This window comes from Polypterus senegalus, chromosome 6 (assembly GCF_016835505.1).
Source record: "Polypterus senegalus isolate Bchr_013 chromosome 6, ASM1683550v1, whole genome shotgun sequence".
Lineage (NCBI taxonomy): Eukaryota > Metazoa > Chordata > Cladistia > Polypteriformes > Polypteridae > Polypterus > Polypterus senegalus.
The window spans coordinates 18,642,392-18,775,394 of record NC_053159.1 but is presented as its reverse complement, the minus strand read 5'-3'; the positions used below and the strand labels follow the sequence as shown (position 1 = coordinate 18,775,394).

At 37.7% G+C, this 133,003-nt stretch overlaps 1 protein-coding gene across 2 annotated transcripts; it reads right to left on the bottom strand.

Moving 5' to 3' along the window:
• Positions 1-20,824: 20,824 nt before the first annotated feature.
• On the bottom strand, positions 20,825-90,188 carry spen (spen family transcriptional repressor). 2 transcript variants are annotated; one of them, XM_039755463.1, is made up of 15 exons: positions 89,872-90,188; positions 76,856-77,176; positions 73,905-74,453; positions 45,959-46,119; positions 43,530-43,730; positions 43,052-43,203; positions 42,659-42,784; positions 40,905-41,018; positions 40,505-40,618; positions 40,102-40,202; positions 32,193-39,918; positions 28,136-28,531; positions 27,653-27,847; positions 23,778-23,936; positions 20,825-22,439 (listed from the first exon to the last, which is right to left on the bottom strand). In XM_039755463.1, exons 1-15 carry the CDS (start codon positions 89,952-89,954, stop codon positions 22,308-22,310), a joined length of 10,530 nt encoding a protein of 3,509 aa, XP_039611397.1. In that variant the 5' UTR covers positions 89,955-90,188; the 3' UTR covers positions 20,825-22,307. The 2 variants fall into 2 exon arrangements, with proteins under 2 accessions (XP_039611397.1, XP_039611398.1); XM_039755464.1 differs by having other exon boundaries at positions 45,959-46,116.
• Between the last annotated feature and the right edge of the window lie 42,815 nt (positions 90,189-133,003).

Below are 133,003 nucleotides of genomic sequence, written 5' to 3'. Positions count from 1 at the left end.
GGATAATATCGGGTTGGATAATGGATGGATGGAGGAATATAAAGAACAAGCTGGTTAAGGTAGCAGATGATACCAAGATAGGTGGACTGGCAGAAAATCGAGAATCAGTGGAGTCATCACAGAGGGACTTGGATTGAAAACAGGCTTGGGCAGATTAGTGGCAGATGACATTTAATGTCAGTAAATGTAAAGAATTACACTTGGGAAGAAAAAATGTAAGGTTTGAATACACAATGGGAGGTCTGACAATTGAAAGTGGACCTCATGAGAAGAATTTAGGGGTCATGGTGGGCTCAACACGATCAACTGCCAGATAGTGTTCAGAAGCCATGAAGAAGGCTAACAGAATGTTGTTATATAGCGCCTTGACGTGTGGAGGGCAAGTCACAGGAGGTTCTGCTCAAGCTTTATAACACACTGGTGAGGCCTCGTCTGGAGTACTGGGTTCAGTTTGGGCCTCCAAGCTACAAAAAGGACATAACAGCACTAGAAGAAGTCCAGAGAAGAGCAACCAGGCTGATTCCAGGGCTACAGGGGATGAGTTATGAGGAAAGATTCAAAGGTTTAGGGGTCATGGTGGACTCAACACCATCAACTTCCAGATAGTGTTCAGAAGCCATTAGGAAGGCTAACAGAATGTCAGGTTATATAGCGCCTTGATGTGTGGAGCACAAGTCACAGGAGGTTCTGCTCAAGCTTTATAACACACTGGTGAGGCCTCATCTGGAGTACTGGGTGCAGTTTGGGTCTCCATGATTGAAGTGTTTCAAATTATGGATTAGTAGGATGGATCGAGATTTGCCTCCAGACTACAAAAAGGGCTCAATGCCATTGGAAAAGACAAGTGATGTATAGAAATATTTCAATTGTGTGATATAAAAAATAGCAAAAATACAGATCATCATAAAATCAAACTTGAATCTTCAGTAAAAAGAAGAAATCACTTTAACATCCACACCAAGTGGCTGTGGCTATTCCCCTCGTCTAATGCCCTGTAATTGACGGTCATCCACTTCTGTTTTTTGTTTCTTTTTGGCTGCCAGTCACCCACCCTTGTATTCTACTGAGCTTGTGCTCTTCTGTGACATTTGCGCTCCGCTGAGACATACCTCACAAATACTCTCCCACCTCTGACTCAGGTATTTCATACCCTTTGGTGGCTGTTGGTTTAATTTGATTATTAGGGATAGCAGGGCACAAGATGAATGCCAATTGTCAGCTCTTCCTTATTAATCTGCTCTACGTTTACTGGATAATGAGTGACAGACAGACAAGGGTGCAGCAGATACAATTCTACTAACGTGCACCTCCTGACGTCACTACTCTCTGTATGGGGGTCTCAGGGCCTCGCTTCAAGGGAATAACGTGTACCATAACAGCAGCGATAGCACCTTTTAAACTGAGGAGAATGAGCAGGTCATTAATTGAAGAGGGCAAGATATTACTGGCTGGTGTGCTGCTCTTAACAGCCACTCGGACAAGACTGGCCATGAATGAGTTAACCTTTGGACTGATCTTGTGCCATTGTTCACCGGGATGGCACTTAGAATGGAAGATCATCTCTTAGTGCCTACTGTCACAGTACCACCATACTAGCAGGGGCTGAAAGCCAGACCACTGCAACCGACCCCTACTGTCTACCACACTATGTGTAACTGACGCCATGCACCTGTGGTTCACAATGTGAAGGAAAACTTCCTGATGTTTGTGTGAAATGTACCCTTAGCAAGTTTCCAGCTGTGTCCCCATGTTCTTCATAAATCACTTTATAATTTTAAACACTTCAGTCAGGTCTCCTCTTAATCTTCTTTTTCTTAAACTGTAAAGGCTCAGCTCTTCTAATTTTCCCTCATAACTCATCCCCTGTAGCCCTGGAATCGGCCTCGTTGCTCTTCTTTCAAGTTTTTCTAGCGCTGCTCTTTTTTTTTCATAACTCATTAGATAGACAGAGAGAGAGAGAGATGTGTGTGTGTCTATTATATAGTGCTTTTCAGATCTACCTATCTTTTTATATATACATATCCATTATATAGTGCCTTACATATCTATATATTATATATATTTATTATATAGTACCTTTTATATCTAGTTATCTATTACATATCAATTATATAGTGCCTTTCACAGCTATCAATTTCATAGTGCTTTTCATGTCTACCTATCAGTTATATAGTGCCTTTCATAGCAATCAATTATATAGTAATTTTCCTATCTAGCTATTTATTATATCTTTCTATTATATTAAAAAATACTTCGACGCGTTGAGACTTTTCGGAAGATTTTTTTCAAGTCCCGCGAGATGAGACTTTGGCCATAAGATTTTTTTTCAAGTTCCGCCCTCCTCTCAAATATTTTCAACCACGCCCACGGTCCTGTCAACTCTCATTCGTGCCAATGCCTTTATCAGACGCACTTCTTGTGCTGTCAATTCTTATACATTTTAACGTTTTCCTCACTTTAAGGTCCCGATGAAAGAAGATGTATTATGTCCAAATCTTATTGAAGAATTTCATCACTTATGTCAGCGCTTCCCGATTCATTTTACCTTCGCACCCCTGTGAAAGGACGAGGCCGATTTCGCACCCCCTTGGTTTGAGAAGAAGTATGAAAAAATGAGTTCATACGATAGTTCATAATACCCACGCAGCACTAAGTGCGCGTAAGAGCGGAAGTCATCCGTTTTAACAAGCAGCGTATTGCACTGATACGAAATAGCCTGCCCATTTAATTATTTAGGAATGGATAGACACATTAAGATTTTGTACAAGTAATGTTTTTCATTTTTCTTCCTCGATGGATTCTGGCACCCCCAGCAACAGTTGTTCGGGGTGTGAGTACCCCAATCGGGAAGCGCTGACTTATATAATGCCTTTCATATCTATCTATCTACACTAACAAAAAGACTGGGCAGGGGTTGTCAAAAATAATCTCGTTTCTAGAAACAAAAAACATCAAGCCATAAAAAATAGTATTGGGTACATTGCATGTTATTGTGATAAAGCACCCCTACACTCACACAAGTCATTAAATTCAACGAGGTGATAGATGAAGGTTGCAGGTAACCATCACCTTCATTCCCGTCCACACGTTTTGCTCCATGGCAGAATGGCGAGGTTGACCAGTACAATGGAGGGGACATTACTGACAGGTCATTCATTTGGACTTTGAGTCACGCTTTGCTTTGGAAAACAAAAAAATATGATATAATAATGCGCCATTTTTCATATAAACTGACGGCAAAGAGCGGAGCAGTGACGTCACCGGTCCTACTTTGATGAGCGCCGGCACGCTCTGTGGGCGGGGAGTAGAGTGATAATCCCAAGAATCATTGCGGCAGTACTGTGAGCGAGGCCGTGTGTGAAAGCGCTTTGTTGAACGACGTTGCCTCTTCGCTCCGCTGATTTATTTGTACAAAGACGGCAGTTATGTTTCAGCGCTCACACAGAGTCCTTTTATTCTATTGAAAGATAGAAACAACGTGACTATTTACCCGTACGCCAGGTCTCTGCTTGTACGCCCACGTAGTGTTCACGTTTGTTAGTCTCCGTCTTACTCCATCCGCATTTCCTTTATTCCTGGCAAGCGGCAAAAGACTGTGGCGATGAGTGAGAGAGCGCCCTCCGGCAAAGGGCACTGACTTGTATTAAACATTATGGGCACAACATAAATAATCCAACGAAAGTAAATCTGTATACGGCGCCCTCCATAATGTTTGGGCCAAGGATACCTCGTTCTCTCGATTTACCCTGCTGCTCCACTGAAACCTATAAAAACACAGCGACCCCATCTACAAATAGGACAAGATGAAGAGGAGGAAGAACAAGAAGAAGAAACAATTCCGACGTGATTAAAGTGCACATTGCATGCTTTCATTTAAGGGTCACATCACATAGAAATGACAACACTTTCGAAATATTAAATTAAAAGTTACTAATCCCATGCAGAAACACAAAAAATAAAGTTACTGACTCACAGGACAAATAATACAGCCAATCAGTATAATAAGAATAAATTTAACAAGAACATCTGCTGAAAATATTGTATTACCTGATATCAGTGGGCAGAAAAGACCCCCAGATGCTCTTCTTAACACCCCGTTGTGGAAGGGGCCTGTGGCAAAAAGTGCTCCAAGACAGCGCCGCCTAGAGGGGATGGAGGGGATTTTCACGAGGACATTCAGTTGTGCCATCATTCTCTTTTCCACATCAGCCTCCAGTGTGTCCAGAGTTGGCCCTGTTACGTAGGAGGCTTTCCTGATTATCAGGTGTTGTACTTATTTTGTGCTCAGGTTGCTTCCCCAGGAGACCAAAGCAGAGACCACTACACTGGCTAGTATGGACTGGTAGAACATCTGCAGCAGCTTGCTACACACATCAAAACAAAACACTGCCAGGCAAGAGGAAAAGAGAAAGGCCAAATAGGAAGTTTATGGATTTGGTGAGGGAGGACATGAAGGCAGTCGGTGTGGCAGAAAATGATGTAAAAGACAGGGTTAGATGGAGATGGATGATCTGTTGTGGAGGCCCCTAAATGAGAACAGCTGAAAGTAGATGATATTGCATGTCATGCATGTCACAGCTTTTTGGTTGTACAGTGCAGTGTGCATCAGTTTCACTATCCGTGCCAACGTCTGATGACCAATTCACATTTTCATTAACTATCACTCAATTCAACTAATGGTTCTGCTTCAGTCTGTTCTAAAACTGGCTTGACAGCTTTTTGTTCCTACGCCATTGTGTGTATTTTTTTGTTGAAGGCTCCATCCATCATGTGAATACAGTAGACCCACTTAAAGTCACGGTTCAGCGTTCGTGGATTTTCCTTAGAGCCTAACTAATAATTGTTAGTGGAAACCGCAAATATCCTCCACAATTTTTTTATGGCTTTTTCCGTGGCAATACTATACTGTAGATAGAACACAAAGCAACCGTAGAGGAAAACGCGATTTGTGATGGTGAAAGTAGCCAATCCGAGAGCGTTATTCATTTCTCCTTGCTGCTGATTGGCTGCTGCTCTGTGATGCATCTCTGGCAGATGGATTTGCTCCCAAAACTAAAAAGTTGCACTGCAGTAGCCACCCGAGGAGCTGTAAATCCTCTGCTTTGCTGTGCAGTCATTATCTTCATTACATACCTTCATCATAATGCACAGGTAATTCATCATCATCTTCAATCAATATCATTTATTATTGGCGAGTACATTTTACTGTATTTTAATTAAATTATTACGTATTTACCCTACTTATACCAAAGAAAACGTGCTTGCATGAGTCTCAGTACATATTGGGGTAACATTGGTATTTTACATTCCAGCACTGCGGGAGACATAGCAGTACAGTACAGTATACGGGTTTACCTTTACATTCTTTTTTAGGGTAATGTATTAAGCTGAGTTTGAAATGAAATGAAAGTGTTTTGGGGGCATATTTAGGGTTTAAACTATAAAAATAGGCATTTATAGAGCACATCCAAAATTTGCATTTTTTTTTTTTTTTTTGCAATTCACGGGTGCTCTAGGAACAGGATCCCCTTGAATTTTGAGGGTCATCTGTATTGATGAATTACTATAGAGTGGCAGAACACACAGAAAAATGTAGGATTTTGTTTCCAGTATTATGTTACTTCACCACAAGAGGGCAGCAGAATATAGTCCTGTGTGTTATTCAGGTTTGACACTCCATATCTCATTGAGGTTAAGCCTACTCAGGATTAACCATATTTACATAGAATTCTAAAGCTGAGAGACACTCAGGGTTAATGCCAAGGCGGTTAATCAGGGCGCCAACAGCTGCTTGTAATTCAACTGGTTCTGTGTCCATATTTAATGTGTCACTGCCAGAACTCCCTTTAGGCCCAATTCCACATAAAAGCGTAACAATTGACAGGCATTCTGAGTTTAATAAAAGGGTAGAGTTGCACTAAGAATTGTTTTTTTCCCCTCTTATTTTCTTTCAAGGGCCCGTTAATGGCGAACACACAGATGTAAATGGCCAAGAGCGAGCAGTTCCTTTTTTAGCACAGAGATTCCATAGCCAGTCAATTCAGATCAGTAATGTCTTTAAAAGCAGGTCAAAGTCAAACTCATGAAAACTCATAGTGACTTCATCTCACTAAAGAGCACAAAGGGGGTCTTTGCACTATGGGATATGAGAACAACACACTGCTAATCCGTCTCTCCGTTCCATCTGCCAGCGTATCTTACAAAAGTGAATGAGACGCACTACAAATGGGAGCAGAAACAAGGGGCCGGAACAGGGCCTGTCACTTATTTAGCTAGGATAAAAAGCGACTGCATTTTATTCTTCTTCTTCTTTTATTCTTCTTTATTTGTCTGACACCTTTATCCAACATTAACATTGCTCATAGTCGCACAGTGTCAGCAGCAGGATTTGAACCTGCAACCTCAGGGTTTGAAGTCCAAAGCCTTAACCGCTTTGCTAAACTGCCCACCTGAATATTAGACACAGACGGCCGGGGGGGGCCACAGCTGTAGACGCCCCGTTTCACTCGAACACAATGTAACACAGACAGAAGACGCAGTCATTTGATAGTGCATGACCTGGTTGGACCAGAGCAAGGGTGCCATTTGTGCCGATTCTTATGTATGCTTATGCATTTTCATTCTTAACATTCAGAATGTCTGAGGATCTCCTAACACAAGTTGAAAATAAGACAGCATAAAATTTAAATGCATCTCATTTCAGCAAACAATTTGTGAGTGGTGTGACGGTCCGGGTCTGTTCCGTGGGTCCCTGGTTGCTTCCAGAAGCCTCTTGAACCCGGAACCACCGATTACATACACACACAGTCAGCAAGGGCTCGTTGTAAAGTGATGAAGCGCTTTGATTAGAAACCAAACTGTAAAGCGTCCGACGTGCAGTGCGAAAATTGTTCTGTAAATAAATAAATAAATAATCCATAAAAAATGTGAGCTAAAATTCAAATCATCCCAAGATAAAAACCGTAATAAAAACAGCAGAGTCAGCGGGGACTGGGCGGTCTCATGGTCTGGAATCCCTGCAGATTTTATTTTTTTCTCCAGCCGTCTGGAGTTTTTTTTTTGTTTTTTCTGTCCACCCTGGCCATTGGACCTTACTCTTATTCTATGTTAATTAATGTTGACTTATTTTCTTTTCTTATTGTGTCTTTTATTTTTCTATTCTTTATTATGTAAAGCACTTTGAGTTACTGTCTGTATGAAAATGTGCCACATAAATAAATGTTGTTGTTGTCCTTGCATTTCTTTATCTCGTGTATCCAAGCCCAGCGTAAATTCCTCTTTCCCGCCTTCCACAACCGACAGAAACGGCAGCATCTGTGGTCTTCCCTTCCGACCCCCATCAGAATACTCAGAACTGAGCGACCTCCAGTCTAGCTTCACGCTTTCTGGCCATCTTAGGGATCCCCAAGGAGGACTTCACCTCCATCGTGGTATATAAATGAAAAGCTGTAAAGTCAGTTTTAGAATAAACTGAAGCTGAGCCATCATGGCGGACCTGGTAATGATGCTCCTTTGTGCCGCCAATCGTTCGTTCTTCTGCGTGGCTGCTGTCTGCTGTGCCTCCTCGTTCTGAAACTGGCTTGGCTCAGGCACCCAATAGTGCGCTCACTTTGTCTCTCGTTTCTTCTCGCTCACGCCTCGATTCTCTCTGAAAACCCCTGTGGGATGCCGGTGTGGCAATCACAGACACACATGCGCACGTGGATGAGGGACTGCCCACCATCCTCCATTCCTTGCTACCTACACCCTACCCAAGAATGTAAGAGAATTCTCTATTTATTTATGCCACAGACCCGCTATCTCACAAGTGGGTGTGTAGACCAGGGGTGGCCAACGTCGGTACTGAAGGGCCACAGTGGCTGCAGGCTTTCTTTCCAACCCAATTACTTAATTAGAAACCAATGATTGCCAATCTCAGAACCCATTTAATTTTATGGCTTGTTAAGTCTGCAATGTTACTTTCTTATATCGTAGATTTTTTTCCTTTCCAAGGATACCCAACATACGATTTGACACTTTAAATGGACTAGGGGGCTTTGCCCCCTGCTCGCCCACCCCCTTGACCCCCTGGCCTGCGCTACGCGCCACCTACTTTGCGTCTCTGCCACTCGCGTTTTGAAGAGGGGGGGCTGAACGCACCCCCAAGGAGAGGCGGCCGCTACTCTGAAACCCCCTCTGATACAATGAGAAACAAATAGTTTTTTTTTGTTTTTTTTTTACCTCCTCTTTGCTCAATCAACTGCAGGCTCATTGCTGCCGCCGTGCCACGTGATGTGCATCTCACGCAGTGCAGTTCTGTCATATCACCTACTGTATGTCCATATATTTGATCTCTTTTCGCTTTTACCTTTTCATCAAGATCACATTGAATTTTGGTTCTGTGTTTGGAATTACATCGTGACAACGCAACGTATAACTGCCCGGGAGTGAATATCGTTTCTGTCTCTCTACATGAAATGTGTCTGACAACAGCACTCACACAAATGAGATATAATTGAACCTTGTGCGTGTTTGTGGGATTTCACTTTCACCAAACAACAAATCTTTTAATTCTCGCGGATACGCCCTCTTCATTGGGAAGAAACACTACTATTTTTCCCTGATGGCAACACGAATTACATGATCTACAAGTCTCCGACTTAAAGTTTAAATCCGAACCATATATTCGATCTCTTTTCGCTGTTCCGTTATTTCAACGAGTAATAATTTCCGTTTGTTTGCTAATGCGATCTGTACTATCCTTTTTTTGAGACTTTTGAACTTTAGTACTTTCTTTATCTCTAACCTGCTCTGCATGTCTATCGCGCCAACGTTTTTGAATTCTTCACGATGTTCTACTTTGTCATCTACTCTTTGTCTTTTATTTCCGACGCCGGGCATAAAGTCTCGTCTCGCAGGACATGAAAGTATTGTTTTTATATAATAGGGAGATCATTTTCAGTCTGTCACATTTTTCTCTTAAGTGTTTTATTAAAGCAGGTAGTGCCTGATGAATCCACACAGGTGTGAATGGAAAAAAGTCAAATGGAGAACTGCTGGCTCCTTTGTCATGTGCAGCTGATTACTAATAAGCAGTCATTAAAAAAAAACACTAAATACAGCCAATTAAGACTGAAATAAGTAATTACGGGTGGGGAAACCTAACAAGCAAGACCACTAAAATGAAGCAGACAAATGTTACTTGAGTAAGAAGTGCTTCTTCATCAGCAGTAATTGATTTCTCTTTAAGAAACTGGGATGGAACAAAAACCTGCAGCCACCGCAGCCCTCCAGGACCGATGCTCCCTACCCCGACAGAGACACTTCAAATTAAATAAACTGAAATAGACTCCAGTCAGTGAGCCCCCCGGCTAACAAAGAGTTGTCAGCACGCGGGCACCCTAGTCTGTCACAAAGTCAGACCCGACACTTCTACTTTTAGAGCTGTCTGTAATTTTCACCCTCCATACTTTCCCTTTCCAAGGTGAAGCCACCGTCTTTCACGCACCGCAAGCATCGCTCGGTCCCCTCAGGAGGGAGATTTCTGACAGCCAACAGCATTTCCAAAGTTATTTACTAACCTGCTGCTGCTTGTTGTAGTCTACAGGGCGCACAGAAATCATCTGGATTTGTGGCTCTGCAAAAACAAAATACTTAGAGTCAACTATCTTTATCACACAAGTTTCAGCCCTTAACATTCTGTATAATAAAATCTTAGCAACACTTTTTTTTTTTGATCATCAGTAAATACAAAATTATGTTAATATTTGAATGGCGGAAACAGTTTATTTGCAAAGCATACTTCATGTGAGCAAGAGGATTTACAGGAATTTCTCAACCTGTTCGCCATCATGTTCAAAACACGGACCACATGTGGCACAAAAATTGTATATAAGTAATAATATAGCAGTACCATAAGTGTTAACTTAATTTTGACTCACCCCGTATAATGGTGTTGAAATGTAATCACATCAATTTCTATAATGAAAAAGATGTACAAATACATAGAGATATATACATCTAATATATATATACATATATACATCTACAGTGGGTACGGAAAGTATTCAGACCCCCTTCAATTTTTCACTCTTTGTTATATTGCAGCCATTTGCTAAAATCATTTAAATTAATTTTTTCCTCATTAATGTACACACAGCACCCCATATTGACAGACAAAAAAATAATTTTTGAAATTGTTGCAGATTTATTAAAAAAAAAAAAAACTGAAATATCACATGGTCCTAAGTATTCAGACCCTTTGCTCAGTATTTAGTAGAAGCCCCTTTTGAGCTAATACAGCCATGAGTCTTCTTGGGAAAGATGCAACAAGTTTTTCACACCTGGATTTGGGGATCCTCTGCCATTCCTCCTTGCAGATCCTCTCCAGTTCTGTCAGGTTGGATGGTAAACGTTGGTGGACAGCCATTTTTAGGTCTCTCCAGAGATGCTCAATTGGGTTTAAGTCAGGGCTCTGGCTGGGCCATTCAAGAACAGTCACAGAGTTGTTGTGAAGCCACTCCATTATTTTAGCTGTGTGCTTAGGGTCATTGTCTTGTTGGAAGGTAAACCTTCGGCCCAGTCTGAGGTCCTTAGCACTCTGGAGAAGGTTTTTGTCCAGGATATCCCTGTACTTGGCGCATTCATCTTTCCCTCGATTGCAACCAGTCGTCCTGTCCCTGCAGCTTCAAAACACCCCCAGAGCACGATGCTGCCACCGCCATGCTTCACTGTGGGGACTGTATTGGACAAGTGATGAGCAGTGCCTGGTTGTCTCCACACACTGAGGAGAGGCAAGACACATGACAACCCACATGAAGTTTTCTAAAAGACACCTGAAGGACTCTGAGATGGTGAGAAATAAGATTCTCTGGTCTGATGAGACCAAGACAGAACTTTTTGGCCTTAATTCTAAGCGGTGTGTGTGGAGACAACCAGGCACTGCTCATCACTTGTCCAATACAGTCTCCACAGTGAAGCATGGCGGTGGCAGCATCGGTCCGTTGGTCGGTGTTTTGAAGCTGCAGGGACAGGACGACTGGTTGCAATCGAGGGAAAGATGAATGCGGCCAAGTACAGGGATATCCTGGACAAAAGCCTTCTCCAGAGTGCTAAGGACCTCAGACTGGGCCGAAGGTTTACCTTCCAACAAGGCAATGACCCTAAGCACACAGCTAAAATAACGAAGGAGTGGCTTCACAACAACTCTGTGACTGTTCTTGAATGGCCCAGCCAGAGCCCTGACTTAAACCCAATTGAGCATCTCTGGAGAGACCTAAAAATGGCTGTCCACCAATGTTTATCATCCAACCTGACAGAACTGGAGAGGATCTGCAAGGAGGAATGGCAGAGGATCCCCAAATCCAGGTGTGAAAAACTTGTTGCATCTTTCCCAAGAAGACTCATGGCTGTATTAGCTCAAAAGGGAGCTTCTACTAAATACTGAGCAAAGGGTCTGAATACTTAGGACCATGTGATATTTCAGTTGTTTTTTTTTTAATAAATCTGCAACAATTTCAAAAATTCTTTTTTTGTCTGTCAATATGGGCTGCTGTGTGTACATTAATGAGGAAAAAAATTAATTTAAATGATTTTAGCAAATGGCTGCAATATAACAAAGAGTGAAAAATTGAAGGGGGTCTGAATACTTTCCGTACCCACTGTAGTTCAGGGTTGGACAAACAAGTAGCCTGGACACTCAGGACCACCATGTGTTTAATTGCAGAAATCCAAACTACGAATGCACTAAAACCAAACAGACTACAAGATGTTTCAAATCTTGGGTCCATTCAACGTTTTTCTAACTGACAAAAACTAAAGATCCAATCCTTCATGTATGACAATCTCAGCCCCATTGTTCTTGACCCGGTGGGACTGAAAGACAATGCAAAAAATAAATAAATAATTTGTTCATTGCTAAAATTAAAGTGCTGTATTTTACCGTTAAAATGACACACTGAATACCCCGATAGCATTTTCTTTCTTGCCTCAAAGTAAGTCGATTGTCTCGATTGTCCTGATGCAGTTTTTCGTACAGTTTGATGGACAGACTACTATCTGCTAAATCAGAGGGGGGTTTCAACGTTCAAATGAGGCCGACTTCCACTTTCTATGTCTCAGACATTTCTTTTTGTACAGATGTTTTTGAATCTGGTAATTATTAGTGCGGTAATTTGGACACACAGAAGAATTTCTTAAATCGATTATATACATTCTGACAGAGTGAGGTCTGCCCTTCAAATTGATACACAGGCCAGGGGTCGTCAACAATGGATGATGCAGGCTATTTGAAAACCATATACAGTATGTGGAGAAAAAGAATTCTGTATTTTTTTGTTCTGCCTCCAAATTGTAAAACTTGGTGTATTACTTGTAGATATTGCATAACATTTTGTTTTCTGGTTAGCCCTGACACATTTACAATGTTCTGAAGCTTTTCCCTAACACTTCATGAAATAAGCATAACTTTCAAATTGCATTTTTGGTAAAAGCGTTACTGGACTTTTGCAACTTATCCTGCAGTAACAGGGTTACAACATAACTTGCTGTAAAAAATCTGAAAGAAAAACGTTTGACTTCTGTTCTGAGGAGTAGAACATGCGTTTTGAGTGCAGGATGATGAATTAATAGCAAAGTGGCATCAAAGTAGCCAAAAACAGCCACTGAAGAGGCTGACCTTAAAGGGTTAACACAGGTGTCACTTTTAAAGCCCAACAGACGGATTACTTCATACGTACCGCCTGAAGCCTCCATGCTGTCAGCAATCCAAATGCATTTCTACATTGTAAAAAATGTCAGTAAATTTAACGGTTAAAATACTGTAAATGGTGAAAGCACTGTAAAAGACCTTTTCTGAAAAAAAGGAAAGTTACCTTATGTTCTACTGAAAATTACCTGTATATCTTCAACAATACATTTAATTATTTTTTACAGCCAAGTTCTGTAAAACCGATATTTTTCTACCTTCAAAATATGCTAAATACCGTTTATTGATGCATTACAGTTACACTGAAAAAATCTGTTCATTTTACAGTGTAAAACTGTTAAATAGCGAAGGTAAACAACCATAAAATGTAAAACGGTAAATCGCTGTTTCAGTAAAACCGGTTACGATATTTGCATAAGGACACGCCCCCTTTTACAATATTGTTCCTGGTGAACCGCATACCTTTGAACAGTAGGGAAAAAAACTTAACCCAAGTTAGCAGACTTATTTTTCCCTGCGTGCTGAAGGTTTTTTGAGGTTATGGAAGCTGATTTACGGTGGGTTGTATTCGATAAGCAGGACACCATACACCACAAAAGAAAACTTTACTTCCCCACCAGACAACATGCCATAACTTCCTTAAACATTGAATTCTTTTCAATGTGTAAAATTAAATGGTACATGCTTGCTATTGGTTGTTGTTACTTTACTGATGCAAACTGTGTACTGGGGTTTGACCCTGACAATACATATTGTTTATTGATTGTCATATTTATTACAGAACATGAATTTCTGGTTATGGTTAAACATTCCCTTCTGGTGAAATTTGTTGCGAAGAACAATTAGTTTTTACTACAAAGTTATACTGTAGACCTAAAAATATTGTCATCTTATTTATTACAGCAAAATTCTGGCGACCCCAGCTGCCAGTTTTTTACCGTAAATTTAACATTTTTTTTTTTTTTTTACAGTGTACTTGTGGCAGCCCATTTGGCAAGCATGTCGATATTCTCCTAGTAAAGGTCCATGGCAGGGTTTGGTGAGGGTCGTATGCCTAACGGTTTCACAACAGATGCTGTGAGACTCTTCCACTCAAAGAAGAGCTGCTCTGGAGCAGGGGTCACCAACTCCAGTCCTGGAGGACCACCGCGGCTGCAGGTTTCCATTCTAACTCTTTTCTTAATAAGTGACCCGTTTTTCCTGCCAATTAACTTTTTTAAAACTAATTTTAATTGACTTGCTATTGAAGACTCAGACCCCTTAACTCAGGGGTCCTTAAATCCAGCCCTGGAGGGCCACAGTGGCTGCAGGTTTTTGTTCTAACCCGGTTGCTTAATTACAAAACAATTCTTGCCAATAATTTCATTTCATGGCTTGTCAGTGCTTTAACTCTGCTATGTCAGTTCATTCTCATATCCTAGATTTTCTTCCTCTTTCTAAGGATACCATCCAAATGATATGAAGGCTAAAATGGAGGACTAGTTCTCAGTCCTTCACTTTCCTTCCAAGTGTTTAATAGTGCATGGGAAATACACACAGGTGTAAATGGAAATAAACTAAATGGAGAAATTCTGGTCTCTTTTGTCATGTGCATGTTATTGCTGATTAGGAGCCATTAAAAACCAATAATAAAGCTGTTTAAGACTAACATAAGCAAGAAGGGTTAAAAAATCTTAACAAGCAAGACAAGTAAAGTGAAGCAGAAGTGGTACTTGAGCAATAAGTGCCACTGTGGCCCTCCAGGACCGTGATTGAGGACCCCTGCCTTAACTGTTCCTTTTTCCTTAATTAACAGTCAAACAATAATGAGATTCAAAATGAGACAAAAAAAAAACTGGTGTCCATCATACAACATCTGAAAATAAAGAAAGGTGAACGTCTCAGGAATGCTGATCTGCTCAGGTTCATAAAACATTTTAGCCGTGCTCTCAAAAAATAGAAAATTAACAATTATCTGCTAATGCACAATGAGAGCAGCAACAGGCCACGGAATTAAAGAACGAGTTTAATTAACAACGAGAACTGGCACCTCATTAAGCAACTGGTCGGAGTGAAATTGGTTGGAGTTTGAGGCCCTGACTTAGTTGGTCTTCTGTTGGCTCACTCACTCCACATTTAATTTCTGTCTGGGTGCAATTTAAGGAAAGAAATTAAGCAATTCAGAGGAACAATGAAGAAATACAGGGGAACAAATCTTAAAAAAACAATTCAATTAAAATTAATTAACAAAAAAGTTAATTAGCAGTACAAACAGGGCATTCATTAAAAAAAAGGGTTAGAATGAAAACCTGCACCTATGGTGGTCCTCCAGGACCGGACTTGGGGACCTCTGATCTGGATTGAGTGTGTGTGTGTGTGTGTGTATATGTGTTGTGGAAGTGTGTAATATTTTCTTAATTGGGTGGCCTACACTACCTGCTCAAAACTTTTAAAACACCTCAGTTTTTTTAGTTTTTATGGAGAATGCACAGTTTAATGTCTTAATGTTTCATGATATCAAAGCACAGAACAAATAAGGAACGCCAAATTAAAAAAAATAAGGAATCTAAGTGTACAGAATTTTATTTAATTGATTGAATTTTAACTAGCCGGCTCCTTTTGCTGATATAACAGCCAAACTGTGGTAACCCTTTTGATTCAGAATGCCAGTCACCAACTCTGAACACTAAATCATCTCACTTCCTCCTCCATGGTTGACAGTTGGTGTCACACACTGAGGGACCATCCTTTCATCAAGTTGTGATGAACCGAAGATTTCAAATTTAGATTCATCGGTCCGTAAGACTTTTCAGTCTGCAGTAGTCCACGGCTGGTATTTCAAGGCCCCGTTTTGTCCTTTAAGGAATGGCTTTCATTCTGCCACTTGCCCTGTCAAACCTGCAGCACCAAGTCTCCTCTTCACAGTGGACACTGACATTTGCTTTTGTCGACCTGCACTGGTAAGCTGTGCTTGAAGCTGTTGTCATGTTAGGCGCTTGTGATTACACAAGCTGGTTGTCATCTGATTGGCTTGTGACTTTGACTCAGCCAGATCTCGTCCTATCAGAGTTTCTTTCAGTTTTCAAGTGCCTTCGGATTGTGTAGGACACCACTGGACTCACAGCTTTAATTTGTTTTTGCAATTTCTCTAAATGAAAGGCCTATATTTCTAAGAGTAGCAATGATCCATCACATTTCATTTACTAATTATTGTAATTATTATTACTGGAATATTGTTTAAGTAGGACTTCAGAGGGTGCAGTAACACAGACTGACCCAACTCTGCTTTAAGACAGACTGAGGGTTTTTAAGTAATCAACAGAAGTTGGGACACCTGTATAAATTGTTTGCTTCAAATCACTTCCATATTTTTTTAAATTGCTGCAGATGATCTGTAGGTTGTAATCTTTTATCCTCTGAAGAAGGTTCATTCTGAAATGTCCTTTTTCTAGTTTTTTGCTAACCTAAACTTTAAATTTAAACTTCTGGTAACTTATTGTTTACCTTTTCAACAATTTAAGGTCATTCATTGCATTTCATCTAATTAAATATGAAGAAAAACTGGAAAATGTGAGATGTTCTAAAACTTTTGACAGGTAGTGCACATCACGGCGAGATGCACTGCAAATATTTTTGTATGTCCTCCTTACGCTCATGGGCGGAGTAGTGGCTCTGAGGCTAGGGATTTGCACTGGCAATCGGAAGGTAAACGCCAAAAGTGACTCTACTTCATTACATGTCAATTGCTCAGTCCTGGGTATGACGGTAACTTGCACCCAGGCCCTCCAACCGGCAGAGAAAAACCTGGGTGTTGGTGGCAGAATTGGCACTCCAGCCACCACAGAAAAACCTCCCACTGGTTCCATTCCATCTGAACTAGTGTGGTGCTGAGGTGTCGCCTGTTGCATGGCTGCATTTGGGGCCTAGTCTTGGATCCTGAGTTGGTACACAATGTGCTGTATTAGTGTGTACTCCTAACCTCGGTCTCTCTCCTTACGCTCGGATGAACTGTGGTGTATTCAGCCCTTCCACTCATTATTCCAGAACCCACATAACCAGCTTCTCCTTAAAATGTCACCATTTTGGACACATGGTGCCAAGACACCACACACATCAGCGCTACTGAAGTCATTTCTGCCAGTCAGCCCATGTGACCTGCGCAGATGTCGTCAAGTAACAGCCAGGCTTACCACTAGGGACAATATAGCGTAACCGTGCTGCAAGTCAGTAAAGCAAACAGAAACAAGAACGTGATCGCATCCTCGCGTTGATTACCACCATATACATCAGGTAATAACTAATGCATAATTTGTTACAGATTACAAAAAAAAAAAAAGAGAGAGGACAAGGCAAACAGTTACAGTTGACATGGATCATAATTACAAGCTGCTTTATGACGAAAAAATAAACTTTTCAATTACTGGAATAAATTTTTCAGCAGATTAAATAGAAAGGATATTCTGCAAAGCAGCAAGGACTGCTGTACTACAGTGTGCCCAGAAAGCACAAATAAAAGCGGTTCTTTTGTAGACCTCACAAAATAGAACTACTGTGCACACTTTGATGTGATCTGAACTTCATGGAGGACCCACTCTCTCACCCTTAGTGACTTCATGGCTATCAAGCAGTATGGCGGTACAACGACATCGTGCACCAGGTAGGCAAGCAATTGTGCAGCATACCAGGGAGCACTGGAGTAAGATGGATGGCGTATGGAGTTACTCATCACTTGCTGTAGAACCATTTCAGTACCAATTTAACACAAGTGCAGAGTCGCTTCATGAGAAGAAAAATGTATAATGATTTTCAACTGACATAGCTTGAAAGACCTAAAATATTCAACAACTTATTCATCACAGGTGATGGCTTGAATGTCCCAACAATGGTCCTGCCACAAATTTTCAAGGGTTTACACACCACATATCTTACTACTAAGAGATACGCACACATTCTGGGCTCCTAACAGTGAGTAGCATCTTCAAAATCTCCAGCTTACCAGAAAGACAGGTTTTATCGCTTTGCACCCTCCACCATTATAACCAATCGTCTAGGAGAGAGGAGTGAAACTTTAGATTCATCAAAAAATTTCAATCTCTGGTGTTCGACAGATCTCAACATTTTAGGGTCCCCTTGATACTGAAAACATCAATATCTCAATGATGGGGGTGTGTGTCCGTCTGTCTGTGTGTGTGTGTCAGTTTCCTTAAGGACATTCTAGATCTAAAACAGCTAGAAGGAAAAATACCAAACTCCAAAGCCTTGAAAAAAAGGCCGTTATGAACCAAATTGTGCAAGAGAAAGAGGCACACTAGAGGAACCCTCCAATACTGTAATTCTGAAACTAATTATAACATTCTTCTCATTTTAATTACCTATTGTAGGATCAGAAAGATCAGTATCAGAGCAGTAAATAATTACTGAGATGTTATAGAATAGCTTGGGTAACTTAGTTAATAGGGCGCAAAGCCTACTGCTGCTCATGTCCAAATTTTTTTCTATCAGCCCAAAAATTACAGAGTGTGAACCTGCTCTTTAACGTCTAAATTTCATCTTTACTAACATGAGGACCTGTTTAATGGTCCAAGTGTGACAAATTTTAATGCAGCTCTATATGTACAGTAGACCCCTGTCTGTGGTCAACTAAAGGTGTATGACACTCAGTGTGCTTACATGTGCATCAATAACCCAATTATTCACAGAAACCCAATGTCTAAACACGCCTTTTGTGAATCCTTATTACAATTAGAACAATCGGTTACAGGCCTTAGAGAAACCCGATTAACACAGGTACATTTCTCCGTGAATAACCCGATTTTGTGGCCATGTAAACCCTTAACTGGGTTACTGTAAAGGATTTTGTAATTTGCATGTCTGTTGCACTCTGTAGAAGTCTGCAATGCTCTTGTGTACAACAAAACTTCACAAATAAATGTAAGAGTAGAACGTGGAAGGCAACCCTCCATACTGTACATTAAAGTGTACCTGGGAACCTGGCAGCCTAGCAGAGTACTATATGCATTCAGAATTTGTCTATCCTTGTATTCCGCTTCTGTGTTTTGGATCACATATCTGCAAATTATGGTCTACTATATACACCAACTTTATACAAGAAAACTACTGATCAATTAATGCAGGTTACAAAAATCTTTAAGTTAGTTCTGCTTATAAATTAAGTCCAATAGTATGATCTGTATAATGACTCATTATTTGTGACTTGTTTGATGAAACTTAACCATCTTTAGAGTTATTAACTAAACAGAACCTTGAAACTGTAGCCCAAAATCCAATATTTTACTGCATTGCACTTCTAATTTGTATACATACAGACATGGGCCTGCACAGATACTACACATATAAAAACCATGGGTCAATCAGTGTGACACATTAGGCCTAAGGCTGATGTCACACAACACAACTTTGATTTGGACAGCAGGTCACATTCAATGACTGCAGTTGCTGGAATTTCTGAATGTGCAGCTTCTTTGCGGAACAGCTTCTCTCTTTATCTACTCTGATATCCAATACACATTTTGCTTGCTCCAAAGTTCACGAGACCCTTCTCCGTTTCTGAGGCGTAGAACTCATATTTTTGTTTGTCTCTTGAGGCCACCATTACTCATCTTTTAAATAAAATTTAAAAAAAAAAGACTAGTGAAACATGCGGATCTCCGTTCAATGCATCTCCATCTTTGACTTTCTTACAATCCGTATCCCGTAACTGATGTTTAGCAGATGTCACTGCTCTTCTTTCTCTTCCTCCTACTATGGTGTTTCTTGGCCTGTTATCGACTGCTGTGATTTGCTTCATGCTTGGCAGATGTCGCTGGTCCTTTCTTTAACGATTCACAGTAAGATATTTTAAGCAAAGGTGCCCAAATGTTTGCATGCCGCTGTATATTATTGATTTAGAAATGAGCTTACCTCAGTTTGTGGGCACTGTACACATTACACTTCCAGCTAAGCATTTGCTGAGTGTAATCTCTGGCACACACAGGAGTCATCACTATGACTAGTATGATTTTGTCATGGCTGCTCACAACACGCCATTTATGACTCCATCACTGTGGATGTCGCAACTGCAGAACTACCAGTCAATGGTGTATACCACCCTTGGTAAGAATATGAAAAATGAAGGCTACATCATAAAATCCCTGGAAAAGTCATACAATGCACTGGGGCTTAAGAGAATGGGTACTATTACAGAGCAACAGCATTTTAAAAGGAAAAAGCATCAAAATGTACTCTGTATAAATAAGCAGATTAATACTCAGTATTTGAACAAATCAAACAACCCAAAACCACCTCTGAGTTAATTCACTTTAAAAAGTATTAAAAACAGCATGGTATTAAATAATGGGAAACAAACAAAACCCAAAATTCACACCTTTTTTAAAATTAAAAGTATAGTCATGTGCCAATATATGACCAACAAGGCAATTCGTACTTATGGTCAAGTGCCATAGGAAAACAGTAGGATGATAATGTTCTAAAAGTTACTAAAACCAGTTGCAGTAATAAATCTTTTGTTAACATCGTTATTTCTTCACAGGGTTTCATATGTCTTCTGACTCTTGGAGGGCCTTTTAAGGTTTGTTTTGCTTGGCACAGCTACATGTGGCTAGTGCCTTCAGCCCACATCAGCTTTCTTAACAGGGTATAAAAGACTTGCAAAGACCTGGCGTGTAGACTAACTTCAGTTTGTGCTACAACATTTCATCGGCAGTTAAAGTATGCCTACTGGTGACCCATCCCAGACCTCAATTTACAATTGCCTGTACACTTTGTGACCAACATACAGCCAAATGGAGCCATAAGCTGGCACATTACTGCATAAAGTCTCTATGTTTAAGACTGAGAAGCAGTTGTAAAAAGACCCCTGTAAAAGAGTTACGGGGCCTGTTTTTTTTTTTAATAATCAAACACATTATCACAGCTTAAAACACCTAAGCAAATATGTGGATGAACACCCCAGTAAAGCGTCAGTATAGTTCAAGCTCCACTTTGAACACAACCTATTCTTGCACTCTTCTTTCTCAATTTTGCCAGTTTTCTGCATTGCTACACATAGTGCTGACTTTATGACAGTTTTGTGTCCACGAGATTGAAACCCACCTAAAATGTGGAGACCTCACTAGTTAATAAAATAAGTTCACTCTCCCATCACTGTTTTAAGATTTCTTTCTGTATTTTTTGTTTTTATTCTGTGTATCAAAATTATAAGTGCCTTCAACATTACCATGAAAGAATCATCAGTCTGAAGTTTTACAAATATTTACACCACAAAACCAATACACAGTTCAAGTTTGTTGGGTTTTTTCCTTTTTTACAAGTTATATGACCAAAAATGTAATACAAGAAAAAAAAACCCACGGAATTCAAAGTTACTATGTACATTTGACTTAGAAAGACACGAGGGGACCAGTTGACCATCTCTGAACAGTATATCCTTGCTGGCTCAGTTTGCTGAGAATTTTCGGTGGTTCTAGGCCTGCAGGTCCCATGATTGTTCTTTCCAATAAACTGCAGACTGTGCAAATTCCAGCTGCCCTCTCAATTGTTAGGCAAGAGTCTACAAGGAAACAAATGGCCAGTGGGTAACTAAGGGCTTTGGGGTGGGGGGTTGAAGAAACACATTTTTTCTTTTTTTTTCCCCTCTGGAAAAAAAAAAAAGTTCCATAAATTAACGAGACATACAGAACAACATCTTTACATTGCAAGGAGGAGGAAAAGGGGGGAAAAAAGAAAAAAAACTCACTCTGAAAAAGGAAATATGGGGGAAGAAAAAAAAAAATAAAGGCAATGTTAAAATGAAGCGCACTTACGGATGAATGACAAATACAAAGTCTAAGTATGAAAATAAGATTCTCTCTGAAAAGACGTTTTGGCACAGATTAAAAAAAGTCATGTGTGGGTTTTCTTTTTTTCCCCTCTTAGTCCCTTCTTTTTAATGTTTTAAATATTTATAATATTTACAAGGTCCTGTTTCTTCCTCACACCTCATTCCAAATGGAGAGTAGAGGAAGGTAAAACAATAGGGAAAAGAAAAAAATATATATATATATAAATATATATATATATATATATATATGTGATGAAGGTCCCTTCAGGGTCTGTAAACTGTACATCCTAAGTTTCTGATGCCAATCCATTGGCCAGAAGGACAAAAGGCAGGAAAGGAACTGAAGAATTCAAAAGAGCAGTAGTGGTGAACAGATTTCTGGTGGCAAGGTTTTCCCATGTCCTGCCTCCATTTTATTTGTAAAATCCTGTGTGTGAGGTGTCCTGATATCGCTAAATACATAATCTCTCATGTGTGTACACGCACACTTCGACATCCATCTGTACCAGGTCCATGCTTCGCAAATAGTGCAATGGTAGAGCTTATCCTTAATAGGGAGGGAAAAAAAAACCAAAAAAAACCTTACAATCCAAGAAATGCTTCTTCATCAGAGAGATGCTTGCTGTGTGTGAGAAGAGAAACACACAAGCTTGAAAATCCCCACCTATCAGAGGAACAGACTTGCAGTATCCGCAAATGTGTAATGTCCATTCTGCACATCCTCCTACGAGATTAAATGCTGGTGGAGGCAGAATGCGCCCTCAGGTGAACCCAACTTTGAAGCAAGAAGGTGGTCAGGCACTCTCAGACTGAAGCGATAACAATCATTAGATGTGGTGAGATACTTGAAATGCTGGCAAGCAAATCTGGGGCCAGTCGGGACAAGTGGCTTTCAGAAAACTCACAGGGTGGGAAAATCTGCAGAACGTAGGCAGGCTGCATATTTAAAGAAAAGAAAAAAACAAAAAATTAAAGCGAGCAATTAAAGAACCAAAATAAAAACATTTACCAGATTAAATGCCATTCATGCGTCATTCCCTTCCCGTTAGAATGCATAGTGAATTCCTAAAGTACAGTATGTCAACAGATTGTTTTGATAATTTAGGTGCATATTACTATGTTTTAGATATGAAATGACACTTGATAACTTCAAGTAAATAAACTATGTGAAAAGCAACAGTTGATAGGGGAACTGTACTGTTATTTTTGGTACCCTAAAATAGGACAAACAAAATGTAGCACGACTTTGGGAAGTGTGGCATAGTAGGTAAGGCTCAAACTCTGAGGATGTAGATTCAAATCCCACTACTGACATTGCATGACCTTGAACAAATCACTTCACCTGCCTGGGTTCCAACTGGAAAAAGAAATGTAACTAATTGTTTCCCAAATGTTGCAAGTCGCCTTGGATACAGGCATGAGCCAAATACAATAATGAGAAAAGATGTTCATTCCCTGCTTTAACCTCAATCATATTGGTGTAATTTCATATCCAAAAGTGTAGAAATAAGGATCCTAAACAACACACAATTCACCTGTCGCATACTTTGAGTTGTTTTATTAAACATAGATTATTCTCACAGTTATCACTCCAGAAATTACTTCAGTCACAGAAACAAACATTAAGATAAGCAACAAAGCTGAAGGCTAAAACCCACCAAACTTATTTGCTAATTAACGGAAATTCTTGTTTTCAATAATAGATTCAGAGGTACAAAAATAGCAAGAAACACAATGATTGAACAGTGTTAAAATCTGTTTGTTCCTCCTATCCAGACTTTCTGATGGCCAAGCATACTGTGTTACCATGATATTAGTTATTATGTAAAAGTGTTTACAAAGGACAGTACTGTATAAGCTGTCAAAGAAGAATTCTGGGATGCATTTGTTGAAAAGTAGACAATTAATACTAGCAACTTGAATATCTTTAATGAATTGAAAATGTCCATTAGTGGGTGGGGTACTATGATGACCTCTATAAGAGCCACATTGTTGTAGTTTTTACTTACTGCTTTTTCAGTTATTTTTGTATCTGTGCTCCATCCCAAGTCAAGCAATTTGCAAGTTGCACTAATTAAAAATAAACTGAACTGAATACAAGCCGGATAAAAGAGGGGACAGGTCTGATTGAAGGATTCTAAAAATCTAGATTTACATTAAGAATAGGGCTTAAAGGTAATTTAATAGTGTCTAACAGAAGACAACTAAGCCTGCCAAAGCATACACACTACTAGTAACAAATAACACAGTGCAAAAAGGAAGAAAGATGCCTACCTGGTTGGAGCCAGGATTAGGGACATTTATAATCCCAGCAGCTTGCTTTGCCTGTAGGTAGCTGATGAAGGCAGCTTTCAAAGACTCTGTCTGATTGAGTACATCTTCCTGGTCTCTCCCACAAGGCAGTGCCAGCAGGAGGCAGTAATCACTTTCAACCTGTGGACAAGTAGCACACAAGAAAGAGGTGGGCATCAGACTGGACTATGCAGGTACCATAAAAAGAAGCTTTCATTATCATGCCCCAATACAAAGATTTTTTAAGTAGAACTTCTCAGTAAACATCCTGCAGCACATTATAATAGAATTTCTACCTTAAAGTATATTCAGTAGAGCCAAATCCATTTCAACAAATAATAAATTAGTATATTTTTTTTATTTATTCATTATAACCAAAGTTCACACTCTGTGGCTTACACTTTCAAGTACTAGGCAGATGCACCATTTTCTAGTTTTATCTACCTCTATGTACATAGAAACCCAAACTCACTTAATTGAATTTAGTATGGCAAGGGGTCAAGTCTATCGAGGCAGCAGGTGGTGCAAGCTGGAAAACCGCTCTTTACAAGGCATCAACATACTATAGGGAACATACGCATCCCCCAGGCTCACTTAAAAATGGAGGGCAATTCAGAGTCACCAGTTAAACTAACCCACACGTGTTTGGGAATGTGAAAGGAAATCCAGGATCCTCAAAGGAAAAGCAAGCAGATACAAGAAAAATGTGCCAAGTGGGCGGGTATACAATGCAACCCAGTATGCTGAATTCGGGAGGCAGCAGTACTTGGCGCTACTCCATTGTGCCACCTCTAAAAATAAAATGAGGCAGAGAACTAGAAAATGTCAAGTGACAACTGTGAACAGGAATCTAGCAAGAGACACCAATTAGTAAATTGGCTCTAAAGAGGAGGTGGACTCTAGGTGTTTAAAATGATGCAGACTTAATTGCAGGAATTCATCTTGCACTGAGTGACTGGTTGAATCTAAATAAGAATAGAAGGTATCCCAGAAGCGCGGCTTGAAAAAAACATTTGTTTGCATATACTTTTCTGTTTTCAGTTTTATTTTTGAGAATTTAAAAACATTAATAAAGAACTGAATTCCAATAAGAAACAGGGATGCCATGTTAAGATCTCCGTTTGCTCCTACCTGTAGTGATATTTTTGAAGCACAAATCACCCAAAGAGGTTTCCTAAACATTTTAAAGACAATTTAATGATCTAGATCAGTGGATCCCAAACTCAGTCCTGGGGACCCACTGTGGCTGCAGGTTTTTGTTCCAACCTACTTCCACTTTTCATTGAATTCTTAGGCTAATTAAGTGAGTCATTATTGTTTTATGTTTTGGAATCAATGTAGAAGTTACAAACTAAGTTTGGTAGATTTTTAATAAAATTTAATAAGCAGTTATATGGGAAATATGTATTTTTTTAAGTCATTAACAGTATTTTCAACCTCATTTTAATTCTGCTTTTCCAGGTGTTCTGGTTAGTTAATTGATTATTAATTAGCAGGTCTGACACTGAAGTTGTTGCAGCTTTCATCATCCTGGATGTCTGCTATGCTGATTGTTAATTGACACTATTAGGGTTAAATGAAGGGAGCAAACTACACAGGAAAAGGGGAAAATAATAGGAAAACAACAAGAGAGAGTTAAGCATTTAAAGCTTTTGAAAAAAAATGGAAATATTTCTAAATGTCTTATAAATGTAAAAAACATACTGTTGTGTTTTTCTGGATGCAGAATAAGAGAAGAGTAAAAAAGACCAGCTAATTAAACAAGATCAGTTGTTATCGATTATTATCACCAAATGTGAATCTGGTTGGAACAAAAACCTGCAGCCACCGTGGGTCCCCAGGACCGAGTCTGGGAACCACTGATCTAGATCAGGGACGCCAACTCCGGTCCTAGAGGATTACCATGGATGCAGGTTTTCATTCTAACCCTTTTTTTTAAATGGCTGCCCTGTTAATGCTGCTAATTAACTTATTGTGAATTTTAATTGAATTGCTTGTTTCAGATTTGTTCCCCTGAATTTCTTCATCGTTCCTCTAAATAGCTTCATTTCTTTCCTTAAATGGCACCCAAACAGAAAATAAATATGAAGTGAGGGAGCCAACAGAAGACCAACTAAGTCAGGGCCCCAAACTCCAACCAATTTCACTCCAACCAGCTGCTTAATGAGGTGTACATTCTTGTTTTACTGAAACTCGTTCTTTAATTCTGTGGCTTGTTGCTGCTCTCTTGGTGCATTAGCAGACATTTCCGAAATTGTTGATTTTCTCTTTCTAGGAGCACTGTTCAAATGTTTTGGGGACCTGAGCAGATTGACATTCCTGAGACCTTCACCTTTCTTTAATTTTCAGATGTTGTATGATGGACACCAGTTGTTTTGCCTCATTTTGTATATCATTATTGTTTGGCTGCTAATTAGGGAAAAAGAAACAATTCAGGGGTCTGAGTCTTCAAGAGCGAGTCAATTAAAATTAGTTCAAAAGAAGTTAAGCAGCAGCAAAAACAGGCCACTCGTTAAGAAAAGGGCTAGAATGAAAACCTCCAGGACCAGGGTTGGCGACCCCTGATCTAGATAAATGATTCATTCCTACTTAGGTGCCGCCACAAACGTTTGCCAAACAGTAGATTTTTGCTCAAGCTGAATTCTGAAAAATTAGAAACCCCACTTTCATTATACTCTAATTTACATATGTATGAGCAATTTAAGTAGCTTCCCCTGCTCACCACCACTCATTTTTTCTACTACCAGTGGTTAATGCATGCCTGTAAATGAGTTTTTTTTTTTGCATAATTGGCTTTTCTGGTTGGGTATTTCTACATTCAGGTCACCAGTGGTGTGAACTTTCCTTTCTGAATACAGACAACCACAGTTTATATCATTATTTAAAAAAAAAAAAAAACTGTCAGTATTTAGTCTTTCAAATCAGAGGACTGGCAATTATTTCTTTAAAAAAAAAAAATACCCACAGATACTGGAATGATAGCTTCTATTGATATCACTGCTTATATTATTTTAATGTGTCAGTCATTAAAACCAATGACGTATTGTTCTTTAAGTAGTTCCAAACAACTACAAGCTTCAAACTTAAATGGATGTAGCCATGTAAATAAAACAACTGTAAAACATTACAAAAATAAACCACTACTAAGCAAAAACGTCAATCTGACACAGTTAGGTCATAAGTGCAAAACAGGTAAAAACACAAAAAAATAAGCAATTTACTTAATAGAATTAAACAAATTAAAATCATTAGATAAATCAACCTACTAAAACTCCATGAGTACAACAGCAGCAACATTTACTTATACAGCACATTTTCATACAAACAATGTAGCTCAAAGTGCTTTAAGTGGCGACAAAAGAGAAAGTTACAAAAGGAAAAAAAACGAAGATTACGTGGTGATATTAAATGAATAAATAACAAAAAAGGTAAGGTCAGATGGCTGAGAGGACAGAAAAAAAGCATCCAGTTAGATTGGAGAAAAAACAAAATCTCCAGGGGTTCCGTGGCCAAAAGACAAATTCACCCACCCTCTCCTTCCCTGATACAAGAAAAAGGTGAAAGAACAAAAGAACATCTTTGAACATGTACAGACCAGAAATGCAATAATAGTTTGCAAACTAAAAAACTTTGTGAAGAAATTCTTCAAGGTGAGACCATTTCTTTCATTATTTTAGGAACATTTGCAAAAAATCCAACCAAAATGGTAGGTGTCAACAGCGACAAGGCAAATTGAAATTAAGTCTGTGGTGTAGAATACCCATTTCACAAATGTATACTTACATCTAACTAGCTACATTTAATCACTTTACAAGATTCATTAAATACAGCAAGGTAAAGCAAAAATCACTTCTTACCATCATTCTGCGGGCCACACCCTCCAGCTGAGAGGCTTCCAGTCTCATCCTTTGAGCAATGCGCAATGGAGGGCCCCCCTCAGGTGCTGGAAGAGAACGGTGGGCTAGCACATTGTTCCCTGAAACAAAGTGCAGTTGGACAGCAGCTGTGTCATTCTTCAGGGCTAGCAAGCCTTGCCAGACGATGGGATACTTCTAGAGAGTCATGAAGAAAGTATTGTTAGTCTGAATAACCTTGAGATAGAAAAACATGCAGAACTGTTTCAACTACATCACGTCTCTCATGCAATAAATACATCAACAGTCTCTAGTAAAATATTTATACCAAGATGTTTATGATCCTTCAGTTGAAAACAAAGCATTAAGCTATACTAAAATAAGCAGACTCATCCATTAATTTTAATGTCTAACCCCAAATCAACTGACAACACTGAATGAGCAGATTCTGTTGTCATTTGCTTGTTTTAATGTAAGGAAACTCACTGTTAGTAGCTGCACCATATCAACTGGTCGGTGAGAGTGCTCCTGTTTGCCTAGAGGCTGTGCATCTGCACGAGGGGGTGCGGATGGACTATGCAGAAGCGATGGTGCCATAGTTGTTGATGCTGATCCGAGAAAAACCTGCTGTTGCTGCGATGGCTGCTTCTGGACAGGAGTTGGTGGTAGATCATGCTTTAGGGAGATTGCAACAGGTGAGGGATAGGAAGGAGAGCTTGCTTCACTCTGCACCCTTTGAAGGTGAGTCATGGCAGTCTCTACTGGCACATGTCTCAGGTGGCCTACATCAGAAACACCGGATCCTTTGGATTCCCCAGATACTTGTGGAGTCTTGCTTTTAACTGGCTGGTTTGGGTGTCCATGCTCTCCTTCAGAAAGGCCCTAGTGAAAGACAAATAATATTATACACACTCATTACATACTACAATCAAAACAAAATCAAAGTGAACTGGTAGAGTCAATGGTTAAACACAGTCCGATTCATCTCTGTCATTTCCCGACTGCTAAAGTCCTACAACTAATCTAAAATATGTTTAGTTTTTATTTTCTAAGGATTTACTTGATACACTTACTGAATGGGAGTGCACTTCTACTTTGCTATACAGTATTGTTTTATACACAGATCAGCTACAACATTATAACCACTGACAGGTGAAGTGAATAGCACTGATGTTCTCATTGTAATAGGATACATTAGGCAGCAAGAGAACACCGAGTTCTTGAAGGTGATGTTTTGGAAGCAGGAAAACTGAGCAAGTGTCAGGATTTGAGTGACCTGAACAAGGGCCAAATTGTGATGGGCAGATGACTGGTCAGAGCACCTCCAAAACAGCATGTCTTGTGGGGTGTTCCTGGTAGGTTATTAAAAGTAGTCTAAGGAAAGAGAACCAGTGAACCGGCTACAAAGTCATGGGTGCCCATGTTGGGAGAAAAGGCTACTCCATCTGGTCTGATCCAACAGAAGAGCCACTGTAGCACAAACTGCTGAAAAATGTAATGCGGGCCATGAATAAGGTGTGAGAACACACAACCATGCACCACCACATCTTGCTGCATATTGGGCTGGATAACTACAGACCAGTCAGAGTGCCCATACTTACTCCGTCCACTACCGAAGGCACCTACAACAGGCATGTGAGCATCAGAACTGAACCATGGAGCAATGGAAGAAGGTGGCCTGGTCTGATGAATCACATTTTCTTTTAGATCATGTCAATAGCTGGTGCATGTGTACCATTTTACTAGGGAAGAGATGGCAAAATGATGCACAATGGGACAAAGACAAGCCAGCGAAGGCAGTTTGATGGTCTAGGCAATGTTGTGCTGGGAAACCATGGGTCCTAGCATTCATATGGATGTTTCCTTGACAAGTACCACATGTCTAAAGGTTGTTGCAGACCATTTGCACGCCTTTCTGGCAACAATATTCCCTGAAGCCTGTGGCCTCTTTCAGCAGGATAATGCCAGACTTGTGCAGTAATGAGTTGAGGCGCTGCTGACTCCATATTCCACATCTCAGTGTGATTGAGCAGCTATGAAATGTGCTATGAAAACAAGTCTGATCCATAGAGGCCTCACTTTGCAACTCACTGGACTTAAGTGGATGTGCTGCTAATTTCTTAGGTAGGTGGTTTTAATGTTGTGGCGGATTGGTTTATATTTGTGTTTTGGGCAATATCTTTTTAATACTACTGCATAAGTATCTATCTATCTATCCATTATGTTGTGAAACTACCATCTTTTTGTATATTGTGTTGTTTAATTGTATTTAATTTATGTGCATAGATATTATAGCAAAATTCCTACCAATTATGCCACCTAAGAATGAAAATTTATGTCCAATGTCATTTAATGCTATTTTTTTTTATGCATAACAGAAGTCTGATCCAACAGGCTAGCTATTCTGGGGCCAAGAAAACAGATCATAAAGAGGTAGGCTGAACGGCAGATAGATATTAGTAAAAGAAAATACATTTGTATACTATTGTTTAACATAATCATAGTATTGATTCAGCATCACGTGAACCAGAAACAACAATGTTAACAGTTAACATAACTTATAAACATAATTAAGATGAGATGGCATGCCACCACGTCACACATTTGCAGAACACAGTACATCAATTTAAATAGATGCCTGCACAATATAGAGAAATCCAAAGAATAAAGTAAAACACAAACTCCACATATAAGGTGACAATAAAGCATGAATAAAAATGTGGAAACACAAGCAATTCAGCACTGTAAGACACTTCAGTGTCTACAGTAATAGCTACCAGACAAACCAAGCGAGAAAGTTCAAAATACAAAGCAGTTTGAAAATGTACACAGTATTTTTGGAGGTTCGTCTTTATTATCACATACAGTATGCTCCTTCTCTGTAAAATTTGCCATCTAAATTGTTGAACCAATGTGGGTAGGGAAATGCCAAATGTGTAGGAGTGACTAAAAGGTATGGAGTTGTTCACTATATGCCAGTTTTAGTTTAGCCTAGAGTTAAGTTCCACCAACATGTTTGAACAACAGTTGAGTAAGGTTTTGTCACTTCTCAATATGACCTACTTCATAACTCCATACGAACAGATCAAAAATAGCCTAACTAGGCATAAAACTATCCCGTAAAATAATCATTCACAAAGTAGGATGCTGTAATCTGTTTTATAAGAAGGTACATTATTGTATTACTATACAGAATTAAATCATTTTTTTTAGCAGACCACATCCAAAAATAAAGAAGTCACATAAAAAGTTCTGATAAAGATTAGGTTACCAAAACAGATTCACTAAAACAGTTCATTCCAGAACTAAATTTGATCTCTCTATTCAAATGCAACTGTCTTTTGCTTTACAGTACAAAAGGAACATGTGCACATTGTGCAGAATTTACTGTTAACAAGAACCCTTTTATAGATGATGAAACATTATCTAGATGCTTGTCGAAACAAATGTTACTAGGAGATGTAAAACTGGGCTGAGGTTTGTCAACATTCTGTGAACTGCAGGCTAATGTTAATCTAATACTAAATCTTAATGACAGCATTTTTAAGTAGCTAGCTCCACCGGCTATTACAAATAAGTATCTCTCTCTGCTTCATTCAATTGTAAACCACTTTTATTAAAATTAAATTCAATTAAAAATTCAATTCAATTAAAAGTCTTTTAATGAAGTTATAACCACTAAGGCTTCACAGATTTCTATGTCAATTGGGGGTTGGGGATACAAATGGCATATTCTGGTTTGCCTAACTGATAATGGATAAATAGAAATTAACAAGCATACACTTTAGACCATAACATGAAGCCCAATGTATGTTTCAAGAGATGGGGAGTATTTCCAATCACAGACTATGGTTTTATGCATATTGCAGGAGATATATGGTGCTGCTTCCAGGATTTGCTTAGGATGACCATTTGTTTTCACAATGGAGCTTTTGTCATGAGCTGCACTCAACAACTAGGATGTCCTTTATAATGGCATTTACCATATGAACTCATGAGGAAACACATTCAGTGCATGTTTTGGGAGCCCAAAAAAATGGTAATCTTAACCCCAATTGTGTGCACTACAGTCTAATTTAACTGTTTCATAACAATTATATGAATGTTTTAGAAATCCATGATTTTGTTTATTTAGTTTCAAAATTAAGCATTACTTGACATTATGAAAAATATATTGTATTTTGGATTCACTTATAGTATGTATAGTGTACATTACTATTATATAATATTATATACTAGACCAATTAAAATCAGTAGTTATTGCGTCAATAAACAAATTACCACGATGCCTTATTTTTTAAAGATGTTTAATAATGATCAAAAACAATGGATCAGTATGAATGTAAGGCACAGTTCTACTTTAAACTTTTCATCCCACCAAGAAATACAAATCTAAATCTAAAACAAAGAAGCAGTTGCGCCAGTATAAATAACCCTAAGTTCATATATATATCTTAGCATTTGAAACTCAAAATTTTTTTTTTTTTTTTTTGCTTTTTACTAACACTGTAAACAATTTTACCTGTATGCAACTTCTGCTTACCTGTGATGGGGTGATGCTTCTTGGTGGCAAGTTCATCCCAATAGTTGAGGATCCAGGGAACTGTGGGTGAGACAGCTGAAAGTTTCTCATGTCCCGGTAAACTGAAGGGTAGTCATGAAAAGAGCCTGAAGAAGAGTGCATTAACTGAACTCCATGCGACACTACAACAGGTTGGGATAGTGGAGGCAGACTAGAAGAGACGCTCATTATCCTTTCATTATGTGGAGACTGTGCCATTTTGACGTCAGCAGGCTTAGGTGTTTCTTTGCCAGGCTGGGGTGTTTTACTAGTAGGTGGAGTCTTGGAAGTAGATTCAGGAGTCCGTGTTTGCCTGCTGTCACCTTGGTGATGCTCCCCTACCGGATGGTGCATCCTCATGCGAACATCACGGGACAACAGGAGATCCTGTGGAGCCATGCTATACTGAATATGGCTAGGGTGCATGCGGTAATCGGACTGCATTACCATCACATCAGGCTGCAAGGATGGTCTGCGAATACCTTGAGGGTAGATCACATCATCATCGGGGTTTAAAGGCTGTAGGACCATGTCCCTTAATCCAGTAGGCTGTGGGGTGCTGGACCTCTGAGGCTGCATACCTGACCGAGGAGAAGACATAGACTCTTTTCGAATGCCATAGGACATACCAGGAAGCGGAGGCGTATTCAATCTGACATCTCCCTGTGACAAATGGCCCATTGTGACAGTCTGTGACACACTATGAGGGGGCATGATTACGGACTGCTCCGGATGGTGTACATTAGACACATACATCCCACCACCCAAAACCATTGAGGATGCAGGAGTACTGCTGCTAGGCTGGCATACTTTTGGGTACGAAGAAGATGAATGCCCACATGTACGAGGTGAATTTGGTTCTTGTTTAACTCCACTGAGCAGGGGAATAACACGTTCTGTGGGGGTACTAGCACCAGATCCTACATGGTTACCAGTGAGAGATGGATGGTGAGGGCTAAGGCCAGGACTGAGGTTTGAAGGCTGAGCTGGTTTCCCTGCATCTACTTTCAGAGAAACAGGTTCAGTTGCTCCTTTCTTGCTTGAAAGCTGGTGCATCATTAACGGATTATAAACAAGAACTTGTGGGTTGCCCCCAGTGGGTCTCATTATCTTGACAGCTGCAGGAATAATACCAGAATGATAGGCTTGGTCCTGCTTATCTAATGATGCCCCGGAGGCCTCTTGCTTAATGGTAGAGATGACTGGTTGAGTGTTGTAAGGTTGTCCAGTATGTATCCCAACAGAAGGCGATCCATATCCCGCAGACGTCTGTGAGCTCTTAGGAGCAGGAAAATGGGAAGGCGTTACTGGCTCCTGCTTTACTTGCGATTTTGAGACAGAAGGTTGAAACTCCATGTCTGCGGCACTGGCTGGTGGAATCTGACTAATTTTGGCAGTAACTCTCTGAGGGCCCTCAGTCTTTTGTCCAGAATAACTAAGCACCACCACACCTTGAGAAGTATTCACTCTGAGCCCAGAACCAGAACCAGTGCTCACTGGGGCAGTCTCCATTGGTTGGGTTTCCTCACATGCTACTGCTCCCGTGGATATCGTTTGGTAGCGGTTGTTTACACTTAAGTTAACCCAGTACTTCTGCTTGGGCATGGTCATTGGTGGCCTGTTTCCAAGAGTGATTCTTGGAGGATCATCTGCATCAAAAGGGAGGGACATTCGACTAATAACTGAGGTGGCCTTGGTTGTAACTGCAGAGCTAATCTGTGGGTCATTACAAGGCTGAGATTCTGTTGTCACTGGAGTCGGCATCTTATCTTCTGTCATTGGAGACTTATTGGTCTCCACATCCCCTTCAATGACTCGAGGAGCACTGACTGGTTCACTTACTGCATTAGTCAGCACTGTGCTCGATACTCCACTTGAAGCAGCAGATACATATTTGGGTTCCATAAGGATTTTACGTAATGTGCTGGAACTGGAATCTATATCAGAGGCTTTGGTATCAGGGGGCAAAGGAGGTGGAGGTGCAGGGGCAGCCATAGGACCATCACCTCCTTGAGGAGGAGGAGGAGGAGGGCTAGAAAGAGCCCGTTGATCCTCAGAGTGATTCAGCCATTCTGGTGCTGCAGTCTGCGGAGACGAGGGCAGTTTTGTTGACTGAGGAAGTGGAACTGTCAGTCCAGGTGGGGAAGGGGAAGGAGAGGGAATGACAGGTTCGCCTGAATCACGATGCTTGAACACCCCATGACCTTTGCTCTTCTGGTAAGAGGGTTGTTTTACCTCCGCATCAAACAATATTTTTTTTGCTTGTTCAGGAGCACTTTCAGTTTGCCTGAGAAATTCTCTATTATTAGTAGCAGTAACAGGGGGCTTTTGAGTAGCCACAGTGGTCTCCTCAGGCATAGGCTCAGTGTATTTTGCAGAGGAGATGGGCTCAGATTCAGACAGGTTTCCATCTGCAACTTCCCCTTTTTTGGTGGTGCTACCTTTTCGCACTTTGTTTTTTCGAGGTCTTTGCCTGCCTTTTAATTTTCGCTGAGCTTCAGAGGGCCCTAGTGCAGGAGGAGACCCTTCTTGCGCACCATCTTCTGCTGAAGGCTCCACATTTTTCACTTCAGGATGAAGGTTTCCCAGTTCAGGATCTGCCACTATCTCATTGTTAAACGTTAAGTTTGACTCTGGCTCTATATTATCAGCACTACTTGGTACATCTAACTGATCTGATGGTATAATAGTGGTGTATCCAGTTGAAGCAGAGAAGCCATCTGCATCAGCAGAAATATCTTCAGCTGTTATCGAATCAATGGCAGCTGCCAGTTCTGTTTCACTTGAGGGGTTTGCTCGTTTTACTACTTCATCTCCTTCTGTCTCCTCTACCATTGGTTGTATCTCTGAATCCTCAGATGGAGGGACTTTGTAAGTGGGTAAAGTAGGCTCTTCAGTTAACTTAGCAATGTTCTTCACAGCTTGCTCAAGTTCCATCTGACGTGCAAGCAGAGCTGGAGCTGGGTCAGTAGTGGGCTCTGAATCTGACTCCGCCTCCTTTTCTGGGCTTAACTCCGATACCTCTTTGAAAGCTGGAATGATACTCTCATCCTTCAAGGAGGCAGGCTTAGTCTTTTTATGTGAGGCTTCTGGGGCTTCCTGTTCCTCCTCACTGGATCGCAGAACTCCTTTTACATCATCCACACTCAAACGTATTTCAAGATTTTTCAAACTCAAAGACTTATCTTCTGTTAAAGTCTTGGTGTTCCTTGTAAGTCTTCCTTTTATTTTAGTATTCTTATCAACTGATGTGCGCTTTTCCAAAGATGTATCCATTTTTTCCATGTTTTCTGTTGCACTAGTTTCATTGTCTACCTCTTTATCCTTGTCTTCTTTTGGTTTTGCTTCTCCTTCCTTGATGTTATCCCCATCATGAATTTCTTCTTCAGATTTGTTATTTGTGGATTCTTGATCCGGACTCTTGACACTTTCTTCCTCAATGTGCTTGATGTGAATTTCTGGCAGCTTGTTTTCTGCTTTACCACCTTTCCTTCCATGACTCATGGGTGGAGAAGATTGGCTGGCAGCAGATTTTTGTGACCGAGGTGATCTCCAACCTTCAGCCTTTGGTGCCTCACTCACCTCTTTGCTTTCAGACTCTTCTGGTTCCGACTTAAACTGATCCACCTTCAAGGGAGAGACATCCTCTCCCCTTCTACGAGTTTTGGGTGGTCGACCACGGCGGGGAGTGGTAGGAGTGGTCAAGGTGTCATGTTGTGGTTCTTTCTCAACCCCTCTTTTCCGTGTTGTACGAGGAGACTCTGTAAGATCTTTTACTGTTGGTTGTGGTGGCTCATCGTCAACAACAGTGGCATAAATAGAACGCACATTACGCCTCCGTCTAGCTCTTACTGGTGGTGTACTGTTCTCATAATTCTCAATGTCTGTTGCATGGCTTGGAGATTTGGAAGTTGCTTTTGAATCTGTAATTGCTTTAGGAGTGTCGCCTCGAGGTGAATATGCACGTTTTAGTTTCTCTCGATCAATACGTTCACTTTTTCGTGTGGCTGGTTTTTCTGTAGCACCTACTGAAACAGACAGTACTTGGGCAACAGCAGGTACAGTTTTAGCTCGCTTGTTCTTAGGCTGTTTCCTAGTCGGGAGCACGGGTTCAGTCTCAGCCTCAGCCTCAACTTCATTGTCAGAAATCTGAGTCTGTACTCCAGAAATTTCATCTACACTTTTTGGTATCTCACTTTCTAGATCTGGCTCTGGTTCCTGAACCTCATCCTTTACTCCCTCAGATTTTTCCTCTGGTTTTGGAGATACATCATCACAAAACACAGGACCCTCAGGTTCCGTACCTGCAGTGTCCTCTGACTGTGAGAAGGAAGCACCAGGAGTAGGTGGCTTTGTGTCCAAGTATGAAGGATGTCCTACAGTCTCTTCTGCTGGGGTTCTTGAATCAGCTGATTCTTCCTTGGATTCCACTTTTGATTCCTTTTCTAACATTAAAGGTTCTGAAGAATCCACTGTGCACGGAACAGGCATGTGTAGCTCATTATGATGTGGACTACACTTCTGAGATGTTGCTTCAGTTGCTTCGTCTTTTACTGCAATAGGCTGAAGCTCTGTAACTGGAGTGTCCATTGTTACTTTTTCCTGATGTGGAGGCTCAATCAGGGCTGGCAAGGTAGGAGTTGGGCTTACAGGTGTGACAGGCTTGATATCAGGCTCTGGAGCTACATCGTGTGTCTTGGATTGTTCACTTTCATGCCTCTCATTGTGTGCTAATTCAACATCCACCTTCTGTGTTTCACGTGATGGTTGTTTTTCCCTCTCTTTCTGTTGCATCCGTGTGAGCTCCATGAATCGACTATGAAATAGCACAACTGGCTCCTGTAACAAATCACCAGTACCATGAGGGCCCTCAACTGAGACCTGCCTACCATAAAGTCTCCCAACACTCAAATCAGATTCATCATCTTTACGCTCCAGATGCTGTAGTCGGCGGGAATCTTGCTCAAAAATTGAACTATGCAAAAAGCGGGAAGCGAACAATTCTTGTTTCTCCTGCTCTTCTACTTTTGGCTCTTCCTTCTTATCATCCACCTTTCCTTCCGAATCGGTGCGAATCTTTTTCTTTTTCATATACCAGGGAGGAATGGGTCGAGGTGCAGATTCTACTTTCTCTTTGTCTTTGCTATTGCGGAAGCTAGCAAATCTAGAATCACGGTCTAAAAAGGACCAGTTCTCCTCACGAGATGATGACAAAGACTTTGCTCTTTCTAACAATGCCTTAGTATCTGGTGTGATTGTCTGATCTAGGGCAAATGAATAAAATCTGTTTCTTTCCAAAGAACTTGAAAGCTTAAGATCAGAAAGTCTTTCTTCACGATCTCCCAGAAAGTAAGAAAGTCTACTGCTTTCTAGGGAGGTGGAAGGCTTTGGGGAATGCAATTTACTATCTACATCCTCATCAGAGTCAGACGGTACCTCACCAGGTTCTAATTCACGAACAGGGCGTTTGCGGATTACTTTTCGTTTTTCAAGGTTACTAGAAAATGGGACATCAAGGGGAAGAGAATCTTGTTTAATGGGACTCTCCCATCTCTGAAGATCCTCTTCACAGCTTAATACTTTTAATTTATGAAGGTCAGCCGGTTCTCTTCTACCAGACTCAAAAGGATTGTATTTGATTAAGTCCAGATGAGAGAAAAGCTTTTCCTCTGCTTTAGGAGACTCCTTATGCTCCTTTAAAGAGATTATCCTAGGTGAGTCAGCAGAATCCTCCTCTTCGTGGAAACCAAAAGGTCTCAAAAGTGATGGGGAGGTCATATTTCTTTCAGAATCTTCACTTAGCTGTCGTGAACTCCTGTAATTTCGGGCTTCTCTTTTTGAGCTTATTTCAAAATCAAATTGCTCCATCTTTTTCCGTTTGCTAGGTGGAGAGTCATCAGTTACATCCTGAGGTGGTTTGCCGACCTCGTGAACTAAACTACGCCTTTCAGAATCCTCCACATCTGCCTTAGGGCTATCAAGCTTTTCTTGTTTTGTTGCCTCAACCTCCTGTAGCTGCTGCTGCCGAAGTCTGCGACTCTGTTCCATTTGTTTTCGGTAACTTTGGGAATGGTCAATATCTATTCCCAGTCTATCCTCCCCTTCAATATTTTTGTCTAGGCCCATGGCACGATCACCCAAATCTTCTTGAAAAGCTTGCATTTCCTTATCTGGAAGATCATCTTCGGCTTCAGGCCCATCAGAAAATATCCTTGACAGACTTCCTCTGTGATGCATTTTTACTCCTACAACTACAGCTTTTCTAGAAGCAAAGTCTAACTGATCTAAGTGTTCCACTGCCTGTAACTCCATATTAACACCAAGATCAATACCGACAGAAATGCTTCCTGTCTCTTGTCCTTCTTTAGGACTAGAAACAGTCACTAGTCTTTCAGGCTTTGTTTTCCTGTGTTCCCTTTTGTGGAGGTCCTTTCTCTTTCTTTCCCCTTCCCCATCCTTTCCTACTGCATTGCCATCAGAGAGCTTCTTCAACCCCAACCGAATATCTTCATCATCTTGAGAGCACTTTTTCTGCTGTCTCTCCGATTTCAGACTAGAATCTGCAAATCGTCTTTTTCGTGCCTCAAGTCTATCTATATCCATTGAGTTTGTCCCTTCTGCGGCAGGTTCAGCTTTAAGATGCTTTTTGGGCTTTATTTTAGCTTCTTTTTCTACAACTTCAACATGACTGGCCAGAACCTTATCCTTTGTTACTTTTGTCCGAAAAGGTTCCAATTTTGGTAACTCTGCTTTGTTCTGTTCCACACGAATTAAGGGAGCCTTTGGATCTGGAGGGGGTGGAGGAGGAGGAGGAGGAGGAGGCGGCGGCGATTTTACATTATCATTGTCCACTTTCAACCTTTGTTTCTCCAATGTAGGCGGTTCTAGGACTTTCCCCTCTTTTTCTCGTACACGATTCAATACTACACATGGAAGCAGATCCAGGCGACTCTTACTGGAACCATCTTTGTCTCTAGGCAAAGGCTTGACTTTCCCTCGTAAAGCAGCATCTGGACTAGGTTCTCTATCTGGTTCTGGTTCAGTTTCAGAAGAAGCAATACTTGGAGATGGAGCTTTTACTTTCCGGAACTTTATTTTCTCCACTTTTTCTTTTTCACCTTTATCTTTCCTGGTAGCACGCTTCTCTTTTTCCCCTCTTTCAGTTTCAAAGGGCCGATCCTTTTCAGATTTATCATTCTTAACATAGCGGTCTGTTCTTGACTTGTCTGGTTTCTCATAACGTGGTGGAGACAGTGAACTGCAGCTACCGCTGCGCTCAGAAGACCGACTATAAATGCGGCGTTCTGAATCACTTGGCAATCTTTCTGATGGTGAAGGGGAAGCAGCAGGACTGGAAGTCCGTCTAGGATGGCTGGGGCTCTGGCTGCGTTCAATAGTCCTACGACTGTGGTCTCTTTCTCTGTCGGTTTCAAACCGCTCACGTTCTCTTTCTCGTTCACGCTGCAGATAACTGTATTTGCGTATGTCTTGCTCATAAGGGTCTCGGTAATCTCTGTATTCCCTTGGGTCATCATAGTATCGAGGGTCATAGTAATCTCCTTGGTAGGGATCCCAGTCTGCATAGAACTCTCTGCTGCGAGCAGGATATTCTCTTCGAGGGTCCTCAGCGTAAGTGCCAGGTGTTCTAACATTTTCATAGTAAGCACGCTCTGCAGAATACTCATGGTAAGGTTGTCGCCGCTCATCTCTGTAAAGACAAAGAATGTTTCAAATTTAAATATATAAAAAAATGTAGAAAAACATGTATATAATAGTTTAGACTAATGCTACAAAAATCACTCACTTGCAACTTTTTTTTTTTTTAAATAAATCTATACTTATGTTTATGCTCATTTCAAGTATGAGTTTCATTCATAAAAACAGATAATACCTTCTTTCTGATAGTATTTCATAAAAGTCTCTGATGTCCTGTCCTGAAGCTTGCATTGAGCGATAGAATGCCATCTGACTTTCTTGGTTTGCAAAATCAACCTAAATAGGAAACAGAGGCTCAGCATCAACCAATTCAAATTCTATTAAAGACAATCGACTAATTTTGAAATGACCAATGTACCACCTTAGAAGTACTTCTGCTTGACAATTTTCCCACTGCTTGATAGTTTGTGTAATATCTTTTAAAGAACCACATTCGGACTATTTACACAGGAAATTATAAAATGGTAGAAGCATTAAATAGTAATTACATAAAACAAATGCATGAAATAATTAGCAAAAAACCTTAGATAATTTCTACTTAATATATTCAAATAGCCATGATATTTAGAGAAAGATACCTTGATTTTGTTGCCTCCAATCTTCCAGCCTTTGGTTTCTTTGACTGCTGCTTGTGCATATTCAATATTGTTGTATAGAATAAGAGCCATCCCCTTCAGTCTGTCGAACACAACCTTAAAAAGAACAAAACAAACTGCATTCAACAAGTATTCCAAACACCAGAAGACGACAAACATTCAAAAAAGACTTTCCAGGGCCATTATCACACATATTCTCAAAACTATTCTATTAGTTGCAACCTATTTCTCCAAGTACATAGCAAGATTATCATCATCACAGAGGGGCATTATTTCTCTGTGTCTCATTTTTTTGCCTTTTTTAATGGAACATGTTAAGTGTTCAGTGGGAGTTGCAAAGTTCAGGATGCAAAGCATAATAAAATAAACAGAATGAACCTACTTTAACCACATGTCCATAACGACAGAAGTGTCTTGTGAGGTATTGCTCTGTAATATTGGAGCCCAGTCCATCCAGCCACACACATGTAGTAGGCATGCTCTTTCCAAAGCCAAGCTGTAGAAAGAATTTTTTTTTTTAGATATATATTACACATACATACATATTTTGTTCTTGTATGTGGTACAATGTATATGATACATGCATAAAATAAATAACCTCATCACAGCAGAGAGACATTTTTTTTATTATTATTATTTAGCTACTAGTGTTTTTGTGCTTATTAAACCCTTGCAAAATTTAGTGAAAAAATTAAAAAAAACTATTATTTTGTAGAAAAGAACCATTTTGTGGAACATTAATAATAATTATCTAAATGTTTAATGAGACTCAAGTGGTATAAAACACCCTCCTTTTCCCTAAGCAGCACTCATAAAGGGAACACCATGAAGTCTTTGAACACCCCCGCCCTTCTCTTCAAAAGACGTTTTCTACATCAGCTAAAGCACAGATCTTGGCACAAATGGGTCATTTGCTCACGTATTTTACCACAGAAAAAAACTGAATGCACCCTTTTTGTTCATTACAAAGGCGGGAAAGGATTTTTGCTAGAGTTATTGAGCAGGGAAAGTTAAATCTCATTCATTTTAAACGTGCATAAATATTTAAAAAATCTAATTGCATATTCTTGTCAACACAAACACCCAAAATTGGTGGCATTTTGTTACACAATAATTTCTAATTGCTTTGAAGTAAAAGTCACGTGACAGAATATTCTTGATGCAGAGGTTAAAAGCAGCAAAGTTCCAGCAAAAATGTCAATGTTTAGTGAGGGTGTTGCTGTTTAGGTTCTTTTAGATATTTATAGAAAGATGATGCTAAATTTTATTAGCTTCAATTCAAAATTAGAGTATACAAGAAATAATTGCAAAGTTTTATAGAAATAGGTGCAGAGGTTTTTGCATGATGCTCAGACAGAAATTCACACAAACACACACACACATATATTAGTGTGTGTGTATTTTTTTATATATCGTCACAAGCAGGTGCTTGGGGAGAGTGTAGATAAACTCTGTCAAGTTAAGGCAACCAACCACAGTGCGATCGCTAACCAGCACCTCTCTTACACTGCAGACATCAGAGCAAGTCCTAGGATGGGGCTGTGACATCAACAACCCTGAAGGCCCCGCCTCTTATGGTCCAGAGAGCTATTTAAAGATTGAAGACACCAAAACTTGGTGCCCATTTGGACTATGCTTGCTTAGTGTATGAAACGCCATGTTGGAAAAGCTTGTTTCCAGAAGGAAAACACATAGGTACAGGAGATGTCCATTTTATCTCGAAATATTTTCCCCCATTTTCATTTCATTCCTTTGATTACATGAGGTACACAGCTGGTCCCTAATCCTTTAATAATTACTTTGCTTTTATTTATTAACAGAATTACAATGTATATTTACACATGCATACACACACACACATAATAAACACATACCTCAAAAAAGTTCATGATGTAGCAAACAGTTTAAACATAAAAAATTACAAAACAGGCATAAGAATGGTTACCACAAATGTCCTAAAGAAAACATGGGGGTGGACTATTATACTATTTAATTCTATAAAAGACTTTTATTTTCTTTAAAATAGGTGTCTATGGATTTACACAATTATAAAATTATAATATCTGAGACAGTTAGTATGAGATAACTATGTCATCAAACCAACCTAATAACCTATTCAAAAAACATAGAAGATACCTTGAGTCTGTTGTTCCCTAGGTATTCACCGTCCATCTTCTTGATTGCTTTACAGACACTGGCAATGTCACAGTACTGAAGGAAGGCATACTGAGGAGCACCGTTTACCTTCTTAATGTCAATATCCTGACAGATTAAAAAAAAAATCAATACAGAAAAACTTTACTGCACAAAGCTTTAAAAATGTTCTTCGTTAAAGATACTTTAATTTTGTAAAGTTGTTATAATTGAGTAAGAAATAGAAATAAACACAATCCTCTGTACATTTCAGGTTTAGTCTTACTACTGAATATTAAATTTAAACAACAAAAATTCCAAGATATTAAACTGTTTTCAAATCAATTTAGGAAAGCAGATTTCCCAGATTGTATTTGTCTTTCCACTGATACTTACCACAATCTCTCCAAAACGTTGAAAAATGTTGAGCAAATCATGATAACTTGTAGTTTTTTCTAAGTTGCCAATGAATAACGTTCTGGTGGCTTTTGGATGAAATTCATCTATTCTCTCATCCAGTGGCCGAAATTCATTCTCACTCTCAGTTTCTGAAATTATTTGATAAGAAATAAAAATTAAGCACGTCCACTATCTTGCATTTGAAGTTTTATTTTTCGATAACATAGATGAACAATTTCAAAACTGAAACATTATACAGTATTAAACTATTTTTAAAACTAATTCACAAATATTTGCACAGTGAAAACAAAATAATGAGAAAGACTAAATGAAATACTTCTACTGTGGGAGAAACATGTCCAAAAAGTTCATACTGTAATAGTAGATTGGCCAGAAGCCACCAGTATACTCCAAATCTTACACCATTAGACTCCCCCTGCCCCAACTCCCACCCAAGGAAACAAACAGCACTCACCAGGTCCAATCCATGCTGTAACCTCAATCTGCATGCCAAAGAAGAGCTTTCCTTTGGAAGCATTGAGGGCTTTCTCTTGATCCTCTTGCTGTCGAAAAAAGACTAAGCCATATCGCTCTTCTGAGGCACCATGGATCTGTACTGATGTCACTTTCCCATATTTTTTAAACTCATGGAAAAGTCCATCTTTTAAGCTTGTATCTGTCAGAATAAAAATTAAACAATTACATAGTGTGTTTTTAAAAACATTTTCTAACATAGCCACACGGAAAACACTGAAATAGTACATATTTAGGTCATTAACATTTAAAAATAATTACAGAATCAACATTAATAAACTAGGCTATGGTTTATAAAAAAAAAAAAAAAAGAATTTACTATATTAAACTGCACTGTTAACATGTTAATACTATAAACCATATGGATATTAATAATATTAGGAGGAACAGCTTTGTTTTCAGACATGTTATATTTGCACTAATGGTAATATGTAAATCTTTCTGTTTTCCAAAAATACAAGACTGTGAAAATTCAGAAGACTATGCGTGCAAGACTCTGATGCACTAATTTTAGCACGCAAGAAATAACAGCAGACTACTGCAGGTTCTAAATTTAGAGAAAGCAGCTACTTTTATAAATGCTTTCATGCTCTGTTTTAAAAGTGCAATAAAACACTGCACTATGCCTGCTTCTTGCTGACAGAAGCACTTCCTAAGCACGGCTGACTGACAAGCAATGCACCCAGAAAAGCATTTTTTTTTTTTATATTTTTTTTTTTTTTTAGCAGCAAAGTACTTTTGACACTAAGCCTATCGAATTAAGAAATACAGTTTCCTGATGGAAATAAGTCCTTCATATGTAAAAGTATATTCGATGTTTACAGCCCTAATGCTCTGCTGAACAAAAAGATAAAACATGTTGTACTATGAAGTTTAAGGATATTATTTGAGCAACATTCTTTGCTTCAGATGCTATTTTTTTTACAAGAAAGTTATTTTTCACCAGTGGTCACAATATCAGTTTGCACACACGTTTCTGAAAGAGATGTAAAGTACAGCAATCACTCGCTATATCGCGCTTCGACTTTCGCGGTTTCACTCTATCGCGGATTTTATATGTAAGCATAACTAAATATATAACTCGGATTTTTCGCTGCTTCGCGGGTCCTGCGGATAATGTGTCTTTTTACTTCCTGTACATGCTTCCTTAGTTGGTTTGCCCAGTTGATTTCATACAAGGGACGCTAAGCTAACCAATCAGAGCACGCAGTTAAGTTCCTGTGTGCTGAATGCAGTGTTAACCAGGAAGTCTCGTCTCACTCATTCAGCATCAACGTGTTTCGCTGTGTAAAGAGTTAACTTTTGTGCGCTTTTGTGTTTATCTTTGTGCATCGTCAACCCCTTCATTATGGCTCCAAAATGATCTGCTCCTGCTACTGCTTCAGGGGCCGTGCCCAAGCGCCAACAGAAGATGTTAACAATTGCCAAAAAAGTAAATGTTTTGCATTTGTTAAAGGTAGGGGAAAAGCTACACCGCTGTAGGACGCCATTACAGCATCAGTGAGGCTAAGATTCTTTTTATTTAAAAAGTAGGAAAGGAATATAAGATCTACGGCCGCAGTGTCCTTTTTACCAGGGTGCAAAATGAGTTGTAAGTGGATGTAATAAGGCAGTAGTCTGGATGGAATCTGCTTTAGGGATTTGGATTGAAGACTGCCGGAAGAAGAACAACGGCGGTGCTACACAGTCGCCTGAAGTGGCTCCTTTAAGGGCTGTAACGCTCTCCTTTGTTGTGCAGTAAAATTAAACTCATTGTTATCGGACAAGTCATCGTGTCATTGTTGGTGAGTAACCATAATTAATTTTCTACTTACAGTACTTAGTACATGTACGTACGTTTAGTGTCACTGTACACACACATTTACTGTATATTATTTTTCTTGCATTGTACGTATTTATTGCTGGTGGCCTGTCTATCGTAATGGCTGTAACATATGCGATATCGGAGACACTCGATAGCTTTAAAATAATATTTAGGTTTTACTGCATATAAACAGTGTGTTTATATACATAATTTCAATGAATCTTACCTAATATCTAAGAGAATACAAAGGGATTATGCTGTATAACTGTGCGGGGAATATTTATAAACAGTGTGGGAGAGTTTATAAGGGCTTAAAATATATAAAAATAACCATACAAACATATGGTTTCTACTTCGCAGATTTTCACCTATCACGGGTCTGGAACGCAAACCTCCGATCGAGGAGGGATTGCTGTAAGTATAAATAAAACAGTATAGTAGCCATAGGGCTCTTTTAACTAAGACTATGTAAGGAGTAATCTGCAAAAGTGATACAAACAACATGGGAAAGCTAAATACATAAGAATAAGGCCCACCCTTGACACTACACATTGCTACATACTAACCTGTGGATCTGACAGGAAGATTTTGCACCTTGATGCCAAAACTTTTTCGAGGCTCATCTTTGTCGATGGCTGGAGGTGGTTGAACAGGTGGGGCTGGAACTGCTGCAGACAACACTGAACGAGCCGGTGACTCATCGCTTGAGCTGCTGCTGGAATCACTACTAAAAGAATAGAAGAGAAAAGTATGGAGACCCTTTTTCTCAGAACATCTTAAAACAAAAATGAATAGCACACATTTTAAAAAGTTCAGCTGCACTTCTGAAAAACAGTTAAGCAATTCTTACATTTTAAGAAGTGAAGCAGTCAACATTTCTAAAAGGACTTTTAATGAATTTGAACTTCTTATTTTAACCCATCGGTACAGTTCCTACTACTCTCTAAAAGGATTCTTTTAGTTTTGCAAGGTTTACCTACTGATCAATCATAGTGAGCAATCCTACATCAGACCAGAAAAAAATGAGACAGAAAACTATTTCCAGAAATACCTGAAAACCTAGCTTGTAAAAGCACACCACCAGTCAAGCTACAGTATAAAGGAAGCACGTCACAGTGAATCACTTGTGTTGGATACAACATACAAGATTGAAGCAAAATCCTCATACAACAAAGATGTCAGACTGATAAAGCAAGGTCATGAAAGTCGCAGTACTAAGATTAAGAGAAGGCTTACTTTCCCTCTCTATTCAATGCAGTCAAATCCACTTACCAAATGCATGATTTAAATTGTCAAAATAACTAACATGCGCCGGAAAAGTCCAACAGTTGTTTTTTTTTTTTTTTCACCTTTTAAAAGCACATCTTTCTAGATGCCGGTCATCTTGGACATAAAACTGCAAAGAACTTTCCATGCAGAAGATGCATTTGAGGTTGTCTTGCTAGAGTATGAAAAATAAGGTGGGGTAGCATAGGACCACTCATTTTAAAATATATCACAAAATAATCACTATGTTTACATCAGCATTTGTAACTAATAAATCTCTCAGTCACTCAGAAAGACTGTGGCAGTGTTGCAGATAATACCCTAAAATAACTTTGAAGGCACAAAAACTTATTTTAGAATATACTGAGGAAAAGCATTCCTGTTAAGGATAACTGTATTACTGCACATGCGAGTAGACATGCCTACCAAGTAACACAAGGGTCCTGGTCCAGATAATTTATTGAAAACTCCAGTTACGATAATGCAAATGAGCAAGGAATGGTTTGGTGCAGTAATCTGAGATGAGGAATGGATGAGCCACCGGACATACAGACCAAATACCCAAGATTGCACAACCAGAAGGGATGGCTGCATTTGTGTATTCTGTGTTTCTACATTTTTGAGTTCTTGCCTCTGATTCTTCACCTTTGTTTAATCTGAGCTAAATGCATTATGACACTGTGGGTAATAAGTTTCAGTTGGAGAAAATAACACATCGATGAGGTGTTCAAACTGACAACCTTCTCCTTAAAATCAAATTAAGTCGTCTTTTTCTTAAAAGTGCATAGTGTACTTGTCAGCCACTGGAAACACTTCAAATAATAAACACAAAAATCAACCATTGCACAATTTTGCACTTGTGTCTGTAGACCTAACATCAGGGTCCATTCACATCTGTGTGTAGTTCTGATGTTTCTTCTGCAAAACCTTAAAACACAGGTTAATCTGCAGAGCACTAGTATAATAAATTAAAATACATGGCCCCAGTTCACAGGTGAAGGAGCATAGAGGGTTACTAAAAAGCCTAATATACTGCACACTTTCCACAAAGACCCACAAAAGCAAACCATCATGCACATTAGTGCGTGTTTTTGACAAAAAATGCTCGATGCTGGGAGCCTAGATACTTCCTGGTTCCTGCTTCATACAGATGGAGACCACACATGCACACGACAATCAGTGTGGTGTAAAAATGAAGTACTGTCTGAAGACGGCTCTCTCTCTCTGCTATTGTCTGCTTCTGACTCATCTTTAGGATTGTAACTCCCATAGCCGGAATTGTACTAAAGGAACGCCAAAACATACGTTACAAATATCAGCGAGATGGCCACAAATGACAAGAAATGATTCCAGTGTCCCAGACTCCCATCTACAGTTCCTGTTCTGTGATAGGAGAGTGAAAAAAGTTAATAGAAAAGTACTTTAAATACCATAAAAATAAGTTCAGGTATGAACTTTGTGTTACTGTTTTAGAATTGAAGACATTACAGCTTTAAAAAAATGGAATATTAAAAACACAGTAGGCACTCTAAATTCAACTAAACATAAAATAAAACCTAAATGAATGTATAATTTGTGTCATTTGCTAGAAGGCAACTTCTCAGCACTGCCAGTTATAAAATTATACTAACAATTTAGATGTTTATGAATTGTAAACTAATTTTGATCAGCAACTTAAAATGTAATAATGAAATATTATGAATAGTGTCTAGCAGCAAAGAATAACATTTTCCTATAAAACAGGTTTACTTGTAATTTGTGTGTCATAAAGCAACACTCATATGGATTAAATGCTCTGAATTTCATTTCCAGTATTCTTTTCTCTATCTGAATATCAGTTGGCTAGTCCTAGGTTTCTGAATTGTGTTTTCCTGAAATAATGATTTCCATTATGTTTAATTTAAAAATGTCAACTGTTTTATTATCTGCTCTTGCGGAGATTGATGCAACAGCAGTTGATCATACTTTTTTGGTCTGGGGGTGGAGAGTTTCACATTTAACACACTTTACCTGACAATGATCTTTGAAAATAATTTTAGTTTGTTAATTGTGTAGGTTGTGTCAATAAAAGGTCAACAAAATAAACAAGAACTGATTCATGCGAGACTATTACTTAAGGAAATTACATGTCTAGAAGTATTACTTTCCATTTCATTTTATACTATTTCTTTTTTGGAAAGAGACACTAAAAAGTGAGGAAATAGCCAGTATATTGTGATTGTTTTCAGCTCTTCGATCATAATCACAATTCCATCCCAAAACTAGCATTTATTTTTGTATTTTATATAAGGAAAAACCTTTGATACTTTTAAATTCTCACAAAAGGATGCCTCTCCAGATATTTACTTTTGTTCTAAAGACTCCAGATCCCGAAACAACATGCACAACAATTAAGAATGTCTTAAATCAAAGAAAAAGTAATAAATGTTACCTCTCAAATATCTGTAAGAAATATTCACATATGGGCTTATAGGGGTCCTTATGCTCACAATAACAGAGTAAAGTGAATTTCTTACTTGAATGACCTAATCAACGTGCAACACTTCTTCGCTACAAGCGCTATGATTAGCAAGCTACCTTAAATCAATACGTCCGTCTTTTTTACACAAAAGAACTATGAACACAAGTTTTTTATTTCCCCCAAATATACTTAATCACAGGTGACACCATAAAATGCCATACATTTTTGGGGACCACACCATTAGCCGTTCTACAACAATTTACTGTGTTAGAACCAAATTTTTTTTTTTTTGGTATGGTTAGTTACTAGTTAAAACTAGTATGCTGCGATGACATTGTCACTAAGTAATTTTAAAAATAATGCAAAACCGAGAAATCCAGCTTTGAAAAATACTGATAGTAACCACGAGTGGGTAACAAGAAAATCGGTAACATTATAATGGGAATATACCTGTTCACACAAAACAAAAGTTTACTGATGTGTTGTGCCTGAAATAAATTATGCAGAAATAGCAGACACATAAAACTACCCAGAATCTTCATAAAAAAGTCATTACCCAGAACTCAGCTGCTTCACAAGAAGAAAAATAGTCAAAGTTGCAGTTAAGATGCCACAACCAAATCTTAAGTGAGTGTAATAGTGGCAAGGAGGGAGCCAAATTGGGGGTTGTTTAAATTGAATGATTTTTCAGTTTTAAATTGGAAAAAATACACACATTCAGGAGTCTCTTAAAGAATACATAAAAGAGCTTTAAGAGACAAAGCTGACTTGTTACTACTATATGTGACAAACATAATGAGCGCAGCCCAATCCCAACTCTCTAGTCTATAAGGTGGTGACAACATTGCTTTTCATGGCCAGGGATTGGTAGACTTGTTAATAATAATAATAATAATAAAAGGATTAAAAAATGGGTGAAGAAAATCTTCTAGCCAGAGTAACCAACACATCCAAAACTTGTAGACCAATTCAAAAACAAAGCTACTCGAGTGGTTTAAAAAGAAGATGAAACTATCTTAATTCTTGGCTTAAATCTCAAATAATATCCACAACAGAAACTTTGGATAGTGTATACTATTGCTCCACAATTAATCCACAACAGCTGGAGGAGTTTTGCAAGGAAAAGTGAACAAATATTAACCCTGAAAATTTAGAAAAACTGGTTCCAGCATATCACAAATCATTTAAGACTGGAACTGCTTTTCAAATGAGAACTACCAAACATTAAATGGCAAAGGATTAAAGTGAATGAATACGCATTATCTTATTTTCAGTTTTGTATTTTTTCTGTTCTTTTTTTAATGAAAGTTACTGTTAGCCAAAAGTAAAACAAAATGACTATTAGGCTTCTAAATGTAAAGCAATGATAATAGTAATTATATATATATATATATATATATATATATATATATATATATATATATATATATATATATATATATATAAATAAACACCACACACTACAGTGTGTCACCAGTTGGGATGGTATTTGTGAAAAATTAACTAATACATATTGATAGATCTACCCCACTCAGAATCTCTACATTATATGTGTATCCATATACCTATATACAGGTGCATCTCAATAAATTAGAATATCATTGAAAAGTTAATTATTTCAGTAATTCATTTAAAAAAATTAAACTCATATTTATTACACAGAGTGATATATTTCAAGCGTTCATTTTTCATTTTTCTGATTAAGACTTATAGCTAACAAAAACCCAAAATTAAGTATCTCAGAAAATTAGAATATTGTGAAAAGGTTCAATATTGAAGACTCATGGTGTCACACTCCACTCAGCTAATTAACCCAAAACACCTGCAAAAAGTGTCCTGAGCCTTTAAGTGGTCTCTCAGTCTGGTTCAGTAGGCCACACAATCAGACTGCTGACTTGACAGTTGTCCAAAAGACAGTCATTGACACCGTCCCGCCACAAGGAGGGTAAGCCACAAAAGGACACTGCTAAAAAGCTGGCTGTTCACAGAGTGCTGTATCCAAGCATATTAATGGAGAGTTGAGTGGAAGGAAAAAAAAATGTGACAGCAGAAAAAGGTGCACAAGCAACAGGGATAACCGCAACCTTGAGAGGATTGTGAAGCACAACCCATTCAAGAATGTGGGGGATTCATAAGGAGTGGACTGTGGCTGGAGTCAGCGCTTCAAGAGACACCATACACAGACATATCTGGGACATGGGCTACAACTGTCACATTCCTTGTGTGAAGCCACTCCAGAACCAGAGACAACATCAAAAGCGTCTTAACTGTGGCTAAGGAGAAAATTCACTGACTGCTGCTCAGTGGTCCAAAGTCCTCTTTTCAGATGAAAGTAAATTTTTTATTTAATGTGGAAATCAAGGTCACAGAGTCTGCAGGAAGAGTGAAGAGGAACAGAATCCAAGTTACTTCAGGTCCAGTGTGAAGTTTCCAGTCAGTAATGATTTGGGGAGCCATGTCATCTGCTGGTGTTAGTCCACTGTGTTCTATCAAGTCCAAAGTTAGCACAGCCATTTATCAGGAAATTGTTTGAGCACTTCATGCTTCCCTCTGCTGACAAGCTTTACGGAGATGCTGATTTCATTTTCCAGCAGGATGTGGCACCTGCCCACCCTGCCAAAAGTACCAATACCTGGTTTAATGACCATCACTGTGCTTGACTGGCCAGCAAACTCACCTGACATAAACTCTATAGATAATCTATGGGGTACTGTCAAGAGGAGGATGAGACACCAGACCCAATAATGCAGATGAGCTGAGGGCTGTTATCAAAGCATCCTGGGCTTCTGTAACACCTCAGCAGTGCCACAGGCTGATCGCCTACCTGCTACGCCGCAATGATGTAGTAATTCATGCAAAAGGAGCCCAGTTCAAGTATTGAATGCGTACGTGGACATACTGTATTAAAATATTTTTTTCATTGGTCTTAAGAAATATTATAAATTTCTTAGATACTGAATTTTGAGTTTTCATTAACTGTAAGCCATAATCAGCAAAATGAAAAGAAATGAACACTTGAAATATATCACTCTGTGTGTAATGAATCTATATGGGTTTAAGTTTTTGAACTGAATTACTGAAGTTAACTTTTCAATGATATTCTAATTCTATTCTGTGTGAGTACAACAATGGATGCTAAATAAGTAATGAAAGGTGATCAAATTGAGTTACAACACAATGATTTATAAAGACCCACCACACTAAAAAGTAAAGCTTTATTGAAAATTAGAAGCTCATAATAAGAAATTTGACAAACAAGACACTATTCAGTCTGTCAGTCTTCATTTATCTACATTTTTCGGTTGAGTTCTGAATGTCCTTAAAAGACTATAGTACTGTCTACTATACTACATAGTAACTTATTCCATGCATCTACTATTCTCTGTGATACTTTGATAGCCATGCCTAATTTACCCTTAACCAACCTGCATCTCTGTTCATGCAACCTTGTTAAAGAATTTACTTTATAGTAGTAGATGCTAGTACCAACCCTGAAAATCCTTTCATATTTTTACACATCTCACATTAAACCTCTATTTACGTTATTCCATAAAATGCAATTCCTTTAATTTATTCCTTAAAGTTCAAACCCCAGTTAAAGAATTAGTCTAGTACCTCCTTAAAAGAATTTCACAACAGTGGATACATCTTTTTGTAATATGAAGTCCAAACCTTACACAATTCGGTGGCCTCTCACAGGGACTGTACTAATTAAAAGACAGATTTTAACTTGCTTTGAAAAAATACAAGTATGTGTCCACACTCTTATTTTAACAGTTTTAAACTTGTCTGCTACAATTAAAAAACATACTGTACCTCAGCAAGATATTCCACATTGGTCAAACTGTAAGGTATTATTTAAACAAATAATCACTTGAGTTCTTAACAGAAACAAAAGTGTTGTCTTTTCTTTGCTGTCTAGTAAATGCATATGGAAACATACTACGGGAAAAGAAATGAGTGAAAAAAAGGCCATCAAGGCAGTAGTGTCCCACGTAGAATATATGAACCTGAAACTTCCACTAGCCCCTACCAAAAAAAAAAAACAAACTTTAAATAATCAGTTGACCAATGACGCCATATTCAAAAGAATTCTAAAATCAACACTATCTGGGAAGAGGATTTCAAAATCCAGACAATTAAAATACCAAAGCAATTTTTTATAAAGACATTAGTTTTCCTGTTACTTATATTTAAACTTCACATCTTTTAAGTGATGTGGAATGTCAGCTGTTGATAGATATAGGTAATGACATATTCAGTGGGGCTGTCAGATCAAACATTGTTATTCAAATATATTTAAAAAAATAAATAAATAAAGTCTTATTCGAAAACAAAAGCGGACATTTCAATGTGAAAGTACAGTTTGTTTGTTTTACTCACATTAATTTTGGCAAACTGACAGCTAGACCCCTTCACAATGTAGTTTTTATTTTTTCTTTGATCCTACAAGTGTACTTGGAGCAGGTTTTTTATGGTGCCCTGAAAGTATCATTCTACACCCGATTCTGCCCCATTCACTTAGATCCAAGATCCCTGACTGTTTAAACCTAAGACCTTCTCATTAAAGCAAAAGGAAAAATTGCCATAATTCTAATTTCCCTTTAATTACAACACTTTAAAATCCCCACTTTACAGAACCCAAACACGGCATCCTACAATTTATCTTCATCTTATGTGGCTGCTGGTTTGACACATAATGCCTAAAACAATGAGGTGTAATTAATAATATTCAGGCTCTCTTTATTAAAATATTGCTGCATCTGTAAAAAAGAAAAAAAAACTGATTGTGTGGACCCTGACTTGATATCGTGACAATCCTGTAAGTCACACAGTAGATGCTTTCCAGGTGAGTCCACAGGTGCCAACAGGCCTTTTATTCTAAATAGCATAATGATAAACTGTACACTGCTGCTGCCCATTAGACACCACTAAAATAACAAAATAAGCCCACCTTAAACTTGCATGCATCTTGCTTGCGCTTTTATTGCTCATTAATGGCTTTCATGTCACGGTCTTACTTTGCATTGGAGTTGCAGCACTCAGTCGGTTTCCCTGCACTGCAAAAGTATTGTGACGTGTTTTTAAATAACAGTTGCCTTAGTAGCACTAAGATTTTTTTTTAAGCTGTTGGCGTTTGTTATTCCTGTGTGACTATTACTTTAATAATTAAGTGTTAAAAAAACACATACAAATGTAAAACACTCAGAACTGGTAAACTAAGTTCAAATATATTCAAATATTTAGTTATTCTTAATTGGAATAGAGTATTCAAACCTTTTTTCTTTTTTTTAACTAAATCGACAGCCCTAATAATCTGTATACTATACTTACAGCAAAAATAATTTTCAACTCCACAAAGCAAACATCAAGTTAAATTAAAAAAATGTGTTATTTAGGTGTTAAAGTCCAACTATGCTCTGCTTCATTTAGTACAATATGTAAATTGTACCGCACAGAAGCTTAGCCCCCGAGTAGGGGTTTGGTGCGATTGCAAATCATGCTCTTCAGCACTGTGTGAAGTACACAAATCATCACCTTCACTAAAGCATGTATGTTAAAACAAGCTAAAGGATAGTGCAGAAAACTTAAACATTAAAAATCTATTGCAACAAAAGCTAAAAGGATAAACTCTGAATGACAATAAACATTACAGCATTCCTGAGAAAATTCCAAGTCAGTTTCGTCATATTTGCTGAACTTGTGTTTCTGTAGATTTTTTGGATTCACAAACAATATTAACAGCAAGTTTTATAATTCATAAAAATGAGCATACTACTATATATTTAGCTTCTTTCTTGTAATTAAAGCATGTAGCATATGCTGCGCTGGCAACATAAACATGTTAGTATTACTAAATGAGGATATTTTGATAACAATCCAACACTGAATCAGCCTCTACCACTATAGAAATTACTGCTACCAACATAAAATATTTAATAAAACTAGAGCATAAAATTAATCATAGTTTGTTTCAACTGTAATAAAGCGGACTTTTGGTACTCAAACCATGTATTGTACAAGACAAAAGAGGTTGTCTCCCAGCTTTGCCCAATACCAGCATAACCATTTACATGCCCAGGTTTCATTATCTGCTGAATCATGACTGATCCGAGTGTATTCATATAAGGGTTTAATGCAGATAATTAAGAATGTGTATATTCCATTCATAACATAGGTGTCTACAGTCTGTACAGGCAAGGATTAACTGTGACAGGTTGTTCATAAAACAGAGCTATTCACTTCCAATTTTGGTTTCGTGAAAAGTGAAAACATAAACCAGTCCAGCCAAAAGGAATGAAACAAAGCAATACAGGTTAAAAAAAACTGAAAGAAGTGACAGAAGGCAAAAAGAGAACAATGGAGGGTGAGCATTCAAAAAGGAACAGAAGTAATATATATACTGCATGGGAAAAAACTTGTTGGCATTGAAAATATTTCTTAAAATGGGGATTTTAAAACTACTATAATAAAAATTACATCAGATATGTTGCAATTGGTTATTCATTGTTATAAAGGAGAAACTAAACCAGTTTTTCCTGCTCATTTTTTGTTTTCTGCAAAAACTGCCCTAAAACAAATTGTGTATGGATGTGTTTAAGAAACAAAAGGAAATCCTAGGAGGTGATATGCAAAAACATATCAGAAAAACACTACAGTGCTGCACAGTGTACCTGGAGTAATAAAATACTGACGTTAGTATAAAGTAAAACAAAGAGCTGTTCTTTGAACTGCACATCCATTTTTGTCTTTAAATAAGACTTTTAAAACACATATTCAAATATCGACATTCACTCTGACAGCCATAGTAACCATTTAATACAATATATTATATTTACATGCCAGACCTACAGAATGGGCACAATTACAAATGTGGCACAGACTGAATAATAAAACTTACCACAATTGGGTAATGCATACACATACACACAAACAAATGTAAAGGTGAAACATATTTAGCAGACGCTTTTGTCCAAACAGACTTACGAAAAAGGTCAACTTAATTGAGTAAACATCAGTTTGCGGACTGTTTGGGAAATGAGTGTTATGGGACAAGGGTACAAAATTGATCACCACAAGTGCAGAGCTCAAAAACAAAATGCCAAACTAGTTGCAACTCCTAGATTACAAACTAGCTAATATAAGTTAGACATAAATTCAGCAGGCAAGACAGTCTTGAAATGCTTCTTAAACACAGTGAGAAAGTTAGCAGTTCAGATGGAGGTGGACAGCTTGTTTCACTAGCCAGGAACTATATACATCATATAGATGTGGCATCACCAGATGCCATTCAACAGCAGACCGGAGTGGTCAATAAGAAGCATAGTGCCTAATTTTAGATAGATAGATAGATACTTGTATATAATTTGATACTATCCGTATGTATGGTGTTCGCGTCAATACCTCGACTTAATACAAGTTAGAACCATGCAATGGGACTCTGCCTCTGTAGTTAGAACATAATGTGGCAAACGCGGATGCAGTACTGCATGACTGGCTAAGTTCGAATGCTTCAATGACACCGCTGGACGGCCAAGTATAGTAAGCCGGTGTTGGTTCGAGCAGATAACAGTAAGTTCGGTTGGTTTCGGAACGTTGGTTTGGTGGGGTGTACTTTCCAGGACTAACATCGTCGACTGACTTAAACCCTTCGACAGCTCCGGGACCCTAAGTAATTTAGAACATATCGCCATTTGCTTGGTACGTCAAAATCCATCTTTGGGCAGTTTGGTTTTGGCATCCGTCCTTCTGACATCTATTGGCAAACTGAGTAATGACGGCTGGGTATTAACAACAGTCATTGTTTAAATTTTAGCCGATCTCAGATCTTAAATGACCACGGCAACATAAATTATTACTCCGACTCTGATTCGAGTCGTAAAATACGGTTTGTTTTGAAAATTTGTTTGCTGGAAAAAATCAAATGAGGTGCGCCGAAGAGCTATATATAGAGAGATAGAGATAGAGATATAGATAGAGATATAGATATATATATATATATATATATATATATATATATATATATATATAGATAGATATGAATGATAGGGCCCGTGGCGGATGTTTGCAGACTTTCAGACCAACCACATGCATTACCTGGTAGGTAACCACCCAAACAATCAGATTAAGACTCAGACTACGGATGCTATGACTGCAATTACTCCGATCTCCAGGCTGTCAAATAAACGAACCACACGCCGTAGCACAGCATAAAGGAACTTTGTCTCTGACACAGATGTCCAAGGCTCAATCCCCACAACGGGTGCAGTGGAGTGTGTACGCCTGATGAGCCCAAATAAGGGTGAAACACGTGTTGTGTACTTTTCGCATTTGACAGTAAACTATGTAACACATACACATTATATATATATTTGAAGCTGGATATCCACAAAAGGAGAAAATGAATCATGCATCATAAAGTAGTTTTTATTCCTGAGCTACTTTATGATACGCGATTCATTTTCTCCCTCTGTGGATCTCCAGCTACAAATATGCAAACAGTATCGCAGATTTATAGATAGATAAATAAATAGACATACACACATAGGTGCAGACTAAAGGACTATTCTGTAAGCAAGCATCAAGGATACGTGTGTGTGTGCATATGTGAGTTGGGTGTTTATATACATTATCTACCTTGATTACTTGTAAGAATTAAGTTAAGCTTCTGCACTGTACCTAAAAAAGTGAGACTCTTAACATTAAAGCTTGCTAAACATCTATAACACAACTGTGGCAATGAATTTTTTGTACTCATGGTTGTAGTGGTATCTGATCCAGTCAGCATACAACACAAAGTAGGGATTCTATTTATAAAAATCGTTGTTTATAAAAATGTAAACAAAGAAAACACATTTCATTATATTAATGTTAGCAAAAAATCTGAAAATAATTAAATTAGGAGTCATAGATGATACATTACTTTAAATAACATCATATTAAGCTTATTTTTCATCACAGTGAAATAACAAATGATTAGTTGTTATATGTTTCAAGTCAGTAAGTTAAGCATGTTCCGTTTCACATCAGCTCTGGCTTATGCGTTTGTAAGCAGTCCATTATCTCTGTAGATATTTAGGAATGATTGTAACTAGAAAGCACAAATCTCCTTAAGTGCGCTGACAGAGTTTGTAATTTCTGACCAAAGCTGTCATCACAGCAATTTATGCACAGTGGATTTTCATCAGAAATTCTTTAGCTCGCAAATGCGACACACTGCTTGAGCAGTTACATGTTTGTACAGCCTAGACATCATAACTTACAAAGTAGCAAAGGCAAAATCACGATCATTTTGAAAGATCAATATTTAAAAAAATACAATTTACTTTATACACATATAAAAATTACTGGAAATGCATGGGATAGGACCAAATACAGTCACACAAGCAAAGCCACAAATATTTAAAATCATTAATTATAAATACATGTATAAGAAACAATGGTGAATAGTGACATGGCATCAATCATCAAAAAGTGATCATTCTCATACTCAACATTCAAAAAACACATGGCCAAACAAAAGTTCCACAAAATAGATAATCTTGTAAGTTTGTAAATGTGTACTGCAAAGAAAACTAAATGTATGTAAAACTGCTTTTAATAGATATTATCAAATATTTAAAAATGTCTTTACATCCATTCTTGATTATATAAAGCCAAGAGTACCAGGGAAATGCAGATTCAAATAAAGTAAAATAATCCATTTAAATAAAAATACCTAAAAATAATTTTAACCTAAACAAATAATTTAAGATCACATATTTAAGTTAATATAAATTTTTGTTAAGAAAAAGTGTGCCCAAAAAAGGAATAATTGTAATAGTTCTGTGGACGCAATTTACTCAACTATGCAAATAATTTATAAAATATTCAATATACACTTAATTACAAAACAGTACATGTGGAGAAAAAGTAAAGCAGGTTAATACATTTCTCTATCCTGATATTTCTGACTCTAATATAAGATTTTAAATTATGATTTAGCTGTAACTGAAGCAGCAGCTAAGCCAAGATCACCTAGATACGGCCAACATTAGGACATTTAGAGAAAATGGTCATTAAGTAAGGTAGTAATTTGAAAACACCTGCTTAGTCCTACATAAGGTTTCTTGACAAAACAGACTGAATACCTTGTGATATTGTAGACAAATTTAATCCACTCTAATATTGTTGAAACCAAAAAACAAACATACCAGGTTTCCACAAGCTAAATAAACAAGCTTGTGTAAAATAGTTAATTTTATAAATCCCTGTAAACATCAGAATTATAATTTAAAACTGAGTAGTAAATGTTATCAGCCAGTCTTTCAAATACGTTGGATATTTCTACTATTTTAACACTAAATAAATGTTTAATTTTTCATTAACAGATTTCCACACATACTTAGCAAAAAAGCCACACTTGCAAGAAACAAAAAATCTAGATAAGTAAAATAAAATATGCCAAGAAACTTTTTTTTTTTCCATTCATACTGTACTGTTTTTCCTGTCAAGAGTATAATTTTCTGCAGCTTTAAGGCAGTTGAGCAGTTAACTTAAGATTAAGTGTAAATTGTTAACTTAAGAAATTTCACATACTATATATAGTCAAAATATAGCTACTATACCGATAGCTTTGGTGACATAGAAGTGAAAAATGATCAGCACTGCCACTTTAAAGATCCAATATAATCGGTTCAAATCCACCACCTAATTGAATGCTTGCACTGTGTTTTGTGTTCAACCCCCCAATCCCCTAACCCGAGTACTCAATTTTTCCTCCAACATTTTCAAAGCCTTGGATGTTTGGTTAAATGGTCTCAACGTGTGAGTGCACATGAGTAGACCCTGGTGTCACCATATCCTACAAAGTTCTCATTTTTATTCTAAATTGTCCCTTTCAGAGTTTGAATTGAGGTTGCAGCTGATGCTACAGTAAAATTTCTTTAAAGTTCTCCTGGAGAATTGTTAATCTTTTTTGTACGACGCCGATTTTAATTTTCTAATTCAGGTTTAAAGGCAGTTAGTTCACTGCAGACATCTTAAAGAAATGACAATTACAAATATCTGTCTAAGTTTGGTCACAACGCAGTTATGAATTGGCAGCAGTCGGTTTGTCAAATAGAAAGGAGCGAAAATGAATATGAATTCACTAAACAATCCAACTCTGTTTCCTGAAATCTGTGTATTCCTTTAAGTGCAAGAATGTAATTCATTCTGATTAGCCTTCAATTTAATAAACTTTGTCAAACTCCAAGGTACAGCTTAAACAGCTGAGATTGTGCACTGGTTGTGTCTTCGACTCCTGTGGTGCGGTTGTGCCACTCCACTAAGTGATCAATTGTCGAATTCCACAGTTGCCTGCTCTGGTCAAGAGTGACTGCAATACGTAGCGACATTCTATTAGGGTTGTTGCGATACCAAAATTTCAAACTTTGGTACGATACTAAGAAGCAAAATTAAAACCTTTTTCAACACCCAATGCAATATGCAACTCAATAAAAATGTATTTAAATTGCAATTCAGAGTGCATTAAAATATTAACATTGATGAAAGCAAACACCTCAAGTAGTGTAGTCTAAACATAATAAAAATATTAATTATTCAAGCAAATATTAATGTAGTCCTTTGTAAATAATTGTTCACAAAAGTAACAAAAAACAGACAACTAATAGACTCAAAGGCTTTACATAAATGCAACAGTGCACATTGCAATTTTATGCAAATAAAACATGTCTTTGTAACTTGCTATTTTCTGTAAAATTTGCAAGACTACAATGTCAATGTGTTCTTCTGTGAGGCTTGCTTTTATTAGATTGTAAATAAGCACTAACATACTTAATACATGCTGTGAAGCACAGCTGGAAAAATAAGAGCACGTGGAGGAGAAGAGCCACTGTTTATACCATTGAGGGTTGAAAAGTTATAGCACCTTACATTATATAGTAAATGGGATTAAATAAAATTTAAAAATTGCATGTACTGTAATAACATAAAATAATGCAATGTGCTACAGGAAGGGCTTAAGAATCAAGGGAATGACAGAGCTCTAGTGCTAAAGAGTGCTGCACCTAAATGAACAGTATAGAATAAATATGACTTGCAAGTAAAAAATAATGTGACTCCTGTCTTAATGCATTAACATTTAGGTGACTACACAAAATATTAACCTGTAGGGAAAAAAAGTTAATTTCTAGTTCAAACAACATTTGACTTCTTTTTAATGATTCTGTAATTTAAAAATGAGATCTCTCGATTTTTTTTTCCTATTGGCTCACTTGCAGTTTTTGCATACAGGTATGCATGTGGCTTTCCATCCCTATTTTCTACATAGGTAAAATATTTCCAGACACCACTCCAGCTGCCCTTTATGTCAGTTAAGCATGCTGGTAAAGGATCCAGTGCTGCTGAAATTGCAGTCTTATTAATACCTGTAAGGAAAGAAGCAAACTGGAAATGCATTTGCAATACATGGCTTTAGAATCAATACGGGGGTCCTCCGGGTTACAACGTTTCGACATACGTTTCAAGTTTACAACACTCACTCCCATAAAAACTTAAAAAAATTGAGACATGAGAAGGAATAAAGGTAAGCATTTTTTTTACACTCATTCTTTGTTACTACAGTATAGTGTACAGTACAGTATATTTATGTCCTTTTCTTTTTTCGCAGGCTTAAGATTTTGTGTTTTTATGTTCTAGATTATGATTTTGCAAATGTGTTAAAACAGGTAATTGACTTAGACTAGAGTGTGTTTCGACTTGCACCAAAATTCGGGTTACATCACTGTTGCAGGAATGGAACTGTGTCGTAAACCGAGGACCCCCTGTACTATAAAAACACACACATCCCACACTTGTGAACTTAACAAAATATCAAGAATGGGAAAAAAAAGTTAAGTAACAAATAAGGCACAATTATAAAATAGTGAATAAAACATATATTAAAAAGATTTTAAAGTGACATGATTTTATTCAAAAATGCACTAAAAAGTTAAACTTTCTTGTACTAAGATTTTGTTGCTCATATGTGACTAAAAATTAAACTGTGAGGCACCCACAAAAGAATTATTTTTTTCTTAAAATGCATAGATTTGTTAAAGTGAAATTTCTAACCATCTTAACTATGGAAAGAAATGACACCTATAAAAGTTGATCAAAGTATGTAGGACAATGGTTATAATTGGAGAAATTTTTAAAGTTTTTTTTTTTTTTAATCATTTAAGGAATCTTTAGTTTAAGTGAATTAATTCTTTTATGGGTACCCCACAATTTTATTTTTAGTCACATATGAACAACAAAATCTTAGACCAACAAAAATATATATATATATTTTTTTTTAACTTTTTAGTTCATTTATTTATTTATTTATTTAATATGATTTTAGCCACCCTAATGCCAAACAGTCCTCTCGGCACGTTACAAAAACCTTGACTTGGATGGGAAGGTGATTTCATAGAAATTACATTTGCGACAGAGTGATATCAAACCTATCATCTTAAAGTGAAACATTAACACTCAGTCATGTTCGTTTCTCATTTCAGAAAGTCCTAACCATGGCGAAACCTTACACGTGTGAAGTACAGCACTGGAAATGTGTGTTTATCTATTGGAGAATCAAACCTTCAGTCTTTTTTAAAAAAGCCTGACACTTTATCCACTGTGCCAATATAATCAAATGACTGAAATTTTCGCCAAATTTGATTATAAATGATAAAAAATTGGTAAAAAAAAAAAAAAATTGCTTTGTGTTCATTGTTCTCAAACCTTCAACCATTTCATTGAACTTCAACACGCTAACTACTTGACCGATGCTGCTTAACTGTAATATTGAAGTAATTTGACAAATTTTCAGTATCAATTAATCAAAATAATTTTTTTTTTTTTTTAATTCATTTGTCTACAATGGTCTTGAACCTTCAACCATTTGATCAAAGGTCCAACATCCTAACCACTTGACTAACACCACTAATTTTTGATACGTGTGTGTTGGCTAAAAGCACTACATACAATGTGTATTTGCTAGCATACAGATCCTGGGATAAAACTTATGAAATATTGTATTGACACCATAGATCAGCATGAATGCAAAGTTTGAAGGGAACTGGTTTGGTAAAAGTGGGTAAAAAATTAATTGAAAAATTTGACCCAGATAAACAAAAAGGGAAAGATGAATAAAATCGTGTAATAAGACACTGAATTACCTTGCAACAAGGAAGGCAGACCAAATATACAGTATACGGGAAATGTTTGCATTGAAAACCCCAAATGGAATATCAAGCCATGAGCAAGACTACATGTATACCATGTTTGTTTTTTTATTTTCCAGGATATAAGATATTGTTATCTTTGTATTATCACTAAGTGATTGGAGGCACACGCTTTACGCATAACAAACATTAACATGTAAGGGATCAGCAATATCATCTGCTTTCCAATAATCCATCCCCAAGTCATGTACAAAATTTTAGAGGAAGCACCCAGTTTAGGAGTTCAGACACAAATATCTCAAAGAACCTAAGCAAATGAAAACACAACATGGCCAATAAAAACGTTAATTATCAGACACCCTATTCACATGGAAATGCTCTGAAGCTGCAGCTCTCTCTATTAATCAGAGTAAAATATTTTCTTTAAGTGTAATTCTAAACGACTTGAAGCTTCAGAAATTTTGTAAATTTTATCTGAAGCATCTGAATTTTATTTTGCAGAACCCTCTGTAAATAATGGTTTACATTATGTTAATATCTCAAAACTGAATATAAAAGATGCCCGAACCTATGTGGTGACCTGCTCAAGCGACATTTATAAGCTTTGTTTTAATATATGTAAAAGACTGATTTTACTAAAAATTTATGCAATCAAACTAGCTTTGTCAAAAGAAAACAAAGTTAAAAAGTTCAAAAATGCCGGAGCCAGAAACTGACCGAGACACACAAAACTAAATGAAAAACTAGAAGCATAGATGGGGCATAATTAACCTTGGCCAGCTCACACTCAATGGTCTGCATCCCAAGCAAATAGAATGGCAACATGGTGTACGGTTAAAACACAACCAACAGTTAATTACAGGGGACACACATTTCTCTTGCATAAGAAGATACAATTAGGAAACAGTTGTCACTACGGTCATAACCAAAACAATGTGCTATGTATAAAAAAATTTGAGATTCTTATTTGCCAAATGAAAACCACCAAGAAAAACTTTAGAAGTAGAAAACCGTACACTTTTCAAAGTAGTCAAGTTGGCTCGCTAAAAAACTCGGAGAGAATTTGCATATCAGGACATTGCTAGTTTTCTCAAGCTATAAAAAAAAAACATTGGCCTGGATTTCTCTAAGATGTGAAAGAATGCTACTTTAGTAATAAAATGATAAAGAAGCCTTAATAAATGTAAAAGTGGTTTTAAAAATAAATAAATAAAAAGGTGCCACACACGTTCAATATCTTCCGACGATGACAAAAAGTACACAGTGCAGTTTCTACCACACTGTTCATCTTAAATTTAGATAAACTGATCAAGATTTTTAATGCCAGATTCTACTTGTTAGATATGCCAGTTTCAAATTAAGCTACACAATTAACTTATGGACAGTTTAAGCCAAGCATCTATGTCATTCTAATGCATTGCTAAATAAAGGAATTAAACAACTTAACTTATGGAGCAGTTTGGTAGAAACATGTTTAAAAAAATAAAAAATATGTAATTTGCTTGGTAGTGTGTGCAGTACATTGCATCCATGTGTTGAACTAAATTAATGAATAGCCCATTTCCTGCAGCTAAAAGGAGATAGTCAATTTCTTTAAAATGTAAGTGCCAAATCTAACAAAAACATTTTTACGTGGGAGTAATTCACACATCCACACAGTTGTACTTAATGCGAAATATTCTGTACACAATGATCTTGTCATTGGATTTTTAAAATTTCATTTAAAATGGGTACCCAACGCATGTGGAGGACATGGGATCAAACATCAAAAGGGCATAAAAAGAAACACTTCTAGATGTCCATCGTAAATCAAGAATTTTCAGCAACGCTGTAAATTTAACATTTAAAGATGCGCACACACGCACGCACACACACAGCAAAGGCATTTTATTAAATTAAATGGGTGCATATTTCTTTTTCTTCATTCGTTTGCCAGAAAACTGCTAAAAGACTAACATTCTTTGTTTAGACTTTTGTAATGTTTTAACATAAACCACACCTTGCAAAACATAACATTTTCAGGCACAATGATGTTTTAATACAAATTTAAATAATTCACAGCTGTGCCAAGGTGCAACTCCAGTCTGAAGGTCCCATTTGCCTTTTCAGACAAATTGTGCGAGAGATTTAGCAGCGATTGTGATTTGTTTTCTGAATATGTCCACATGCTATAGGTTAAGTAGTGGCAGGAGACCATGGGCAATAGATAAACCACCCCTACACCATCCAAAATAGTTCCTTCTCAATTTATGTCTAAAGGCCACATCACATTAGGGGACTTTTCCAGCAATCAGCAGTCATAGTCTTTTCCTTTACATAATCTTACACTGTAGCAAGTCAAAGACAGTCAGTGGCACAATCATCTAGCCCGAAATACTGAGCCTCTCACTTCAACTACAGTCCACAACTCATCTTGACAAAATCTAACAGGTTTGATTTTGTCTTTAGTGGTAGGAGGTGCTTCTGTGTGCATGACAACTGACTACCAATGAACACTCATCCATAAGTACAAAGGGTGTATTTCAGTGATGAGATTTAAGGAACCCAGGTGTCCTGGACCTCACAAACAGAAGAGAAGCTTCTTTGTTTGATTTCCTGTGTTTTACAGAACACAAAAGAATGGTGGGGGGGATGAGGAAGAAAGGGTCAAAGTCTGTGGCTGAACTTGCCATACCTGTTAACTATTCATAGAACATCGACTCTGTCAGGCAGCATGCTATAGGCTGTCAGAAAAAGAGGCAAGCACGACTTTGCTGGAAAGTTATCATGCAGTCACTAAATTTGACATGCCCAGCTATTTTCAGTCCATAAACTGACATGATCCAGCAGAGAGATCACCAACTGCAGCCAGCTATACCCCATGACTAGAATTAATGGAATATGAAACTAGCTTAATTCAGATATCTAGGCCACATGAAGCACTGAAACACAAGGTAAGAATATTATTAAAAAACAGATGGATTACATTTGCAATATGGCTTCAATCAATAATGAGCAAGATTTCTCATGTATATGATTGCATAGTATTATAAGCAACAGAAAATTTTTCAGTCAGTAGGAAATTTATCCAGATTCAGACAAAACATCTATAGTTTTGTAAGAGGTATTCATATTGATAGAAGGATGTCTTTTAAATACTAGAAAACAGAAGTACTAAATCTAATGTTTATTTCTGTTCAAAACTTAAAGCTTAAATTATATTTAAAACCACAGCATTATCCATTCAAATTAAGACTTAACATAAACTAAAAAAATAACAGCATTATCAGAAATGTGTGTTTGCCCTTAAATGATTCAAGGAGAGAGATCAGATGCAAATGAAATCAAGAGAAACCATAAGACTAGTCAGACGCGAGGCCAAATTAGACACCAAGTCACTGTTGTATTGCTTTAACACTATAATACAGGACCAAAAAAAGTGCAGGAAAAGAGAACGATGAGGAAGGAAGTTAAAAACCAAAACAGAGAAGCAGTGTTGACTGGTTAGTCTAAATTAGCATTATGCGAGTATGTGGGTTTATGTGCTAGTGTGCCTAACAATGCTTTCTTCTAGGGCTTGCTTCCGATGCTATGAGGATCAGCTTCAGTTTCCCAAGGTCAGCTATGGGTGAACGAAAAATTACATTTGAAAAGGTGGTTGTTGTTTGTACAATTGCTTATGTACAACTACTTTAATTACAACTACTGTTGTGTGTTTAACAGCAGGAAATAAACAATTTTGTTTAATGCTGAGTAGGCAACTTTTACATTGTTTGCTGTCACTGGTACATTTAGTTCTTTTGAAAACTGATATGTTTAATTTGCTCAAAATGAAAAGGACTATAAAAAAAACACTTATTCATATTTATAAGCACTGGTGGCATTTAAGGAAAATCATAGATACAAAATATCTTTTTAAAGGAGGACTGGATGTTACTATTAAAAGAATAGGTAATCTGAATCAGCCTTGGCAGATGTAGAATAGTGTTAGCTCTACTTAATGTTGTATATGCAATACAGTGTCACACACGTGCGCATGGGAACCAGCTGAAGGGCCTTAACACTAGTAATTCTACGCCAGGCCAGAGGGTGGCGGAGTGTACTGACTATCTCTCTCAGTCCCTTGCAGACCTTTCCCGGGAAATCCCGCCTGTTGCCGGCCCCAAGGATGACGTCACTTCCGGGCACAAGGACACCACTCCCAGTTCTGGCATAGATGACGTCACTTCCCTTCCAGCCCTTTAAAACTGCCATCTTGCCTCAGTACAGGCAGTTCTGTTCTGGACTCTGAACTAAGCACATTGTGCTATTTACAACTACTTTTGCAGCCAATTCAATTATACGGGTGGCTGCCCCAAATCTTTATGATGTCTCCGACTCATTCTTATCACAACAGTTTAAATATTAAACACACTTATACAAATTAATTTTATATGTATACACACACATACAGTATACTGTATATATACACACACACATTTAAAAATGTATACATATCTACACTAGAGGTTAATTTCCAACTTGACTCTACCCTAATACAGATAAGTGAATTAACATTTGTATTCTACAGCTCTGGATGCACAAGCAGATCATTAACCTCTCTTAAAAAAGATCTACAACCATGCATTTTTACAACATATAGGCAGAGTGGTACAGTATGCAATTTCAAGATTGTGAGTGTCAGAGGATTCATTTCTGCATCATTTATTAAAGGGGAGAACACTCCCCAATTTTACAAAGACTGACAACCCTGAAACCTTTTCTTATAAAGGTTAAATAGAATACAGTAGAAACTGGTAATAAAGCAGTTAATCTGGTATAGCAGGTTAAATGAATATTTTGGTTTTTAAAAAGCTTGTACCATTATGATAAAAAGTAGTGGAAAACTCGCAAACACGTTTAAAACACAAAATACACCCTTATCACACAACATGAAATCTGTGTGTGCAAAAAAGGAGTGTGAGGCGCACAAGGAGGAATAAAGGCAAATGAGGTATGCAGGCAGATTCCCCTCTAAAGACGGCAAGTATAAAACTGGACAGGAGGTGAGAAAGGTGCCTCAAACATAAGTCTGAGAAGCAGGCTTCAAGGGATTGTACCAGTGACAGCCTTTAAGAGACTTTCACACAAGTAAAACGAGGAAAAACACCGAAGATGCATGTATGGCAAGAGATAGCACAATTAACAAGTACTTGCTATTACCTGTCTTTGCAATCAAGTACTGTTTAACTGGTTTTTCCATGTATTGTTTTCAAAACTCAACCCACTGTTATGATCTGAGCTGCCATATATTTTCTATCACGATGTAGGAAGGTGTGAGGAATGTATAAATGGATGGATCTTTGTCACCAGGAGATCATTTGCCTTTATACAGAGAATCATTAAATAAGACACACATACACACACTATAGTCTGAACACACATTAGAACAACTAAAAATAAAAAAAAAAATAAAAAACCCCTTTGGACATGGCAGTCCCAATGAGGCATTATGTAGGTGTATGGCTGTAAGTATAAAGGAGCCCCAGTAACATTCCTTTAAACACTTCTTCTGAAATGTTCGTTGGCCGGAGAGAGAATGTGTAACTATTATTCATAATGGCACTAGTACCTCCAAGGGGTCCACAGTGCATCCCATAACCGAGCCTACTTGTTTAACTTGTTGATTCAGTGGGCCTCTCTTGAAGTGGTGTTACTGGCCAAGCACACCACAAAATAGAATAATCATACTGGCCATCACATAATTGTACAGTAAGTGAAGGGTATCATTAGCCATATTAAAGAAATGCAGTCTACTAAGAAAAAACCAGCCTATTCTGCCCCTTCTTATATAGTTCCTCTGCATTACAAGACCAGTCCAACCTGTTAGTGTGGACCCCCCACCCCACCCCAAAGTAGTTGTAAAAAGCACACCACCTGTACATCCACCCCCTGAATACTGACCAGTTATAGCAGTTGTTTGATGCAGTGAAAAGCTAATAACCAGATACTTGGTTTTGTTGATGTTAAGTTGTGGGCAACTGCTTCTGCACCAATAAAGTTCAAACTCCTACACTCTGTCTGAACCCCTTTATTGATACGCCCCATAAGTGCAGAATCATATTTGAGAATATCTGCAAGTAACATGATTTGGCATTATGTTAGTCTGAGGTGTGCAGAGTAAAGAAAAGTGTCACAAAAATAAGACGTGGCCAAATAGTAGTATGTAACTATAACCGTGCATACTAACATACATACAGTACATACTGTCAGACATGTGAGCATAGGCAGCACCTTCAGGACACTTAATTATAAATGTTAACTGCCCTTAAGTGTATTCCTGAAGTGCCAACTTTAAAACAAAAAAACAAGTGCTACTGAGGGTAAGTACACAATCACTGCAGAGTGGGAAAGGTCAGCTAAATTCTTGAAATGTCCTTACCAGGCTTAATTCTCATACAGAGTCAACACTATTATGGGGTTGAAAAAAAAATATTAATTATAAACTGGTATGTGCAGAAATAGGTCATGCTTAAGACTGTATTCTGCTGAGGTCGTCTTAACTTCTCTACAGATAGTGTAAAATACAATTTGAAAATATTAACATTCAAAATATGAGTAATTATCGTTTGTGTAGTTTTCCACTGAATTCAAATGCATGTTTTTAAAAATTGAAAGGACCGTTAATGATGTAAGCTTGGAATTCCGGAAATGGAAAAATAGGGAGTTTTTGTTTGGGTGGAAAGGACAGTGGAAATAAGCACAGTGAAAGCAGGAAGCCAAGAAGGAGCTAATACAGTGAGAATGGATTTTTTTTTTTTTTTTAACAAGGAAAATCAAAGCGAGATACGTCTCTGAAGGTGCCCCTAGAGATCCGATCCATTAAACTGGAGAGCTCACAGTTGGTAAAACTGCAGCAGATCACTGATGGATCCTTTGCTTTCATTCAACACTAATCAATTTATGAGTTATTGGACAGTATGAAATGTATGCATTTCTGAACATATGCAGTACATATGGTTTCTAACTCCGTGCTCTCCACAACTTTGCTGAGGATAAAGAGGGTTTTGAAGATGAATGAATGAGTTTAATGTGTGGTGTTTGAGGGTAAGAGCATGAAACACGGGTATAATCGTTTGGGTGATAAGATTTTTCAAAGCACTTGTTTGTGTGGCAGAAATCTGAATTATTGGGACACATTTCAAATTAAAAGTTAGTCACTGACACTTCTTTATTTACTCTTTTTTTCTTGTATCTGTTACCATTACAGCAGCAGATGTAATTGTACCACTTCAGTTCAGCAAACAATACTGTAATGTTACTGCCTGGGTCAGGCACATTCGCACAATTGTGATTACTGTTGTAAGGGAGGATGAGGATGAATAGGCATCTTAGTTGGGTTGGTTGGTGGTACCTTTCCTGGCTTAGAATCTGTACATTTAGTTTATAGTGGACTGATAGATGGAGACTGCCTTCCAGGGTCATGTCCTCCCCCCAGTATGCAGGGTAGCAGCATCTCTTTGGAATGGCTCCCACAGGGCAGCATAGGATTTATAGTTTTGGTGGACAGCCCTGGAGGAAGTTGTTGGAGGCAGGTCCACATGACAATCTTGTTGCTCAGGAAATACTCCCATGTTAAGGTTGAAAAGGAACAACTCCACCTCAGTTAGTCAGTTAAAGCTCACCTGGGAGGAGTGGAAGAGATAATTATAAAAAGGAAAAGAAAGGATTTGTGTGTTCTGGAAGGAGAACACACCTCTATAAGGTAGTTGGTAAAATAAAGCAGTTTATTTGCACTTGGGACTTGTGTGCTGGCTGCTGTGTCTCTGTTACTCCTCCAGTGACGATACTGTTTTTTTCACTGCTTCAAGAGATTAGGCTCATGCCCTAACCTGGCCAGCGTCAATAAGGAGTTTGCAGATTTTCCCTGTGCATACTCTCTCCAGGTCCTCTAGTTTATATATACAGGTACATGTTAGGAAAACTGAAGGCTCTAATTTTTTCTGTATAAGAATGAACATGCCCTACAATAGAATGGACTCCATCAGTGCCAGTTCTTTACAGTGCCAGATGAGCTCCAACACTCCACAGCACTATAGTCAGATTAAGTGGCTTTGAAGGATGGATATGTTATTTCCTTTCAATAGTATAATATAAAGTACCTGCAAGACCTGCCATCCAGACAAGGAATTACAGCAATAAATAAATAAATAAATAAAAGCCATAACGACCTTCACATTAACAGGCAGAGTTCATTTTTCTAGAAACAGGCTGGTTCATAGCTGGATGTTATCTGCACTACAAACTACAAGCATGAAAGACATACAAATATTTTGCTACTAATTTTTAATCCTTCTTTGCAAATAAATTTATATGCAAATTAATTACAAATGGTGGTTTTTCAATCACATACAGAATTGTTTAAAATTAATATCCATAACACTTTGCCATTTCTATATCAACTCATTTATTATATCAGTTGACAACTCACAAAAAACTGAACGCTGGCAAGGATGTACTTCCCTAAAGATCAGGGACATTTATACATTCCTAATAAAATGACTGACCTGCTAGAGAATTTCAAATACGTGAAAAATAATTAATAGCCCATTATTACTATTTTTGTATTTTCCTGGTTAAAAACTAATTACGAAAAATGTCTACAACAGGTATTCTAGGATAAATCTGATGGTAGGCTGCTCTTAATACAACCAACAAGGGACTATATTGCTTCCTCCACCTTACTACCTACGGCAGATTTAATGTTTCAAATGAAATGTAAAATCAAGGTCCTCACTCCCCGTGGTCATAAAAGATCCTGGGTATCCTTCAAAAAAAGAGTAGGGTGTATTCTAATGTTCAGGTTAAATTGCATACCACAGCCTAGTCATTCTGGCCCCCAATCACCCTGTTCATAATTAGATAATTATGTGTGTCACCCTTTCACCACTTGATAATCTGTGGCGAGCATACTGGCACAAAAAAAAATGGCTGCCGCCACCTCATCCAGGTGAATGATACACACTGGTGGAGACTGAATTGCCAACCATTCCCCCCCACCCCAATCTAAAGCACTACGAGTAGTGAGAAAAGTGCTACATAGAATTAGCCACACCACGCTCTCCTTCATAGTTTCAGTTGCTGACTTCATTTACTTAGTTTTAGTGAAGCAAAGCAGTCACGATATGTTCCTGTAACCTCTAGTCAGGTAGTTGGGCATCCCCAGAGACTTGTCCCAATCAGTTTGTGACTTACCCTAACAAAACTAAACATGTCTGAAGTAGTACAGGCAGACTCTCCATGCATGAGAGCTGATTAACAATAAATAAATTACTGTTCCAGAATTATAAGGCATACAATACAGTTGATAGAAATAAGAAACATAGTTGTTTTGTACCACAAAGAGAGAAAACAGGCTCATCTGTCTGATGTCTCGTGTTTGTAATACCATGAGAAAAAGGAAAAATAAAGGGCAATATAGTAGCCAATTTGTCTACCCTTGAAAAGCCTTCATTCAGCACTCCCAGACAACATATTATTGGCTGTCAGAATGCAGCAAGCTCATCATTGTTTGTGAAATTTAAAAATGCGCTAGAAAGTCATCATGGAGTCGTGTAATTTGTCATCCCCTATAATTATTAGTTATGTAATCTGATATCCTCAGGCAACAAGGTCAGTAACTACAGTTGACAAGCATGACACCCCCTTCAATTAGAGGTGGAATGTGGTGACCATTTTAGAGAGACAAATACACATACTAAAATAGGTGGAAGAGGTCATGCAAACAAACTTTGCTATATGTGCTGGAAAAAAAAATGCACTTAAGTAAAAAGTGTTTTTTTTTTCCTATTGCGACAGGTGATTTAAACAACAATCCAAATAAAATTTCAAAAACAGGCTAATAGGTTTTGTGCTCTGAAAGCTCAAATTCCAAATACATTTATCACTACATAAAGCCTATTATATGCAGATATCACCATACAAGACTTTGAACATATTCGTAAGACCAATAACTCAATTCACCTCCCTAGCATATACATAGTGGTAACAATTCCATTCATGAGAAAAACACTGACAGCCTTTTGCCTAGTGACAAACAGCAGCCTTTTACTAAGGAGTGCTGTTATGAATTGGCTGTGCATACCCTTACAGGTGAGTGAGACAATCAAGGTGTGACCCATGCTAACAAAAACATTTAAGAGGCAAATTTATACTTCAAGGTGGGGTGAATTTTGCATTTTCCTTATCCTAAAACTGGTATAGTCAAAGAGAAAGCAGAGACTTGAGTGTGCCTCATTTTCTCTTTTTTTAAATTGAACACAAAAGATTGAAAGATCCAAACAGACAGACGTAATAACAGCTCTGGAAATGCAGCAACTGGAACAAAAAGTGATTTCTGCAAACCACAAAAGCTATTTGTTATCAAATGTAAAAGATATTTCCAAAGAGAAACAAATTACCAGTTTACATATGGCAAAGCGCTACATTTGAGGAATCAAAATTCAAACAGTGCTAAAGACCTGAAACAAATTTAAAAGGAGCAATGATTATACTGGACACTTTTCATTCATTGTAACATTAACCTTAAGACATTTCCTGAATCAAACGTATTATGTTTCTTCCCTGATAACCTCCTACCTGTCACTGCTGGTGCTACTGCTGCTGCTGACTGAATTGGAACTGGAGGAGCGGCTACGAGAACCACTGCCGCTGGGAGAGCGAGGTGGCCGTGCAGCCTGGCTGGCAAGACGCTGTGGAGAAGGGTTTCGAGACTGTGAAGAATGCGGGGACCTGCTCCGACTGTGTTGGTAACTCCGTTCTGTCCTACGTCCACGCACTTCGCGACTTAGCTCATCCCGATACAAGTCTCTGTGTACTACACTGGAAAGAGTGAAAGGTTCCCGAGCACGGGGCTCATATCGAGATTCAGGTGTCTCAAAGCGGCTAGGGCTTCGACTTCGGGAGCCATAGTATACTCCAGCTCCAGAACTGCTGCTTCCACCACCCCCACTTCCACTTCCAGATCCACCACTGCTTCCCCCACCTCCACGGTGCTGAAGAGTTCGTTCCTGAGGATCTCTGTAATAATCCTGATCGTAATGCCGTGTTCGTTCAAAGCTAGCAGTTCCCCTCTCGTGGTGTCCATAGGCACTGTGTTCATAAGCACGCTCCCTGGTTTCGGAAGCCCTGAGGGGAGGAGGAGGGGGAAAAGGGGACATAAATTAATTTATATATAATGGGGTCTTATAAAGTGTTAAATTTGTATATACTTATAAAAAATGTAGATGCATTTCTTGGGTTTAAAAGACAGGCTGTGTTGGCAGTTTGTAAAATTCCACACAACAGGTCCCATAATGCCTTCAGAGATAATGGAGAAGATAAGGGTGCAACACAAGAAGAAATTTCAAAAGCCTAACATGTTTTTTAATTAAAAAAGTAAGAAGCAAACATATGACAGTAGTCCATGGACAACAAAATAAAAAAAAAAAAGAAAGAAAGAAAATTACATTTGGCGTAGTATTTTTTCCTAAGGATTATTTACCCTTAGAATAAAAAACCTCCTTGGACATAGTGAAATAGGACATCTGTGCACACTTCAGATTTTAAAATTAAGAGCAACAGAGTAATGCAACAAAAAAGCAACTTCCTTTGTTTTTCCAAATGAGAGCACAGAGAACAAGAACTTTATGCCATTGTAAATGTGAGCACATCTATTTGTCTCATTTTTTTTTTTTAAGAAAGGGTGATGCCAAATTTGGAATTTCATAGTAAGCCAACTTTTCATGTTGTCTTACATCATTTATTTCGCTAGCCACTTAGCATCACCCATATACAGCTAAACTTCAAAGGGGCAATTAGAACAGACAAAAGATCAGCAGCAGTCTTGATTAAAACCTAGGTTGTAAAGTACACTTAATGGTATAGAATTTGTATGATTAGCCACTGGTAACAAGTATCTCAGTGGCACTTTCATAGAAAGATAGAATGTGTGCATGCTAGAATTCAACTCTACATTCTCAAAAGGCATTACAGTTATTAGCAGAGACAAAAAGCAGGGAATCCTAGTTACAAAACAAAAAATGAACCATAAAGAATAAAAGGAGAGGTTTAACAGAAGCCAGAAGCACTAAGACTACAAAAGTCTAAGCCTGCAGCACATGTATATGCTAGATAAGTTAGTGGAAAGAAAGAGGGTCTGGCTTGGGTTAGGAGGACAGTGACTAAATACACAGGGCAGGACATACCAACCTTTTTTGAGTGTGGAAACACGACCTATATCCAAATTAAATCTAGGGAGACAGAATTGTATGAAAACAAAAAACAGCAGCAATCCCCAATTTTGGCCCCTTTATTACTGAGGGGAGGGCTTACATCCAACTTCACAAAATGGCTCATGTCACGGTTGCTGGATTGACTAGATGTTGATGGATCAACCAAAAATTAGATATTAAAAAAATGTTTTGGCGAAAAAGATTACAGACCAAAAAAGGAAAAAAATAACTTAAAGAAAAATAAAGAAATAAATCCGACTATTCAATAAATTTCCATCGCTCACACATTTTCCCAGGTTTATACAATCCCAGTTTCTGCCCCGGCTCATCTGCGAAACTTGACACTTCTTCCAGTCTTGTTTTTGGAGAAAAAAGGAAAAAGAAAAAAGTCCCAAGCATTAGCAAATAGTTTCCAGTTAATAGCAGATAACCTTTATTCTGCATTAAATGTTCAGCAAATGCTGCACTGGACAATTCCATTTTTTCATTTTCTGTAAGAACTATTAATCCATTCAGGTTCTGAAAACTTCAAGAGCAGCAACAATCCCAAAAGGAGAAATTCTTTATTCCAGTGTTTCCGGGGAAAACCGATACATCCATCACCCCATTTAGGCTCTCCAACTAAAGTCTTGTGTTCACACTTGAAATACTACACCAAGACAATCCAAGGCATTAAATCCAAGGGCTTCAGACATGTACATCCAAAAAAAATAAAACACAAAAAAATGTTCTAGAAACCACCCACATATCCCTCTGTTCAATTGTACAATCCAGATAAAGGAAGATCCTTCTTGCAAAATGAAGCCATTTTTGTGACTCAACATGGCAATTGCTCAAGACTCAAACACTCAAATGAAATTTGCTAAATTTCAAAGAGCTTGCTGATTCTTGAATCTGGTAATCCTCATAATGGTGGTCTTAATGCAAACTCCGATGTTAATCAGTAGACATTCTCCAATATTCCAGGTGATCCAGAAATTAGATGGGGAAAAATAAAAAGGAAAAAGGGTAAAATAACAAAAAGCTGTCAATGATGTCTATTTATTCCACATTCCAGAGTACTTCAAATTCCATGGGCTCCACCAGATCCACAATCAATAGCCGAATATATCCATAGAGACTTGACTCAACTTTGGGACTTTTCCTGAATTTCTTTTTAAGAAAAATTTATTTTCTATCCAACCCACCGCAGGTAATTCCCAACTTAAATTTCTAAAAATGTATATCCATTTTGGGGCCCTAAAATTGAGTTGTTTTTATTTTTTCTCCAACCACACCAATACCAGATACCCTGCCTAGAGAAACCTTGGCACTTACCCATCAAGTCTTCGCTCATAGCGTCCCTCTCGGCCATGGAGAGATGTTGGGGGGCCATAGGCTGGCCCTCCACTACCTCCTCTGAACCCAGAAACCTCTCTACTACGAGATCCTATGGAAACTGTATCATCCAAGCCCCGGGCTGCAGTTGGAATGGTGCCTGGCTCATTGTAATCCGTCCGCAGGTCTCTATCTCCCATTTTGTTGACAGAATTGTGTGCCTTCTGAGCACTTTTGATGTCCACAAAATCCACAAAAGCTGCCACGCCTCCCTCTGAGCCTCGCTTGGGGAGGATTTTGACACTTTCCACGCGTCCATACCTGTTAAATAGGGAGTGGGTGAGATGCAAAAGCAAGAGAGAATAAAAAGATAAATATGAATGGTTTAGAAAGACAAAGTAACATGTTTCACTTTAAATATACATTTATACAGAAGTTAAACAAGGAAGCTTGATTATGTCATAAAGACTATATAGAGTATTTACACAGTATTCCTATAGGAATGCTGAATAAACAGTCTTCTACGTAATTTAGAACTTAACGGATGGCAATTTTTTAATAGTTCATCTTCATTTTCTACTCAAGGTAAGAGGTATTTGTAATTCATTCTTATGTATCCTTTAAAGATCTGTATTGTTCTTGGCAAACATGTAAGCAATGCTGTAAAGAAAAATCTGTTACATAATTACACATTTTTATAGAGCAGAGTTAAGGGATACATTCAGTCAGTACTTTGCACAGTGTGATAAACCAAAGCTATGTAAACTAAAGAATATAACCATTCCCACCCTAAGGTATGCATTAAACAGAAGTTACAACCTTTGGCAAGATTAGGTACAATATACCTCAAGAATGGCTGAAGGAACTGAGACTGTTAATGACTACTTTGCAATGCAAAAATGGACATTAAACTGATTATGCAACAATGTTTCACCAAAACACTTCCTTGATACTTTTAACAAGGCAAATAATAACTGCAGTTACTTATCTGGCAAACGTGCTCTCCAAGTAATGCTATGAGACACAAATGCACATGGGCTACATGCTGAAACATGCAAACAGAAAAGAATGTGTTCTGCCCCTCCCATAGAACCAGGTAATCTATCAGAAGTGTCTCTGCACACAAATCTTTATAGCATGAAAACATGCTTTTGTTTTCTTTGCAGCTTACTCTGGCACTGTGAATCTGTAAAGATGTGCACACATTATGTTATGCTTCCCAAACACTGCAATACCCCAACGCAGAACATTTACACCTTCTTAAATTACTGCGTCAGAATCATATGTGGAATCAATTTCAGGAAAGACAGCAGAACCTCTTCTAGGGACAACGAGTAGATGGTGCACAAATCAGGCAAAGAGAACATAGCAAGTTGAATTAATGTTCTTGTTAGATGAACTGCATCATATCCGGAAATCTCTCACCACATGCTCTAAAAATGTGATCAATGTAGCTCAAATCCACCTTTCCCAGAATGTTTCCGATAAATGCTTTGACAACAGAATAGAGTATCTTTAAATGAATGTTCTTCACCCTTTAAAGAATAAGTGGTCTAATGCTCAATCGTCTTTATGTACTCAAGATCATAAGCTAAGTCACAGACACTAAAGTTAACAACCCCAGTGATTCTCAATTGTGTGAGCAGATGAGTTCCAGAGATGTGATCAGCAACTTCTGTCGGCAAATCTGACATACCCCACAATTAGACGTTGCATAATGTAACATCAACTTTACTCAGCAGATACTGAGCATCCTCTGAAATAGGTTTAAAAAAAAAAAAAAAACTTTAGAGGCAGAATTCTCTTTAAAAAGCAGATCATATTAGGAAATGCCTACACAATTGGTTCATCCAATGGCTGAAATGTAGGCCATAACGTAAATATTTCAATAACACAAATGTGAGGCAACAAACACCAAACTATTTTAATACAAACTGCTCAACCTGAAGAAAGTAATCCAAAATCTGCAGGAGGCAACTGTGCTGCTCTTTTTTTGTGCACTGTTAAACTGGAAATACCAAACCTCTGAAGGACCCTTCTCATGCTGTCATATCTATGTGAACTGATGCACTGGAGTCAAGCATGGAGATTTTACTTTTAAAAACTAAATAAACGTTTCTCGTCCTACATGTCAAAGTTATTAGTTAACTTCTCTCAAATTCCTATACAAGGGCCAAATCTTATTATAAAGGCCTGTGCAAAAGAATTAAGAGCAGTATTAGAAAGCACATTTTTCTCAAAGTTTCTGTATTTAATCATAAAAAATTAAGCCTGAAAACGTATCCAATAATCATGATTCTGGACAAACAAAAGGGTACCAGCAGTAAAAGCACAATGGCAACATGTGATTAAATAACAACAGAAAGTATGAAAACAAAACAATACACTTGGCAAAGAAACACTGCTGGCACAGCCAAGTCTGCAGACAGAGAAGAACAGGAGGATTTTCCTGCCGCGTGCTGAACCTACCCCTAAATAAAGCTCCTGTTACTGCCCCATAACACAGGCAAATGAAAAAACTTCAAAAAGAAACTGCAAACACTACCAACCATGTACATTATTATTCTAATATCAAAAACTCATATTATTAAAATGAAAAATGTATTTGTTAAAAGATAACAGGCATTATGAAAACAGTCTAAATACAGCATTAAAACAAGGAGTTGAAGAATTATACCTTAGGACCTCAAAATATTTTCTCATAGTAAAAACTGTGCTGCAGGATAAGATCTTTACCACCAGCATAAGCTACTGCTGTAACTTGTGCAATACCAGTGCAAGGGAAATTGTACTAAAATATATACAGAATACATATGGTTTAATAAATCCATGCTTTTTTGTACCAACTGTATGGGGTTGATTTGTGATGGTATCAATGCAGGCAGTATTCCTGTCAGTTACGTAGAAGGTAAGGCTAGAGGCTAAAGCAATGTACTATAAATCATGAGTTTAGTCCTCTCCACTAGCTTACTCTGTTAGTCACTTAACCTGCCATATCTGAATCAAGTGGAAAATTAAAAAAGTGAAAACCTTTCACTGTGATTTGAAAGACTGTTTGGATAAAACGTCAACCAAATGAAAAGATGTAAATGACTATAAGATGTATGAAGACAGCAAATAAATAAAAGTTAAACATTTTGTTCTGGCTGTTCCAGTACATGAGTGAAAATATGGGTAACTGTATAGACTTTATTTTTTTCTTTAGGGAGAAAACGTGCAGAGTCTTCACTCCCTTACAGCTCATTACTTTTTTTTTTTTAAATAATCAATAAAGACCACTGTACAAAGTAATACCTACACCATAATGGATAATGTGAAAAATTACACTTTAGCCAAAGAATATACAAGAGCAATGAATATGCGTAAACATTAACCACCACTAAACATGGTGCTACAGTAAACTACAGCTTGAGATTTCCAAGAATGAAGCAAGCTTCTACTCTCAACACACCCACCACACCCGACATAATTGAGCCCAGGTTTCTGCTTCTTTTTTTTTCAACCATGTACGTTATAGTTTTGAACCATTTTACAGGTAAGCTTGCATTTAATTTCAAAAATAACATAAGCTTTTCACTTTAAGGACATAAGGCAAGATGGTTTCAACAAGCAAGTAGCATTCTGAACTGTTGTAATTGCGGAAATCTCAACAAACAGCAAAACAGGAATACAACAAACCACTGCTGTCAGCAAAAATTCAAACAAATCATGCCTCATTAAGTTGTGTGCACACAAACTATCAGCAATTGAACAAAAATGCACAAAACTATATTGTGGAGGTGGCCCCCTGTAATTAAACATATTTTCTAAACATTCCTATAGTCACACTAACATGAAGAAGGAAAACCTTGCTATTTACTTTGCTCATAAGTAAAAGCATTAGTTTAAAATCAGTTTGACCCCTTAGAAAATGTGTCAGCTGCCATTCTCTAAACTCTTTAAAAAAAACAAAACTGCAGTTGTTCAACCAGTAAAACAACTCTTGTGAACTATCACCAGAAAGATTTTTAATTAAGAGAATACTTTGTAGAGATCTCATACTTTTAAATGTGACAATGTAAAGGAAATGTATAATAATGGGGAAAGATGGCAAAGAAAATGCTTGTCAGGTCAATTTCTGCCACTAACTCACTGAATGGTTCTAAGCAAGGCATTTAATCAGTAAATGGTCTATCTGTAGAAGCCTGGAAACAATTATGCAATCCATTTCCTTTGTTCTAAGCAACTTAAAACTTATCAGTAAAGTAAGTTACTGTTAAACAGACCAGTAAAGTAAGAAACTATAAAGCAGACATGACTATTGCGGAGTAACTGGTGTCATTCATTGTGATTAAGGATACCAAATGAGACTTGCAACCACATTTAAAACATACGGCAGATGACTATAAATATAGTATTTGCCAAAAAAACAAATAAGCTGGAGCTTCTAACCGTCATTTGCAATATTTAGAGCATTTTTTTCCAACATTAAAACAGCTTTGAGGAGAACAGCCAATTCAGCACAACAAGCTTATCATTCCTAGTGACCTGATTTCTCCAAAAAGACATTGGGTTTTGAAAGTCCCCAAAGTATCACACTACTTGGTAAAGTATGTTTTGGTCTACGGTTCTGTGGGGGAAAAAAAATCTTTCTAATGTTTGTGTGAAACCCACCCTTACTCTCTGTGCCTCGTCGTTCTTGTTTGTGAATGTATTTTAATAAAGTTTAATAATAATAATAATACATTTTATTTATATAGCGCCTTTCCCATGCTCAAGGCACTTAGTGGAGAAGCAGCACAGCATAGCGGAACCATTTGGATTAGATGAGATGAACGGCGATAGCAAAGCAGCAGAAAGCATAGCAGGAGGAGGTAGCAGGATTTGCAGGTTCCAATACACAGCCACAAACAATAACGCTTGATAATTTCATGCGTGATCGCCCCGGAGCCATAAGCCAGGTTAATATGAGCATCAGATCAGATCCCAGTCGTACAGTACTGTAAAATGAATCGGGAGCAGATCAGCATAGCGAATATAATCACGGAGAAAGATTATCCCGAGGTCATAGATCGCCAGGTACAAAGAAATGTTCGTAGGTCTCGTCCCGCGATCCACAGACTCAGCTGTTCCCAGTCAAAGTAGAGTCCATAAAATCTGTAAATATTAAGCCAAATCCATGCAATTCAGGTCGGCTGTATCCACGAACTATACGTACAGTAAAAGAAATAAAACAAGCGTGAGAAAGTGTAGAATAAAGGCGAATTTTGCGAAAAGTGTTGTTAACAGGGAGGAGCGGCAGCAACTTGCGTGCGCCAGCGTCCCCTCACCTGTCAGCACTAGTTTACAGGTCTGAGAAAAGCCATAAACAATTTCAGTAGCAACAAGTGGAAGGCAAGAAATAATTCCTGACAGGCTGACAATTCATCACTGGATAAATTTGTATGTACATTTTAAATTCTAAAAGAACTTTTTGGAAGCCATGAACCTAAACCATTGTCTTCAAAATATGGATGATAAAACAGACTCCTTATCAACAGAGGAAGAATATGCACCAACATACAAAACAACTTGGTGTTTAACAATTACAATTTGATTCAAATTAATTTACATTTAGTATTTGACTCATTTTCATCTGAAATATCTCAAAACAAAATAGTTCAAATAAAACCACTAAAATATGTTAACACTTGTGTTAATGAAGCTTTACTGAGAAGGATGAGCTGCAGAAAATAAAACACTAACTAAATATAAATATACTAGTGATTAAGCCAAATTCAAGGTATATTTGTAGCACAACACTGTGTGAATTCCAACAAAATATGCCACTAAAACCATTTATTGCCAAAAAATGGGCATCTGCAGATACTGTACATACACACTATTTTGATCAACTGCTTTCTCCACTTGAGAGTCTACAGCCTAGATTTTAAACTTAACCTTAAAATAGAAGACAGGAAATTCAACATATATACTATTTAGTAGATAGTTTTTAAAATCCATGGCAAATGAGACATGCCATGAGTGGCTATTTCCTACATCTTTAAACATTAAATATACTTATGTGTTGCGCACACAGTTTAGTGAGTACATTTCTGGACTGCACAAAAACATTTAAGAAAGTGATGTGACCTTGAGGTTAAACCACTAAACCCAGCCTGTGTTCCAATTCTACAAATATTTTTAATCACACTGTAAACATGTATTATCCATTAGAGAACGACTTGGAAATTGTTTCACAAAACATTTCACCTAAAGAAATGTTAACTTTTTTCTGCATCTTAAGTATGTTTATTTTGATCCAATAAGATATTGCATTTTTACTTCCACTTGAATGGGAAGTTTGGCGATAGGGTCAAAAATTTGCTATGAAGTTGAGCTCAAGTTCTGAAATGTTCAAAACTTCAAGAACAGTTTATTTTAGAGTAGTGTCTGTAGGCTTGTGTGTGTCTGTCTGTCTGTAAAAACATATATAACAACTTCCAAAATAACTGACCTATCTTTTTCAGACAAGTTACATCAGGTTCATCTTATCACAGGCTCCAGGGCCTACTGATTTCGGTCTAGTACTTAAGCCCAAATCCTTCAAAAATGGTTTGACCTGTCCAAAAAAAACTGGCATAGAAATTGTGAAATTTATTGAGGTTGCTCACTTGACTTCATTTCTTGTTCAATTTATTTTTACATTTACTTGTTTATGTAATAAATTAACTAAGTAATACAATTATAGAGTGTGTGTGTCCAGTCCCTCCATGCAATCTGATTGATCAGGCTAATCATTTTTGTTTTGGTCAGGGTGCACTAAGCAAAAAAGGCAGACATGCACAAGGATACCAAGGTATAGGAGGGACTCAAAGAGTCACCTTCAAATATAGGAAGCATTTACAAGAATACAAATATTTTGACACTGGGTAAAGGAAGCCTGTAAACCATAGGTGGTAATCAAAAAACAGACAGGAGACAAGCAATGCACCTTGAAATTAAAGAGCCCAAGAAGCAGGGAAATACTATCAACAGAGGAAATGCAAGCCAATACACATGGAAATACCAAAGAAAGGTATAAGGCAAACACTGTTGGTACACAAAAGGCAAAAGACAGAATAAAGTTAAATATATTTGATATTAGCTGTATTTAACAGGTAATGTAGCTAGTACTATATAAGTTCTTGACAGTATAGTATTGCTCAGTGGAGCTGTGAAATTTTGGTATTGTGACAATTCAATACAATACTAAAAAATATTGAAATTCAATACAATTTCACACTCAATACAGTGTATAATGTACCTCATAGTTTATTTAAATAAATTGCAACTCTGTATGACTTAAACTTCACATTGATGAAAACTAATAGAAAATTTGGTTTTTAAAGCACAAAAATAATTAACTACAGTAGTAGTGAGCAGCCTTGGTGTTAACCTTAATGAGCATTATGGCTCATCCCAACAACTACAGTTACCATTCACCCGCAGACATAATCCTATATTGGCAGGTTCGAATTTTTAGCTGGTTTCTCCAACAGTATGGGGAAACTGCAACAAAACAGGGCAGTCAAGTCAAGTAAAGACTAAGAGCTACGCCAGTTCAGCCTAAGCAAAAGAAGATTAAGAGGAGACATGATTAAAGTGTTTAAAATTATGAAGTGACTTATTCAAGTGGATCGAGACAGTGACTTTAAAATGAGTTCAACAAGAACACAGGGACACATTTGGAAATCTGATAAGGGTAAATTTCACAGTAACATTAAGTTTTTCTTTACACAGAAAACCACAGACACATGGAATGAGCTACCAAGACGTGTGGTAGACAGTACAACTTTAGGGAATTTCAAAACTAGATTTGATGTTATTTTAGAAGAATTAAGTGGATAAAAATGGAGAGCTTTACTGGACTAAATGGCCTGTTCTTGTTTAGATTGTTCTAATGTTCTTAAAAAAATAAATAAGTAAATCGAATCACAAGCATTGTTGTGCTGAGCATTAATTTTTGTGATACAGCTCAAAGGAAAATACACCACTCTGCTGAATTTACACAGCCCCCACCGGTGAAGCGGTCACCACTGCCAGCCAAATCCACTTTCACTTCAGCCATCACTTCACAATTCAATTTCCACTATAATACACCTTGTATGTGAGCACACAGAGGACTCTTCTCAATCCAGCCATGGTCGGGTCAGCCTTTTATCTTCTGGGATGTAGTAAAGGAGCCTATGTACCAGAAAAAGTATCCTCAGGAACAGCTGCTGCACTGCAACCATCACCCTGCTGAACTCAAAATTCACCCATCCACCTCGTTTTAAACCGAAACGTTTACAAAGAGCTCTGTATCCACTACAGATCTATCATGTTTACACCATAGTCTTGAACCATTAATACCTCAAAAATATCAGGGCTCTGCTGTACCCGTACTTAAAACAACAGTTTGTACATTACTGTTGCATTTCAAATTCATACAGCACGGGCTTTGTCAGACAGCATGCTATTAGCTGTCAAAAAAGTGGCAAGCCAGACTGCACTGGAAGATCGGCTCTCAGTCAAAGTAGACATAAGCAGCAAATTTCAGTTAGAACTTGACATAGTCCAGCAACAAGATCAGTGGTCAGCAAATCTTACATGCCCTATGGCAAAAATGTGTACTGCATCTTCGGCTTTACTCTATTCTATGTTAATTAGTGTTGTCTTATTTTAATTCTGTCTTTTTTCTCTTTTCTTCATCATGTAAAGCACTTTGAGCTACATTATTTGTATGAAAATGTGCTATATAAATAAATGTTGTTGTTGTTTACTCATTTGTACAAAGCCTCAGTGCTGTGTTTACCTAGAACATATCGGATTATGTGGAATTAACTTATATTAGAGGGACCCACCAAATCAACAAGCTAATTCAAAGAGCATGGTCACTTATGGGACACACTTTTGACCCATTGGAGGTAGTAGCAAAGGAAGGAATGAAAACAAAACTGAATGCCATTATAAACCATGCAGCACAGCCTCTCTCTAACACACTAACAACAAGGACTTTCATCAAACAAACCATTCAGCACAAGTGTGTCAAGAAACACTACAGGGCTCTTTTATACCAACAGCAACACACCTGCATAACGCCACACTGCGACTGTAACTGCCAAATCCTACATTTTCCCTTATTACTAATTATGTGCTCGTATTTAACAAGCGTACTTCAGAGCTGGAAAATGGCCCTGTCTCAAAAATATCAAGAATGACACAAATTTGGTCCTACTGTTAGGAATAGGACAAAAAGCATTTTATCAAATTTCCTAATTTAGGAATCTACTCCTTAACTTCAGCAGGATTTAGGAGAACTTGTGAGCTGCCCAAACTTAAGGGCACTGCTAGAAGATGTTGTTGAGGCAGATATTTTCCTGGGAAAAGCAGAATGTTTTGGAAACTCTGGACAACAATGAACTTGTAAAAAGATATTTCATATGACAAAGATGGAACGATTTTCGCAAAACAAATCTTATACAGTATGTGGTCACTCCACCTATGCAGAAACACCACGCACTGTCAATGAAAATTAACAGTGTTGGTACTATGTGTAAAATGTACCTTTGCAATAGCGATGATTTGTGTATGTCACAACCATTTTTCGAATTCTGTCCCAAATATTGAATGCCCTTAGAATGTGTGAGGTAATGCACAGATGTTCAAGAAGGCAGACAGAGCCTCCCAGGGCATTAGATAAATTAAGCCTTGAGGATCACAGTTAGGGGCAAAGCTCATCACAGTACACTGAGCACAACTTATAGTCATAGCTAGTCTCAGTAACTGTCATTTTAAAAAAGCATTTTGTATAGCCATATCAGCAGGAAGGCAATTCATCTTAAAGTATGGCAGTGGATTATTCATTATTAAAGAAACATGCCCATTATTGTGCTTTACTCTCATTTGGTATGCGTGTCTTGGTCTTTCCATCTCAGAGTTTGTTACAGTATTAGTCTTGATGTTGTTGTAAGGTGGAAACAATTACGTGCAGCTTAGCACAATGTCCTACTTTTTCTTTTAACACTGTTATCATTGTGCTGAAGTTGTAGCATATCAGAAAACCACACAGTGCCATCTTGACTTCTACTTTGCTTGGGGCTGGGTTTGGACTACTGTAAAATGTCAACTTTATTCATTCTCAAACATGGCCTTCTATTTATTCCCTGCTGTGAGTGGGAGCAGGACACTTCATAAATACCCCTCATGTCTTACTCTGAAGTAGGAGAACTTCTTAACTTAGAATTATAACACAATTCCTCAAATTAATTCACATTTGAAAAATGTGTGTGTATGTGTCCAGACCCTCAGAGCAATCTGATTTGTCAGTTTAGCTTTGGCAACGTGACAAATAAGGGAGTGCGAGTGTGCACATGGAGAAGTAAAGGTGCACACTGAGAGAGTGGCCTTTAAAGTCTAAGAGTAAAACCAGACTGGAGGCAAGAAACGTGTCTTGAAAAAAGTGACAAGAGAAAAGGAAACAGGCTTTGTGGGAACATGCTTGAGAAAGGGAATGCTGGTGAAGAGCGGTTCAGACATGTGTGAATTGAGGAAAGGCCCTGAAATGTACACAAAGGGCAACAGACTGAAAATATTTTTAAAGTTATTCTATTTTCCATCTTCAACAGTGGTCAGTGTGTAATTATTTTATATATATATATATATATATATATATATATATATATATATATATATATATATATATATATATATATATATATACACACACACATATATATATATACACACACACACACATACATATATACACACACACAAACTTATGTAAAAAGCCAAATTCCCTCCCTGAGGATAAATAAAGCTATCTATAATCTAACGTACCATTCTATAAAGATTTTATGTTGCTAATAATTCTCATTTAAAAGAATGTCCAACATTTAGATGATTTTATAAAAAAAAAAAACATACACAACCTGAGGTTAAGATGCAAATCAAAACTTTACCAAGCCTAATGTAGTAATTATTTTAGACATATATGGGTCTGCTCATATCGAGAAGGACTGTGATCCAGTATATACTGAAATAATCCTGTGCAAGGTATGAAACAAATGGTACAGAAGAACTGCCACTCCTAGCAGTGATTAACAGATGGACCACTGAATACTTAAGTGGTCCTTTATGTACTATAGAAGAGTATGGATCGTGTTTAGCTAAAGAGAGAGAGAGAGGGGTTCTTGAAGTCTGGGCGGTTTAGCCGGTTGGTTTGCATATACTGTCAGCATAGGGGGATGGGTGGGAAACTGAGCGCTTCCACCCGAAACCCTGCGCCTAATTTCAAGTGAGCCTTCCAACAACGATCCAGAAGGACTCCTCAAAACTGGTAGCACGTGATGCAAGATTTGCCAACAAGCCGGAGGTGACAGATCGGCCACGGAATCCGGGGCTAGAGAATAAAAATAAAAATTTCAAATCAACGTTAACCTTCTTCTTTTTCAACCCTGCCACATCACCAAGCAACGGTAACCAGGCAACTTGTGTCGCAGAACCTGAGATGAGCAATATGAAAAGAAACAAACGAAATCTGTAAAAAAACAAATTGTAGGCCCAAAACTTCTCGTATGATCCCTAGAGCTGTCTGGTTTAAATCCAAATCAAATAAAAACCCCGCGGTCAAACAGCTTGACCCCCCCACCCCTACCCCCGTTACCCTGACAACACCCACCCCTCCTTTCTTTTTCGTGGGTAAATGCAGCAGCTGTGACCGTACGCCTTACCCGCCTTGTATAATGGTGTCCCTCCTCCACCTCGGACGCTAGTGTCACTGCCTCAGTTACCAACCCCCATTCCCAAGACGGAGTGCGGGGTGCCGGGAGACTATAGCTACTCGCGCCGCTGCCTCGCCAGCTTTGTGAACGATAGCCACCAGCGCGCGTGCAACACGGGCGGCGTTTCCCACACTGCAAGCGGAGCCGCCATTTTCTGAACGCCATTCACACACATGCTTACTCACTGCTACCCCCAAAAAGAAAAATAACACCGGCGGCTAGCGCCGAGTCGGGAGCTCACAGCCAAACGTTAATCCCCGCAAAAATGCAAACACAGTATATATCTATATGGACATTGCAATGATTGTATGCAACCACTCTGCAATTCCACTTCCTAGCGAAAGGTTCCCAACATGCCAGGCAGCTAAACACGTTGCGTAGTCTTGAAGAACAGCGACGTTCCCTCTGCGGTGTTCTATTTCAGAGAAGCTCTCGCGCCAGAAAGAGATCCAGGTTTCACACAAGCGTTCCATGCATACATGTATGATCTCCTGTAAGCATATTTACTCACTCACCAAAAATCATACAAACACGTTAGAAAAAAAATCGAAATTAGGCAGTTCCGTCGTATATTCGGCTCTCTCCACAATCACAGCAGCGTTGCCTCTGGGCCGCATGAGGACTGTGTGCAGCCCGGTGCGGATGCTGCGATGAGCGGCAAAGGTATTGATATTCAAACGGAGCTGCTGTAAAAAGGCGGTTGTGTGGAATATGCCATCAATCGTTGAGGAAATCTTGCAACTGTATAAAATTGACATGCATAAATATTCCGCAGATTGGTGTTGCTCGTGTAGGTAAGCATCCCAATGAGTTCACGCGCAGGACAGACTTCCAGTAGGGCTGGCGCTTCTACGCCGCATCCGCGATGCATGCCCGCCAGCACACCAGCGGCAGACAGAACGTAGCCACGGCGGACAGCGTCGCGGCCCTACTGCCTTCTTCGAGAATCATTCTTTTATCATTTTTGTGAAATCCTTAGCATGAACCACGTACTTTTTAGACATCCATCCATCCCTACGGGCCAACACAGGCGTAACGTTAGGAAAGACAGACACACGCGACCGTGTAAATTCCCAAAGAAGAGGCTTGTAATCCAAGCGACCCAAGGTAAGCTAATATCACGGGCAAAGGCAATGCCCACTTTAATTCCCATCCATGGTGATGAGACCCTGATGGAGTCCATGATGCCTGAAAATACCTCCCCCCTTCTCCTCCTCCTTCTTCTTCTTCTTCTCCTCCTTCCAAACTCACCGTTTGAAATGTTCAATAATTTTCTCCTCTCGAACATTTTCGGGTAAATTCCCCACCCAAAGGTGCCTGGTTTCCCGGACCATACTGCGTTTTCGTGTCCCCCGCTCATACAGATAGGCTGTTTTTGGGTTTTCCTCCCTCCTCGGCGGTGTTATTTGAATCACAAAGTAGCCGCCGCTAAGCGAGCCCGTGTAGAGTCGAATGCGCTTCGCTCCGATCCCACCATTAGTTCTCGCGCTCTGTGTATGTGTATAGTAAGCAAGAGAGGGAGCGGGCGCGAGGCAGGGAGCGCGCTCCTTCAACAGCCAGCAAGCGCGGGCGCGCTCCCGCCAACCGTGCGACTTCGATAGCTCATGGGGAAGTGGGAGGAGGGGTAGGAAGCGGAGGAGGAGGTGGAGGAGGTGATAGTGGAGAGAGGGGGAGGGGTTCGTCTGGCAATACGCAGGCGCGGAAATCCGCAACCTACTGACGGCACGCAGGGGGTGGGGTGCGAAAGTCTGGGAGAGTGAAACCAGCAGCAGTGGTGATGGCAAGAGACTGCCCGTCTTTCTATATTATTGCTCCTGTTAATTTCAATGAAATGTGCTTTGACATTTTCTTTTGAAACGAGGGAGAAAATGAAAGGTTCTAAAAGATATGGGATACTAAGGTGCTTTCGGTATGTACATTTCAAGGTCATGCTGTCACAAAAAGGTCAATACAGTCAGTTGGGCTTGGTGTTGCACCTCTCCAGCCCTCGTTGTATGCAGATATTAAGTTCTCAGCATGTATGACGGTAATATCTCAAGATACATTAATATAGGCACTTGAGTTATGCATCCATATTAGCACTGTGTTGTTTTTGTATTAACTTTTGAACTGGAGTAACTGGAACTTCAAATGTGTTTGGCATACAGTGATTTCAGTATGCTAGCATGGTTGTGCCCACTTTGTATTGTTTTAATAACTTTTTAAAAATCTAGAAGCCTTAATTTAAATTTTACATTGCAGGAAAATCAGGAATAAACCAAGGTAGATAATCCCACAGAGTAGGAACTACAAAAGTAACTAAACATTTAGAGCGTTGTGTAGTGGGGCATATTATACAAAGATCTTGCCTGGAAAAACCATAAAAAACAATATCAATATGAAATGGTACACAGTACTTTCATGTAAAGTTAGTGAGGGGAGATTGTGCTGGTTTGGACATGGGCAGAGGAGAGATGCTGGGTATATTGGGAGAAGGGTGCTAAGGATGGAGCAGCCAGATAAGAGGAAAAGAGGAAGGCCTAAGAGGAAGTTTATGGATGTGGTGAGGGAGGACATGCAGGTGATGGGCGTGACAGAATAAGATGACGAGGACAGGAAGATATGGAAGAAGATGATCCGCTGTGGCTACCCCTAACGGGAGCAGCCAAAAGAAGAAGATGTAAATTTCACTTTAGCGATACTGTAGGAAATCACTCAGTGGAAGTTCTCAAAATACAATACAACCAATTGTACTCTCTAATCATATACAATTGAGGTATTATGTGCACACATAAATGTGGAGTAAAATTAACTGCAAATTGAATCAAATGAAAAATTGCAAAGTATTTCATTTGAAACTGAATACACTGGGTCAAATGAGGTAAACAAACCGTATAGATAGACAGATTGGTAAGGGGTAGATTAATGCCTCTGTCCATGAACAACAACATTTGTTTATGTTTCACTTTTGCATACTCTGGATGTACCTCAATGTGCTTTACAAATAGGAACCACAAAAAGAAATAAACATTTAGTAATGTTTTTATAGTGGGGCTTATCATTTAACGATTTTGCTTTGGCAAAACCACAAAAAACAAAATCAATATGGAATGGTGCTTACAGTACTTTCATGTACTTTCTTTCATATAAATGTCACTTTTCTGATACAGAAATCGCTCAGTGGAAGTTTTTAAAATACAATACAACCAATTGTACTCTGCAATTGTATACAATTGAGTACAGCTTACAACAGTGTTAATTATGTGCACAAATAAATGTAGAGTAAAATGAACTGCAAATTGAATCAAATGAACATTTTAAATAGTATTTAATGTGAAACTAAATACATTGGGTCAAATGAGGTATAAAAAAAATACTGCACAGATGGACAAATTGGTACAGGGTGGATTAATACCTCTGTCCAAGAAAAACAACACTATTTCTATTGCACATTTTCATATTCAGAATGTAGCTCATTGTGCTTTATAAAATGTCAAAGTAGTTGTAAGAAAAGAAAAACAAATTAAAATCAGATAAAAATAAAAATGAACAAATAACATACAACAATAAAGAATACATACATAAAATAGATATATAGTTAATAGAGAAGCAGAGTTCTTCTATATAGAATCAATTATTAAGTCTTCAAAGATAAATCCAACGATAATGTCAAATGGTTGGGGAGGGAAAAAAAAAATGACATTGAAGCTATAAAATAACACAAAATCTGCATACATGTATCTTCTATATATAATAAAATGCTAATGTGTGTGTTTGTGTGTGTGTATGCAATCCCTGCAAGCAATCTGACTGGTCAGTTCAGCTTTGGTTGCTCAGTCAAATGTGATCGAGACAGGAAGCACCAGGCAAGAGAGGTTGCCACATTTGAGGATACTAAGAAAAAAGCGTACAAGGAACATTGAAAGTTGCCATCAAAACGGCAAGTAGTTGTAAAAATTTAAATACTGTTTTTGCAGTGGGTGATGGGTTCCTGTCCACCATTGGTGGTATTGAAAAAGCAGAAAGAAAGCCAGAAATGTACCTCAAAATGACAGAGTCTGAAAAACAGGCTTTACGGAAACGCAATTAATAGAGGAAATCTTGGCCAAGACAGGTTGAGACACATGAGGATACTGAAGAAGGGTGTAGGAAAAATGCTGAAGGTATGTGTAAGGCAAGAGATAAATATTTTAAAATCTGTTCTATTACATGTCTTTGAAAGCTGACATAGCTAGCATAAAAATACGTTTTTTTAAAACCTACTTGTGCAAAAATTTAGCAAATCTCCAGGCATAGTCCCTTGACTAATCCTGGTCAAATTAAACACCTCCTATGATCTTTGGACATAGGTAAAATCATTTTGAAGCATATGTAGATGTATAAACTGGACCAAAAACAAGACATGCCATGCAACTCATTTGAAAAACAGGTACATTTTTTCAGGAGTTATTGTTATACATGGGTCCCTGTGTTCACGGTGGATATCTTGGAAACCACTCATTTTAAATTTTTGCATCTTTGCTAGAATGTAGTCATCCAGGAGCTCTGCACAACACAAAAAACACACAATTTTCCAATGAAAATTGTAAGTTTAAGGCATGAGAATCGATTTAAATTTTCCACAGACACCATGCTAAAATCAGGTCTTCTCAATGTTTTGAACATTATAGAATCGGAATCTGAACTTAACCGAATAGTAAAATTTTGACCCCATCACAAAATTTCCATTTAGATGGAAGTAAAATAATGTATTACATTTTCAAGTGCTACTCTCACTATAAGTAAATGTTCTCTATATATTTAGGTTCAAATACTAGTCTGGGCATTCTCTGTAATGAGTTTGGACATCCTGTCCATGTCTGCATGTGTTTTTAGCAGGCATTTTGGTTCCTGGTTTCTGCCTGTATATCAAGAATGGGGAGGTAAGGTTAACTGGTTATTATAAATTAAACCAGTATGAGTCAATGGGGATGCATCTATAAGTTTGCCCTGCAATTAACTGGCATACCATACTGGGTTAGTGCTAAACTGAATACTTAAATATATATGTTTGATATGATACAGCTTTATAAACAACAAATAACAAAGTCAGTAATATATTTGATATGAATCTGAATAATAATAAAAGATTAGAACTCAAGTCCGAACTGATACGTTTACATATAACAATGTTTAATGTGTGAGTCTTCCAGTTGGAGGTAAGGAATAGTTTAGCAGCTATGGTGTCCAAAAGGATACATTTATAATGAAATACAGAAAGCGGATATTCAAAGGGTCAAGGAGAATAAGCATTCATAGTTAAGGATAAATGAAAAAAAAATTGAAATCCAGAATGCCAGAACATGGAGTAATATCAACACATTTGTACAAACATTCTGGTAATACCAAAAGGACAGAACACTATCGTTCTTGGTGTCATCATGCTAGAGACCACTTCCTGTGCTCTGCTGACTAACTTGATTGATTTTGTGATCCTGAGTAATTAAGTCTATCAAATGCTCCACTTAACTGTATACACATAAGGAAAAATGTTTACTGATTTGTATTTTTCTTTGTTTAAACATGTCAGTTATATAATTAAATGTGATTGTTAACTCAAAAGGGTATGTTGGTGTTACTGTGTTTGCATTTGTGTGGGGACCATACCCCATTAAATATCCAGTTGCTGCCCTGCATTTCTTTTTGGAACAATTAATATGGATGGAGGGATGTTAGTAATATAAGATTTCATTAATAATAAGTTTAGTGTTTTTTCAGTGCATTGTAGAATTGCAAAAGAGTGTCCAGCCTGAGTGAAATATAATGCCCTATTTAACAGTTATTTCTCAAGACATCCTTCTTTTGTATAATAAACAGGGAGCGATATCCAAGCGTACAGTCTGAACTCCCACTTTCTGTATTCACTTTGAAGGCTGAAAGCATTATTAGACTTGTTACAGTCTACAGAAAAATAAGCAGATCAATACTTCAGAAGAGAGTCATCAAACCCTTCTGAGGTTTGAAATGTCTTTCTGGAGATGGCACATTTTTTCTATGGTTTACTGTCTCCCCTGGGATCCTTTGAAAGATACAGATAGTACATATTTGATTTTTTTAATTACATAGTAACTACCAGAGTTGCAGTGCACCCTTGTGTAAATAATGAATTGGAGACAGTCAATAATTTAATATAGTTTAGGATAAAAAGGTAACTCAACAAAGCTTTTTATAGTGAACATAATCTAAAAGCACTTTGTACGTAAAGGAGAACATTTTGCCTTGTTTGTTTTTTATGTTCAGTTTTACAATATATCATTTTACACTTTCAATTCAATCTGATTTTGTATATGCCACGCTTCTCAGTATACTGGCTCAGAGAGTTGTAGAGAATCAACAGTCTATTCCTGCTGAATCAGGTGCAAAGCAGGAACAAACACGCTCCTGCTCTCCCTCATAGCAGGTCAGTTTAGAGTTGCTGATTAACCTAAAATACACATCTATCTTTGCACAATGGGAGAAAACCATATCTTTTTTAAGTAAGTGATAATGCCTGGTTTCAAAGTTGAAAATGGTGTTTTTTATCAGAAAACAAAAAGACTTTTCTGTTCCATGCATCAACTACAAGTTACCTTGAATATATCTTTATTTAGAATAAATATATTTTAATTGTGAGTTTTGCTCAGCAACAAAATTAATTTAAGTAATGCATTATAATCACAACATGATTTTACAATGGCATCAGGAACAAATTTACCTAATGTCACTGTGGCAGTCATTGTGTTAGCTTATTCAAATTTTACCTTGTTGCTTCTATTTTTTTACATTGCTAATTATATATTTCTTTTAGAAATTATCTGACTTACTATCAGTCATCCAAACAATATCAGTCCATTTATACATTCAGTTTTCAGACCCCAGCATTTCCATTATAGAATCATGGGGAGCCAGAGCTTATCCCTGCAGCATCAGACACAAAGTATGAGCCATATTTAGACAGGATCCAAGTCCATCAAAGGTCACATTGGTGAATTTAACCACACTCACTCATACCAAGCAAGTTTAGATTTAACATAAACTAATAGGGCATTTTTTAGGATGTGAAAGAAAAATAAAGAACCTGGAGGAAACCCATACAGACAGAAGAATGTGCAAACTTGGAGAAAGTGACTGGGCAAGCAACTGCACATAGGACTCAGAAGCTGTGAGGCAGCTGCGTAAACCACTCAGTCACAGTGACGCTTTGTACAAATAATGAATGCACAAAGTAACTCATAAATAATTATACAGTATATTTAATTTTGAGTAGCATCTGAAAGTGTTCTATTTATAAAGAATTACAGAAAAGGTCTTTGTGGATTCATCTGCCAGATGTACAGGCATAGTCTCAAAGATCCCAAAGATGCATTTTAAAATCAGTTCAATTTATTGCATTCATTCATCAATCAACTATCCTCCCATTCATTCACCACTTTATTACTTACAGAAAGCCTCTAAGTTGCAAGTCCTTTGCAGTAGAAATGTATACACTGTAATAATAACTAACTAGGATTTATTTGGCAGATTAATTTAATTTAAAAGTGTGCACATCATGAGGGTGCAGTAGGTAGTATTGCAAACCAACGTCTTTGTACTCTTCTTCAGTTGATGACTGATTTACCTTCTGTTTGAAGGTTACATATTTTACCACTTTCCCCTTTATAATTCTCTTAAAAGGACTTTTGATTCCTGTCAGAGTCCAAACAGATGCTGTTAGGCTGAACGGTGATTGTATATTGACTCGGAATGAGTAAACAGTGCCACATGCGCATCTGTGCTGCAATAGACTACTGTTGGGTCCAGGGTTCATTTCCTGCCTAGTGCCATTCTTGATTAGCTTAGGGTCAAACTTCAAACTGTACGAGAAGAAGCAACTTCAAAGTCCAGACAAATGGACATATAGCAATACAACAAATGAAGCAAACATGGAAAGGCAAGAAAATTAAATTCCAGCTTTCAAAGAATTTAAAGTGAAAAGTAAATCAAAATGATACCTTTTATTGGCTAACTAAAAGTCAAGCAAAATAGCCAATAAAAGGTGTCATTTTGCTTGACTTTTCACTGCATTCATAATGGATAACATGGTACAACACCCTAGTACTAAAGATTTACCAACAACATAGCAATTACGCTTTAATTTGTTTATTGACCATTTTAAAATAAAATTTAAAATGCCTTGTGTATGTTGTTTGCTGGGAGTGGCCACAGCACCTGTGAATCCAAAGGAATAAATATCCACTCATCTGTTTTTTGTAGCAATGCTGTCCCAGTTGGGGTTGCCAACAGGTCACGGTCTATAATGACAGGAACAGGTGTAAGTCAGGAACAAATCCCAAAAAAGACACCCAGTCCACTACAGATACACTTGTATACATTCACTACAGGACAGTTAATTAGTAGCAAACATCTTACAAGTTTCTTTGTAAAGTGAAAAAAATCTTCAGGCCTTTAAAAAAGCCATTATAGCATGAAAATACTGTATATACAGAATCACCCAAGTATACATTCTAGCCAGCAACTGAAGTTGAATTTTTCTCATTGTGAAATTATGCTTTATAAAACACAATTGCCGAGAAATGTTTTATTATATTATATATTTTATCTAATTCTACTTTGTTTACCCAACAGGAACATCACTCTGCATTTATATTAATATTATTCTCTTTAAGGTACACTATTAAAGAACAAGTAAATTATTTTTGTGACTAACCAGGATTGTGTGTATTTACTTCTAAGAATTAGACACAAAGAGATTATCAGAATACCAACAGTATAAAGTGTCTTGAATTTCTATGCACTTTTTCATAACACATTTATTTTTGTTTGTATAAGGGAACCAAAATATTTCACAATAAAAATCACTATATGAAACAAACACTTTGTTATTGTGACAAATTATTGCTGTTCAAAAAGAATGAATTTGCTACATTAAATTACGACTTTATAAAATGAGGATTTTTTATATAATTGATTGGGAAATAGAAATGTTGTTATTCAGAAAAATGTCATCTATTGAGTGCATTTTTTAAGGAATCATTTGGTGAAATAAAGTGACACATTTGTGACTATGGGTTCAAATGCCTACTCGGTTACTATGTGTTCTTATGGGTATTTCTGTAGTTATTTTTCTTTTCCATTCACGACTCAAAGGAATTTATGTTATTTCAAGATACAACCCTAAATTAGGCATAATGTACCAAGCTGTAGGTGTGAGCGTGTTGTGGATCATCGGCATTATTTCCAGTGCTGGTTTTCTGCTTTGGACTCATAATACCGTCAGGACTGCAAGTTGCTCCCAAAGACCTGCAGTTTGGATTTATCAGGATAGTTAATAGTCAGATAGATGTAGTGGAATTTTACTTCTTCTGTTTAAAACCAAAGACTAAATATATTCCAAGTTATTTTTTATATAAATGTTGACATCAGGCCCTATATGTAGAGCTAGGCTACCTATAGAATGTGCTTTCTTTCTAAGAGCTTAACCAAATCAAGTATCCTGCCGCTGATATTTTTTTGTCAATACTAGGGGGCAAAGCCCCCTGCTCGCTTTGCTTGCCAACAAACCCCTTGGCCTGTGCTACGCACCAACCACTTTGCATCTCTGCCGCTCACGTATGTGGATTTCACTTTCACCAAACCAATAAATCTTTTAATTCTCGCGGATACGCCTCTTCTTTGAGAACAAACACTACTTTTCCCTGATGGCAACATGAATTAGACGGTCTACAAGTCTCCGACTTAAAGTTTAAATCCAAACAATATATTCAATCTCTTTTCACTGTTCCGTTATTTCACAGAGTAATAATTTCCGTTTGTTTGTTTGATCTCTACTATCATTTTTTTTAGACTTTCGAATTTTAGTACTTTCATTATCTCTACCTGCTCCGCATGTGTATCACACCAACATTTCTGAAATCTTTACGAAGTTCTACTTTGTCATCTACTCTTTCTCTTTTATTTCTGGCCCCCGGGTGTGGTTAAATCTCTTGGCACAATGTCTTGTCTTGCGGGATGTGAAAGTATCTCTCTGAAAACGTCACGTCTCGTCCCAGGATTTATTTTATTACGGTATAATAGAGAAAGTAAAATATAAGAATTAAAATGGGAATCCCCCGCCACATCTAAACAGCAAGTACTTTTTACTTTTAAGTTTTAAAAATAAAAGCATGTGCACCTTTGTTTAGTTAAAAACAAATGGAAATCATCTCATTTTACAGGAGAATTTTACCACACTGGACCTAAAATACGAGGATCCTCTTTTATTTCTTCCATCAAAACAAATGTTTCATGCCTTTAATTCAGAGCTGCCACTTCAGCTGGTTTTTAATTGTCACTTGTAAAATAAGTATGAAGACCAAATTAATTTATTCTGTTCACTTTACAATAAATTTTAATGCAGATTATTTTAATCTGGTATAATGAATAGGAATTGCACAATTATATTCAAATGATGACACATTTAAACCAACCAAATGTTTAACATTACTGTATATGTATGGAGAAAACCAGGAAAAGCAAACATTCTTGTTTTGAAACTGATTTTTTGTGTTGTAGGTAAACTATTGCTTATTTTATTATTATTTTATTATTCCTTAGAATTCCAAAAGCTAAACTTAAAAGAAGTGGTGAGGCAGCCTTCTGCTGTTATGCACCTAAAATCTGGAATAGCCTGCCAACAGATATAGTACATTCTGAAAACCAGAAGTCTTCACCAATCACTGTTCATATTGTCAATAACATGTTATTGCTATCACTACAGTATATAGTGTAACTTCTATCTGTGTGAGCTTTAAATGTATAAAATATTTACAGTTTTTAATTTTCTGATAAGCACAATGCAAATGCATCCCATGGCATTTAACCATAATAATTTCTTATATAGTGCTTTATAAGGAGAATAAATTAGAAAATATTTTGTAAACGTCAATTCACATTGTCTAACTTCAAAAGTGAACAACAAACCACTTCATAAATTCAGTACATTTTGCAGCCATATTGTGGGTTCCATTTTGAATACTAACTAAAATTAACTTCAAATGCATAGTATAAAATGTTACTCTATATCCTTTTTCTGCATATGCTTATTCCATTGCAGGATTGTGTTGTAGCAGAGTCTATTCTGGTAATATTATAAACAAAACAGTGACCAATTGTTTAATTAGTATATTTCTTATCTTATATTGTATTCATAAATATGCACTAGAATATTTACATGTAAAAATTTCAGAAATGTGTATTTTTGCCTGATCTGTAAAAGTTAAATTTGTTTTACTTATTCACCTTTTCGTGTGGGGCTGACTCTCATAATTGTATCCAAATACTGACAATTAGTGATGAGCAATACAGACATGTGTGCAAATAACACTGAATAGTAAAGCAAAGTTTCTGCCTCAGCAAAGAATGAATTTGTGAGCCTATTAGTATGAAAAGATTTAAATGACCAGAACATGAAAACAGCAAAAGCTTAAAAAGTAAAAAAAAGAACAATAATTAAAGTCACATACACAAATACTTGCTAGGTTCCTCTAAATATTTAGGAAACTGATCTTTTTATTTCTTTGCAAATGATCAAAATAAATCATGTTTACCATGCACAATAATGTTTAATTGCAGTTGTAATAAACGTTCTATATGTTTTACTGCTTATGTCGGTAAAATGTATGTTATTATTAATAGATCACTTTAAGTATTTAAACATATCCAGTTAATTGAGAATATGAATTGTCCTTAGGTTTAAGTAAATCAAAGCATTTTGCAGCTACACAAAAACACAAACTTGGACTAGTGTAAGTGTATGTGTAAAACTGAAACAAAACATTTCTTACAAATGAATTATACTAGTTAGGTGGAACCTGTTGACATAACTAGATTAATTCCAACATTTTATTTTTTTCATTGTATAGATGTACAGTACATGTGGTTTGATGTTACTAATTATGTTTTCTCTTTCCATTATTAGTAGCCACATATAGTTTGACATACGGTATTTGGTGAAGTTCTTATAGTAATATGGTAGCATAATTATACAATGTTCATAAATAATGAATGCACTTGTGAAATTCTGTAATGTACAAAAAAAGTGTAGCAACTGGAAATAGAGTTTATTCAATAAAATCATTCTACAACATCGTGTTCATTCCTCTTTTAACTTAAAAATAATGCAGCATAAGGCAAAAGTATTTATGCACAGCATTTACATTATAGCAATGAGCTTTGATGTGAACTCTCGCTTTTAAAGCCAGTTTAATATTTCATTTAATTAGATGGGAATCCCTTTATTTGCTCTTTTGTTTTGTTAAGATGAATTATATAATATTTGAGAGGGAAAAGTGTTTTTTCTGATAACCTGACATAATCAGCAATAATAGACAACATTTTGCCCAGGTTATCAACATTGTAATGTCCCCGATGTTACATCCATATTTTCAGTGAAAATAAAAAAAAAAAAATCTGAAATAAAAGTAAGCACTAATTTGTGTCCGGAAATTAAACTGTAACAAATCTTGTCCTGTATAATACCCTCTGTAAAGTGCGCCTCAAGGCTGTGGAAATGGCAATGGAATGCAGGAGTCCCCCCCATTAAAAAAGGCACAGCAGTGAATGTACTTTGTGCAATGGCCGAGGGAGTTCCACCTACCATAGAAGCTGCTGATTCAGTTCCACTCAGCAATCACTGAGTCTGTTCTAAGCTCATCCACTACAGTGTGGTTTGGATCAGCAACTAAACGTGACAAGTACAGGATACAAAGAATAAAAAAATACTGGCATTCCCACCTTACAGGTCCTGCATTCTTTCTGATGAAGTGGGCAGGTAAAATCAATACAGTACCCTGGCATTTAGGCCACGGCCTCTCTGAACTTCTCCCATCTGCCAGATTTTATAGACAAATGCCATGCCATAAGAAACAGATACAAGAACAGTTTCTTTCCACAGGCCATCAAGCTCATAAATGGTTAATTCAGCTGTCTTTCCTTGATCTGAACACCCACCCCCCAATATCTTGCTATATTATTACATATATCTAATTCTTTATTCAATATTTATTTCAGTGTCTCCGCACTGCCTTGCACTTTGTACGCATGTTTATATTCTTTGTCTTATATGTGTCTCAGGTGTACGATTACCGCTTGTGTGTATGTCTGTCATGTAACTATACCTGGAGAATCATCAAAAAAAAAAAAATCCGCGAGTCAAATTCCTTGTATGCGAGCATACCTATCCAATAAATGTGATGCTAATTCTGATTTTCCCCTTTGTGAGCCCCTGTCCTCCAAAAGGCCTGTGCACTGATCAAGTAACAACTGCCCCAGTTACCAAGCACTGACTTCTAATTGGCCAAGTCGTCTCTTTCATAGGTAGGGTGGAGTTAGTGGGTTTCACGTATTCTCATTACCAGCATTCTTTAACGAATTGACCTTACACCATTTCCCTAACATAATATAAAAGTTTGCCTTGCCTGAAGTCTGTGAATAAAAACAAGCCAGCGATCCTTTCGCTTAGAACAGGCAGGGGGCGGGTTCCACGTCTCGCTTCCCCACCCCTAACGAGCAAGCCCACTGCCGCAGCGGAATGCAAGTTAGAGCGCAAGCGCTAGAATGCGGCAGAGTCCGAGCCCGCAGGGGCGTGTATGCGCGTGCGTGTGCCCGCCCACCTTCCTGCGGCTCGAGAGACGGGGACAGGCTCTCGGCTAGCTCGGCAGAAACTTCTGGAAAAGCAGCTCAGAGGGGACAAACTTTCAGTCACTGAGGAAACAAAACATACAAAATAACAGGAAAATTACTTGGAGTTATCCGTTCTACCCACGAATACAAATCCTGCTGGTTAAAATTAATCTTGAAGGGAGTAATAAAATTAAAATACTTTTTGTGGAATTATGGGGGAACGAACCATGTCTGCCTGGCTTAAACGGAGCTTCAGACTCGCTTAATTCTGTAATCTTATACGAGAATAAAAATCCACTCATTTACACGAGTTTGGGCGTGGTCTGGTTTTGGATATTATTGCATTTCCAACTTCATCTTTTATTCCCTTTCCTTTGTTTTCTGGAACCCATCTGGAAGGAATTAATGAAAACAATGGATCTATTGTTTAACCCTGTTGCACAACTCGATTGAGTTTTCATACTAAAACACGAGAAAGATGTAGATTTTTCTTAAGGGCAACAAAGCAAACAAAAAACCCCGGGAAATAACAGGATGTTATGTTCAAGCACAGTGTTAACGTACCGTTCTAGCGGGGGCATGGCATGTACTTTCTTTTAACATGCAGTAAGTTATTTTTTTTTAAAAAGTGACCAGTCTGTAGAAGGAAAGTATGAAGAAAACGAGGTAATATATCTGGCATTTTATATTATGAAGAAATAGATTATGGTAGAATGTCTAATGGAGTTCGAGCCTTTGTGTCTGTGTGTCCCTTTCCCGTGCGGGCGCCATTTTATGTTTTCTGGAATGTTCGAAAGACAAGAGTCCGCCATTTTGTATTGCGACGGGCACACGGCAGAGCTAGCCGCGCCTAGGACGGACTAGTACATGACTGGAAACAAATTTGGTTTGTTGTGTGGATCCAGGACAACTAAAAATAGAAGGTGGTATTATCCTCCATAGTATAATTAGAGATTGACCTTTCTCTGTGTGTGTGTGTGTAAGAGAGAGAGAGAGAATGAGAAGGCCTTGGTAAGTTAACCCCCTGTTTTCGGGTGAAGAAACATTTGAAACTCAAAATAGCTAATTTGATTTACCAGTTGTGAGCATTTTTTTTTTTTCCTTTTTATAATATACCAGTGCCATTTATTAATTTAATCATTTTGAATGTTAACTGCAGGAAGCACCCAAAAGCACAGCACTTAATAGTGGAGACCTTTCTGTTTCATGTGTGGGGGTGGGGATTTTTTGCTTATATAGCGCCATTCGCCACCGTAAGGTGCTTTAAAGAACAAAGGATGTTGCACTGCAATTTGAAACTGAAGAGTAGGCCAGAAACTGGAAGAATGCACCACGGAGAAGCTTGGAAAAGACATCACCTGTGGGGCAGTTGTGATTTTATATCTCACAATTAATGGGACTTGGGACGGGCCTTTAGGAGAGGGTTCAAAAGAATGGGTGCTATAAGAGGGTATGCCCTTACCAGGACATGTGTAGCGAGGCACTGGAATGTCCATATGACTGATGTCAAAGGACTTTTTGTTGTTTCACAGGTTCATGTGATACAGGCATCATAATGAGGTATCAAGGGCTCCATCTTTTTTTTTTTTATTTATTTAATCACAGGTTTGTGGATAATTCTGTATCTGACAGGAAGCCAAAGAAGATGTGCCACCTGGTTTGTAATGTGATCCCAAAAGTGACAGCTGTTTACTGGTGACATTCATATAATTTAATGTAATTGGGGTGGGTGTGTATGTGATTAAAAGGGAACATTCAAATCAGAATATGAAAACAAGATATTGATGGTGCTCAACAAAAAAAGAGAACTTGACTCATTTGTATATGATGTCTCATGTTACTCCACAAAACTGTTTTCCAGACACGCTTCATTGTTGCAGTCTTAAGAGTGTATTGAGTGTATCCATGTAGCACATTTAATTTTAGGAACAGATGTGTAAGCTGAAGCCATAGTGCAAATTGAAGATGGGGGCAGAAGGTCAGCAGTTTGTGAGAGGAGCCTTCAGTTTCGATTTGAAGTGGAGCCTTTCAAATTATACCTAAAATGCACAAATTGAAATGAAACCAAGAGGTAGTCGTAGTTTAAAAAAAAACACAATGCGGAAGTTGCTGATTTACACAAAAGCCCTGTTTTAACGAGATCTTTTGTCCCCAACATGGAAGTACAAACAGTTTGATAAAACTTTGGAAGATCTCTCCTAAGTGCAGCTTTTATTTTGGTATTGTGTTTAAATGTTTATGGCTATATATTCTTTACAATGCACCTGTGCCTCCTTGCATTGTTTGGAATTTATCCTGTCTGATTAAAGGTTGTTTGAGTCACATTTCTTCTTTGATAAGATTAGATACTTTACTAATCCCAGAAGGAATGTTAGAAGCATATAGTAACAGAAGCATACAAACCAAAGGTACAGACTCAACAGGACAAATAGTACAATCCATCAATGGATAGGCAAATCAATAAATAAATTTATACTATATATATTACTTGGAACTGCTGAGACACATTTATGGAGGGACCTCCACACATTACGTTAAGTCTTAAAAGTGTGAGGACAATTTTTTCTTAGTGTAAAGTAAACATGAATGTTCGTAACTTTTTTTTGTGACTCATGCAACCCTGAGAAAATTGGTGTCAGTAGGCACCTACTCCTAGTGAAAAACATAAAAAATGATGAAACAGCATTGAACAGAGAGTGATTCCACTGCACTAAATACACATTTCATCAACAGCTGGCCAACAAAGATTCCTAAGTTAAAGGGGTATGTGTTATACATACATTATATGTCGTTTTGTTTTGTAAATTTTTTTTTCTTTGTTCTCAATAATATTTCTATTGGAAAACATGAGCGGGAGCATGTCTGTCTCGTAGTTTCAGAATCTTGGATTTGGACACTTAACTGTGTGAAGTCTGCACACATTTTTAATGCCTTTGGGTTATAATTCAGGTACACTAGTTTTCCATCCCCATTCAGCAGTGTGTTAGAATAAATGGCGGTATTAAATCGATCGTGTGTGGGTGTATAAATGAGTGTTCCCTGCAGTAGGCCCAGTCCAAGGTTAATTACCGCCTTGCATCCATTGCTGCTCAAATAGGCACTTGTTCCTGTTACCGTTCATCTAATAGGGTTTCATAACAGATCCATGGATGTTCCATTAAGAAACATACATGGGTTGGTTCAGACCATATTAGAAGTGTTTTTATTGCAAATTGACATTTTAGTTAAAATATACACCTATTAATTAAATTAACAGAAATAAGTTATTTATAAAAATACTATTTGAAGCATATTTTACACCAATAACTGTTGCCAGTGTTCAGATTTTATACATGGAAGAATGACTGGAAAGGCTACTAAATGAATAACCTCGGTATTGTTATGCATGTGTTCGACATACATTATTATACTGATACCACCAAAGGTGATTTACAAGACATTGACAAATCACAGTTGGTTGCCTGCGTTCCAAATTAAAAAATACACATGTAGGTCAGGTTCATTTACTTGCCTAGAAGCACCTACAGTTCAAGTGGTGGGGGATGAATCAGCAACTTTCTGGTTTGAAGTCCAGTTTTGTAGCGTAATATTATATTATGCTTTCTACTGGTCAACTGCATATAGTTTGTAACAAACATTTGTTTATGAGCACAGTGATAAGAATTGCAGTTTCACAGCTGAAGGAATACCTAGCTCAGTTATTGCCCACATTTCTCCTTGTGCCCTTGTAGTTTTCTTCTTTCTGGGTCCTCAAACATAAGCCTGCTGATTGGTGAATCTGAGTGTGCATACTGTATTACGGGATTGGCGCCAGCCTTCTTCGTGATGCTGCTGGGTACACTCCAACTCTTGGAGAGTGAGTTTCAGAAAATGGATAATAGATATATATGTATGTTTTGTTTACGAGGGTGTGTACATTTGTACATTTAGCATTAGTTCAGGCCAATGCTAAGAGAAGAAGAAAGGTAAAATGTTCACATTAATATTCAGATGCTGTTTTCAGAAAAAAAAACCCTTTTTAGCTTTCTAAGTACTCTGCATCAGTTATCTGTTGGAAATACTGAAAAGCACCATCTTCTAGCATTGCAGCTGTTACTGACTAAGGTGTTTCAAATGTAAGTTATGTAGTTGTTGTTGACTAATTCAACCCCTAGGCCATTTAAAGAATCCCTGACAGAGTTTGTGTAAAGTTTATTTAGTGTTTATGGAGAATTAGGGTACATGAACATGCTGGTGCCAAGAAAACACACAGTGCAAATTATAATTAAGAGATGGAAAAAAACAGGCTATATAGGCGTTAAATCAACGTGTTATATAGCAACTCACTTGCACATAGCAATATGATGTCACAATTAAAAAACATTTAAAAGCCCAAAAAAAAATAATATAATGGGTATTTAGCAGACCCATTATAATACCCATTGCCAGGGCACATTTATCAATATAAATGTTTGGCTTAGTGGCTTATATTTAACATCACTAAATCTCATTACTTGATGAGGTATCCATATATAATCTTGACATCTTAAAATCAATTCACTTCATAACATTTTCTGCCGGTTTCATATAGGCTCATATTTTAGAAATAATAGAATTATAGTAATTAAAAACATCATGTCTGTAGGAACTGTCAGTCACATCTCCATTTTTTCGTTTTTCTTTGGAACGACAGTATCCTCATCAGACTGTCTCTGAATACTTGTTTACCTTTTATATTCTTGCTCTCTGGAAGTCTCTTCATAGGAACGTCTGTCATGTTCTATCAGTACTTCCTAAAATTGCATGCCCGAGAGCACATCATTTCCATATTTTTTGTGATAATTTATTCCTTTTTTAAAAAAATTTCACACTTAACTACCCACTGCATTGATGCTGATTCTAATGCATTATTAATCAACATTGACTGTTAATTTTTCTTCTGTGGAAACTCTTAATTGCTAACCTATTGTAGGCTCTTTGTTCTGTTTTAATTTCCTGTGATATTTAGTTCTCATTTGAATTAAGTTGCATTACACTTGCCTGTATTGAATTGGTATCTTATCATTGTACTTGATATTGCTGGGGTAGACTGTATCTCCCGCAACTGGGTATTGACCTAAGCATGTAAAGAAAATTTCCCTTTTTTGCTTTGAGTTAGTTTTGTGTGTCCTCTGGAATGCTTTATAGTAGTACATTCTATAATATACAGTATAATGTAAAACAAATATATGTTGGTAGCTGGTTTCCATTGTGTTGGTGGAGGTCAATGAAATTTGTTCCGCCTTGTGGAAAAAAAAAGTTCTGTGTGTAGGTGACACTTAATTAACTGCTTGTGACAGTTTACTCTTTTATTTAAAATATATGCTGCAGATTGCCTTTTCAGTTTAGGGACCAGATAGGCACTGTAGGAAGGCTGAGATCACAAGCTAAAATAAAAACCAGGCAGGTGCTGGCAAGATAATAGGAGAGTGCGGTAGACTGCATCAACAAGCGATGTGACTCATAAAGGAAAGATCAAGTGTATTTTTAAAAATCATACTGAATAATTTCTAGAATTTAACATAGCACAATTTTTTTCCAGATTTCTAAAATTTCAGCTTTCCCATTTTAGGTGTATTTTGCAGAGATATACAGTATGTGCAGCAGTGGAATTTAGTTTAGTTGTAATACTTTGGGCAAGAAGTCAGACTCACCCTATTATGTTTTAAAGCAAAAATGTAAAGTGAAGAAATTGATTAATAATAAATTGAATATACAATGTTTAATTTAAATATATTGACACTTTGTATTGACAGACATTTTTTTGCTTTTGTGAATTTCAGAGGTTATTTAATAAGGTTGTATTTTAGTCTGTTTTCTTTTTCTTCTTTTTTTGCAAAGAATACAGTTGACAAGTCAAACTGAAAATTTCTCAAAAACATGCAGGTTACTATTGCGCTGTTGATAATAATAATAATATTAGAAATGATAAATCATTTTCTAATATGATTAGATATCAGTCATTTCAGCCATCTGTTATAAAATTTGCTGATTTCTGGAGACTGTAGTCCTCCTCGGTTGCAACAGGTGCAGGAAAAACCCTGATCATAGTCACATATACATGTTTACACTCAGTCATGCAGAGCCAGTTTAGAGTTGCCAGTTCACGTATCACATGTTTGTTTGAGATGTTTGAGGAAACTGGAGTACCCAGAATAAAATCTATGCAACCACAGTGGCCACGTTATACTTTGAACCTAGGACTGGGACCGTTAAAACAGTGCATCACCGTATTCCCTCCATAATGTATGTTGACCTTCTAGTAATAGTTAATGATCTTGATAGTGATAACTTACAAACTTTAAGTGGTTTTAGTCTTAATTTTTTTTTTTTTGCAGAGATAACAGTAGAGTGGTAGTTTTCCATCTTAATTCCCAAAAGACCTTGATCAATGCAGGTTTTCATTACAATGAATTTCTTAATCACAAGTTGACCACTGCTTAAAATCAAACATTTTCCTTACTTACCACTCACTTTCTTGTGATTATGCTTATTGTTGCAATCAGCAGTTAGCACAGGTATTTGGACTCTTTTTTGAAATTTGAGCCTTTAAAATAGTGTTAGACCTTTCTTTATTTTTATTAAGAAGACCATGTAACTAACAGAAATGTAGTGAAAAAATAATCTTAAAATCTTTCAATGTTTTCAGTGTGCACACCTTTTTAACTGATACTTTGTGAAACACATTTTGCTTTTAACATTACCGCATACCTGTTTTTTTTTAGGTCTCTTATCAATTTAGCATTCCTAGGTTTTGCAGCAGTATCACACTAAAAGGGAATGAGCTATGGGCATTTGACACATTAGTCAATCAATTTTTCTATAGATTGCTGTCTGATCTTGACTTGGCTTTTTATAGGACATTGCTTTTCTTTTTTTAAGAAATTTCTTACTTGAACTGGAAGTGTGCTTCAGATTGTTATCAAGTAGAAAACTGAAATTCTCAAATGTCTTTAATGCATGGGATGGCAGGTTTTGTGCCAAAATATCTTGATATTTTCCCCTTTGTTCTAACCCTGATGGTCAGTGATAAAGGCGACCATGATGTTGCCATCATCACCATAGTAGACAGAAGGTGCTATGTTTTTTAGTTGACAAACTGTATTGGATTTACGTTAAAATTATCTTTTGGAGTAAACACCAAAAAGGTCTACCTTGGCATTGATACATTTTCCCACATGGTTTTAGATGACTTAATGTGTCATTCTGTAAAATATATATGGGAGTGGACTTCCTTGTTTTTGAGAAAGTATTCCTGTCATTGCTTTACACACATCTTAAACTGGCAGAGAATACACCGGATGTTTGTAGTAATGCAGAGAGTGGTCAAGTTTTCCTAGGAATTCCCACAGATCCTTTAAGGTTCTCATCAGCTTCCCTGATGAGTTTTTTTTTTTTTTCCTTTTCCTTGTTATCACTTTTGTAAGGATATCCACATTATTGCAGTGCTCTGTTGGTGCCATATTTTGTTATCTTTATCGTCATAGTGTTTTATGATAAGTACTCTTCGTGTATACCTTTGATCAATAATATCACTTATCTCTACACTGTGAAACCAGGAAATCAACAAGGAGCTACTGATTTTATTTAAAGCTAGTCAAAATCACTTAAATTGATGTCAGCTGAAGGTAAATTAGCTTTGGATATGATTCAGAATGTGGTTATTTAACCGTGAACACAGTTGAAATTCACTTTTTACATACATATTTTATTTATGTGTCCTAAAAAGATCTGCTGTATTTCACTTAAATATTGTTCATTACAATATTTTTCCATTATCCAACCCACTATATCCTAACTACAGGGTCATCGGGGGTCTGCTGGAGCCAATCCCAGCCAACACAGGGCGCAGGGCAGGAAACAAACCTTGGGCAGGGCGCCAGCCCACCACAGTACAATTTTTTAAAAGTGTAAAATATCCAACCTGATTTGTACTGATTTAAGTTTTTAAAACAACAAAAGCATTGTTCAATAACAGTAATACCCATTGTATAACATTTGCAATACTGAGTTATCAAGTGAAATTCATTTTTTTATTCTTCACAGAGGGCTTGTTTAGAGTACTGCTTAGTTTGTGGAAGGGAAAGTAATACAATTAGCAGTTAAATGAATAGTAAATATATTAAATATTCAAAGTGCAGATGCAGTATGACATGCCACAACTCAGGTGGAAACAGAGCAAAGGAAAAAAAAAACAATTCCAGTGATGGGTATTTTAGAGAAAACAAATCTGTAGTGGCCTTCATAGAAAAGTAACTATTGTCAGATCTAGGTCACCTAGCCTCTAAGGCGCCTTTAGAGACTGTCCAATTTGGTGCTCAAGATGGAGTTGGCAATGTGAGTAAATAATTTAATCTGAAAGTTGGTCAGATGCTGGATTCAGTCAGTTAGGCTACTACTCTCTAAAATTTAAAGTGAAGTATTCCTTACTGTCTGTGGAGGCCATATAGTCACAATAGTAGAAGTGACATTTGGGCCTCCCAGCAGCCCTAGAAGAAGCTTAAATTAAATGGTAAATAGATGGAGCAAGCATAGCGCAAAGTAACAAGATACAAGTGATAAGCACAAATGCACTAGTAAAATGCCTCTAGCTAGAGCAGCCTGTAAAAATAACTGTCACATCAGCTTCATTGCATTGTTTAACATGCAGTGCTATTGTTGCTTAACGTGGCTTGATTTTTCACATGCTAAAGAGGACAGTACAAATGGAAATAAATGAATGAGTACAGTAACAATGTGTTTTTATGATTATTTAACAACTACCTAAATTAGGCACATTGTAAGCTATACCAAAGTGTTTCAGCTAACATTTAAGCTAAATCGCCGTTACAAGGATGCATTGTAGGATATTTGCCAATAAACCTCAATCAGGTTGGTGCTAGTGTAGAGTCTGCATGTGTTTTTCTCACACATCTGCAAAATGCTTCTTCGGCAATGCTAAATTGGTTCTGTATGTTTAAGTGTGGTTTAGCTTCATGATAAACTAACATCCTACCCAGGGTTTGTTCTAGCCTCCAGCTCCCTGCAACCATAAATTGGGGTTAAGCTGGTTTGAAAATGAATGGTTGGGTTTTACAGAAGTTCATTAGGGATCCAGCATATTGTGTATTGAATGAAAAATCATAAGGACAGCTCATGTTTTAATAGTTTTTGTAAGAAAATACAACACATTCAGCAGTAGCATTTTAAATTTGCTTCAGACTTACTGAAACTGACACTTAAATGGAGCATTCAGTAAAAGGTAACAACTGTTGTGTGCTTTAGATCTGCGGTACATAAAAATAAGCCTCTGTTGCTGAGTCACTTTCAGATACTAAATAAAAATACTTTTGTTTTGGAAAGACATGACATTGTAAGCTAATCTGTGCATATCAGACCTTACCAATCCTGATAAGTATTTTAGGCAAAGTGGACCTAGAAAATAGAAATTATATGCAATTAAATTCTGTTTCTGTGAAGGAACAAAATGAATACTTCAGAAGTTTTTTTTTTTCTTCATCTGTTCATTGTCATCGTTTGGATTACTTGTGATAAGAACAGAGGCACAAAGATCACAGTCGCCCCAATTAAAACATTTACTCTGTGCTTCCCTGCAAGTTGGAGTTTATAAATAGATCGTTGGTTTTGAGTAATCGTCTGTGTGGCTTCCGCTTATTCAAGCTGTGACGGAAACTCTTTAACTCTTAACTATTTATTCATCTTGTACATTTGTGCAGTGTTAAGGATTTCCATTCCTGGGGCTACAAATTTGCCTTGTGTGAAAGTGAGACCACAGTTAATTTGCTTGACATGTGGCCACTTTTTTTGGCAACTGAATGGAAATTGCCTTTGCTAACTAAGGTTAGTTGTAATGTTCAACAGTGCAGCATCAAAGTTTCGGGAGTTGCCCTGGCATTTGCTTTTTTTCTGTTTGCCTTGTAATCAACAGAAAGACAGGAGATTAGTCACTCATGTTCTTGCTGTCTCTGGCATAAAATATTAGTTCTGGGAATTTCTGGCAGAAAGACTTTGTTCCATCAGTTTCAAAACCTTGACATTAACTGAACTCTTTTTTTTACTCTGTCTAATTTCTATCTTTGCTTGTCCATTTGAGGGTTACAGGGAGCTGGTGCTTTTCACAGTCATATTATATAAGAAGCAAGGTTATTATAATTAACAAAAACTAAAATCAAAACTGAAACTATTATTAAAAAAAATTTTCATAAACTGAAATAAAAGAGTTAACATAACCGAAATGAAAAACTAAATGAAACTATTAAAATAGCTGAAAAAAGACTAACTGAAATAAAATAATAATTTACTAAAAATAATTTTAGTTTTCGTTTTTTTAATAATTATTCTTGCTGTTAGTTGTTATCCCCTTTAACTTTTAACTCTAAAACGGAAAGTCATTCACCACGAGCTGCCCACATATATTCATCCAGCGAATAGCGGCTGGTGATGGAGGGTTTGCAGTGACAGAGTGAGCTGAATGCGGGCGCATAAAGCATGTGAAATAGAAAGCGATTTACGTGCCACCGGTAGTTGGGGTCTGCACACTGATTCATGCCCAAGACCCCTGTTTTTCCTAAGCCCCCGTGATTTTCATGGTAACACCTGTCAGAACACAGTAGATTCTGTTTTCTAATTTTCTAAAAAAATTCTATGTATAAATTGTTTGTGCCAGAGATGAAATCAGAGATCAATATGGCTGGTTAAAATAACAAAGCCCAGTATGGGAGATATTTCAAGACAATGTTGAATGTTGAATATTCATTATAAGTACATTGTCATTGGAGCATTAGATGTTGTGTGTTGTAGATATGTAGAGTACAAAACCCTCACACCTTAAAATCCACCTAAATTTCATTACAAATTGGCCCATTCTAGGCAATAAAAGGAAAAGAAAAAAAGTGCCAATAGTCAGCATAGAGTTTTTCAGCACAAATGACATAGAACATATTTTAAAAATTATAAAATTGTGTAAAATTGTTCATATTCAGTACCTGGTTTGATTATGCTTGTTTTTATCAGACAAAAACAAAACCAAATAGTAAACTGTGTCATGTAGCTCCCACTAACAATAAACTCTTATCTAAACCTGTTAAGTGTACAGTTCTGTCTCATTGTGACACAAAAACTAAACTCAATAGTAGCTCTTTAACCATGCTATAATTACTAACACTAAAACTGAAACTTATATATATATATATATATATAAATAAAATAGAAATGTCTTTGTAAAATAAAAACTAAATTAAAAATAAATGATGAAGGAAAACTAAAACTGAATTTCCAAGTCAGGTCAGAAAAAATATAGAAATAAAAACTAATATAAAAAGGCAAAACTGTAATAACCTCGATGAGAAGCTAGTCCCAGAGCAGGGCATAGGACTTGATTCAGAGTCAATATTTACCTACAGTAACTAGCACATGTTTTGATATAGGAGAAAGCCCACATGTGAACTCTACCAAAATGAGACTGTCCAAGTTCACAGTCCAATTTTTAATCTGTAAGGTAAATTAAACAACATTTCTAGTAGGAAAGTAAAAATATATGTTTACAAAAATACTGTCAGATTTCTACAAAGTGATGCTGTTTTTCTCACATAGCTTCACTAGTTTTTGAATACTATTTAAGAATTGTGTTATCATTTATCAACTTTGCTTGCTAGAGATGAAAACAAACAGCAGAGTTTCATTTTTGTAACATTGCTACTAATATTTGCTTTAAGTTGAATTTCACAATTTCAAAATGCAAAACTCATTTAAGGTAGTTTTTTTGTAAGGGTTTTTTTATTGTTTAGAAAGCAAGTAATATTGCTGCCATCATTGTTTCTTTCCTCAGTCTCTGTCAAACCCAAACTCAACCACCCCCCAATTCTCCACAGCTGCGGCTCCCCACACACTCATCTGCCTTGTGCACTGCCTGTCCATCTTCCTGTATATTCGCACTACCAATTTATTATTGCACTGCTCATTCAGGGTCAGAATTCACGTACCTGCACTCACTTTCCACAGCTCCTTGAGCCAATTCAAGCCATTGGATTTTAGCACCAGAGAATTGCCGTTGAAGTGCTTGCAGGTAAGTATTGTCTAGCCATGTCCCCTTTCCACAGTTTGCAACAGAAAACATTTTGCAGTCTATTTGCCAATGGAGGAAAAGGTTGGCAGGAGGGAGTTCCATTCAATTTTTATACTTTTCATTTAACTGGTGTATTACATTACAATGAATGAATTGCAAGTCAATCAGACTATAGCAAAGGGCAGTGAGTCTGAGTGCAAGAGAGAGCACATACTGTTTTTCCAAATGGCATCTTTCCAGTTGCATTGTAGTGTCTTGTATATCTGTAGTACTAGGGTGTTGAACTGTGTTAGCCATTATGAATGTAGTGAGAAGTCAAGCAAAATGGCACCTTTTATTGGCAAACTAGAAAGATTACAATATGCAAGCTTTCGAGGCAACTCAGGCCCCTTCTTCAGGCAAGATGAAGGGGCCCGAGATGCCCATCTTGCCTGAAGAAGGGGCCTGAGTTGCCTCGAAAGCTTGCATATTGTAATCTTTCTAGTTAGCCAGTAAAAGGTGTCATTTTGCTTGACTTGTCACTAGTTACATTTTAGAAATCAGAGGCCTATTTGTCAGTTCCGTTTAGCTCATGTGGGTGAAGATGTCATGTGACTTCCGGTCGTAGGATGTACACTATCAAATTTGCGGACTGCAGTTGCTGTTCTTGTCACCGGACCACATCAGTTTACATGACAGAAAATTGCCGGGCATATCAAATTGAGCATCTGAGTGGCAACCTTCCAGTACAGTCGTGTTTGCCCTTTTTTTCTGATAGCCAATAGTGTGCTGCCTAAGGGTTAACAAGTATGGCACGTTCAGCCACAATCTCTGCCCTTTTTTTCCATTTTTGTCTTGGTATTTAAAATGTGAGACATCAGACAGATGAACTTCTCTAATGTTTATGAAGCCCAAAACATTTGTGTTTCTTATTCCTCGTTGCTACATTGCAATGGTGATGGACAGGTTGATAGATGAGATTAGACAGTCCCCGTGGACTTTGATGTTTGCGGACGACACTGTGATCTGTAGCGAGAGTAGGGAGCAGGTTGAGGAGACCCTGGAGAGGTGGAGATCTGCTCTGAAGAGGAGAGGAATGAAGGTCAGTAGGACCACTAAGACAGAATACATGTGTGTAAATGAGAGGGAGGTCAGTGGAATGGTGAGGATGCTGGGGGTAGGGTTGGCGAAGGTGGATGAGTTTAAATACTTGGGATCAACAGTACAGAGTAACAGGGATTGTGGAAGAGAAGTGAAAAAAAAGAGTGCAGGCAGGGTGGAAAGGGTGGAGAAGAGTGTCAGGAGTGATTTGTGACAGACGGATATCAGCAAGAGTGAAAGGGAAGATCTACAGGACGGTAGTGAGACCAGCAGCTATGTTATATGGATTGGAGACGGTGGCACTGATCAGAAAGCAGGAGACAGAGCTGGAGGTGACAGAGTTAAAGATGCTAAGATTTGCATTGAGTGTGACGAGGATGGACAGGATTAGAAATGAGGACATTAGAGGGTCAGCTCAGGTTGGACGGATGGGAGATGCGAGAAATCAGAGAGGTGAGATAGTGTTGGTTTGGACATGTGCAGAGGAGAGATGCTGAGTATATTGGGAGAAGTTTGTTAAAGATAGAGTTGCCGGGCAAGAGAAAATGAGGAAGGCCTAAGAGAAGGTTTATGGATGTGGTGAGAGAGGACATGCAGGTGATGGGTGTGACAGAGCAAGATGCAGAGGACAGGAAGATATGGAACAAGATGATCTGCTGTGGCAACCCCTAAGAGGAGCAGCTGAAAGAAGAAGAAGAAGAAGGTTCCTTGTTGCTACATTCTATGCATTACACTTCCAGATGAACATTCATTGGTTGTTAGCACTCATGCATAAAGAGCCCACCACAAAGACAAAATCCAATCTGTTTGATTAGAGTGAGTTACAAGACATGTCATATTTCACAACAGGAGGTCACAGAAGAGTACCATGACTGCCTCAGACTTGGTAGGATTATGTAAAAGAAAGCTGTGACTGAATATTACTAGAAAAGTCATCAAAGGCAACATAACATGGCCTTGAGCTGGTGCTTTCTGACTCAAAGGCCTCGGGATAGAGGCCAGCCTGTTCATATGAGGAAGCAAAACTCGAAGCCCTGAGCAATTACTCACCAGTGACGCTGACTTACAATAATGTGTCTTATTTAAATGAAATCAGAATTCTACTACCCTTCTGACTCAGAAGATTTAATATTAAATGATTACTTATAGATTGTGAGGTACCCTAAAGGTTAGCAGAGGTTTGTTATACTTGTTAAGAACATTTATAAACATATTCAGAATATATTTTGGGTATCTCCTTTCAAAGTGAAATGATTTTTTTTATAATTTTAAGTAGAGAGTCCTTTTCCAACTTTATGATGGTAGGTGCATTAGAATTAAAGGAGGTGGTAGTGGTGTTATGTGAGATACCACAATACATTGTTCATTACTTAGTAGTATTCCATCACATGTTACCCCAAACAGAGCCAGACGCCAGGGGTTTAATTCAAAGCTGTCAGATATTTGAGGGAAAATTATACTCTATTGAAGTATGAGTGTAGAGAATTCCTAAAATATGTTGTCTAGTGAGGCCCAATGACTGCAGTCCCAATTAGAAAATTGACCTGGGTAAATCTTGGGTAATTTGAGAGAAATGCATGCCACCTACAATTTTAAGGTGAATTACACCATGCTTTGTAGAAATTGATGAGGGGGGGTATTTGCTCAGTAGATGACTTCTGTTCAGTTCCTGACTAAGTGAAATGCTGCCTCAGATTGTCTAGGGGTGCACACTTTTGAAGACACTTGAACTAAAGTAAAAGTACTTTTACAGAGGGCAATTCAAATAATGCATGTGCCACACAGAGGGAATTAAAACTCAGTTTTAGTGAACCTAAACTTGATTATAAGGATAAATTTGGAAAGAAAACTGTCCACACAGAATTTGAACACAGTGTGGTCAGGAATTCAAACCTTAGTTGGCCATCATCAGTCAAAAACTAATAACCTCATAAGGATTTCTGGTTTTAACTCCAACTTTGAATTAGCTAATTGGTTTAATGAAAATGACTTAAGATTCGAGCAGTTTGATTTTACTGAGCAAGTGCAAAACTTGAAGCAGATGGTTTTGGATAAGGGAGATATATTTTCTGTTCAAAAGTATGTAGAGAATATCTTCAGAAAGGTAAAAACAAATAAGTCCTGGACCAGATCATCTTAGTGAGAGACTCTCTGAAATCTTGTGCAGAGCAGCTCAGCTCCATTTTAAACTTTATTTTTCAGATGTCATTAGAGCAGCAGAAGGTCCCAGAGCTAATTCCCATTGCTAAAAACAAAATTCTAAAATCTTAAATGACTTCAGACCGTTGGCTCTAACATAACTGGTTATGAAATCATCTGAAAAACATACAAAGAGGAAGCTAACGGATTACACTCAGGTTTTGTTAGATCCATTTAAGATTACTTACCAGTCTAATAGAAGCATAGAGAACGCCATTGTCACTTAGCTTCATCTTTTATTTAACCACTTGGAGGGCATCAAGACTCACACGTGGCTCCTGTTTGTAAACTTCTTATCAATTTTTAACATCATCCAGCACCATCTTCCTGCAGTAACAGATTTTAATTTGGACTTCAATTTGGTAGGACGGCCGATTGACGACAAACGGAACTCAAATGAAAGTTAGTGGTTGTCTGATGAGTTGATAAGAAGTCTACATGCTGCACTTATCCACGAGGTTCCTTCAGGGGTCTGTTTTTTCACCTCTTTTGTACATCCTCTACACCAATGGTAAGCAGCGATGGTCTTGGAGGGCCTCAGTGCATGAAGGTTTTTGTTCAAACCAAGTTGCTTCATGAGAAGTCAATTATTGCAGATAAAGTACTTATTACTCAAGTGAAATGTATCTGCTTCATTTTAGTTGTCTCGCTTGTTATGATTTCAAGCCCTAATTACCTCTTTTACCCTCATATGCTGCATTCATTGTTTTTAATTGCTCCTTATTAGCAATAAGATGGAAATTACAAAGAAACCAGCAGATCTCCAGCTTGTTTCCATTTACACCAGTGTGTGTTCATTGTGCACAATTTGGTTTAATAAAATACTTAGAAGGAAACTAAAGAGAAAAAGGAGAAGGACTGAGAATTACTCATCCATTTTAGGCCTCAAATCATTAGGATGATATCCTTAGAAAAGAAAACATTCACAATATAAGGATGAACTGACATTGCATAGTTAAAACACTAAAAAGCCATGGAATTAAATGAGATCTGTCATTGGCAAGGATTGTTTTCAAATTAAGCAGCTGGGTTGGAACAAAAACCTGCAGTCACTGCTGCCCTCCAGGACCGATGTTGCTCACTCGTGTTCAACACTAATGGCTGTCAGAGTAAATTTGAAAACAGGTTTGTCTTAAAATTTTCTGATAACTCAGTGATTGTAATCCTACAGAATGAGAATGAAACCAGTCATGCTCCAGTGGTGGATGATCTTGTTAATTGTTGTGATGAACCTTTTCTACATCTAAACTCTATTAACACTAAGGAACTTATGATCAGTTTCAGAAGAAACACCATTTATCCATAAGTAACATTCATCAAACACCAGGCAGTGGAGACTGTAGACTTATAAATATCTGGAGACAACTAATAGACTCAAAAGTGACATTTAATGAAAATCATAATAATACATTTTATTTATACAAGGCGCCTTTCTAAGCACTCAAGGACACCAAACAAACAATAAATAAAAAGTACATTATAAACAAAACTTAAAACATCAGAAAATAGTCAGTCATTTTCCAACCTGCTGTATCCTAACACAGGGTTACAGGGGTCTGCTGGAGCCTATCCCAGCCAGCACAGGGCGCAAGGCAGAAACAAATCCCAGGCAAGGCGCCAGCCCACAGCACAGGGCGCAAGGCAGGAAGAAATCCCAGGCAGGGAGCCAGCCCACCGCAGGACACACACATACCCGGGACAATTTAGGATTGCCAACGCACCTAACCTGCATGTCTTTGGACAGTTGGAGGAAACCCATGCAGGCACAGGCAGAACATGCAAACTCCACACAGGGAGGACCCGGTAAGTGAACCCAGGTCTCCTTACTGCAAGGCAGCAGTGCTACCACTAAGCCACTGTGCCACCCATACAGAAGATATAACAATTAAAACCAAACAAAACCACTGTAATCATAAAGAAAAAGCCATTTTAAACAGATGGGTTTTAAGTTTACATTTAAAAGTTTAAAATGATTCAATATTTCTAGATGGGTTTTAAGTTTACATTTGAACATTTAAAATGATTCAATATTTCTAAGCTCAGTAGGTAGTGAGTTCCAGAGCTTGGGAGCAGAACAGCTGAATGCTCTGCTCCCCATGGTGGTTAGACGGGCGAGAGGGACGGTCAGGTGGATGGAGGAAGAGGATCTAAGGTTATGGGAGGGAATGGCAACTTGAAGATGGTCGGACAGATATGGATGGGCGAGGTTATGATTGGCCTTAAATGTTAACAGCAGATTTTAAAAATCAATTCGAAACTTAATTGGGAGCCAGTGAAGCTGCTGCGAGACCAGAGTAATATGGTGAATAGATGGGGTTGAAGTAATGATGTGAGCAGCAGAATTCTGGACTAACTGAAGCTAATGGAGAGATTTGTTAGAGAGACCAAAGAGGGGTGAATTGCAATAGTCCAGACAAGAAGTAACAAGACTCTGAACAAGAATGGCAGTTGTATGGGGAGTGAGGGAGGGGCAGATACGATTAATATTACGAAGGTGGAAGTAAGCAGACTGGGTGATGTTAATAATGTGAGTTTGGAAAGATAGAGTACTGTACTGTCAAGGATGACACCCAGACTCTTGACTTGAAGTGAAGGGGAAACAAAGGAGTTATCAATAGCAAGTGAAAGATTATCAGTTTTGGATAATGATGATTTTGAACCAAAAAGGAACAATAGCACCACTACCGTTGAAGGAACCTAAGCCCTTTTGGTGTAAGAAGTTCCATTATGTCACTCTTTTAGAAATGTTGTATTGAGTCTGTCTTTACTTACGTTCTGCTGGCCTGGTTTGGAAATCTTAATGTCAGCAATGAAAACAAAGCAAATCAAAATGGAAAATAGAGCAGTAAAATAAAAAGGACTCAACAGTCAAATCTCACGTTCCTGTTTAATAAGCAAGTATTACATAAAGCAGGGAGTATTCTGCCAAACAGCACTCACCCACTGCCTTCTCAATTTTTTCCTTTAGGTCACTGGTTCAACTCGTTAATACCAACTGCTATTAATCTTCTGAATAAGTTGAACTTTAACAAACACCCACAGGCTTAAATCATAGCAGTTAGCATTTGCATCAATCATCAGTCAACCCATAAGAAAGTGTTACTTGTCAGATTTTCATCTTTGATGGTCCATGAGACTTAAAAGAGATTCTCATTTATGTCTCATTTAAGAATCAACTTTTTCACAGATGTTTCTCCTGAAATTCCTTAGAAGGAATAGCTTTGGACAGAAAAGAGACATGAGGTAAAAGGAGTCAAAATTGAGAATGTGGCTTGTAAAACATGTCATATTTTATGAGATCCCTTTCTAGTTTTGTTTTAATTTCTTTTACAACTTCTTTTTTTTTTTTGACAACTGCTTTTTTCAAAGGTGACTTACAACATTCCAGAAACGATTGGTTACATTTCTTTTGTTTGGGCAGTTGGAGCACAGGCAGGTGAAGTCACATGGTGTCAGTAGTAGGATCTGAACTCACAGCCTCAGTGTTTCAAGTCTAGAGTTATAACCACTACGTCACGCTACCTGATTTTTCTTCTAGAATGAGTTTGATTGAATTGGAGCACAGCAATATAAATTAGAGCAATTAATAGTATTATTCAGAAGCACGGACTACAGTTTTGTAATCATGGTAAATTTTTGTATTGCTGTAAACAAGTGCCCATACATTTCACCATATGTTACTGAGCACTCAAAGCAAATAAAAAAAAAAATGTTAGGTCACTACTTGGAAAATCCAAGCGCATTGTGTGACTTTGCTGAGGTCTCAAGTGAAGACACTTGTGAGAATACTAGGCTATGTTTCTAAGGAGACAAAAGAAAATGTCTCCATTTTATTTCTTTCTGATCTCATTGTTATCCAGTAGAATCCAAAAATATCTTTTTTGACTTTTTTATTCCTATGGAGAAGACTAAGTATTGGTTTATTTATTATGTATAATATGTTTGACCTAATATTTCACCATAAGTATTATGCTTATATTTATTTGTAGTAAGTTTTGTTTGATGGTTGAGCTCTTTGTTAATATGTTTTTAATGTTATCTCCTGGTCTCTTTGTAAGACCTGCTGACAAGCCAAATTTCCCTCTTGGGACAATCAAATTGAATTGAATTGAATTGAGCATGATAAAGTTTCAAAATCTTTTTCAACTGCTGTAGCAGGTTTTATGTGAATAGAAATTTAAAGACAACCCATCCCCTGACCCCCAAGGCATTTTACTCATTCAGGTGGGCGTATCACTTACTCCGCAGATGATAAGTGGGACTTGTGAACACACGTGGCCCCTGACGGCTTGCAGGCGTATCTGGCAGTTTTTCCATGGGTTGGGCACTCCATGACTTGTTGCAGCAAATTTCTGTAGCATCTGCACACTCCTTAATCAACTTTTCAGGTGTTAGACCTTGAGGCCTCCAGATCTCTTATGTTGTTGCCTGAGGGTGTTGCTAGCTTTACTGATGCCCCATGTATTGTAGAAGTTTTAGTGGCCCTACCCCTCTTTGTTTATATGGGATAAGGGCACCTAAATTGGCTGAGAGGCCATAACCAGTTGCTGATCTTGCATATGGCAGGTGACAATCACACCATTTTTCCCTTTGTCTCTAGATTTGGCTTATTAGAGTTACTTTCTGTGCTGACCATTACTATAACAAGCAAAAGTCACAATCATTTCAGCTTTGAAGGTGATCAAAAAGTTAAAAATGACTCAGTTTCAATGCAAGTCACTGTACTTTCTGTGTATGGTCACATTAAACGTTTCTCTTTTTTTAAATGTGTACCATTACCAGAAAAAAGGGAACAAACTGGAAGCTAAATCAAATAAAAAATTTCATAGTAACTGAATACTGAAGGTTGTGTGCTTGTAGAGAACTGAAAGTGCTGGCCACATTGAAATCAAGTGAGAGTCATAACAGAGTAATGGATGACAGGAAGTGTGACCTAATGGCTAGGGCTCAGTACTTTAAACAGGAATGCTCCTGATACAAAACTGATTTCAGAATCACTGTGAGACCCTGGACATGTGGCGCTGTCCTCATCTGTTCCAACTGTCCAAGAAAAGAAGAACAATTGTACTATAGGCCTGAATTTGGAACGGTAATTGGGATCGTGCTTGATCTAAAAAGACACTATACAGTATAAAGTAAAAAACTCTTGAGTGTTTGTTGACCATTCGTTCCTGATTGAGCACACTCTGGGCTTTTCCAGCCCCTGCTTCAGTAGGGATATCAAGCAGCAGTTCACTAGCAGTCTTGACATTTATTTTCACATTCCAGTGGGTAAATTTTGGAAGAAAGTCTGCTGTGCTTACATTGTTATGATGACAGCTTTGGTCAAAAAAGACAAACTCTGTCAGTACACTAAAGGACCGACAAAAGGCTGTGGCTTTTAAGTGAAAGTCTTTCCTAAATCCTTACAAAAATAATGGATTAACTATTGAGATAACATAAGCTGAAGCTCTGTGTCATGCCAAGTCACTGTATTGCACATTCTGTCTGTGTCAGGGTGGCTCTTCCATAGGGGACCCTTGTTTTTGTCACAAAGGCAGGTGTGTTATGATGATTGGTAATTCAACATTTTGGGGGAGAAGACCAGTTACTGCCCTTTGCCCGATGCTGCCATGTTAGGTGCCAACCCCTTACAATCTTGAATTAGGCATAAAGGAATACTCCACCCAAAAATGATATCTTTTTATAAATGACTTACCCCATGTTGCTTGCAGTGATGGCTGAGAAAAAAAACTGAAGCTCATGTTTTCATGCATGACAAATATCACAAATAATATCAGCAATGTCCATGAACAAAATGTTGCATTACTCGTGTCGAATAATCCACATGTCAGGTTGTCCAGTCTTATGCATACAACATCTCAAACACATGTATTTTTACTAAGATATTCTTAAATAAACCCTTTTTTTGAACATGTTCAGATGTGAATAATAATTTGAAATGTAGACCCGTCTCCTGTTGTTACATTCATATTCATATCCACAGGTGGATTATTTAGTGGCAGACTATGAAATGACATGGATGAATTGTCCTTCTGCTTGTTGAAACATCTAGGAGAGGAGTGTCCAACTCCAGTCCTAGAGGCCGCAGCTTTTCATTCTAACCCTTTTCCTAATCAGCGAGCAGTTTTCACTGCTAATTAACTCCTTTTCCCTTCATTTTAGCAGCCCTGTTTTCAAGGATTCAGTCCTCTGAATTGATTTGTTTCTTCATTAAATGACAGCCAAACAGAAATGAGATGTGAGACGAGCCAACAGATGACCAGACAAATTGGAACGTCAAACTCCAGCCAGTTTCAATTCAACCAGTTTCTTATTGAGAAGCCAATTCTTGCTGTTAATTAAAGCCGCTATTGAATACCATGACTTGTTACTGCTCTCATTCTGCCACAACAGACTGTTGATTTTGTGTTTTTTCTAAAACCATCGTCAAGATGTTTAGGTGACCTGAGCAGACAAAAACGATGAGACCTTCACCTTTCTTTATTTTCAGGTTAGCTGGTCATGTGGCGGCTTGTTTTGTGTTTCATTATTGTTTGGCTGCTCATTAAGGAAAAGGAAACAATTAAGGGGGGTCAGAGTCACGTTAATCAAAACTAAGGCAAAACAAGTTAATCAGCAGCAAAAATGGCTCACTAATTAAAAAGATTAGGGGTTAAAGGTTAGGATGAAAACCTGCAGCCACTGTGGCCCACCAGCACCGGAGTTGGACACCCCTGATCTAGGATATGTGCAAATCTAAGGCATATTCTCTTCCTGATCATGTTTTCATTCACTTTTCTTTGATTTTTAATCTTTAGATGTACATATTTTCTCAGTGGACTTTGCACTTTTGGTTTTACATGAAGCACAGTATTAGTCAATGAATAAGCTGCTATTGGGTTGGACTGTTGACCAATGAATGAGGCAGGGAGGCGGGTCTTCACTTCAAATGCTTATTCACATCTGAGCATGTTCCAGTTTCTTTTACAAGAGTGTTTTCTAGAAGTGGTCTGTTTACAAATATTTTAGTAAAAATACAGGTGGTTTGGGACACCATGAGCATACAACTGACTTGAATTGTGAATTATGCACCACAAGTAACGTAAGATTTTTTAATGGGTATTTTTGGTATTGCTTTCTGTTGCCCAGCGTTGATCATCACAGACACCTAGTCTGTCAGAAACTTTGTTATCTCAGTTCTGTATGAAGACCTAAAATTAAGCATTTTTCTTTACGGACCACATGGGGTAGGTAATGTATAAAAAAACATTTCGGGTGTAGTATTCTTTTAAGCTAGTTTGATGACTTTGCCATTTTAAAATGTTGCCAACAATATTGTTCTCATTCCAGCATCTTTATTCATTCTTGCCCCCTTCATTCTAATTAATTTATTAATTATCCCTCCATCCATTTTGAAAATCACTTATAAATCTATGAAGATTATGGTTAGCAAATAACATGTTTCTTACACTATCACAGGGAACCAGTGCAGTGATGCCAAGTGAGGGGTAGACATGCAGTTTTCACATTGGATGTATGCATTTCCTGTAGATTTTTGCATTTTAAAATAATTTATAAAATATTTTCAGCCAGGGATAGACTGGAATTAAAAACTGGCCCTGGAGTTTTGTTCAAATTGGTCCATCACAACCTAACAGACACAGACTATCCTTGTACACATGATGTACATATAACATTCCCTATTGATGTGCAAGTAAAGTAGTTCAGTAGTGTATAGTCTACTACCACTGCGCCACCATGCTGTCCATACAGAAAATATAAAAATTAAAACCAAACAAAGCCACTGTAATCATAAGCAAAAAGCCATTTTAAACAGATGGGTTTTAAGTTTACATTTGAAAGTTGAAAATGATTCAATATTTCTAAGCTCAGTAGGTAGTGAGTTCCAGAGCTTGGGAGCAGTAGAGACTTCTCTGATACTCCTGCAGCTCTTTATCCTGCCTCTCACCAGCTGTGCTCTGCTGCTCTGCAGATGCTACGCTTCATTCAGCTTTGACTAAAAATGAAGAATGCATGAGGGTCTAACATACAAAGTTAGGTTTTAGCCCTAACTAATCTTGCTAAATAATGTTAAACATATGTTTGAAAGTTGGCATACTAGTAAAATGAAGTGTGACACTAGATTAAACCAGTTTTTCCCCACTACTGAAATGGATTTCTGCAAATAAAATTGTGGCTATTATGGAATTTTTTGGGCACTGAATCGATTCCCAATATTTTTTTTTTTTACATTTGGTTTAATTTTTAAGCAGTTAAAAATTATTTGAGTCTTTTTCTGATGTTGTCTTGGTTTTCAGAGGCAGTGCCATTTGTTTTGGTGCAGTTGCCCACCACATTACTAATGAGTCTGAATGGAAATTTGCTGTCACAACAATTTGAAATTTGGATAAAGACTGTGAATTTAGTTGGTATATTTTCTTTGTAGTTTCTTGGTAAGAAAAATCATTAACATGAACTACAATTTAGGGTTTTTTTTTTTGGTTTGCAGAAAAAAAGGAAATTGAACTAGGTTTGCTTCTGAGTCATGGTTCCTCTTCTGATTCCTATTTAAACGTATATCTGATTAACAGAACAAAAGGTAATAAAGTTAAACAGGAGTCTGCTATCTATGATGTCATCTTGTTTAATACCTGACACTGTGTCCCTACATTTTCAACTTTCCCTATAATACAGGGTGAGTCAAAATTATTTTAACAATGTTAACAATTTATTCACAAAACAAACTTCATATGTGCAAGATGATTTACAGGAATGTCTCAACTTGTTCACCATCATGTTCAACACACAAAAAACAATGAGCAACAGTACCATTTAAAGCTCGGACACACATTTCACAGGAAATAAGTGCTACCACAGTCTGTATTCGGTCCTTCAGGTTATTGATATCATAAACTTTCCTGCTATACACACGCTCCTTCACCATACCCCATAACCAGAAATCACTGGGTGTCAAATCAGGGCATTGTGGAGGCCATGGCAGTAGTCCACCACAACCTATCCATCAACCTGGAAAGGTGTGGTCGAGATCAAAATAATCTATTAGTGTTAGCATAATTTTGATTCACCCTGTATTGTGGTTACAGCATGTTTATCCCTGGGAAAATGAGCCAAAAACACAGAATTTTTTTCAACAAGAAAAAATGTTAGTATCTGTATCAAAAATGTGAATACCAAAATGTCAACGCAAACAGAGTAGGAAAGGTATGTGTACTGTAGTGTCCACTGCTGTACTGATGATTTCATATTTGTTTTTTAACAGTTGCCAACTCACAGTCCAACATTGCAATCAGGATAGTAGAAACATGTTTCTTTTCGCACTTTTCTTAATAGTATTTTTTCTTTTGCTTATGCATGAGAGAATGGAATGTCAGTGCCTGCTTTGTTAAAGTGATGGTACCCATTTTGTTATTGTATGCTACTACAGCAGAAGACTTATGCCGGGGACATACTTAATGCTACGTGATGCATGCACTTGCGGATGCAGTGGCTATACTTGCGCGTGTACTTTAGTAGGATTCCACCAGGTGGCAGTACGAGACATCATCACAGTGAGAAAACAACGTCCGGTTTCTCTGTATTGTGAGTTGAGGGAAGAAAGATGTAAAAGATAAAAATGATTTGCATTCTGATGCTGTTGTGAAGGTGCAAAAAAAAAAAAAGACGGTGACAGCTCCACTATCTGGATCAATGTCTGATGGCCAATTCACATCATTATCACTATCACTTGATTCATCTAATAGTTTAGTTTCAGTTTACTCTAAAACAGGCTTTACAGCTTCTCATTTACAAACCTTTGTGCGTTTTGCTCGAAGTCTCGGCTCCATGAATATTGATGAATTACCAAAGAGTGGCAGAACTCATAGAAAATTTCATGACTTTTTTGCAGTATGATGTAATTTCATCCAATAGATGAATGCTGTTCCAAGCTTTATTATGGCTTAACACTGTATATCTCATCAAAATAGGTTATCCTGAATACTAGTCGGGGTTAACCTTTTTTACAAAGAATTCTGAGCTCCAGATATGCTCAGGTTTAACTCCAAGGAGGTTAATAAATCATTTATAACTTCCATTAGTTTGAGTGTTCTGATTAACTGGTCATTAAGTGATCATAGGCTGCTGAGCTGAATGCCTTTACACTCTGACCTTACTGCAGGCATTTGCTTGTGATCTGCTAATTTTTGTACGTTGCTCATTCCTTTTGCAGCGATTTAAATTCTTTTTCCCTTAGTTTTCAGCCTCACTCCTTTCCTTTTGTTTTGAAGGAATGTTTTTCATATCTCCCCTCATCCTGTCATGTCTCATTAGAATGTTAGAATGTTAAACCAACCTGGACAACAACAGACCATTCAGCCCAAATAAAGTTCACCAGTCCTGTCAACTTTCATTCTTCTAAAATAACAACAAGTCAATTTATTAAGGCCCCTAAAGTCCTACTGTCTACCGCACTACTTGGTCGCTTATTCCATGTGGCCGTGGTTCTCTGTGTAAAGAAAAACTAACTAATGTTTGTTTGAAATTTCCCCCTAACAAGTTTCCAACTGTGTCACCATGCTGTTGATGAACCATTTTAAAATAGCAGGCTCAATCCACTGTACTAATCCCTTTCATGTTTCCCAACTTCTTTGGTGACTTATGTAGAGTAGGTGTTGGGAATGGCCTGGAAGTTACCCGAGATCAAGTGAATGGATAGAAACTCTAAAGATGCAGTGTGGGCCAGCCACATCACATTTCTTGTTCTCATGCACTTTATTTACTTGATCTCACAGCCTGTGACCCAATAGTGCATCCCAGGAATTTCTGATGGACAGTCAATCCCAGTTGTCAGCATGTTTATCAGGGAAAGAAACAAATTCATAAGGAAACATTGGCAATACATGGTAGATGAATAAATAACCCATCAATTTTCAAAGCAAAGTGTCACCAGAGTGACATCCTTTTTTGAGAGCAGCAGGCACAAGATGATGTCCAATTTGAGAGAAGATGCCACAACACAGCCAAACACACCCAATGACACCGGGTGAGATTTTGTATCACCAATTGATATGACATGATGTCCAAAGAATGTGGAAGAAAACCTAATCGAGCCATTAACCCTATTGAGTTGGATGAGAATGTGCAAACTTCACAAAGAAAGTACTATTATGAAATGGCCTGCTGTGCTAACTCAGTGAAGAGAATATTAACTAAAGAAGGTTATAAGATGTGACACTCAGTGCGAGGACCAGGTGATAGCTAGAAAACAATGCTGGCTTGCTTCTGAATATTCATCATGATTAGTGATGAGGAAATTGCTGAATTCACTTTGCCTCAACTTCAGCGAAATCTCAGAAATGTTAAGGAACTTCACCAAGCTCAGTGCAATACATTGAAGTCGGTGGATGAGGAGAAACTAAACTTATGCTGAGTGGGTTATAATGGTGCAGTGGTCTTTGAAATGTCGCTGAAGGCTAGGGAAACATTTAACAATTGTGCTGGGCTGATTATCATGGACAAAAACATGACCTGAGCTGTGAGGCAGCAGCACTAAGCACTGAGATAAAAGAAACAGAATTAAACATCAGAATGGTAAAATATTTTGCAGACAGGAAGCATGAATTCATGGAGGCTCTTCTCCCACAGATTCAATAGCAGGTACTCACCTGTCTTTTACAGTCCAGTTTGTTTTTTTCTCACTGATCCTTTTGCTAGTTCACTGCTGTTGCTATCAAATAAGTGCAACACTAAAGCAGGTGGATTCTTTACTCTTTCCTGTTTGAATCAAATGCACAGCATTCTGGGTAATATTATTAAAGGGGACACACATATTACATACAGGTCAGATACAGATCCTACTAGTTTCCTTCTCCTTGCAAGTTTTGTTTTTAAATGTAATTGTTAACTATGTATGTATCACACTAGCCTCACATAGCATCATGGGGCACTTGAGAGAAATTTAAAAAAGTTTGTCTAAGGTGGCTGCACCATGAATTTCCAGGAGAGTATTCAGCAAACATGGCCACTGGTGCACGTAGTCACTGCAAAAAACACTTTAGCAACTTTTGCTCACCAGCTGTCATTAAGATAAAAGAGTAAGTGTGTTTCTTCATTTTTTTGTAGCTTTTCTTTGCTTCTTGGGTTGAGCTTCATACCAAGTTACCTATATGTGAGTTTTTCTCTAGGTTTTTTGCACCATGGTTCATAAAACATATCTGAGCTAGTTTTATAGAAAAATTAGTAAGACATACTGTACATTGGGTGAGCTGATTTGTGTTTTCTGTTACACAAAATAAAAATTTTATTTTAATACATTCTTGTTATCAAAGTGCTGAAAGTGGTGACATGGTGTATATCGGTTGATTGGTCAAGTAAGAAATATGTGACCATACTGCTACTACTGAGAAATCATCAGGTTCAGTAGTATAAAGAGTTTTGCAATGGCCTATTTTAAAATTGCAAAAATTTTCATGGTCAGAGCAGGATCGTCAGCTGCTGTTTGTTGTGTTGAGCAGGCTGCTATGACACAACAGCCCTGGAGATAGCAAAGTGGAGTGACTTGCTGACAAAAAAGGTGGATGCCCCCACTTAAACTCTTGACTAACTTTCATTGTCCTCGATATTTGGCTTACTCGGCCGTATCCAGCAACATGCAGACCTCAGCAGTAGCAGCAGGAAGTTTGTGTTGCTAATCACCCTGACAATAGAAAGCGGATCCAACCGGCAAGCATGTTTCTCCTCTACTCAGCTTGATTGACTGCCAGATCCACTCCGCTGCCCGTCCCCAAGGTGGGCATTGATTGAATGAATGGGTTTGTTATTTTAAGCCTCCTGTAAGGAGGGCGGCGTAGAAGTGTTGATCATGTTGGCAGCTGAAGTCTGTCTTTTACATTTCTGATTTTCCACAGTCACTCTTTAAAAGAACTGTCCCTAATAGGCCTTGTTATAGATAGAGAGATAGATAGATAGAACTATTTTTGTCTCCAGAGAGAAATCTGGGGACAGAAGCTCAATAAATAAAGAAATCAATATAGTTATACATATACCCAGTATGGTCTGAAAACACACCAAAATGACTGAAAAGGAAGAAATCTTCTGACCTTAGATAGACAGATAGATAGATAGAACTTTATTTGTCTCCAGGGAGAAATCTGGGGACAGACGCTCATTAAATAAATTAATAAATAAAGAAATAAATATAGTTATACATATACCTACTATGGTCTGAAAACACCAAAATGACTGAAAAGGAAGACATCTTCTGACCTGGCAGCTCCAGTCCCAGTGAGGCACTATACAAGCGTATTGCCTTTTGGGGTAAAGGAGCCCCCTACCTTTTCATGACACGCTTCTGCTGAATTTTTCTTTGGCTGAATTTCCTCAGTATTAGTGTGTCACAGATGGGGATGTGCATTATAGTTCACCAGTAACGGTGGACTGCACACACTTGATTTGATCATTCCTAGTTTCCATCCTCTTTCTCTGTATGTTTAGCATTCGCTTGCTCAGAGTTTGATGCGCTTGCTGCTTCGTGAGCAGCTCTTCTTTTCTCCATTCTAGCGGCCCACTTCTTCTCTTCTTTTGTCAGCATCTTTTCTCGTTAAAACTGATTAAGTCAGTTTATGTGTTGCAATTACTTAGTACGTTTTTCTTAATTTTTCACTTAAGCTGGCACTTAAGTGGTCAATCTGCTTCAAGAATGATTTAAGATATGAAGAGGTAGAGGAGGTGACGGCAAAGGTGATAGGGATGTGAACAGCATCCTGCTGCCTGCTGCAGAGAGTTGATTCTACAATAAAATAAAATAAAAATAAAAAGAGCAATAAAAAAAATCACCCCGAAAGCGGACAGTAGACATCATGTAACATATGTGTACCAAATGTCAGGTCAATAGATCAAACGGTTTGCGAGCTACAGGTGATTTAAAATCCTGGACAGACAAACGGACAGCCACGGTAGCGTATTATATAAGAAGATAATGGCACTCAATTTTGTTTTAACTCTCTCCTCTACAACCTGGTTTCTAATTAAACAATTGGGTTGAAATGAAAGCCTGCAGCCACTGCGGCCCCCCAGGACTGACCAGTGGCGTCGCTCGAGTTCGTGCAGCTCAGGGTGGGGCGGTGCTTCAATTTGCCGCCCTCCAACATAACTGAATATGTTAGCCTACTTAAATAGAAAATTAAAATGACGTATAGAGAAAAATGAAGATACATTTTTCATATATTTATTCATATTTAGAGAAACAGCAATAATTTTTCACATAATCATTTATAAGCATCAACTAGACAAGAATATTGTACAGACGCACTGATAAGCCGTGTTCTGATTATTAGTTTATTATAATTATGCTGTGAAAACCATAACCAGTGTAGTGTACAAGTGATAGGTGGAGATGTTTTCTGGACAGAGCAAGAACGCATTCGGATTGATAATGAAACGAAATTCTAAATTGTAAATTAGCTGTTTATCTTCCTTGAATTTATTATCGGTGTAATTTTTATGTTTATTTTTGTTATTGCCTCATAAATCTCAACTGCTGTATCTGATGCCGTCAGAGAAGGACAGTCTGAAATTAGTTTTGAAGCATTTGTGGATAAAAACAGAGAATTTTATGTTTTTCATTCATGAGTGATATTTTTCCGAACCCTTCTGCTTACACACGAATTGTACTGAGCCTTTTGGGCAATAATGCCGCCCAGGGCGGACAACCCCCTCCACCCGCCCCTAGCTACGCCACTGGGACTGACGTTGCCCACCCTTGCCTTAAGGCCATGTCACATTAGATAGGTTTTCCAGTCATAGCCTGCATTTACATAAACTTAGCGAGTTGGAGACAGTTGCTGGTGTGTTCTCATGAATGTAGTCACGTAATGTGACATACCCTGCAACTCACTCCAACTAGTCCACAACTTGTCCATCAAACTAGATGTGATTGTGTCTTTAGTTTGAGGGGTGGGCTCTGTGTACATGAGACCCCACAACCAATGACTGCTCATCCAGAAGTACAATGTATATAATGCAGTGGCGAGGAATAAGGAATGCAATGTTTTCTGCGACCTCACAAATGAACAGCAGTTCATCTGTCTGACGCCTCGTGTTTTATGTACCATGACAGAATGAAATAAAGAAAAAAAAAGAGGGCCAAGGTTGTGGTGGAACTTGCCATACTTGTTAACCCATTTTTAAGCACCGGCTCTGTCAGGAAGCACACCATCGGCGGTCACAAAATGGGGCATCAGCACGCAGTCAGTAAATTAGACATATCCAGTTTTTTACGTTGTGTAAACTGACATGGTTCACTGACGAGATTAGCAACTGCAGTCAGCAAGAACAATCTTACAACTAGAAGTTGCATAATGTGACATTGGCTTTACTGTGTTGATA

Bases quoted from the DNA above. Each gene is read 5' to 3' on its own strand.
- spen (XM_039755463.1), bottom strand. From the start codon at position 89,954: ATGGTCCGGGAAACCAGGCACCTTTGGGTGGGGAATTTACCCGAAAAT. The intron at 43,204-43,529 runs GTGAGTGCTGTT...AAATAATTTCAG, and splicing joins TACAGCATGGATTGGACCTG to AAACTGAGAGTGAGAATGAA. The intron at 42,785-43,051 runs GTAAGTATCAGT...TTAATCTGTCAG, and splicing joins AACGTTTTGGAGAGATTGTG to GATATTGACATTAAGAAGGT.